This window comes from Perna viridis, chromosome 1 (genome assembly GCF_037379345.1).
Source record: "Perna viridis isolate PV_CMFRI_1.1 ecotype Kerala chromosome 1, ASM3737934v1, whole genome shotgun sequence".
In the NCBI taxonomy this organism is placed as follows: domain Eukaryota; kingdom Metazoa; phylum Mollusca; class Bivalvia; order Mytilida; family Mytilidae; genus Perna; species Perna viridis.
Window position 1 is genome coordinate 65225843 of NC_142445.1, and position 144179 is coordinate 65370021.

Genomic DNA, 144179 nt, shown 5'->3' on the forward strand with positions numbered 1-144179 from the left:
GCATGGGAAATCCCAGTGTTTTCACAAGATAGGGGTATATTTAAAAATCATTATGGAGATTAGGCTTCACATCACAAGAAGCAAAATGCACCTATAAAATGTACAGAAATGTTTTTCCTTTCAGAAACTGTTTAAATTTTTTAAATAAGATGAGAACTTTTTTCACAGCACTATGAGGAACAGGGGTAATTTCTGCGTAGGACTATTTTTGCCTACGTTCCGAATGCTCATTGGTTGAATTGGTGGTCTGTAACCTAAAGAATGTTGGCCGTCCATTCGTGCACTCGCCGTACAACAACTTACCAGAGTCTTTAAATACAATACACTATTATACTTTTAACTGAACGATTATATGGAGGCATTATGTTAAAGTAACAACATTCTTTTTTTTATAACACGATGTTAGGTTGAATAATGTCTCTTAAATATTTATTTCATTTGTCGAATGAATATAAATTGACAAGATCTGAGCACTTCAAGCAGGAATTGAACAAAGAGAGATCATCTAAACCAATATTTCAGAATATATGAACAAGCTTAATAATAAATACCGCTCTCCTTTTTATCATAGGATTAAGCAATGTTTTTTCCCGATTTTATCGATGTGTAAATCGGACCATTCACACACAAAACAAATAAGAAGTCCTACGAAGGACTTTTATGTCAGGTTTGTGAGTGAATGGTCCGATTTTACACATCGTTAAATTCTGGAAAAACTCTTGTTAATCCTTATCATTTCAATCCCTATCTGAAATACATGTATACTCATTTTTTTTTCTTGCAGGCTCTCATTTAGTGAAATTGACAAATGCAAGTTGTAGAAATGTTACTTAAAAATATTGTCTAAAATGTTTTTATGTGAATACGACCGCAGAGGTCGAACCCTGAACAGTTTGGGTAGGGACACACCATGATAATTAGACCAGAATAGTATTGGTCATTTCTGGTCCCTTAATTATGAAACGGTTCGAGTCGTAACATTTAAAATCAAGCGAAGCCTTTTTTGCGGGAATGGCAACTTGTGGTACTTTTTTTTAGAGATATGATTTTGCTTAAGTTGTCCAGACATCATGGAAATGCTTGTTTCTGACCCTTTTTAGCTCCTCATTCCTACAAGGTTCAAGTAAAACCACAAAATAAATCCTAGTTCTCTGGAATAGCACCCTACGGTACAATTTTAAAGAATCTCATTCACATTTGCAGAAAGTTATTGTTCAGACATCATGGGATTGTTTGTTTTATGTCCCCTTTCAGCTCTTCATTCTTAAACAATTCACGTAACAACCTCAAAAATCAACACCAGGCCACATTTCGTGGTATGAGATATTTTGGTGCAATTTCAAAGAAAGCTATTCCCTTATAAATAAGGTATTGTCCGGACATCATTGAAATTCTTATTTCTGGTAGGCCCCATTAAGCCCCTAATAAAAATCATTCACATTTACCAAGTAAAGAAGCAAGCAAACAAACAAACAAATTAAAAATTCAAAAAATATTTTCAATTAGTTATTTGGCATATTTGTGGATAATTTAAAAAAAGATCTTTTAGCTACATGTAATACTCAATTAATTATGTGGTTGCGAAATGTCTACGGATGACATGATATCACAGCATTGTCTTCGAGACCGATGACATAATTTCGTTAAAATCGAACTGTTCTACATTGGCAACACAGAGGGAAGCGCATACGGTTAATATGAATGAACTTTTATGAACTTAATGTATCATGGTCCAATACATCTTCAAAAACATTCTGAAATAACAGCTTTTAATATACATAGTCATTTAAAATGTATAAGCTCTGCATCTGATTTATAACAACCATGAATACAAGGTGTTTGTAAAGGAATCTAGGTGAGTAACACTTTGTAGTTGACCCGTGCCGGTCGGGGTGTCAAAATAATAGGCCTACAGCAGCGCTAAGCTTGTCGTAAAAGGCGACTAAATATTGCTCAGAACCCTAGCCGGGGGCTAGGGCGCTCTGCCCACAGAGCAACTGGGTAGTGTGCCCCAGGTGGTGGAATGGGGTACCCCTGGCGTGTTATATGCTGGGGTTGTCAGGCTATAATACGGAAAACCTTACCACAATCCATAGTGGTGCACCGTGTTGGGAAAGATGCCACGTTCCTCGCACGTTAAAGAACCCTACTGTGGTATTCTTCCGGAGTAGGAACCTTAGGGCTCTGCCACAGGAGGCTAAATTGTCCGACCCTACCCACCTCTCCCTATTTCAAGTGGCAATCAAAAATTTCTCGACCCCCATTATCCTTGTGTCCCATCCCTTTTTTTTTTCATTTCATCATCATTTCATGTTCCATTTTATCATCCACTTCATGTTCATCGCCTGAATATAGCTGAAATATTGCTGCTCGGGCGTTAAACCCCAACAAACAAACAAACTTTGTAGCTTTGAGAAGAAACAAATATCATTCAGTATATCATGCTAAAGCCAAATTCTTTATTTACATTTTTGTACTTACATTTTGATATTTACATCAGGGTAATTACAAAAAAGATTAAAAAAAATATTTGAAGATATGTTTCTTTTGAATTATAAAATATTAAATAATGACGACTTTCTATCATGTGGAGCAATATAATAGATATTCCTACGCAATATAATAGACATTCCTACGCTTTCACTTGAGTTAAACAGTTAAATTCTATGAAATGCTTGTTTTAGGGTCATGTTTTGCTCCTAATTCTAAAACAATTGGGGCCATAACCCCCAGAAGCAATACCAACCTTCCTTTTGTGGTTTGGAACCTTGTAATAAATATCCACCAACTAGTACGACGACACGGGCTACGACAGTGCCTTGCCAATATATTACCGCAGTCTGTTTGCAGTCGTATAAAAATTCGACAACAGAACGCCTTTGATGATGGAACCTAATCACATTCTACGCACATTTTAAGCATTTTAATGGTGTAAACTGAAGAAACAGCATGGTACATAGTGTGCATCAAATACAAACGGACGGAAAGAAAATCTAACTCGAAATTTAAAATCTGCAGAAATAGTCTGTACATATATAGAATCTGATAACAGTTGACATGCTGAAGTAATTTTACTGAGCTGTTAAGGTAAAAATTCAAGGATCAGAACATTCAAGTACATGTTTATGTAAGGATTGATAGGTGATGACCTAAATGTTATTGCTGGAATTCCTACAACATGCCTAGAAAACCCTTTTTGTACTCGGCACTGTTACTTTAGGACCTGCCTGAGTTTTACACAGATCTGTGCCTAAGTATAAAATGATAACACAACCATTATGGATTCGTAGATTTTTCCAAACTTTACTTCAAAGTTGTCAATTCTAACAAAAGGAAAAATAATTTAGATAGAAGTAATTCTTATCAGACTGAATTATTCATGCTATGTCCAGCATCTATATACAGCAATTGTATTGCTGTTTTCAAAGGTCACATACATTTTTGTACAGTCACGATTAAAGCAAATTGCCAGTGGTACGTACAAACTTTCACTGTCCAGAATAGTATCTAGTTTCTTTCCATCCTTCGATAATCGCTGGATGATGTTTGCTGCCTTCTCTACTATGTAAAGACACCCACATTTGTCTGAAGCAATACCTCGAGGCTCTGATGTTACAACAAGCGAAAATACACTTCGTCCATCAGTTAAACTGAAACAGCCGATTCCATCAGCACTTGAACAAAGTAGATGTCCATTCTGTTTTACGTGAACGTACCGAACACTTTTGGAAATTGCAGGCAAAGTTATTGTTCGGGTACATGCGCCAGTTTTTGTAAGAAAATCAACTTGACCCTGACCGCCAACAACAATGACGTCATTGACTATTTGAATGCCACGATACCTTGACGCTGTTTCGATGCGTCTTTTCTCATGTAAATCAGTTGTAGTTATGACAATGATAAAATTCTCGAATGGCAAAGTAATAAATGCTTCATCGGTGTCATGTTCGTCAAGTGCGATACCATAAGGTTGTGCAAAAAGTTTAACCTCTTTGCAGTCGGTTCCATTCTGTGCACATGCTATTATTTTGTAGGCGAAGTAACTACACATTAACAGTGTGTTGTCCTTCTTTATGCAGATTGATGATATAGCACATTTTTCTGGAAGCTGTACATCAGAAACTCTCTTGAATTTGGTCAATGAAGGAGCAACTTGTGATAAGGGTGATTTGTGAGGACTATAAAAAGACAAAGAGCATGGTTCTCTCTCGACTTTTATAGAAGCTAATGAATTAATCATCTCTGTGACCTTGTCGCATGTCTTTAGACTAAGACCAAAGTCTTTTGACCTTGATATAATGTTTTCTGTTGTACGTTCATATTCACATATGGCAGATTTTAAATTTGCTAGCAATAGAAGAATCTTTCTATTCGAGCTATATTCAATAGAAAATTCTAAGTTATCTTTACACAATGATATAGCACTTTTCATTTCTTCTACTTTGTCTTTTTCTGTTTCCAGTTCAGTGCAGATGGTTTCACCCAGGCTATCAAGTTCCTTGCATAGTGTCATTTCTAAAGTGTTAATAAGCACCACTGTGTTAGTCCTGAATTCACCAATAGCAGATTTTAGGTTCGGTATAATCTCCAGGATCACTTCTTTATTCTGCAGTCGATTTTCTTTAAAATCGCAGTAAGTTTTTAGTAGTGCTGAAATGGAACTCGATACCTCTTCAAACAGGACAGACGATTTTACTTTTTTCGAAACATCGTCTATCGAATCAATTCTTTCGCAAGTTTTGTGCTGATCTACCATGCAGGACCTACAACACATTGCATCATGAAAAGTACAATATCCCTCCAAATGTTTTCCTAAATGTACTGGACAAGTTTCAATATCCGGTAATATCTCTGGAATTTCTTTAGGTGTGGAAGCTTCTATGATCCGATGGCTTCGCGTTGTCTTACCGATCTTGTGAGCTCTATCGCAAAGTTCACAAAGAACTTCTTCACAGTCGGAGCACCAACTGAAACTCTCTGACTTGACATTTGCTCGCATACAAGGAGCGCAAGCATGTGAAACCTCTGTCGACATGGCTATTCTACTGTACACCTGAAGAAGAAATCAAAATGTTTTACCAGGCAGTTGATGCAGTTGTGAGGCGTTATTTTTGTGAAAACAATTAACGAATCAATCAATTGAAAAGCATTTGGTTGATTCAAAACTTACACAAAAACATATATATGCTTTGAGAATGAGTGGCATGATTCCGTTGTTTTATTTATTTGTAAACGAGGTTCGAATTTTGTTTTTTTCTGACTTGTATATGTTATTTCTTCTTTTAATTATACATGTACCGGAAGAGTAAGCGAACTATGACCAAATGTTTTACCAAGTTGTTTTGCATGTCGTATCTGGTGAGAAAGAAAACAAGCTAAAATGAAAGGGACAGATCTGTTCCCTTGTTAGATGCGAGGGATGCTGATGACCATCGTCACGGTTGGATGAAAATTCGGACAATATGTTTCTAACATAAAGTTGTTCATTCAAAATATTGAACAAAATCAATATGATAAACCGTTAGTAGTTGTTCCTAGTTAGAAATTTGAAGCGGGAAACATATGTGTAAAATGTATTGAGAAATATCAAATTTAGGTATCAGTCTTGTATTACATATCAAAACATGGAGGCTAAAAAATATAGTGCGCTTCCTTTTTGCCTTTTCCTGTTTTTGTTTCTTGGCAAATGGCTATCATTTTTCATTAAAAGTACAGTGTAAATATCAAGCTATGACACAATAAACTTGTTTTTGAGGAAAAACAGTATTTCACGAAAAATAATGCTTCAGAAAAGGGGTCTATTTTATGAACTCAAAATAAAAGAGTGAAAGTAGAAAAAGTCTATTGTTAGTTTGACTTGTCTTGGTGTACCAAAGTTCGTGCCTTTTTTTTTCTAAAATGGACCTAAAAATTATTTTTGACATTTCCTTAATTGAAAGAGTAATCAAGGGAACCAAGGTTATAGTGGTAATCAAAAGAATGTAATCCAGGGACAAAGACCAGACATGGAAAACAGACATACACAACAAAGAACATAAAGTAACTAATATCATACATACAAAGTAACAAAAGCAAATGAGCAACTCGGACTCCACTAAAACTGGGAGCATGGACCAGGTGCACCGGTAGGGTAAGCGTCCTCTGTTTTTCTAGAAACACCCGCCGAGTTGCTCATAAAAAGTCAAGTCCGGGTAGACAAACGAGGAAAGGAAAACTATGACCCGTTGAATAAATCAGTTTTCATTTTGCAGATGGATACACCATGACGATCTACGAGTTCATAATGACGACCATAAAACTTCTGTAGCAACATAACCCTGTTCCAGAAGCCTATTTGTTAGAGTTCTAGCGCGACACCAAAAGTCTGTGTAGTTTCGGCGAGCTCTGGCATAACGTATGAGTTGTGATATGAACACTCCATACGCAGGTGCCGAAGGGATGTTGCCACAGATGAAAGGAAAGTTGACAATTCTGAATGAGAAGTCATCACGTTTGTCGTAAAGTTTGGTCAATAGTTTTCCTTTACCATCGATTTCTAAGTGTAGGTCAAGATATGAGGCTGACTTCACAGTGTCTGTAGTATACTTTATCTCAAGTTTTTTTGAAAAACATTGTTAAAAGTTAGATTGAAACTCCTTGTGTATTTTTTTAAAAATTATGAAAATTTAAGGTATACTGTAGAAGCATATGGGGCAAAGAATACAAGACTGAGACCTCAAGTTACAATAATTATGTACAATTTTACCGGAGAAGCAACCTCAAAATGTATAACTCCGATAACAAACGGATATTATATATGTTGATGTAAAAATAGACCTACAACGCGAAAAAGGATTTGTCTCGATATCAGGAGGAACTATCCATTATTTCAGTTCTTTTTAACTATAATGACCTGTTGTGATGAGGCAGAGATTGAAATGCAAACACGGAGAAACATTAGATAAAATCAGAGTGGTCTTAAATGTAATTTCTATGCCAAGTTATAAATAGTAAAGCTACTGTCACGATGCGATGCGCATGCTTTATATATAATTATTTTGTTTTCGTCCAAGCAGTACCTAGCGGTAGCGTATGTCACGTATATTCATTGACTATCCTGCAGATAGCACGAAAGGGTCTATTATGATTTAAGCGACATCTTCTGTCTTAAAATCATGAATAAATATCCAACATTCCCGTGTCATCATGCATCGTGCTCTACAGTCATTCATCAGTATCCCGTCTGAATATTTTCGCTGGAAAATATTTAGTATCATATTGGATGCATCATACACAAATATAATCATAAAGATTATATTAAACTCCTTACTTTCTAGCTAAAGGCATGAAATACATCTGACTTCAACTGACTGTATGTCATAAGATAGTACTACAGTAAGCATTCTTAACGCCCTATGTCCACCAGTCTTATATTGTATAAGGATTATGATTATTATAGTGTATAATTGAAATTAAATAAAAGTAAATTTATAAATTATCGCGATTTTTAAGTCGCTAATATTGATAGATAAAAATGTACCTCTTAAGTATCATACACGTGTGATCTACGTGTGTTTCTTGCTTGTACAAGAACGGGAAGTTTACATGAAATGATCGGCTTTAGCTTTGAATATTACCCAATTTCCGATTCCGGCACAGGGGCTCGTTACAAAACTATATACGTCATATACATTTGCACGCACCGATATTCATGAATATTCATTGCCAGTTGCTTAATTTGTTACCTAAACTGGTTCCATAGTCAATATCATAAGCGACCCAAAGATCGCTATGTAACTTACCTCTTTTAAAACATATCATACATACATACACGTCTACGGGTTTTTTTTTTTTTCTTTTTTTCCTTTTTTTTTTTTTTTTTTTCGATAAACTGATCGGTTAGCATTGAATTTATATAATATTACACAGTTTCCGATTCAAACATAGTCGTTCGTTACGTTACATTTATATATTATCAGGACCTCGATATATTGCCAGTTGTTTAATTTTGTTCCGGATGATTGGAAACGTTCGGGTCATCACGGTGACGAAAGAGTACATAATCATATCAAGGATTTTAGCGGAACCCACCCGATTTTAGAGCATATCGCATTCGTACCATTTCGGACGTTGAAAGTAAGCCAATTAAAATCAGTGGGAGTGAATATTTGACGATTAGCGACTTTGAAGACTTCAGTCTTTGATTAACAATTGCTAACACAAATTCAAATTGACAGGTCTGGGAGAACCACAAATTCAATTCACATAAAATCCACCAATTGACATATAATTCATTATTTTCTCAAATAACATCTTTAATAAAAAAAAGACCATTCTTTTCGGGACTCCATTTGAGGTGTGACGACATTCTTGTCATTTCAGGTTCCAGATGTTACCACATCACGCTGCATAAAATGAAAATTACCTATTGTTATCCATTTACCTGTCAATGGAAATCAATAATATGTGCGGTCAAGTGAACATGAGTTTAACTCAACAAGTAAGAGTCAGGTGTTGTTCAATTGAATATACGGACTCTATCTAAGTACCATTCTGTCCAGGAATCAGGCAATGGGTGGCACATCATTACTATAAAATTGATCCTTTTTGCCTAAAATACATTCAATATATCTAGAAAACAACCGATAAGCTATTTAAATTTATCCTGAAAGATCAGTGATGTAGATATTTTTTACTGCTTGTATAGGGGAAAAGTACGGAACAATTTTCCCGCCATTTTTCCAAAGTGCATTTCAACTATATTTGACCTATCAATATTTTAAAGGCAAACGTTCGAAACACTTTGTGATTATTTCTGGAGGTTATGAGTTTATGAGGTATAAATACTTGGATAATGCAATCAAACATTTTTTTCCTCCACGTACTACACACAGTTTGCCTGATTCTTAGACAGAGAAATATTTAAATACTCGATCATCATTATTGCAGGTCAAAGGAAGAGTTAATACAACAAAAGAAATATTGTAAACAGGCATGCTTCAACTTAAAGAAAATGATTTTTGGGATCAGTAAGGATAATTTATTTGTTTTTGGTTTGAAAAGTGATGCATCGTTCTCGGATAAAAAAAATAAAAATGAAAACAGGGAATTCTACGTCATTGACATATATTTCCCAGTATGCCAATTGGTGGATCATATGTCAATTTTTGGTTCTTCTTGACGTAATTATTTCGCAATACTTTTCTCTGGCGGAAATTGCCTTTTCTAGTGTGCAATATTTCTCAACATCGATAAAATGACACAATTACGAGAACGAATGCAGTAGATTAGCGAATAAAGCAACTATCACTAAATTGAGTTATGTGTGTTCTCCGCTGTTGTATTTCCGAAATTCGGTGCATGATTTCTCAATCTTCGGGATTTTCGTGTCCAAACTATAATTTATAAACATCTTTCCCGACTTTTTATTGCAATTACAAAAAAATAGTTGCATTCCTAATACTCATTCATATATTTATTTCCACTTTTGCTGAAGACTTTCAAAAATCCATTTATATAAAAGTTCAATTCTTACCTTTTCATCTGGTACGTATAGCCTCTATTAGTTTCCCCTCGTCTGGTACTGATAGCCTCCATTAATTTTCCCGTCTGTTTTGAATGTTAGCTTACAGAAAACAACTCACAGGTCAAAGGTCAAGTGAAGGCCCGAGGGAAGGTAACTTGGTTTTGCCCATGTTACTGCACAGGTATTCCTGAAATGTTTGGGGTTTTTTTGTTTTTTGTTTGTTTGTTTGTTGTTTGTTTGTTTGTTTGTTTGTTTTTTTTTTTTTTGTAAAATGTTCGAAAATGTTTACGTCTCCGAGTTGGTGTTGATTAGAATACACGAATCGGTAGTAAGAGACCATGATTATCAGAAAACACATGCAAGTGCTTATAAAATGCGAAATGCTTATATCGTGTTGCCTTAGGAAATACTGTAAATGCTAAAGTAGTATTTCCCAAAGAAACCAGCATACACATTATTTCCTAAAACAGTATGCCAATACAGCATTTTCCCCAAAGAAATGTGGTTTACTGGGTTTTTAATTGGGAATGTGCTTATAAAATACTCACGTTGTGTTTTCTAAGAAACCTTGATTGTAAAACACTGAATAAGTGTTTTCGAGAGATGTATACTAAAATAGTGTTTCGAAAGGAAACATGCTTATTAGATAAGATAATGTTTTGTACGCATACGTTATCAAAAAAATCGTAAAGGACGTACAATGTGTTCCCCTAGAAAACATGTGTATATAGTGTTCCCTCAGAAAACATGCTCATTTTGTGTTTCCAAAAGGAAGCATGAATATTTAATGTTTCAAAAATAATCATGTTTATATTTGTCAACGTCGAAAACATACTTACATAATGCTGATTCAAGTAATACGCTTTTATATTTAATGATTTTGTAGTATGTCGGCTGAGGTTACAGCCTGGCCACAACTAGCCAGCACTCCACAGTATTGTAGAACTGCCTAATTTTGGTCTTGTAATCTGATGCTTTGTAACATTTATCACTTTAAAAAAATGTCAAGCATCTGTAAATCTATATATTTAGAAATAGCTCTAGCCAAGGCCTTCAGGATGCAGTAAAAATTTTCTGGAAAAAAATTACCCACAGCATATAGGGTTACCATAGAAACCATGCAAAAATATGCGAAAATTTGCAAAAAAGTTCATAAAATCAGGTTTAAAAATATCAAATTTCCCGCAAAATATCTGCAATTTTTATTTCATCCCCTGAAACTGTTCAAACTTTTTCCTTCGAAAACCCCTTCCTCATATGGGCATCGCCGGTTAGATTTTGAGCTATTTCACTTTGTAATCCACTTATTAAATTTAGCATGGTGAAAAATTGACTTACTTTCACTTTCACAATGAAGTCAAATTGTCATTGAAAAAAACCCTTCAACATTGAAAATATATAAAACATTGCAAAATACTTTTAAAAGTCCCCTTTTTCAGAAAATGTTTTATCAACAATAGATTCTTCATTTTTAATCACTATAGCAACCACCGGTTTCCATTTATGTCATTTTTCATCCCTAGCCAAAAGTGAGAAACTAAACTAAACTGTGGAGTGCTGGCTCTACTCATTAACTTTAATGCGACTATCCTTACACCTCCCAAACAATAAAATGAAGCATTCTTTTCATATTTGTGTCACTTATAATTAAAACCTTATTTAGGCATTTTAGCTCACCTGGCCATAGGTAATGTGAGTTGTTGCCATAAATTGGCATCCCTCGTCGTTGTCAACGTTAACATTTTCTGGAAAAATCTTCTCCTCAGAAACTACAAGATAGAATACAATGAAAGTTGATATGGTTGTTCCTTAGGGAATTCTGTACAAAATGGCCGTTTGATTTTTTGATACGTGAAAAAAGAACATGGCCGCCGTCACTAAAATAGAACATAGGATTCAGGCAGTATTTTTTTTAATATATCTCAACAATTGTAAGATTTAGTCAAATTCCGATGGGATAAAAGTGTTCAGAATGATGCAATTCTGATGATCGATGTTGGAGTTTCTTGAATTTTAGAACCGAGAGAAAACATGACCGCCATTGAAAAAAAAAAGAACAAAGGGGCCAGACAGCATTTTTTTGCATATATCCTCTAATCCGTCAAGTTAAGTTAGTTCTGACAGGGTAAAGGTGTTCAGCATGATGAGATTTAACATGGGTCAATTTGTCGTTAAAATTGGAATTATTGCACTTTGTGAACATTATTTTCTATTTTTTTTTTTTTATCTTACATTAAACCATCTTCTCGGAAATTGCTGGCTATCGACTTAAAATATGGTTGCTTTTATAGAATATAAAATGTTGCCTATTAAGCCTAATGTTTCCTTGTGTTTTCTTATTACTTTCGAACTTAAAAGTTTTAATTACTTTACTTGGCCCAAAGGGCCATGTGAGCTTAGCCATCACTTGGCGTCCATCATCGTCGTCGTTAACAATTTTTCAACACTCTTCTCCTCTGAAACTAGTGGATCAATCAAAACCAAACTGTTCATGATTGTTCCTTAAGGTATTCTGCACAAAATGGATATTTGAATTTTTGATCCGCAGAAAACATGTTCGCCGTTACTAAAATGTAACATAGACTTCAGACAGCCGTCTTTCGCGTGTATCTCCAAAACCGTTAGGTTTAGCAAAATTTTGACTCACTAAATGTGTTCAGCATGATGAGATCTAATTGAGCTCAAATTTTCGTGGAAATATGTTAAGCTATGTTGGAGTTAGTGACCCTTTTCAATGTTTTTTTCGCTATTTTTAATGTAATTACTTATGATGTACCCATCTGCACCATGAAAACTGATTTGTTCAACATATCTTAGTTTTCCTTTCCTCCTTCGTCTTACCCGAACTTGACTTTTTATGAGCAACTCGGTAGGTGTATCTAGAAACACAGATGACGCTTACCCTACCGGTGCACCTGGTCCATGCTCCCAGGAGTCCGAGTTGCTCATTTACTTTTGTTACTTTGTATGTATTATTTTAGTTACTTTACATTCTTGGTTGTATTAGTCTGTTTTCCATGTCTGGTCTTTGTTCCTGGATTACATTAATAATTGGTTTCCGCTAAAATCTTGTTTCCCTTGATTACTCTTTCAAAATGCTCACGTTCCCCAATTTTCGATAGCAAGAGAGATACTTTTTATTTCACACATTTCAAGGCAAGAATATTATATTTAAACAGAAAAGCTTGTGCAGACTGACAAATTGAGCTGAAATTTCAAAATGATTAAATGCCAATAAATCATGTCAAAAACCATAAGGTTGATACTGAATTTCCTGTTTTCCGCAATCCGAACTTAAGTCAGGATATGATACCACTAGATCTCCGAGGCAGTTTATATTTTGATGTCATGTTTTAATATTTGTTATCTACATCATTTTTCCTGTTTTATTTTTCATATAAATACATAAAACATATGTAGCTGAAATTTTAATTTGTATTAACCTACCCTAATATTTATGCAAAATAGGATATTTTCGCAACAAAAAAAACACCATGTTTTAATACATTTTCGGAAGTTTCAAAGAGCAGTTGTTCATGAATCAGTGTTGTTGTCTTCGAATGTAACATATCTAATTTAAACGGTCTCGATTGAACCGTAGTGCAAGAGGCGCATAATTTAGACATGCAGTCTCGCCAAACAAATGTTCAAGTTTCTGACCATCGGTGGGCAATTTATGAACAACGTTTTAGGCCTTATCAGCAATGTAAATTTAAGACATCCGTACTTATCAGAAGTAACACTCCGAGGTTTTTTTGCATTCTTGTTAGTAAACATTGTTCGTCCATCGATCATTTTGATGCAATAAACTCCTATCCTATTTGAACAAAATATCAATTCACCGTGCGAATGATGTAAGAAGCGGACGTCAAACTTATTCAATCTATCGGATATTTTTTATTATAAACCACCGGAAGTTTGATCGAACGATTGCAGTCTCCATTTATTGACAAAAGGTCTATTTGACCAGTGGCACCAACAGCAACAACATCTTTTACAAACGTAATACGATAATTCTTCTGTGTGGTATTTTAATCGCCTTTCTTCTTGTAACTTAACAACGTCGACTAGGACGATACTCATATCAAGGGGCAACGTAAAAACGTGAAGACATCATTTTTAATCTCCCGAACTGCAGTTCCAAATGGTTTTCCGTGGTTTAGATCTTTCTGATGGGTATTGTCCTTTGTGTAAGCAACTATTTTATGAGAATAGTAATCGCACATGCATATCTTATCATCATGTGTGGTGTCGATTGTTGATATTGTAAATCTTTCTTGAAGTTGTATATCGGATGTCTTTTCGAACATAATGAGTGGCGAGACACTTTGCGAAGATGATTTGACAGACCTAAATGGAAGGTTACGACACATTGTTTCTTATTAACTTTAATTGGTGCAGTAGATCCCATCAACTCTGTCAATTTGTCTGACGTTTGTAAGTTAATGCTGAAGTCGTGGCTTTTCGACATCATGTCTTCAGTCATACTCTCAGAATTATCCATCACCTCTTTAAGTTCGCTAGCAGAAGAAGAATTTTTCTATTGGAGACGTACTCAAGACCGAAATCTAAATTATCTTTGCATTTTGATTATGGCACTATTCAATTCTTCTACGTTGTCTAATTCTGATTCTTATTCAGTTGATATAGTTTCACCCTATCCAGTTCATTACATAGTGACATTTCTAACTTTTCGATTAGTTCCACTGTGTTTGCCTGAAATTCGCCAACAGCTAAGTTCATGCATGGTATGACTTTAAGGACCTCTGACTTATTTTTAGTCTATTTTCTTTAAAATTTCTGAACGTTTTTAATAGTGTGGACATCGACCTCGATACTTGCAGGACCTACAACACAATGTGTCGTGGAAAGAACGGTGTCCCTTAAGTTTCTTTTCTGGATAAACAGAGCATGTTTCGATGTCTGGTAGTCTTTTTTCTTCCAACCCCCATGAACTGTGTAATTCAAGATCATTGTCTATTGAATATTCTAAGGAAAACATCTGACATGCAAAGAATGGAAATAATGCATCGAGTCTGTCTAGTGATAGTGTCTAGTGAAAGTGGCCAGTTTAAGTCACGCGATCAACTAAATAAAAGTTGCCTTCGATGTCATAGCGAATCCGAGGGGGGGCAGGCGGCTGTGTCCCATTTGTCAATTTGCAAAAATGAAAATAGCGTATTTTTGTGTGTAACTGTGTGCATTAAAATGTATTTATCAAAGTTTCTATTTTTTCTATTTGCCCACATATTTAAAAATGTCAGCAAAAATGCGATTTTCACTCCACATTCATAACGCATGTAATTATTGACCATAATTTTATCTGTGTTCGAGTTAAACGACCTGAAATTCTTTGTATATGTACATTTTGAACATGTGACCCGCTATATATAAAATCAGTTGCTTCCATGCATGTACCCGAATTGAGTTTGTTAAAAAATCAGTAATGCCACCAAAAAGTGAGATGAAAAATTTCGTCTTCGCTTTGTTCGAAGAAAGGAATCGGGTACTGATAGGAGGTCAACAATTGACTTTTGGGGTTTCCTATACAAAACATGGACTTTGTCATTGGTCGACCAAAGTAAGAGGGCCAACTCCTCTAAAACCGCCAAATAGAATTTGTTGAAAATTTAACAATTGTGGACACAGGCTGGTATTGCCCGAAGAGCAAATTTGAACTTACATACGTTTTGTCTTGGACGTGTTTGCGTTGTCTAGAAAACTCCTCCATTTATTTATCAATAAATGGAGGAGTTTAGCCATAAGACAAGTCATTTGTATGTACATATTACAACGCTTCTTCCTTGAAGGAGTACTTGCATGAACTTGCTATGTCATGTTAATGATTGACCATTTCACTTTATGTAGGTTAGCTTGGTAAAATTCTGGAATCTCATTTTTTTTTTTAGATTAACAGAAACCAACAGTGGTATCTGTCAGTTACATGAATGGCCCTAATTTTAAAATGTTAGGGGCCATAAACTCAAAATTAAATATGAGCATTCCTATAGAAGTTAGTAAAATCCTTTCAAAATTTCATAACGATTGATCAACCATAAGTACGAAGTCATCGCACGAAAACCAAGTGAATATAGACGACATGGACGCCGCCGACGAAGATGACGGTGTCAATACCACACCAATATTTGACCGCAATTTTTTTAACGGTGACACTATTATATTAAATATTATATATATCGGCAGATTCGGGATTTGGAAATGCTCCATTTTCAATTCCCTAAAAGTCCTGTCAATTACTCTTCCCTAGGACTAAATTAGTAGTGTGTGATTTGCTAAGAATTTACATCTATAAGGTCTTTGTTTTTACATTAGTCATAATTAAACAGTTCTCAAACAAAAGAGAATAAAATTGCATGATGGAAAATTTTCTAACTTACAGTCATGTACTCAACATAAAACATTCGAAATACTTATGAAACAAAATTAAAATACCGGTATATGAAGGACTTTAGGCTAAATCCATCGATACTAGCTCACAGTTAACACTTCAAAATCAATATTTCAACTAAATCTTGTATCAAACAATTTTTCAACTTCTAAATAGTTATTTATACATTTGTAGTCTGAAAAATGTTTCCTTGGACAAAAACAGTATACTGTAGTACTTTTTTTGCAGCTGTATGAAATATATCCAGAGGCAGTGCCAGTATCATTTTGTTTCAGATCCAACATAACGTGTATGTCCATTCAGTACTTCACAACACAACTTTTCTTTATTTCTTTAAATCCTGTAAATCTTGCTCACCAGTTAACATAACTTATCTGTACCTGTGTAGTATCTATCTCTTGATACTTACTAAAACCACTCATTTTTTTAACAGAGAAGCGATTCATCCATATTTGTCTATCTACTTTACAAAAATTATCAAAAATGTGGTTTTTTCACATTGTTCTATATCAAGGCCTGTATTTGTTGTTTGAGTGTATGTTGTTATTTGTAAATCTGTAATCATACAGTAAATCTAACTGTTTAATTCAAGATCATTGTCTATTGAATATTCTAAGGAAAACATCTGACATCACTATGGCTATAAAACATTTCTTTAAAGAACATTGCATGTGAAATGTATTTTAATTTACATCCACATACGTAAACAATGTCATAATAAAATGAGCTCAGAAAAGGAGATTATTACAACCTCATTTCCATTCCATTAACTATTTCTCCACTTATTATGCTAAAGCTCAAATGTTGAAAATCAAATTTTACCATTTCCAATGGAGAAATAATACTGAGGAAGAATCTTGAGTTATACAAATGCATGCACTTATATACAGAAACATGAAAAATAATCAACATGTTTGTCAAGTTAAGATTTTGTTCGTGTTTATACATGTATTTAAGTGTTTTGATTTCAAAAGATAACCCTTTATGTACTTTTGTACATGTATGAAACATACTTGATTTAACAAATGTAGACTTGACCGACCCGTTGTATTTGTTCAGTTCATAAATTATTTACACACAATAACATGTACATAAAGTCATGATGTGATGGTTTTCTATAAATCGGAAATTAAACAAAAAATGGCAAATAAACTTTAAGAATCATATAAGATTTTATATGGAACTCCTCGGGAATGTTATTACATGTACACTGTACTTTTACGTGTACACAATCTCTATATGTATAATGAAGAGTCCCCGAAACTTCATGTTACAGTAATGGGCAGCTAATGGAACTACCCAATTTAACAGATTCGTTTTGCAACAAAACGTATAAAAGTTCATATACATGATATACGCGTACCTGTATGGAACATAAACTCCGAAAGATATGTAAAAGGAAGGCCCTATTTATCCTTGGACTCCAAGTTTTTCCCCAGCAAAATGTGAAGAATTATGGACCATATTCAACTTGTGTTCTTAGTAAAATGCAATTACCTCTTGGACTGCTTTGTGAGCATTTTTATGCTGTAGCAACATCGCCTGTCCAGCGCCCTAGACCACTTGGTCAGCTAGGGTATATATAAAATATATATGGCAAGCCAAAGTGGACAAAAAATGGGTGTTTCCAAATATTAAAAAAAAATTTTTTTAATATTACGAATTTATTTTTTGATATTACAAATTTGATTTCTAATATCACAAAACCCCTTCTTTAATATTAAAAATTCAGTTGAATTTATAATATCAAAAAACGATTTTTAATATTAGAAATTGTTTTTCTAATATTTTTTTTTCCTTTATATATTTTTTGGTAGTCAGGATTTTACAATCCACCCATATAATGATCCCATCCAATAATGATTGAAAAGAAAAAAAGAAGAAAATAACACACCTACTCCCCGCTTCCACACACGCACAAACACACTTTCATGCCCGTTTGATGCATATACATGTACTATCAAAAACCTGTACTTGACAGATATATATTGAATTTATGAATAAACAGAAATGAAAACAAATAGAATACAACAAAATTAATTCAGAAATATGTTTTGCAAAGGAGCCCAAAATTTATCATAAGTTCTGGTAGTATTCTGTTTATTTGCAATAAATAGTTCATGGGATTGGTACTGTTTAATCCTTGATTTCAATCCAATCAATGTTGGAATAGTGCCTTTCAATTTGCGTTTTTATAAAAAAAAAAAGTTTTGGCAATTATAAAAATGAGATTAGTAAACAATTTTTTCTCAGTAAATCCCAATAGAATCTTTTTTTTTGCTGAAGGTAAAATCAGCATCATAATGTCTTATATTTTGTAGAGAAGACAGCCAAATGTTATAAGTGATGTGGCAATCATAAAAAGGATGTTCTAAAGTTTCCTCTTCCATGCCACAAAAAGAACACAAATTTGTGGCTTTAAGTTTGATCTTGTATAGAAAAGAATTTGTTGGCAATATCCTAAGTAACAACTTCAGCTTCAAGAATATTTTCCCATTTCAGTAATTTTTCTTGAGGTTTGACAAATACCTGGTTCACAAGATCCTTATATATAAATTTCAGCTTTACATTTACTGAATTTTTTTTCAATGAGTGGATCAAATGGTACAAAAAACATTTAAATTTATCTCTTGACAATGTTCCTTAACATATATAGTCCTTGATAAATTCAGGAATATTTGACAAAAGTTTATAGCACAATAAAAGTTATTTATATTTGTCTTCCGTTTAATTTGCTGAAATGTGAGAGATGTCTTACTATAACAGTCTACAATATCTTTCAAAAACTGTAGGCCATTGTTTTTCCAATTAACATAATTTAAAAAAGTCATTCATTGATCCAAAGTTTAAGATGTCTAATGACATTATTTCTTTTATACTAGATTTAACTATAGGCTGTGCCAAAGACAAACTGTAGAGTATGTCTTTCCAAAAAGGATTTTTAACACAATTTGACACTCTAATCAGTTTATCTTTCTGAAAATTAAAGACTCTGTCATTACAAATTTTTTTCAGCTCTAATAGTGATAAGGATTGCAAATTTCCTTCAGGATTTGACAAATAACGCTTAACCCAAGATAACTTTAGATAATGATTAAAAGAAGGTAAACGAACCAAGTTTAGCCTCCCTGTGAAATATCTCCAATAAGGGTATTCCTTTTTATTTTCTTTGTCTTCCCATTCCATATAAAATTATGGAACAAGACATTTAGTTAATTTAACTGCGACAGAGCTAGGTTTGGTAGTGCAGTTAACAGATGAATTAGTTTTGGTAGTGCCTTTCTGTGTTGCCAACTTTTAAGTATTGCTGAGACTTCTTTTGTCTTTTTAGCAAAATAAATTTCAACTATACTACTCATGTCAAGGGAAAATCCATTCCAAGAAGTTTGAAATTTGCATGTGACCATAGAAGTTTAAAATCTGGACAAAAGACTTGATCAGAATACTTTTTCAGCCCAATCCATACTGCTCTAGTCTTAGAAGAGTTCATCTTTAAACCAAAACCAGATATTGGAGAAAACTTGTTAAAACATTTGAGAGTTTCATCTAAAGATTGTTCACTACCATCTAGTGTAAGAAAAATGTCATCAGCATACTGACTTAAAAGCATTATCATCTATAGGAGAGTTCTTCGTAATGTCATCACTTCCCTGTGATGTGGTTTTGGTTGGCAAAAAATCCATTGAGTGGTATGGGGCATCAACTTAAAATCATCATACTTTTTCATTTTTAAAGATAATTGAAAAATTCTTTCGGTTCCCAACATTGCAAATAAAATTCTTTTTATCCATGGAATTTTTAAATAAATATTCAGTAATTAGACTATATGTACATAAGATTTCAATTATTATTTTATACAAAAATAGAGGTCTACATATAAGTATCGCTTCAAATTTATTTTTGAAGTAAAAGAGTTATACATTCACATACATCATATGAATTATTTTATCTAAATGAAACATTTTACAGAACCAAAATTGGATATAGAATAAAAAAGTTATGAAGTTTTAAAAATTGGGATTCTAATCATGAAATTGTCAATTGTTTATTTAGTTGTTTATTTGCCAACCAATTTGACACTTAATGATATGCAAATTAGTGAATATGACATCACTAATGAGATTGGCGAACTCTCCTATAGAAATTCCATGGATGTTGTGATTAGATTTTAGTTTTAATGATAACAATTCAACTCCTATGATAAATAGGTGAGGAGAAAGTGGATCACCTTGTCTACAACCCCTATCAAGATTGAAGGAATTGGATATTGTTCCATTGTGTCCATTGTTGATAACACAGCTCTTAACCTCATTATATAGAATTTCGAACCATCTGCAGATCAACGGACCAAAATAAAAACATTTAAGAGATTTCTTCAAAAGTTCCAGTTCATGGAATCAAATGCTTTTTCAAAATCAACTAAAAGAAGCAATACTGACTTATTATTTTCAAGTTAGTGCATCAAGTCATATGACATCCTAGTATTCTCCTCTATAAATCGACCCTTCATAAAACATTTTTGAGTGTCACTGATAATTAGCTGCAACACAGTTTTCAGTCTATTTGCAATAGCAGTATTTAATAGGATAATTGGTCGCCAATTACCAATATATCTTCTGTCTGTACCCTCTGTTGGTATACAAGTTATGACACTTGACACTGAAAATCTTCCCACACTCATATCCAAAGGATAAAGAGCGATAAACAAATGATCCGAGATCCCTCCAGAAATATTTGTAAAAATCAACGGTAAATCCATCTGATCCAGGACTTTTACCATTTTCCATACCTTTTAGTGACATATAACATTCCTCATAGGTCAGATTACCTTCACACATTCAGTGCAAATGATTTTCTAATATAATATATTAGAAAATTAGTTTGTAATATTAAAAATGTGACTGATTTTTAAATATTGCAAAGTGATTTTTTAATATTACAAATTTATTTTCTAATACTACAAATCAATTTGTAATATATTAATTACTAAATGTGTGATATTTTGTAATATTACTAAATCAGGAATTTGTAATAATAGAAAATGAATTTTTGATATTACAAAATGAATTTGTAATATTAAAAAATATTTGCTTATATTAAATAAATGATTTTGTAATATTTAAAAAAAATATTTTATAATATTACAAAATATACCCGAATACACCATGACCCAAATTCACGGGTACGACTATGCCCGGGACTGTGTAAACGCTTCGACATGAGAGACCCAAAATGATAGCCAAGGGCGTTAAGAAACCCTTCAGTCCGTCATGTATTGCAAATATATACATATTCAAACGGGTGCAAAACGGGTCTAACAGTATTGAAAGTGTATATCAGCACGAAAACGACAATTCAACCAAGTATAGGAACAGACAGCTGATGGTTGGCCTCACTCATATCGTGTAAATGATTGGCTTACACTATGTTACGAAAGATTTTTTTTAGATTTTAGTGGTTTACATCTAAAAAGACAGTCGAATTATCTGCTAGAAGCAACAATGTCCTAGCTTTATAATGAAGGGTGTAACAGATATACGGAAAGTGCCATCTTTTTCAACTTTATTGTGATAGTGTTATTTAATAAATTCTTTACCCAATGATGCCATTGGACATCTCCTATCTTGTTTTTTAATCTAAATGACTTATGGGGTTTTCTATAATAGGGGAGCGGGTATTTCTCCATGTGATTTTTCTTGATAAACAATGTAGATTTTCGAAGAAAGTTTTTAACTTTGGCTGCTTGTTTGTGAAAGAGTAATCGAGGGAACCAAGATACTAGCGGAAATGAAAAACGCAGACCTGACACGGAAAACAGACACACATAACAAAGAACATAAAATTACCAAAATAATACGCCAAAAAAACAAAAAACAAAACAAAAGTAATTGATCATGAGCAACTTGGACTCCACTAAAAATGGGAGCATGGACCAGGTGCATCGGTAGGGTAGGCGTCTTATGTTTTTTTCTAGAAATATCTGCAGATTAGCTCATAAAAAGTTAACTCCGGGGTAAACGAAATAAATGTGATAAATTAACTTTTCTGCTTGCGGGAATAACCCCACCCCCCCCCCCCCCCTCGAGAAGAAAATAGCCAGTGCCGTAATGATAAGATACCATCTACATGTGTGTAGCGAAAGCTGGATTTAAAGGACTGTGTCATTTTGCGCTCCTTTTTGTTGGAGTCAGTTTTGCATGAAGTGTGCGTTTTAGTAGCGCAATAGTGAGAACAAGTGGGGTGCACAATTGGTGTCCATCGGAATTCCTTCTGTTGAAAGATCAATCCAACAAAATATATAAACTGTACAAATATTTTTATGTTAGCAATAAAAAGAAGTTTGCCCCCTGTGTGTTTGCTGATGATTATTTTTCACAAAGTAAGATTTCTCGTGGCCAGTGACGAAACTACATATACCTATTTTCCGTTTGAGTTTTTTTTGTAAAAAACAGCAGTTAAATGAAAAAAAATAGAGGTCTTTCTTTTAGTTTTGGATGAGACAGTGGCGTAAATAGTGGAAAATCTAACTTTTATGCTGTCACGATGAATATAATTAACTTTCATGCTGCTACGTGGAATATATTTTAGTCTAAGAGCTCTTCATATTTTTTTAATCCAAAATCCACATTTGATTAATGCCACCTCCTGTGTCGCGTTCATAATACACCAAGCGCCCTCACTTGCACTTTTTGGAAAAGTTGTAATCCCTATACCCCAAAAAGTGGTCCCCTTAACCGATTTCTTTGAAAATCAATCCAATCTAAGCTTTCATTGCTACTAACTATTCATCAGAGTTTGAAAGAAAAAATGAAGGCGCAATAAAATCAGACCATTAGTCATCGACTAAATCACAATCCCCAAAAATTGGTCCCCTTGGCCAATTTCTGTGAATATCAAGCCCATTCAAGCTTTCACCGCTAGTAACTATTCACTATGAAGTTTAAATTGAAAGAAATTCTTCATAAAATTGAGGTGCAATCCAGGCAACGACACGATTATAACACTTTGAAGGACACAGGGATGAGCCGACAGATAGATCTTACGTTTTAACTTGTTGCATGGGATATCATAAATGATAATTATTTTGAAGACCTTTTTTACAATTGTTAAGATGAAAGTAATCAGCTTAAATAGGGATTTGGTAGTGCACTTTGCAGACTGAGCAATTAATGAAACTCTCTTTTTAGTTGTTCTTGTGGCTTTTAGTATCCAGTAAAGGATTGGTTTCCCTTTAATGGAAACACCAAAGGAAGATATTGACGGGGAAAGACAATAAGAGACTCAAATTTATTTAAATAGCTCATTAGATTCCTTTAGAAAGGCATAATTTGACAAGGGGTGTATATGAACTGATTGAAATTTTAGTCTCCTGTAAGAAATTATTATTTTTGTGTGTGTATCCAGGTGAATAATTAAGGCTCCCTGTTGCTTCATTTCTTCTGTCAGAGAGATTTCAGTGTAACTACTTGTGGTTACATGTCTTTATACAGAACTATATAACATGCTATATGACAATGTATTTAATTAATTTCAATTAACAAAGTATAACAAAATAAGATAATAGCAACAACAAAGTGAGAAAGCCAAAAATAATGTGCAACAGCCTACCCTCTTGATTTCAAATAATAAATTCATATGCATAGAAACAAAAGCCATTACCATTTTCAACATGGAGTTGCACTGACCACATATATTCAAAAACATTTAAGATGTGATAAATCATAATTAAACCAAAGGATATTTAAAGTCAATACATTTGACTCTGGTTTGGCAAAAAGCATACACACTAGACTCTATGAAATTTAAAAGTATCTAAAAATGATTCAAGCCATTGTATTTAGAATGGGTAAGAACTGTGTGGCTGACAGTATAGCCCATATAATGAATTATCTAGCTCTTGCAAAAAAAGGTATACACATTTTACAATATCATGGCCAATCTGAAAGTGATGAATAAAAAAAACTTAAAAGATTTTACCTTTAACAACAAAATTAAGAGGGCACCAAGACTAAACAAACCACAGGACACAATGCAATATGCTGATGGAGGATATACCACACATGAACACTACCTTGTGACATACATGTATGCCCAAACTTAAATATTGACACTGAAAACTACATTACACGAAAAATGTTTATAAAAGCTGAAATACAATGCATCAAATGTACATGTACAAATGAACTGTATGATAGTTCAATAGTCATGATGAAGTCATTTACTAAATTTGGAAACTAAATAATAAAATAATTCTGAGACACTTAGCATTGACACTTTCTATAATTGAACCAAACCTTGTCAAATACTCCATGCACAAAGACATTATTCCATACAAAAACAAATATACCTGTAAACAACTCTATACATCTACAATGTTAATGTACCTACAAAAAAAGTACATAATTTGAAACCCAAAGCATAAAGTCAGTGGCATTTAAAAGGAAAGGTAAGTACAATGATAAAATTTAGTAAAATAAGATCAGAAAGTACACTTTTACCACATCAATGTATTAAAGCACATATTTATAATTTTTCATATAAATTTTATGATGTAAATTTGAACAACTTGTGTATAAGATCTGGTGGGCTGACCATTCCTATTGAAATCACAGAACCATGATGTAAAAGTCTTGTATCTTCATAATCATCATCTACTGACTTTAACTGAATGGTCTATGTACAAATAAATATTGGTCTATTTTTTGTGCACAGTTATGTTCCTTTGTTTACACATCTGGTATGCTATGGTCCATTAGTTTTTTCACAATGCTGTTACCCATACTGAAAGTAAAGACAAGAATATATCAACCATAAAATGTATCCACAGACAAATATGAATGCTTCATTAGAAACACTGAATTCCTGGAGCAAAAAAATATATCTATCATAAAAACAATTTAAAGATATCTTTTTGAAAGATAAATTAACAACATTATTTTTGTACATCTTTTAACTGATTGGTTGATTGTAATTTATGTCCTATGACAGATAATTCATGCCTTTCAGGATGAGAATGGTTGATGATCAATCAAACAGACCCTGCTTCAAATTGGTGGATCCAGGGGTGGTCCCATGGAGCATAGGACCACCCACTTGTCGAACCTCATGTTTTTTCAAGGTGTAATTTTCTCAAAGTACAGTTGCTGTTATTAAATAATTTTCATAGTAATACTTGATAGGATTGCAATATTCCAAGGTTACGAAATGGCAGTATAGTGATCAGTATAGTTTACATGGTATTAAACTGTCAAAACAACTTCTTGACTACTACCTTTAGGTCATCAAGGTTCCAAAAGCAAATTAAAGGAGGATGTCATTTTAGTATTTGAGCCAAAAAAGTCACAATTTTTGAATTTAGCAGAAGTCAAAGACGCTCATCTATTCAAAGCGTCACTTTAAAAAAAAATATTAATCCATCTTAACAACCACTACTGATTAGCTTGCAAACAACAACTCAGCAATGAACAGAAAAAAATAACTTTTACCAGGAATTATTATAGTAGACTTTAAAAATCCTTGTTTCTAAAGAACTTTTTAATTCTGAACCATAAATATTTTTTTTAGTTTCTTGTTCCTAAAGATGGGTCCCCAAGAGAACATCTCAGTGTTTTTGGTCAGGTCAGATGGATATGTTGGCCTCATATGTCTACCTTTTTAAAATTACAGCTCTTACAGTTACAATTATTTATTTTAATCAGATGATCGATTACAGGTGTTTTCTCATCAAACCACTAATTATTGCAAATGGTCCGTGCATAGCTTACATAGAATAACAAGAAAAAAAACACGAAAAATGAAAATATTTTTCAGAAAAGTAGTTATACCCTGCCGTTAGTTGTTAAATGTGTAGTTTTATACTGAAATGAAAACTTGCTTTAACAAGGTTATATTATAGATGAGTCATTATTACAACTATGGTGGGAACTCAACTTTTGCAATGAGTCAGGGATGAGAAAAAAATCAAGCCAATTGACGTTCATTTGGGACCACTCCCAATTTTTTGTCTGGCTCCGCCACTGTGCTTTGTACTCGTCCAACAACCCCAGCCAGATATTTGAATATGTATGTTCATACAAAGAACAGCTTGCAGGTAAATATCATATGCCTACCCACTCAGATATACCATATAAATGGCTCTGAGCCAACCAGTGATCACTATCTTGGGGATTGGCAGAGCAGCAACAACTACCATTTTTTTTGTCAAGTATTTACTGGTAGTATGACAACCACTCTATACAATGTTTTCTTGCCTGCAAAGTTGGCAAAAATAAATTAAGCTTGAAAATAAGTTGGTTTACAGTAATAGCCCATGAAGCATGTCACCATCTTGGACATGTCATTCTGAGTTGTCGCTCTATCTCTAATGCTGCATGCTTGGTGCAGAAATGTGACTATGGTACCAATCTTCAAATTATTTGAGTTATTTTATGTTCTTTGTTGTGAGTGTCTGTTTTCTGTTTTCCATGTCTGGTCTTTGTCTCTGGATAACATTCTTTCGATTTCTGCTAGAATCTTGGTTCCCTTGATTACTTTCAAGTTTTTGGTATGACTTAGCTGGGGATCAAATGCAATATCTTCCACACTCTGGACAAACACACTGCCACTAAACCACTGAGGTGGTTATAAAATGATGTAAGAGGCTATTTATAATCGTGTTTTAATTGAGTATGAAGTATTTCATATGTAAATCCATAGTTTTTAAATTATTCCTCCATTCAAACCATACAAAATCCAACCACTTACCATTTGACAATATGTTCATACAAGAAAGAAGGCATGAGTGTGACAGTAATGGTTCTCCCACCAGCATCAATGATTTCTGAGATCTTATCATCCTGAAATTGAATACAACATCAATGTGAGACAAATGTAAAAATTAAAAGCTTCCCCCAGTGCAGCATGAGCTGCAGCCACTTGAACTTTGGGCAAGTGTGGACACAATATTAGTTTTTGACACACTTAAACAAAGGGACTTACCAATAAAGTTCATCATTTGCCTAACAACTCATTTGGAAACAATATTGTACAATAATTCTAATCATGAGATTCTTCATGCATAGAGTCATTTTTGATTGGTCGAGAACGTCTTTGCCAGAAAGTTCATACTTGCATGAACTTTGCCAGATCATTCATACATGCATGAACGCCAGTCAACTTGAAACCAATATGGCGGCCGTGTAGTTCGAAAGAGTGTGGCAATGAACTAAACAGCATAATAAAGCCATTACTTAAAGAATAGTTTATTGATTTTACTGGTGAAGTTTGTTTACAGAGAGTAATTTTCAGCTCCGGGAAAGAAATGCTTAAAATCTAACTACCAGTAAATTCGCCCCAAATTAAATTGTCCCAGAATAGATTTTATTAATACATTTACTGATTCAACACATATAAAACAAAATAATTCCCAAATGTTGGGATAGAATTATAAGGATTAAACAGCTGTTTTCGGTCATTCATGCATTTATGAACGGATCTCTCCACTCCCAAACATTTCAGGAATGGCCTTAAGCTGTTCATTGAGTTTGGGAGCTCTGAGATCCATTCATACATGCATGAACGACCGAAAATAGCTGTTTAATCCTATAATATTTTGAAATTTAATTTAAGAACAAAGTTGTGCTTTTGCCTGCTTTCGTGATTCACTTTGTACCTCATTACCTCAAAACACAGTAAATGATAGAGTGAATATGCTAAGCATACTTCTTAGCACTCATGTTTCATTAGGAATCCAATAAAAAAAAAAAATTAAAAAATTCCCCAAAAATAAAAAGTGTGGATTTTTTTGGGTGGTGGCCTCCTTTGGACCTTTATAACTTGAAAACCGTAAGTGACATCTGAAACCTGATTGTAAAATGCAGAAATTATGAGGAATCTAATATAGAAAAATTCAAAATCAGACCAGAAATAAAAAAAAATTCTTTAGGGAGTGGCCATACCCCCCCCCCCCCCAGACTGACAATGCTAACTGCTATCTTAACTCAGTTAAATATAAGAAAGAAAGTTTTATAAGAAACAAACTGTCAAAATCATTCTACATCAATATAAAATAAAAACCTCCTTTATCTCTATTGGCCCTTTTTTTTGCAGAAAGGTAGGGGCCAGTGACCCCATTTTAAATAGCAAGCTTCCTCAAGTAGCAAGTAACAATACTGTGTATAAAAAATGTTGACATTTGATCTACTACAACTAAAGGTTATCGCACAGAAATGAAAAAAAAATTAAGAATGCTGACTACAACAATGAAGACAACCTCATTCCATAATACCTCAATATTCGTTCGAATAATAAGTTGGAGTTTTAATTTCTACAATATTTTTGAAGTTCCAGTTTAAGGGCCAGTTATAGCTTGTCACCAATATAACACCTAATTGACAATATGTTTAGCCATACATAGATCTATGCATAAAACAACTTGATATGACCAGAGAGGTAAAACCGAGATACAGTTGAGGCAAGTGTGCATACACCATTTCAGCTTGTTACAGATTTAAATTTTTATTGCAATTAGACATTTGACACAAAATAGGAATTTGAACAGAACAGAAGAAGTGGTCCCTTTTTTACCTCTAATTTCTAAATCGTTTCAGTCAAAATCTCCAAAATCAATCCCAACCTTTCTTCGGAGGTATGACACCACTTACTTATAGCCAAGTTATAGTTCTGACATCAGAAAAATGTTAATGGCCCTGTCTTGGTCCCTCATACCTAAACAGTTCGTCTTAAACCCAAATCTTAAAATAATCACAGTCTGACTTTGGTATAGAAAACTGTGGAACAATATCATAGACATCCACTTTCTTTTACAGAACTCATGTAGTACCTGAATCTTCCTTCCTTGATTAGGAACCTTGTTGTAAAATTTCATTCAGATAAACCAAGTAATGTTCAAGTTTACAAAGAAAACCAAGTGTATATGGAATATAACTACACAGAAAAAGCTGACATGGATGATTACAGCTCCACTTGAACATAAAATCAAGGACTGAAGTTGCAAATCATCACTTATTCTATGCCATTTATTTTGGCTTGTTTTCAACATCTGAAATCAGATGAATGCAATATGCTATAAAATCAGGTGACTTCTGCTAGAATCTTGTTTTCCTTGATTTGATTACTCTTTTGTAACCATGATGATCTGAATGTTTCTCAATCAAAAACAACTGGTTATCAGGAAATGTGGGAAATGTTTTCATTCCACAAGTTTCTCTTAAACCTTTAGCGATCTTTTGGTCGCTTATGATACTGACCAGGAAACCAGATTAGGGACTAGATTAAACAACTGGCAATGACTATATAGGTCATAAACATTATCAGGGACCCGATATATATAAAGCCTCTACGTCTGAATTGGGGACTGAGTAATATTACATTAAGTTCAATGATAACCGATCATTTAATCTTTTAATGTAAACTTCCTGTTATATTCATACAAGCACAAAACACACATAGAACATGTGTATGATATTTAATTTGATTTCGTATGAAGCTAGATTTGACGGAAAACACAGCACCAATCAGCAGCAAAATGTGGTGTAAAAATATATGATTATGCTAATCAATGATATAAGCAATGATCAATTCATATGTAAATGTAAAGTATTGAAATTAGAAGTTGCTAACAATATCTGTGTGACTTAAAAATAAACATGAACACGATTTCTGTCATACCTTCAATCCAACGACATTCTGACCATTGACTTCAATCAAATGGTGATCAGTTAATACTCCATTTCTAGCCGCTGAAGATTCTTTGACAATGGATTTGACTTTCCCATCTTTAAACACAAATCCAATGTAACCAGCACTATCCTTCTGCATTGTTATTGTTCTTTCAAATGGTCTAGTAAAAAAAGATCAAATATTAAAACAGAATACCATTTCATGTGCATTTATCTTTTAAAAAATATAGTGTCAGAATGTCAATTGGATTTGTTTTACCAAAAAAATATTTTTGTTCTATTGGAAAAATTACTAATTCTCCATGTTTGCCATTGCATAGACAGTGACTTCCTTTTTGAGTAAAGCAAGAGATGCAGTAAACATAAATACATGTTCATAAATGTACTTTTAACAATATATTTCAAAATAAAAAAGAATTTGTTCTCTTAACTGTCCAGAATAATTTGCTTTAAACACTTATCCCATCATGCAGCAAGCAGCATTTATCAAAGAAGAGATGCCTATGATTAAAAACAGCATTTTAAAAGTGAAGAAATTTGACAAACCTGTCTCTGACAGCGAACACAATTCTCTCTGGATTTGCCTTCTTCAAAACCTCATGGGCTTTATCTGTGTTCCATCCAGCTACATTCTGTCCATTTATCTGTAAAATCTGGTCACCAAATCTTAAACCAGCTAATGCTGCTGGTAAATTGTTCTGTACTAGTGCCACAAACAATCCCTAGGAAAAAATTTATCTAATTATTATAATTTCCTTGATAAGGAAGAAAATATTTCAAACCAATACTCCACAAAATGTGTATTTAATCAAATATGATCACTTCAAAACATGTATATGTGAAGTACATGTATTTATATACAATTTAACTTATATACATGTACATGTGCATTCTAATAATCTAGTGAGAAAAAACTTCAGTGACACAATAATTATTCATCATATTTGAGGAAATGACACACAATTTGTCTAATTCAAGTAATGAAAGTATTTTTACAAATAATATATGGTTGACAAAGTATTCTTGTAAAGTCCAATAGATTTGCTAAAGTTTTCAATTTCAGTTACCTGAATGGTAGATTATGTCTTGATGGCAGTTCTGACGTAAATATGCAAGGCTTACAGGCCATATTCATGGACTTACATTATTAACATGTCTCAACCTAAGACCAATCTTCCCTTCTCCATCTTTACAGGCAACAACTTCCCTTACACCACCTTTGATTTCAGCTCTCATTAGTCCCTTGTTTGATTGTCCTGTAACTGGGGCAACCATAGTCTGACTTGGGGTGGGAACATTGGCAATCTGCATTCCTTGCTAAATAAAAATGGAAGTCAATGAAAAACAAACAGTAGCTTCCTCCCATGATGAAAATATTGCAAAAAATGTAACAAAAAAAATCCACTAAGGCAATGTTACGGTACTGTCCTAAAACAAGAAACTGTCACCCCTCCTTTTTCCATAAATTGTCAATTAATCAGAACAGTATTAACTGATAATCAAAACAATCTAAAATGAAACTTAAATCAATTCAATCTTGTTGCATGAAAAATATTGAAATAAATTTTGAGTTCTAGTCCTAAGTGTGAACAACAGACAGAGATTGGTATACCAAAATACGTCCCATATATAAAGATAAAATGTGTAAAAACTATGGTTATAATGAGAGATCTTGAAACAGGTCATTCTTTAAAACCTTGGTAAAAATAAAACAATGTATTCCCACATTACTCACATGAGCCACAACTGGCATATTCTGTTCAACAAACTCTGGTGTTAGATTTAAACCCATGTATTCCCCTAGTGATGGATACAAAGATGGTCCACCCTGCTGTGGGTAGGAGGCTGGAGTAGGAGCAGGTGCCCCCTGTCCTGGGTAGGTTATTGGTTGTTGACTTGCAGCAGTCTCATACTGATGTTGAGCCTAAAAAGTTAAAAAAAAAGAGACATTTTCCAATTTTGAACAAGATAGGATTTACAATTGATGTATGTTCTATATAAACTTAATTATATCATAATTAATATTATATTTTTTTTTTACATTTTTCTTTTGTTGTATTTAAATTTAATTATTATTAAACAATGATTTTCATCTTACATTACAATAGAATAAGAAAATACATGACAGCAGGAGGTTGTCCATGAGGGAAACCAATTAATGTATTTTTTTCTTATCATATGAGCATTATTCACATCCTATTTAATCATTTTGTTCTTTCATTACCTTTTTTAAAATGTCCCCTATTAACAAGATTGCTAGCTGTAGCTATTAATGTGTTTCCTTCTGCCAAACATACATGTATGTTGAAGCGCAAAGATCAAAATTTGTCAAATCAAAATTGCAGCCCAATATTATCAACCCACCAATTTTAGTTAAATAAAAAAGAATGAACATTTTATAAAATACCTGCTGCATTTGGTCAACTTTCATGTCTTCAAGGGTTGGATATAAACGAGACATATTTAAATGTTTATATTACCTGAAAAAAGAAACAGAAATGTGTAATGTTATTTTAGTGGTCTGTTGAATGTAAACATTCTTTAATTTACCTAGCCTTGCTGTGGCAGATCGAGAAATTCTGAAAAGGGGGTCTAGTAACAGAAATGCAACAAAGCATTTTTGTTCCATGTTTTAAATACATTTTACATTTTTAAGCAGGATATTCTAAAGTTTTCATTGCTTTTGAAGAAGACCCCCCTCCCTAATGTGGGAGGGTTAACAGGTATGTGTATAATATACTTATATAAATATCCTTGTCAGTGATAAAAGCCTGTACAGTTTGGTAAATACTTCAGGAAGTAAATTTTGAAAAAAAAGGAAATCCTGGAAGCTTACACAACCTATCTGTATATTTTGTCTGCTTACATGTACAATAAATATAGGTAAAATTTCGAACTCAATTCAAATGACAGACATTAAAACCAGTTTTAACGTCATTAGAGCTTGCAATACACAAATTTGACAAATTGATTTCTTTTAAATTATATCAGGAAATTAGCCACTGATTTTTAAGGTTACAATAGAGCATTTAGGTATTAACTAGACATACATACTTCGGCTTCAAATATCAACTAGGTTCGCGAGCAAAAACAATCACAACGTTATACTGTAGCTGTGTATTCCTTGTTTTTGTGTATTGCTGATGACAAAATTTCACAATGTCTCCTGAATGAATGACGTCAGTTGTCATGTGCCTTTGATTCGGCTAGTTTTTCTATTTTTAGTAACAGTAAACATCACGATGTTTCCGGTGATAATTTCTCATTATTGTGATAAAATGATTTATTAGAAAATAAATCTACAAAAAGTGAAGCATTTTGTTAAGTTATGTACTTAATTAGCTTCAATTTGCACCCTGAAATTCAAAAATACAAAAAGAACCGGAAGTAAACCCTAAAATGGCCATTTATCATGGCCACCAAAACAGATGAAAGCTTGACAGAGCAAAAATACACAAGACAGCGTAGCAATAGTGACCCACAACCAAACCTGGAGGCTTTAAATAACACAATTTCCGACAAGGGTAAATTTTCATGATTTTTTGTACAATGTTAAGCGTATTATTGAATGAAAAGTGTCCCCACCCGCGGTCGATATCCGCTCTTTTCAAAAATATTTTCACAGTTTGAGTCATTCTTTCTTCCATTTTTGAATGTCAAAGGTTTTTATTTATAATTGTATCAAATAAGTATACAATTCAAGAAAAACAAACAGATTTTATTTCTGACCGACCTCACAAATCATGAAATAAATTTTATGGAGTATTCTGTTAATTCTTTAGTACAGCTCACTACAAGTACAAGACTACTGAATACTGTATATTCTAATCTCATTCTAATGTAAGACACTTATGAAGAAAACTTGTTTATACCCCCAATTACATTGGTTTCTCAGAGCTGCTTTCTGCAAGGACCAATCAAATTTTATTTTGACATGAACCCTTTGAGTGGCAAGGCTTTTCCTTTACACATGTTTTGGTGTGACATGATACATTGGAGCTTGAGAGTAAGAATAAATTAATGTGCCAGTTATTCCTTTTTAACCATCTTGTAGACATTTTTACCCATAGTATAACAGATATCTAATTTTAATTTTTCAATTTTTGGACTTCTTTTCCATTTTGTTCAACTGTTTGCTGCAAATGTACAAGTACAAAAATGTATCTCATTGTCCAATTCTCTTAATGACACACTTTCTTGTTGATGTTTTTGAAAGCATTTCGTTCTCGTTTATGTGTTCATCTATATATATTTTCTATATTCAGTGTGTAATGGTGTTAATATTGCATAATAAAATCCCATATTGTCCTTATATAAGGGTGATCATCTAATGTTACAGGTAAATGTAGCATATTTGAATAGTTGATTCTTGGATCAATACATGCATCTTTACTTGCGATTCTCGCACAAGGGCAGAGCGTAGCTTACTTGCGATTCTGGCATAAGGGCAGAAGCGTAGCTAGAGTTAATTGAGAGCTCATGCCAATGGGAGATTCGGGGGATATAGTCGCCCTGGAGTCGCTCACTTCACCCTCAGATGACACCAAAAGCAAAGTGAAGTCGCCATCTCATTTTCAGACATCGCCCATAATCGGGACTATACTCCGTCTTTTAGCGGTATTTCACCAGAGTTATCTCTTTCCCGATAACAATTCAAACAAAAATGGCGCCTGTTCGAGAAAGTAAATAGTAAAAATTTTAAAATCTATTGAATTATCGGTTACAAGCTAGTATTTTCATGAGCTTTTTGTTTTAAACGTTTAAGACAGGATACGGAATGAACATTCTTCACTTTAGCTTACAATAATTCATGTTTTACCATTCACATTTCATTACAAAATGTGCAAATTTGTCGTGCGGTATATTTGGACTTATCTCAATTGATAATTCAGCAGAAAACCCGTAGCGTTTCTTTTGATCTTCATATTTCATATCAGAACAGTGAAATCTCCATTTCGATGGAACATTTCTTTAGCTTGAGGCGAATTCGTACCGACTGCTGTAGCCTACAATATGTGTCGATAAAGTTTCAGTCTTGATTTGTCAGTAATATTAATAATTTTTTTACGTGATTATTGATACTCTTGATCAACTTATATCAAGAGACTGGATATTTTGAACAAAAATCATTATGGATTAAGTGGGATCAGGAAAAAAAAGCAGAACAAAATGAAAATTCCAACAGAATGTCACTGCCTGAAATTTTCTATTCCAGTGCTGCTAAAAAAACAAAATCAGTAGGACAATGCATTGCAAGAAGCTTTGCTTTGCTCAATCATATATTAATTTTTCTGTAATAAATTTGGTAAGGGGTAGAGGTATAGATTAGAAATTCAATTTCATAAATATATGATACAGTCGATCATTCAGTCAGCAGGCTGATTTCATTTTGTCTAAAATATTTAGTTACATATGCAGCTTAAAGAAAAAGTAACATTTATCTCAATAAAAGAGAATGAATATATGGAAATGCTTACTTATATTGTGTGCATGTAAGTAACATGTAACACATGTAATTTAAAAGCATTAGTAAATGATGCGTTCACTTCTCCCTGTTCATCCCCACTTCTCCCTAGTGTCTCTCTGAAAGAGAATTCACTTCTCCATGCTTTTCTCAGGTAGCTTGAGCCCTGGTTAATTACTGTGTTGCCTACAGTATTTTTACGGTGAGGGGTCTAGGGGACGCTGAAGGCCCCCAGTGGGTTTCAGGGGGCAAAGCCCCCCTGAAGCTCTTGGGATTAAGGAAACACAGACAATGTTTGTAATTGAAAAAAATACCCCAAAAAGCAAGGACTCATAGCAGTTAAGATCTTTAAAAATAATCACAGGAAGTTCAAATTTTACAATTTTGATAATTCTTGTATGTTTGCCTGAGGGATTATTCTTATTGTTTCTATGTTGTATTGTGTCATTTTCTGGTATCTTTTCATTATCAGTGATTTGCTTATATTAGGAAATTAAGTTGAAATTCATTAAATAGTGAAATGTTTAAATTTGTGTATTTTATAGATCAACTACAAGTATCAACATGCAAATGAAGAAAAAAAAACACATATGCAGATATCAGTCAACCTCTTTACTGGTTTCTGAGGAGTTTACAGTTCTAGTCAGTCTAATAAATAAGGACCATTTTCCTGTTTTTGCGTGATGCAAAACTGTCAATTACTTTTTCTACATTTACAGGAACTTCCTGGTGAATGTGCAACAACCTTAATAATTTTTTTTGTTGATGTGTACGCCCGGGTGTTTTGACGTAAACGTAGCTATGTGCATGAAGGGCTCCATGCTTCACTATATAGGTCATGTATCGGGGGTTTCATATTTTTTTTGGAATGCAGGTACTATTGGTTTTGTAGGAGGTACTTTTTATCATTTTCTTTTCTTAGCATATATGAAATTTAAAAATTCTGGAGGTACCTTTCAGTAGCTTAGAAGGGTAAAAGTACCTGGTATCGCCTCTTAATGAAATGCCTGTACATTAGCATGGCTCCCATATCTATGAATATTCATTGCCAGTTGTTTAATCTGGTTCCCTGGTCTATATCATGGGCGACCAAAAGATCATTACAACGTCCCTCTTTTAAAAAAAATATAATATGCATGTCTTTGTGTGGTTTTTTTTTGCTTGTATGAGAACTGGAAGTTTACATTAAAAGATTAAATGATCAGTTAGCATCAAATTTTAATGTAATATTATCCAGTTTTCGATGCAAACACAGCAGCTTGTTACAGTTGACTATTTATAGGTCAAATATATTATCAGAACCCCGATATCTATAAATAGCCATTGCCAGTTGTTTTATCTAGTTCCAGGTAGTTGAAAACATTCAGGTCATTACATTTACGAAAGAGTACACTATCATATAAAGAGAACCAAGATTTTAGCGGAAGTCACCCGATTTTAGAGCATATCGCATTTTTGCCATTTCAGATGGTGAAAGTAAGCCAAAATCAGTGACAGAGAATATTGATGATAAGCGACTTCGAAGACTTCAGTCTTTGATTTTTTTAAATATTAAGTGAGGACAGTATCTGGCATAAATATATCTATAGTTTTGTACATAAGCATATAATAATTTTCTCACTAAAGAGACAAGGTTATTCCTATTTTTAGCCATCTGAGAGTTCCTTATCTCAACCCACAGATGAAAAACTGACATTTGTGACATCACAATTAACTGTTTTATGTACACAAGCTCCAAACAGTGTCTGATGTTTGAAATTTACTCTAGATGCTGCAGCCAACCCTCTAAAAAAATGCAAGAATCTTGCAAAGTTAGAAAAAAGTGAATGATTTTACGTGACGTTGTCAAATCACTTAGGATTTGAATTATGCCCTAGAATTTCAATAGGCCTGTCTGCAGTGGTTAATATTGAGGAAACAAACGACTGCATGAAGCTTGGTAAATTCAAAGAAATTTCAGCCGGTGTTTTGAGTAGATTACTTTCACCTACACTTCTGTTCAGGTTTATTATACTGGGTTGTCCTAAAGTTCATATGCAGGTTTATTATACTGGGTTGTCTTAAAGTTCATATGCAGGTTTATTATACTGGGTTGTCCTAAAGTTCATATGCAGGTTTATTATACTGGGTTGTCCTTAAGTTCGTATGCAGGTGTATTATACTGGGTTGTCCTAAAGTTCATATGCACATTTTGATTTTCATATATCATCAAATTTTTCAATTGTGAACCTGTAACTGTTTTCAGCTTTGTACAACCTCACAATTAATATATAAATTGCTGACCCTGTGTAAAAGATGACTACATGGGTAGACTTATCAAAGTAGTAATAATACAAAACATTTGCAGTATATGTCTAGAATGTTTTAAGTTGGAGGAAGTGAAAAAAAACAAACCTACCTACCTATTCACTTCGGTGACTTACATATGAAATGTTCATTTCACAAAATAAAATTACTATGACCGTCCTTTCCCAATATGATGTATAAAACTGGTTGAACAGTTCTACCATAAGACGAGACGATTCTTTAGATGATTTAGGAGAGGGATTTTGTCATAGTTTGTGAAATGAATCAAAACTTCATCAGATAGGAGACCTACTGTTTAATTACTGATAACTGTTTCTTTTGGCTTAACACTGCCTTAATTTTCTTCATTCTCATCAGAAAATATACTGTTTACAGTGTACAATGCATTAATACATGTATGTACAGCTTTCATTTACTAGTTCTTAAAGTAAAGGTATCATGTATTTGCATATAAATTTTCTGTGTACATCATAGTTTGGTGATAAAGATTTAGGAATGTGCAACAAGTGCACAGTTTGTTTTCCTACCTATGGAAATATATCTTGTATTTTAGTTTTATCACTAGTTAAAAACAAATATATTTATCAGTCTATTGGTAGTGAAATACGTTGGTTTCTATATGCATTACATATAGCCTTAGCTGTGTTGTGGTCTTTTAGAATATTTGTATTATGCATAAAGTAGTAGTTACGACTCATATTTTTCAAAGTGATTGTAACTCTTTATGATTAAGACTATCATATACCATTTTAGTTCTGCATACATTACATTCAAATATGATACCTACATATAATAATATCATTACTAGGATTATATAATTAAAGGGATGTAACTCTGTTAGTCTTGTTTGAATTAACATTGAGGGAGAGGTAAATCTAGTGTTCAAAAGTAGACCTCATGAGTGATAATTATCCAATCAATTTATTAAAAAATGAAGAGAAGGAATGAGTCATTGTCACTTGTGACAAATTTAATGGAATTCTGGTACACATTTTGAAATTATATGGTTTGCTTAGGTAGTGCACATACTTTTTTTTAATAACAATAAGTATGAGAAGCCACCAATGTTTTGTTAATTAATTATCAGAAAGTAGAAATTAAGAATGGAAAAAGGGGTTTGGGGGAGGTCAATAAGATCTAGTCCTTAAATGTTGAAATGATGATTCAGATTTTATCTGTTTGGTACAGCTAATTGTTCTTATTCTACAAAATGTTGCTCTTCTAAATACATGTAATAAAATCAGTCATGATTATTATTCTGACATCTATACCGTCTTGTCATTTTTTTTAATATATTTTGTACATTTTGTATGGCTTTGGTTTCTCTCTGTAAAATTGTTACAACTTACTTGAAATAAACTGGTTTCCAAGGTTTTGATTTTTTATCATTCCTCTATTGTTTAGAATTTTTTTACCATTTATCTTATCTGTTGAATATAATTTTCCATATTTGACTTTTTATCAACACCCATTACCAATTTTATCTAATATAACAATGTAACTTTGAATGCCTACTCTCGCAGATCTTAGTTCATGATTTATAAAGCTTTTTATCTTACTCTCACCGATAGGTAAATATATTTTATTTTATGGACCTGTTTTTGTCTTTCAAGTATTCAACACTTTAAAAACTCATGATTGATACATGCATAAGTTCATGTATATATACATATATGTGTATAGATATGTACAGAGTACTTATATTTGAGCAGCAGTATTTCAGACCATAAAGTACCTGTACACATGTGCGTAGCTACGTTTACGTCAAAATGCCCGGGCGTACACATTAACAAAAAAAATCATTAGGGTTGTTGCACATTCCCCGGGAAGTTCCTATAAATGTAGAAAATGTAATTGACAGTTTTGCATCACGAAAAAATAGGAAGATGGGCCTCATTTATTAGACTGACTAGAACTGTAACTCCTCTGAAACCAGTAAATAGGTTGATTGATATCTGCATGATGTGTTTTTTTTTCATTTGCATGTTTTGATACCAATAGTCGATACTTGTAGTTGATCTACATCTATATCAGTGTTCTAGGATTCCTATTTCCCGTTACCCGGGGCAAGTGAAATTTGGGTCTGGGAAAGTTAGGTACTTAGTTACACTTTCCCGTGGCAAGTTGAAAACTTCATATGCTGTAAGGATTTGTTCTGTTAGGAAAGCAGTCATTGACTGAAGTTGATTTTATATGGATTTTTCCTGAGGAAACCTCAATTTCTGAAAAATCCAGGAACACTGTATAAAATACACAAATTAAAACATTTCACTATTTAATGAATTTCAACTTATCTTGCTAATATATGCAAATCACTGATAATGAAAGGATACCAGAAAATAACACAATACAACATAAAAACAGTAAGACAATAATCCCTCAGGCAAACATACAAGAATCATAAAAATTGTAAGATTTCAAGTTCCTGTGATTACTTTTAAAGAACTTAACTGCTATGAGTCCTTGCTTTTTGAGGTATTTTTTCAATTACAAACATCATCTGCGTTTCCTTAATCCCAGGAGCTTCAGGGGAGCTGGTCCCCCTGGACCCACTGGAGGCCTTAAGCGGCCCCAGACCCTCACTGTAAAATAGGCGTACACATTAATTAACTCTAGCTACACCACTGCATGTCGTACAATTTTAAATGAAGAAGTATTTTGCACATTTTAACAACAAATGTATTGCTAAAATTCCTATTGAGATGTAATTGTAAAATTTTTTTTAAGTACAGAGACTTTACTTAATTTTTCCTTGAGAACTGTTACATTTTATGGCCTCTGTGGTAAAAATGGTACATTCTTTGTAACTTATTATTATTATTAGGGTTCATTTTGTATACATTCCTGGATTACTCTCAGTTTTTTCCTCTTCACAGACCTGATTATATTTTTGACATCCTAATGAAGATAAGGGCATTGTATGACATCAGTGGTAACTGGCCCTGCTGATACCTCAGCACTAAATTTGATTTGCAACCATCAAACTCACAATACCTCCAAGTATTCAAATATAATTAATATAACCATTTTTAATTACGTTTTATAGAGCTATGAAACAGCCAAATCAATGTGATACATATTACAGCATGTAGAAGTTTCTGACTTCTTTAACAATTGTAGCCAATTAGTTAAAATAAAACTATTGCATGTCTCAATATCTCAGAAAAGAAAAGTTTTAGTGTCCAGGGTTATCATATGATATAAATCTTTTAATATTACTTTAATGATATTCACAAAGGAGATGAAATGAGCTGACTTCTATTTTGGTTTCAGCCAGTAGTATATATTTATGAATATTATATAGTGCCATAATGTAACAATTAATAAAAAGGAAATCTGTCTTAACAATGATATACCAGAATTGTAATAAGAAATGAAGGTGAAATTATTTTTCTGAATAATAAAACTGCTGAACACATCTCTACTTTTAGCTTTAAACTTAAGGAAATATTTGAATTTTGAACATACATGTATGAAAGCATTGTAAAAAGCCACATACTGGTACATGTAATCCATGTTACATGTATTTGATAATTGAAAAAAAAATATTGAAGGAACATGCCCAATCATGAGTTATTGCCCTTGGTTAATCTTCTGTTTGCTAGTGGTTGACTCTATTCCACATAAAATTGCTATCAATCACAAAAGCCACAATTCTGTTTACAAATCTATTATTGATCTATCCTTACCTTTATAAGTTCCTTTGTTGTTTGTAAAATCAATTCATCGTCCTGCTCTGGTTCCCTGCCATATAAATATTGGTATCAGCATCCTTAGAAAAAAAAACCATTCTGTTAAGTATCTTGGAGTTCAGTGAGTTATCAGTGCAAAATCTATTCCAAATCTGAAGAATTTTTGTGGGATGTAATTTAAATTTTTGATTTGAAACAAGTGATTCTAAAGTAAACAGCTCCAGTGTATATTTAAATTAACCATAAAATGGATGGTAATAAGAAGATGTTGTTTTAATGGTATACACTTACATTCCTGGGGATGGCTGACCTAGATATTCACAGGTGTATTAATGATATTCATATCTGTGATGGTATAGAAGGTGTGTTCTCCTGACTGGCATACACAAGTTGTACATTACATTGGCCCTAGGGGTGTCGGTTTCATTGGTTCTGACAGTAAATACCTGTCATTTTGAAGATCACAAGTCGGTGGAGTGTAAAATTTCTACTAAGATAGTCCATTATCAGTGGGTTTAATGTACTGTGGTGTTTAAACTGTTCAAGAGAAGGAATTTGGACTTAATTCATTCATAAAAGGATACAGGGAAACAGCTGAGATTTATTTGTATATTATTTTAAAAATATGGATTAATTTTGTAACAGAAATATGAGGTTTAGAAGGAAAAAGAAATCAAAATCTAAAGAAAAGGAAACTGAGAAAGGTATATATGTTTTTCTCATTGATATTGTAATGTGTTAATCAGGGTACTATTGTTGGAAAGTTTCCATGAATAAGGTCTGTAAGTAAACATCAACGCTCTAAGTATTTTAATGCTCTAAGGGTTCTTGTGTTAAAAGCAGCATGCTGAATTTAAATGGTCAGCAGCTTTAAAATAGTTTTGTAAACATCAGTACAAGTTATAATTGTTCTTTGGTTCTTGTACCTATTCATGTTCTGGTACATTTTGACGTGAAGTGACAATTCCCTAGAGAAAAATATTGTTACATGTACATATATATAATTTGTCAAGATTTGCTGATAATGCATTTCTGTCTGCTTATGTTAAGAATGGAGGTTCTTACATTGTCTGAATAGGTACACCAATCTAGCCTCAAGTGTTCAAATTTATTTTCATTTATTCAAGAGTGAAAGGTCCTAAACTTCCCAAATCCTATGGCCCTTTGTAAATGAAATTTCAAAGATATTTATTCAGAAATTGAGGCCCCAGATTGTTAATAAGTTTCTTCCTATTTTGTCACATCTTAGATCTGTAACAATTATAAGACAAAGGGTAGGACTTTCAAAGATCAAATTTGAAGAACCCTGGTAGAATCATTTTTCTCAGCATTAATATCCTAGTTTTTATTTCATATAAAATTTTACACAGCATAAAATCTGATTATGAATGAATGGGTAAGTGTAAGAAATAATTTTGTTTTGATGATGATGTATGTCATAACACATACATTGTATCTAATCCTTGGGATCTCTACAGATTTATAGCTTCTTAAACGTGAAGAAAGCTTTGAATCCTGCTTTGGTGATATAATAGATGGTCGGTTATGGTAACATGTTGTTTTAATGTTTTTATGGACAAACTAGGTGAGGGCCAACATGAAGTATGTAAACGGAGCGTAATTGTGTGTGTTAGGAGGGTCATATTTAAGATTTGCTGTCCTACAGAAAGTCTTTAATGCATGCTTTTGTTTAGTTTCTTGGAAAATATGTCATTGGATGAAGTTATTCATGTCAGACCAGCCATTGGATGAAGCTAGTTTTTTGGGTTATAACTCATTCAAAATTCAATTTAAGAAAATAAAATCACAAAATCATGAAAATGGCATAAGTGTTACATGTACATCAACAGTGACTTTGTTACATTTTTTTCAACTGCCAAATTTGCAGTTTACTTCTGTTTGAAAATTGGCATAAGATTGTGCATTTTCAGAAAACAGTGTATGCACCTTACGAAATTTGGTTCCTGATAGCAATTCCTTCCCTAAAACATAGGTAGGGACACTTTTTTTTAAGTGGTAGCATATAACCATGTACCGGTATATACTTATAAATTGTAGTTAAGCCGTTTAGTAAATTCCAGTATATTAATTACTTAAGCAATATGATAGGTTGGCTGGTCTCACTATGCCATCCTAACATTGGAGTATGGCACATAATAGGAGTATATTCTTCTATGAAATAATAAGTTTAAGACTGTAGAAAATTCTTATAAGTTGACAGGACCATTAAAATACCAAATTAAAAGGGAAGTTCTAAGTATCTCTTCCTCAAACCACTTAACAGACAAAATAATGTAATACTATACTATACTTTTACCATGAGGAAAGACTGGCCACAAGAAAATTTCTTCAAACCTTTCTCTTTTCAGAAAAGGAAAGAAAGTGTATTGTTACCTAAAATCAACCTCTTTAGATAACTTTGATAATGATGTTAATGAAACACAAAACTTTAGTTAAGGTTTGTTGAAAGTTTTTTTCCCATATCAGCACAAGAAGTTTCATTCTGGAAGATATCCAGAACTAAGTACTCTTCCCATTGTATTATTCTATGCATCATTTACATGAAATATGACATTATATAGCTGATATTAAGTAAGATCCAATATGGATGAGTTACTACAGTGTTAGGAGGAAGGGTAGGTCTAATCAACAGACCCCTTTCTTAGACTTATCAGGGATTTGGCTAGGAAATGCTTGTATGTAATAGAATTGCCTTAGTATAGTAGAATTGTCAGAGTTCAGACATGTTACCTTGGGAATAAACATGTATATTTTTGAGTTAACTGTGGTCTTTACACACTTGACCAGTAGAAATTCTTATTCAGATTTAGGTTTCCCCAAAAAAGAAAATTGAATACTTTAGTATGTTGAGCATAACTAACAAATGGAAGTTTTCAGATTTTCTACAATCATCCAACAGTGGGATTTTTAAAAGCATTAGTTTTATGATAGTCTCAAATAATTAAATGTTCTGTTGTTTAACTATCACAATAAAAATGATGTGATATTTCAATTTCTTATACAGCCTTAAAACATTATTTTGGCAAAACTCTACTGGTGCGGTTACAATGTAAATTTTCTGTCAAGGCCTGACTCTTATTTCAACAACCCATATTAACTAGCCTAGATTTGAACAAGTCTAAATTAGATATTGAAATTATACGTATCAAATATCATTCCATCACCATTTTGGCATTTCCTGTAAGTTTTGGATTTCTCAATTTCTTTTGTCACAGAAAACCTCTTATTATTTTCCTTCCTAACTTGATAGTTATTGTTAATTAACATGCTCATCACTCTGTGATGAATTCAAGGGTTTTAATTTTTTTAGTGTTAATATTTGTGGTTTTTAAATATCACTGTTGTGGGCTTATATCGTTAATAAATACTTTTAACTGTGTAGAGATTGGTGATGGACCTTGTCATAATTTAGGTCTCAGGGTGGACCAATACCTTCTAAGTAAGGTTAATTCCTAGACAGACAGAGAAGTAGACTGAAACTAGGGTCAAATTGACAGAGGGAAAACAGATGATTACGAAAAGGCAACTGTAAAACATCTATAGCAGTCCCCTGTCCAATATCTCCCTAGCAATAGGTAAACATCCATGGATGCCCTTTTACAATACAAATTTGGATGATGGTCAAGGATAACATAGTATCCTTGATTGTAACATTGAAACTAACCAGACTGTATCTTTACTGATCCTTGTGGTTGGTAGTGGACAAATATTACCTGTTTACCAGACTGATTAAGTTTTAGTTCTTCATGAGGTTCATCTACGTGATAGTTTTAATTTTTAATTTACATGTTCTTGTAGATAAACTCTTGATTTTTTTGGCTTGATCAGTAATGACATGTACTTTTATCTGCCTGAGGTTACTGGCCACCATATCTTGTCTGGTCTTTCCAAATTTTATTTTGTTAAAATGTTCAATGAAGTATTAAAAGATTTTTGAACACTTCTTTTGCCTGAAGATTGGGTAGAATTGGTCTTACAATGTGTGTATTGATTAAGTTAGAATCAATATGAGCTTTTTGGTGGTCTGGTCAGGTCTCTAAGTTTGATACAAATGCAGAACATGAGGTCACTTATGTTGACCATGAAAAACTTGATCAGTTTGTATTAATGTGGTAAAGATACTTTTTGTCAATTGTTGATTTTAGATATTTTTTGTTGGCCCACAACTGTGGATTGATTCAGAATTTGAATTGATTACCTATATATCTTTATCTATACCAGAATTCAGACAGTGTGCTAAAATCTTGAAGGTGTGCTTTATTTACACTGAGTTGCATGTTTCATTTGAACAATGAAACTTGTGTTTGAAACCAGGAAAATTAATGGAGATACAGGCAACAGTTGGCACTTGTTGCAGAAGATGTTTACAAATTTACATTTTCTCTGCCTGTTTACATATTCTATGTACTTAAGGAATAATTTGGCCATCCTGTTGTTGACCTCACTTATCTCATCCTGTTATATCTGTCAGATGTAGTTTGTGTTTCTAAGATTCTGACATAAAATACAGTGAGAATGTCTGACCATAACATTATTAACTTATTGGTTCATTTAATGTTGTTGATTGTTCTGGCCAACTTCTATCTAAGCTTGTTCTACAATGTCTGTTGGTTTTCTCAACACTATACAATATTATTGCACAGGTTTGTTGTTGATGTATTCTCAATGTAATTACCTATTTTTGCTTAGGTTTGTTGTTGATGTACTCTCAACATAATTACCTATTATTGCCCAGGTCCCAGCAACACGAAAGTTTTTAAAATACCTAAGTCTGAGAGTATTATTAAGATCGGAACTTAAATCAAATTCTTTGAACTTTATGACATCCTGAACAGGTAAGAATTTTCTTTGGCTTAAGTAATTTTTGTAAAGTTTTGTGGTGCTCCGGCCAGGTTCTTTGTAGATGTATCCTCAACTTAATGACATATTATTGCCCAGGTCTGTTGTGGATGTAATCTCAGTGTATTGACCTACTATTGTCCTGGTCTACTGTACATGTAATCTCAGTGTATTGACCTACTATTGTCCTGGTCTACTGTACATGTAATCTCAGTGTATTGACCTACTATTGTCCTGGTCTAGTGTACATGTAATCTCAATATAATAACCTATTATTGACCTGTTGTTTTAACATAATTAACTGTTGATAACAACTAGTGACAAGGGATACTTTTAGTGTGTAAAAAACTTTTATTGTACATGTAATATAGGTTTACATTTTGTTGATACATACTAACACACATTAGTTAATTTTAACTTGAATCAATCTGCTTTGTTTTGTAGGAATAAGATCTCAGTATGGGGTGCCATGAAATATATGTCTCATGATAATCTTCCTGTTAATCTCATACTCTATTTTCTTACTGTAAGGAAATATCTCTCAGAAATTTAGTGATTTCTGGAATAATTTGGAATAATTAACACTGGTTTGAATTGCTTAGAAATAATCGTTAATTATGATTGGTTTTATTTTTTATTTAGTGTCTATGTATTTTCAAATTGCACATTCAGTTTGGTAGAAGGAAGGCATTATTTCCCCAGTTTTAACCTCCTTCATCAAAGGAAATGAAATGATGGCCAAAAGAGTGGCAGAATTGTTCCTTTCTTTTTTAACCAATAAGGCATTTGGTTCTTTCTGATTCCTAGTTGGGTGACAATGGCCTAATAGTGACTTTAGTGTTATGATAGTTGTACATCCTATTGTATGAAACAATAAAACAAAGTACAGTAGACACTGATAACATTGTATACATGGTCTGTAGCATGGACAGGTATAACCCATGTTTGATGTCACAAAACCTGTCATCAAACAGTCAAGGTAACCTTAAAATAATCTTCTGAACATCAGTATGCACTTAGAGAGGTCCTTACCATTATCTTTTAGGGGTCTGGGAATAAGTCTTCCATGATGAAATTCCTAATTAGGCATTTGAAAATTTTATTGCAAGCAATTGCTCATAACAATTGAAAGTTTTAACCTTGAATATTTTTGTCCTACCTTTTTGTTTCAGATTTTATTCTTGCACTCCCATGAACTTTGAACTGTTTAACCTAAATGCTATGGTAATTCTGGTCTTTTTTTTAAAACCTGGTATAAATTTCTTGGGTCCCAATTGCACTGTGTCACCTGAGGCATCTAGCCAGAAATACAAAGCCTTGCTGAATTCATTACAATAGATGTCCATTTAAGTGTAAGCTGATGTTTTATATCTTCACATTGTTATGACATGGTAATAAAGAAGTTGGAAGTCAAATAAGCAAACAAGGCTCCATACACTCGGAAGGGACAGAAGTATTTTTAACACTTAGAAGGGACTGAAGTATTTTTAACACTCAGAAGGGACAGATGTATTTTTAATAGCACTTTTTATTCTTTCCAGCCCCAATATATGAAGATTGTAGTAGTACAAATGTATTTTCAAAATTGCATATATTAAGGTCAATGTGCACTACAAAACCAAAAAACATATGACAAAGTTTAATGACAACAAAGATTTATTGTATCTGTTTGGATATTCAAGTTAGGAATGTAGTTATTTCTTGGGCGTGCTCCTATTTTTCTTAAATAGTGAAAGTAAGTTGTTAAAAAAAGGGTTTGGGAATGACTGTTCTAGTATGCAAATTTGTGCAGTTAAATTAAAACTTGAAAATTTTACTAAATCTTTAGGGCAGATAATGGCTTTATAGCCCCTACCACTTACACCATCCTGAGTAAGAGTATTAAGTGGTATTTTTTAGCTAAGCACATTGTTTTTTCTTTGTAAAACCCTTCTATTGTTATCCTTTGTACTATCATAACTTAGTTTCATAATGCCTTGATAAAAGTCTGAAATTATCAACAGCTAACCAATCTATCACCAGACCTGTATTCCCTAGTAAAGAAAATAAAGCAAGATAACTGTACACCTTAATAACACAGCAAGACCATGACTGTTATATAGCCCTGATCGACTTAATCAATTCATTTTACTAAATTTGATTGAACTGGTGTTGGATTTTGGCCTTTGATTATATGCTGAACTTTTCTCAGCCAATTGAGGTTTCATCGCCTGTTAATGAATTAACAGTTAACATTTGAGCTACCTTTATAGGTGTTGGATGTCCATAGTGTGTTATCAGTCTGTCATTAATTGGAGAAATGTCACAAAACTGTATGTTATATTATCAATCATTATGCTGTAAATTGTCTTTACTATTAATTTATGTCAGGTAGAGTTCTAAAAGTATTCATTATATATATTTGTATCATCTGTTCTACTACTTGTTTCTGTAAGAATCCAACAGAGTTTAGAGTGAATGTGTAAAACATTTCCCCCCCATGTCTGTACGTCTGTCCGTCTGAACTATTTTTGTTATTTATCAGCAGATTACAGCAATGTTATGAAACTTTGTGGGATGTAATATAACCACATGGAGATGTGCATTATGTCAAAAATTGTAGAAATTATGGCTGTTGAACTTTTTCAGTAAAACTTGGTCTCATGCCTTGTCCACAATTCCTCATCAATGACTTGAGCAATTGTAATGAGACTCAGTGAAGTGTTAGAGTACCATGAAACGTTAGGGTCAATGTCAATGTTTTGCTCAGATTTTTAAGTGTTAAAAATTTCTTGGTCTGTTATCTCTTTTTCAATGGGATCAGTTTCATAGATTTTGGAGGTAGTCATCGCTAGTTACAGCTGAAGTATTGCTGCTCGGACGTTAAACCCCAACAAACAAACAAGCAAACAAAACACGAGTTAGAAATACTGTCTAATATAATAAATTTCAGCAATATACTTAACAAGACTAGTACTTGAGTGATATTGATATACCGTGCTTGGGAACTCTAGAAGTAGATTGATATTTAATTATATCACTGAGTATCATTTGGTAGAAAATCAATGGATGCCATAGGGATCTATCAAATTCTGATTGAAGACTATAATCATTATAATATCATTAATTTAGTATGTAGGCCATTGTGTTTTCTTATGGTCTCTGTGGAGATGATTTATCTAAGACATTGTAGAATAATGCTTGAAATTCATATTGGAAATATAATTTTACTTTTTTCATGGCAGGTAATACATTTGTACCTTAAATTGTGCAAAAAAGTTTAGATTGGTTTGTATTTTCTTTTCTTTAATATATTTTCCTTTTTATCGGGTTCTTGTTCCTGTTCATTAATTTGTCAGTAGATATGTTTGGAAATTGTGAAGAATGAGACCCGCTCTTTGCTATGATGTTCCAACTTTTTGGCGCAATTTTATTTTTGTTTTTTTGTGAGGTTCAATGTCAATTTTGTAAGTGAAACAATGTTGTTTTTTTTTTATTTAGTATTTGATTTTTTTCTTTGATTGAATTGTGGTTTCCTGTGATGCATTTAAACATCTATAAATCAGAGGCCTGCTGTAATGGATATACAAATGTCCAATAAAATATGTGATAAAGAAATTAAAATTTGACAAATTGTGACAGGTCATGTTGATCACACATTCTTCTCATTCATAATGTTCTTAAAAGGTATTTAATCTGGTGTATATTTGTACACATGTAAATGATTTGATATGTAAATGATGTCTTTCTGTCTAATGATAATATATTGGAATCATCAGAGCTGTGATCAACCAAGTGATTAAATTGATGATAAATAAATTGTGGGAAGACCAATTTAATGTCACATTAGTTGTTATTAAATGATTAAGATAAAATTGCTGACAATGTTTGGTAGATGGTATCTGAGGGTCAATTTAGGAATCTGAGGGGTGATATCTCACCATTATGCATGGTCACAATGATGTGGTATCCAACTGTGATCAAGAATGGTTGCAGTATTATAAGATCATGACATTTCATATCAATGTTCTATTTACATGATTTAGAGTAATAGTGATGTTCAATCTGTTGAAGTCAATGTCTAACATGGTTTATATGTCATATTTGAATTTACATTAATATTAAATTATACATTAAATAATGATCAGAAACAGATGAGATTTTCTCTTAAACTTCCATGCCGTCTCTAAACAAAATGTTACTTAAAAAAGCATCATTTAACAAAAAAAACCTTGTAGTAGTAGAATTTTCACCCCATTAAAACTCCTGTAAAATTATTTTTGTTAAAATTGAGGTACGCTGTTGTTTTTTATTATGCATAAGAAGATGTTAATTGAGGTCACTCAAAAAAGTTGCCAAAGTTACATGTTCCTGTCTGGTTTATATGTTTGTAAATGTATGTGCTTCTCTTCATGATCTTCTCATAGTTAATGAAATATGGATCTTTCCCCATTTTTTATACTAATTTTAAAATTTGAGATTGTATAATTCTGCCATTTTAATATAGTTTCTGTTTCTGTACAATTAAATATATACTTTATGAAATTATACCACATGGTGCCATGCCAATAACAGAAGGTCTAGATTGATTTGTCACTCAAACTGTTAAGGACTTAGGGACCAGAAATGATCCAGAAACAAGCACATTTATGATGTCTGGACAATAACTTGACTATCAGTTAATGGTGATATACATCAATAGGAAGGCTGGGATTGATTGAACCATTTAGGTAGCAGGGGTCGAAAAGTGGCCAGAAATAAACATTATGTTTGGATAATGATTTGACTATAATTGTGATATCTGAAACTGTACCACAAAGGGACTTGGATTAATTATTGGGGTTGTGATTTGAAACATTTATGAATATAGGGACTAAAAATGGTCACATTGAATCTAGTCAAATTCTTATCTAGTTACAATTAAATTGCACAGCTGTATCAAGCTTGAATTCAATGATCTTCCTCAACTGCCTCTGCAATCATATCAAGCTTTGAAGCATTTTAATTTTGGTTTTATTAATCTTTGAAAACTTTTTGTCTTGCATTGAGTATATTTGTACAAATACTTTAACCTGGTGTTGTTAAACTCTTGTTGACCTGGTCAATTGTCATCTTATGAACTTGTATGCTTCTGTAAATAGATCAGAACTTGTCTAAGAGGTAATGTGTGACAGTCTTATTGGACATACATTCTTGATGATCTTCATTTTGTGCATGTTTTAAAAATATGTTTACATAATTCCATCACTATATTCTCTAGACTAGCATACATTATGAAGGTATTTGATAGGTAGATATCTCATTCCCCTGTCACAAAGCGGCAAGGCAGATAGGTTTCCCAATGTCCATCATTCCTGCAGTCATTCAACAACAGAACGTTTTCAAGGTTATATTCTATTTTTTCCTTTTAATTAATTAATTCAAGATGTAGATCTTTGTCTTTGTGGAATGGTAGCATATGAACCTCATACAAAGGGCTTTAGTGGTCAAGTTGAATGCCTTGATACCGCACATGTCTTGGTACAGAAGATAGTTAGCTAATCTCAAGGAAAAATAAAAGTAGCCCAGTGAACAAGTTCAGATTTTATTTTTTTCCCCTGATTTTGATAATGAAAACTGTCTCCATGTGTTGACTTGTTAAAAGAGCAAGTTACTCTTCAAAGATTTAGTTTGCTCCCTTCATTTTCTACCTTTGATAGGCTGTTAAGCAAGCAGTATTGCTATAGCTGGTTTTATTTCTTATGCTGCATCTTCCCAGACACACATGTATACACTGATTGGTTCACTGCCAGTCTAAGCACACTGTTGCTCACATTGACTAACAGGAGTATCATGCAAGTGGAAAGCAGAGACTAATTACTCTGAAGTATCTTATGCTAATAGATATAAAACTTCTATCAATCAATCAATTAATTAAGCAGGTTTTCACTGTATCTGAGTCAGTTTTGTAGTGGTATGTTTGTAAGTATTTTGTGGTTTTGGTAAAATTAGTAAGACACATATGTTACAATTTAATCCTTGCTAAGTACTCAGTACATATAAATCACTGATCTTTTTATATAATTTGTTGATATTTAGTCACACACTTTACTTGTGACCACAAAATCAAGTTTCAGATTAAAACAATGTGTAAATTCATGATTTGTCAATTTTAAGTGATGGAAAGTGTTTGTATAGAACCCAACTGATTTTTCATTCATATGATTTCTAATTTGACATTCACCAATGAGGATTCAGTAAACAGTATAGCATGCATGGTAAGACTTATGTTTACACTGGTAATACTGAAGAATTTAGGTCTGTTTGACTTCAAATAATTATATTTGATAAATTTCTCAAAAATTCTTAAGATTATTTCAATTGAAACAAACTTTGTACTGTATGAAAGCTTATTTTGTCTTGGTTATTTACGTATAATTTCTTTTTTACATCCTGCTAATGTAGTAACTGTATCCTGACAAGCAAATTTGGGTGGCCTTGGGCTGACATTTTCATCCCAGTGGGGTTGTTGTCCCTTTGACACTTACACCATACCTATTCTCTTTATAAGTTTTGAAGTTTCCAAATTCTTAACTTTTTTTAGTGCAAGAAATAAATAATATTTTATTCTTTAACTCTCAATCAGACTTACATGACAAGCTGTAACTGGTCCATATTGAAATGACTGATTCCTTTGTCTGTTCTCTTTGGATCAGTATTAATACCTCCTCACAAATAGTAGATGGTGTTTTGGATCAGAATTAATACCTCCTCACAAATAGTAGGTGGTGTTTTGGATCAGAATTAGTACCTCCTCACAAATAGTAGGTGGTGTTTTGGATCAGAATTAGTACCTCCTCACAAATATTAGGTGGTGTCTTGGATCAGAATTAGTACCTCCTCACAAATAGTAGGTGGTGTTTTGGGATCAGAATTAGTACCTCCTCATAAATAGTAGGTGGTGTTTTGGAATCACCTTGTCCATCTGTCTGTTATTTCTCGTCTCAGCTTTCGATAGATTTATCTCAAATTTGGTGTGTGGCTTTATAAAGATGGGGATTTTGGGTGCTGTCCAATATCAACTCCTATATGAGTGAGGGTATATATATTGCACCTAACACAGCAACGCATGCATGAATATTTTGCTGTTTCTGTGTCTACTTTCAATCTTAGCCTTCGTTATTGTATACTTGCCTCCTTGTTTGTTTCTATTTGTTTCCATTTGTATTCTTTATAATTTATGATGAATTTCTGTGATGCCATACATGTATGTTTTATGATGTTCCTATATTTTGTGTATTGTATTTCTGTACCTCTTCATTTTAACAAAAAAACTTACCCGAAACCATAGACATTGATATGCCACAAACACACTTTGGAAACGTGTGCTGTCATTGTAAATGAAAGAGTAATTTTTTTTTACATTTTGAAAGAAAAAAAAACTAAATATATAATTCTCACTTTTTGTAGAGCTTTTTGGCAGCATTTGGTTCTGTCCCATGACTTTTGTATGCATTAAACAGATTTTAAATAACATGAAACAGATAGTATTTCAACCTTTGACAATTGTGACTAGCTGTTGCTGATAATTAGACTTCATTACATCTCTACAGATTTTAACAAAACTTGTAAAGGTCAGAGGTTAAGGTCATGTCACTAACAAATGACTTGCAGGGTGGGGGGCCTTGAACACTACTTGCTCTTGTTAAATTTCTAATTTTAATAAGTCTGAAATGCAAACTGCATAAACCAAAGTATAATTAAAAAAAATAGAATTAACATTTTCCTGTGAAAACTTCCTCAAAATGGTGTATATGTTTAGTTCTACAGATTTTATTTCCTGTGTGTAGATGTTATCTGTGGCAGTTTGTATCATGTAGACATTTTTTCATGGATACCAGTTGTTCTGGTATGTTATTACAGTGTTTTACTAACAATTGATAAAATATATTTCTTTTGTATAAGAGTTCAAATAATGAGGTAACTTTGTCATCTATAAAATTGAGACTAACTTAGTTATACTTTCACTTTACCTATACTGTATTACTCACAGTGCAAGCTTGAGGTCATGTTTCAATAGTTGCAGAAATGTAGCTGGTAGTATACAGGTTTTACCTAAAATCTTCACTGAATTTTATGTGAGGAACTGATATATGGTGGGATGAAACCATACAGAGAGGATTAAATTGACCTTTGTACTTACCACAGAATGACAACAATCTGTAAACCTCCCCTCAATATCTATCTGCAACTTTGTCAAATCTAAAACTTTTCAACTTGCAATTGGTGAATGTGTCATGTCCTCACAGCTGATGAACACTTCTGTGATCAGGCACTAACAAACATTGGGTCAGCATGTCAGAACAAAAATGAATTAATTAAATAATATAGCAGTCTGTATTCTTAAGTTACAGACCACATAATTAGTCTAGTTGTCACATGGTTGTTGAGACAAACATTTTATAGATTGTGTATATAATTGTTACATTGTAAGGGATTGTTCTTGTTGATTGTAGATTTCTCCAAAATACAGTTCTGTATCCAAAAGGGACCATAGTTTAATAATAATATGGTGTTTGTTGCCCAGTCATACCTAATGTTACCTGTACCATTGGCAGTATTTTATATGGATTTTATTTATTAATCAGTCCAACTGTCTTCTAATGAACAAACTGAAGAAACACTAACTGACAAAGATGTAGAAAATGGTCTGAAAAAGGAAACTGTAGAAGGCCTGTGACCCAAACACTAACTGACAAGATGTAGAAAATGGTCTGAAAAAGGAAACTGTAGAAGGCCTGTGACCCAAACACTAACTGACAAGATGTAGAAAATGGTCTGAAAAAGGAAACTGTAGAAGGCCTGTGACCCAAACACTGACAAGATGTAGAAAATGGTCTGAAAAAGGAAACTGTAGAAGGCCTGTGATCCAAACATTTTTTCAAAAGGTTGAAAAAGACCATTATAGTCATTTCAGGAGGCTTTACTATTTGTGTCCAATTGCAGTTATTGTTCATAGTTAGATGAATTAAAAGGACCATTACTCATTTGACCATTAATCTCCTGAACAATTGTTATTCTATCCATGTCAAACATGAGTGACCAGTATATGAGATATATCCCTGTAAGACAGACATGCTATCACCATTTACTGTTTACTTATCCAATGTTTATTCTGTGTCCTAACTTTGTACATAATATTGACATAGGTGATCAGGTTTATTTTTCCCTATGATAAAACCTCAATGGCCTAGAGTAGATCTTTGTAAATGTTTGTATTTGTAACTGTTAAGTTGACATTTGAAGCATTACAAAAAAATAAAAAGATAAACTGCAAATTTTAGTGTATTGAGGAGTCTTTGTTGATGATTTGAATTCCTATCATACATGTAGCTTGAAGATTAATTTGTAAAGTACTTTTAAAAAACAATATTAAGTGGTTTTAAACTTGAATAATTTGTTATGATGTCACTATTGATATTGACTAATGTAAAATCAGATCCTTTTTGTTGCTCTTAAAGGAAATGCAAAATGTCAACACAAAGACTGATCTGTCTATGAAAATAATGTTTTGACTATAAAGTCAAACCTCGATGTGTCGAACTCGGATTACTCAAAATCTTGGATAACTTGAACTAATTACAAAGTCCTAACAAAACTCCCTTTACTCCAATACAATTTTACCTCAGATGACTCGAATTCGGATGAATCGAAACATCGGATAACTTGAGGTAATCAATCAGTCTCCTCGATAGGACTTTGAGGTTAATTAACCCTGATGTCTCGAAGTCATCTTATTAGTCGGAAAACTGATTGTTTTATTATAAACCATGATCGAAGTGTGTTTTAACAACAATTAGCGTGGCTTTTAAAATTTATTTGTTGACACTCTTTATGGCTTGTTTATTTAATTAATTTAAAATTGCGTGTGTTGTTAAAAGAAACAAATTTTGTTAATAATACATCAGAATTTACACTAGCAGTGATATCAGATATTTTGATATTTGAATTTTTTTAAAAATACAGATTAATTGTAATGGTATCTGACTATTTCATGAAACATCAAACAGACGATAGTAAGGGTATTTCGACGACTATATTCGTTTTGTTAGTGAAATTGAAATATTATCGTAATACTGTAGAGCACATGGTTTGACGATACTACTGATTGTGAATCAAACAAAGCAGCATATTATGAACTGTGACATTTTTAATATAGAAAAAATAAAAAAGAAAAATTCACTAAAACACTCGTTGCCGTTCAGTTTATCAAACAGGATATACAACATACAAAAAAAATATCTTCTGATATGAAACACATGACATTACGAAGTACAGTGCAAAGTGAAGTACATGTACATGTACAAGCACAACAAATGATGTAAATACAGAATCATGGACCAAACTACTAGTATTTACAAATAAATATTTACAAATTTAAACTACAGTTAACTGCAAAAATTTTAGGTTTAATTCTAGGCAAAATTCTGCAAATTTTTTTATTTTCTATATTTTTTTAACAGAAAAACAGAAAAATGGAGATGTTAAAACCTCCTCCCTTGGACCAAACACCCCACAACCAGAGAAAAGAAGTAAATTCTCTACATTTGGTAAAATATTCAAACCATGGAAATGGAAGCGGAAAAAGAAGAGCGAGAAAATAGAAAAGACTGCTGTGGGTAAGTCAATATGAATTTGAAGTAGAAAAAAAAGATAATTGTTAAATCAATAGGAACTGCAAGATAAGAAGTTAAAAAAAATATAGAAAAAAATGCTGTGGGTAGGTCATGAGGAACTGGATGATAGAAAATGCTGTGGGTAGGTCATGAGGTACTGGATGATAGAAAATGCTGTGGGTAGGTCATGAGGTACTGGATGATAGAAAATGCTGTGGGTAGGTCATGAGGAATTGGGTGATAGAAAATGCTGTGGGTAGGTCATGAGGTACTGGGTGATGGAAAATGCTGTGGGTAGGTCATGTGGTACTGGATGATAGAAAATGCTGTGGGTAGGTCATGAGGTACTGGATGATAGAAAATGCTGTGGGTAGGTCATGAGGAACTGGATGATAGAAAATGAGATACACCTACAATGCTTATCATCTGCAGTGTCTCCTTAGATTGTTCTGAATTTGATTCATAAGAATTCTAGATTAAAGCCTGGTGCAGTTTTGTTTTTATAGACATTAAAAACATGGTAAAATCACTGTGTTTATAAAGCATATCTCATAAATATTACTCTCCTTTCAATATACTGTAGAAATTCTTGATGAAATTTTTGCTCTAGAATTTTTTTACAGGAGTATTGGACATACTTTCAGCACAGGTCAATTTGTAAATCTCGTGTCAGTTTGCACTGGACAACTAGCCTCTTGTCTAGAATTGTTACTTCAGTGGATATACCAGTAGGATGTAGCCATAGTGTAACCATTGAAGTTGTCATTTAATCACATAACACTAGGTCAAGTTACTGCAAAAAGTGAAAGACCATAGGTCTCTTCATATTTATGTTATCAGCTATTCTAGCAAATTAGGAAGAAAAAAATGGGGAAAGAATATATAACTTGTATGACTGATGACTTCCCTGATAGGATGTATTACTTTGTTATACAACATACAATTATCTGAAATTTGAAACAAAAAACGATCACAGCTACAACTCATTTGTCAATATTAGAACAAAAATACAATATTTTTTACTGTGGCATTGTCAATATGAGCTGACTGGGAATTGATTTTGTCTGTAATTCATATATTGTTTCATTCTCGGTGATTCAGCAGTCTTTTAACCTGCAAGTATTAGTCATATGGAATCATCAATATCACGGAAGCTGTGTGTCCTAGGCTGATTTATGTAGACACTGTCTGATGATATATTAATGTGTCCTAAATACACATACACTATTTGGTCTGTTTCTCTGAATTGTTTTGATTTATGTCATCTTGTTTGGTAAGTTGATCTGCACTACAGTTTTCAGTTGCTATGTTTGTTGTAATTTCATTTATGTGTCAATGGTCATCCCACTTCTTGTTTTAGCCTACAATTTATGTTTTGCATTTTTATCACTAGGAGAAGCTTGTGTTCTTTATTGTTTCTGCTGTTCAACATTTGTATTGGTTAAGCTGACTGACAAAAAGCCCTGCTCTTTTTCTTAGGGTTTCAGTTTCTATGAAATACCACTGTCAGGGAGGAATTGGGACCAGGCTTCCTTTGACACTGAACCAATGGTCTTGGGTGGAAATCTTTGGCTAGATCACTTTTCAAACCCTTACAAGATAATGTCTTACACAAATATAATGTCTTGAAACTAGAGACTTAGTTGGCAAGATTATTCTTAATGATTTTTAAATAACATTGTCATGCTAGTTGTAGTATGATTACAAAGTATCAGGTTCATCACTTTCAAAATAAAAAAAATACTGTGGAACAGTATAAGGATAAAAAAACAGTAAATATACATGTTTATGCATCTAAATGTATGGCTACCTTTAAATAAACATACCATATGTCTTGTTTTATTATACCCCCCACTTGCAAAGTTGGGAGTGTATATTGAAAGGGTGTCTGAATGTCCATCCCTCCTTCCTCCATTTCTTATGTTACACAGGGGGACCTGTCTCATATCTGTTACTCCTCCAACACCACTGAATGAAATTGAATGAAACTTTCACAGATTCTTATTTAGAATTTCATCCAAATCAGTTTGGGGGTTTCAAATAGCAAAACATGGACTTTGTCATAAATTGTTTAAATTGGGACAAAGGGGACTCCTCTAATACTACTGCATGGAATTAAATAAAAAATTCACAGAATTGTTATTACATATTCCCATTGTGCACCTCCTAATTTAGATTTTGATCTGAATCAGTTAGGGGGTTTCACATAGCAAATATGGACTTTGTCATTTGTTAACATGGGGGAACCCATCTCTTTTTGGTTACTTCTACTATGGAGGTTAAAATGTGCTAATTATCAAATGGGGGAGTGGGGGTATCAAGTTAGCGGTCATTGCTCAGTATTTCTACATTTGAATTATGTAACTGATCTCAGAAATAGCCTCAACTGAACACTTCTTTGGTTTTTCATCTAAAACTTTTTAGCATCTTTTTTTAGTGGTTTGACAAGTAGTTGTTATAGTGAGGAGAATTGGAACACAGGGTTATCATGTCAGAATTATCTCTTGGAATATTAAACTGCTACTAGAACATTATAACATGGAGGATTATGATGCATTATAGTTCTAGTAGAACTTAGCTACTTTGTATAATGTTGCTGCAGTATAGTTCTTGTAGAACATTGTAATAAAGTGGAATGTCACTGCTGTGTAGTTGTAGTAGAACATTGTGATAAAGTGGAATGTGACTGCTGTGTAGTTCTAGCAGAACATTGTAATAAAGTGGAATGTCACTGCTGTGTAGTTCTAGCAGAACATTGTAAAATGGTGGAATGTCACTGCTGTGTAGTTCTAGTAGAACATTGTAATAAAGTGGAATGTCACTGCTGTGTCATTCTATTAGAACGCTGTAACATGGTGGAGTGGTGATGCCATGTTGGTTAAGTAGATCATTGTAACATTGTGTTGCATTGCTGCAGTATAGTTCTTGTATAACATTGTAACATGGTGAGATGTGGTGCCATGTAATTCTAGTAGAATATTGTAACATTATGGAAGTCACTGCTGTGTAGTTCTAGTAGAACATTGTAACTTCGGAATGTAGTTGTAATAGTACATTGTAACCTGCTTGGATATTTGCATTGCTTCATATGTTTAAGACAGGATACACATTATATTTAGCACCTATAATTACATTACCATCTTTCCTTCATACCAACAGTAGTGATATGTTTGAACTTGGTTGATGAGGTGTGATGAGAAAGAAAATGGGATAAAAGATTTTAATACCATATTAATTGGTGCATTTACATTCTAATGTATCATTTAAGTTCAGATTTATATAATCTTACTTTGGGTACATGTAATATTCTTATATTTCAATGTGATTTAAAAATAGAACTAACTTGTAATGGCATGATAGAATACTAGTACCGGTAAATTGGCTGTGATATGTATTGCTATAATAAATGTGACATAAATAATGCAAGTTACTAAATAAGGTAGTCCTTTACATGATAAAGATGTCAATGTCCTTGGGTAGCTAGGAGTATGCTTGAAATACAAATCTTGTGACATTTAAGAAGTACAGGGTTTCAATAGTCATAAACGTAAGACACTCCTTGTCAGTTGCAGACTTTCATGAATTAATAATGGTGTTATATTTTAATATATGACTTATGATTACATGATTACATGCATCTCATTATGAGGTAGAAGATTTGGTTGTTTGGTAGTTTCTCATGAAGTTTTATTCTTTTAAAACTCTTTATTTTTACACCTCAGAGCCTTGGAGATTTCAGCCACTTGACATGTCTGGCACTGATTTTAAATAATTTTCAACCCCTGTGCAGAGATGTAGATATACAGAAGAAATTACAGTATTGTGTTTGTTATTTCCTTATTATTTTGTTTTTTTCTTTTAGAGCTAGAAAGAAAGATCTCAGTTCGTTCAACTAGGGAAGAGCTAATAAAGAAGGGAGTTCTCAAAGAGCCTCTAGATCCAAAGCCCTCTTCACAGGATGGTCTACCATCCATTGAGCAATCACCTGCTGAAAACAACAAAGACCAAGAAACCACTTCAACTGTCATTGTAGAACAAAACCATGTGGACCAATCTAGTAAGTTCTAATCACTGCTGTGTTATTGTTACTGGAAAATCATTCTGTAAATGTGACTGATGGTAAAGTTAATTAAAACTCACATTACAGAATTTCTGTAGAAATTGTCTTCCTTTTATCACAAGAACACAATAATCATTATCAAATGAAGGTTCAAAATCCCAGTAACAAAACACATAAATTAATACATGCAATAACTTCTGACTACCAAATGTAATATACATGTATATATTAAAATTTATGGTTCCACATTTTATTGTAAGGTTTCAATATTTGGGATTTTTGTGTTATACCACAAACCTTTTTAACTGTAATTACATTTTTTTACAGTAGAAATAAGCTTAATGGTTTTTTGGACCACTATTTTCCTCTCTGCTCTTGATATATGTTATATGCATTAGTTACATGACACTAGAAGCAACAACGAAACCCCTACTGCTACTTTGGATATCATAGAACTTCTGCTTGGCAGTCGATGAACCAATAAATTAAATTAAAGCAACCTTGTTGTGAACTAGAATGTACTTAGCAGTTTATTGTATTAAAACCAGTGGATGAAGAAATGAAATTTGTCAGTTATCTTGGGTAGGGCTGGAATCCTTAATCAATATAGTGTTATGTTGCCAAATGTTGGCTACATTTTGGAAGATCAACATTTTTATTTTAAAATGAAATAAGATTAGATCGAGCAGAAAAATGTACTGAATATCTTTCATTTGCTGTACGTGCAGAAACCTGCAGATATATACATTCATTAGTTGGTATATGTAGGTATCTTTCATCAATTGTCTGGAATTCCAAGGTTATTTCAAGCAATTGCATGAATGGGAAAGTGTTTCAGTGTCCAGTATTTAGTTCATCCAAATAGAAGAGGGATTTTTACTTGCTTAGTACCCTAGGCTTAGAACTGTCACATTTGATTACCTGTTATTATGGTCTAGACAAACAAAAAGTCCCAAGAGGTGACAGATACATCTAAAACCTGGAACTTATTTTATAAATTGAAGAAAAACATGTCCCAATAATGTGCTTGTATACCTGACTAACTTTCTCTACCAGTATCTTCTGAACCATGAGATGTCATTTTAAAATTTCTACATGATTACTGTGTATTCAAATATGACCACAATATCTTACAATTCATACATATGTAATCTTTTATTTGATTGTTGATTTTATTTCCTTGTTTTGAACTGCACCAGGTAGAATCTGTAAGGTGACAAATCTGTTGTATACCTGGTAATAAAAACACAGCCAAGGAACATATTAAACTGTGATTAATTGAAGTTTTCAGATAACAAACTTACCCATCCATGTGATTTCTGGATTGAACATGAGTTTAGTGAAATGGACAAAGATGCATATTACTTACTCTACATGTAAATTTCCCTCTGTTCTGGCCATGTGTTGTGATTTCTGGATATTTTTTAGATAACAACTATGTAAAATTGTAATTTTTCGAGGTTTAGGTGTAAATCATACAATGGGTTCAGGCTGTTTCTTATGTTGTCTATGTTGTAAAGGTAAGGAAATTATCTAATTACATTCAGGGGGTGTATGTATGTATGTTTCCTGAATGCCTGCAAGGTGGTTTAGTTAACAAGATTTTTCGCTTCATTAACATGGAAATGACTCATTTTACATTGGAAATTAACTTGATTAAATTGAATTACTAGATAGTTATGTTGTTAAGTATTAAATAAGGTAATGATGGCTTCAAAGAAAGTTATATTTATATCTAAGTAATTATGTATAGTTGGTTATGTTGACATTCTGTCTAGGGAATACTAAGTATTTAATTGAGGAAACCTAAATGATTTTTAGGAAATAGTTTCTTGATGCACATACTAGATCATTCAAATGATTGTGAAACCATCCTTATATGGATGAGCTTGAATTTATCATGAGTATTGAACTAATTTAAGTCAATATGTTCAATTAGACTGTCCTTATCTTTTATAAGTCCTTCTACTTTATTTTCATAGAAATAATTGAACTACAGATTCCATATTAACAAGTACATATACAGATAGGATTATATAGGGACCTTCACAATGAAAGCTATTTATAAAATACATATGATTTTGTACACACACTTATTTATTTCACAGTTTTAGCTTAAGTCCAAACTTTACTATAAATATATCTGGTCACAATGTTCCTAAAAGTAAAATGTTCAATGCATCCATCAAGTAAAGGGTACTTGCTGATAGTATCAGTGGTGTTTATTTGAATGCCTGGCCTTAGTTAGATAGTTCAAACAAAATCCATGACAGAAGTATTCTTTAATTAACTTCAAAGAGACTGAATACACAAGACTTCTGTTTATTCAGGGATAGTTGCCACAGTACTGAAGTCATCCTATAGATTTATGGCTACCCCTGTGTGATTGATGGTCATTATCTAGTCTATTGGTTTTCTAAGTGCTTATTTTCATGGAATGAGACTCCTGAATTAGAAAATAAAAATACTTCAACAATAGTCATAAATTGTAGATGAAGTGTCATTGTATTGTTAGAATTATTGCTGTTGTTATGGTTTCCAATGTTATTCTTCTGTGTGAAGGTTGAAATGGTCAAGTTTTATTACTTTTGTATTTACAATGTGTGTTTAAATTTTCTTCTTTTTCTTCATGTAGCCTAGTTGCTTGTAAACCTTTTATTTAAAATCATTGGAAGATTTTTTTATAAACCAATATTGGAGACATAAATGTAGCATGTCAACAAGTTGGCAAGTGTTTTGTGCTAGAGTACAAACAATTAAGCCACTACAAGGATGAAGATTTATTTGTATTTTAATGTACCCCATGATTCAAGGTTATGCTTACTTGAAATATGTATTTTTTTTATGGTGCACTAACTTTTGCTGTCTTTAGATGAAGAAGCAGAGAATACACTTCATCTCTTCAATCCTGAACTAGTAGTTATTGTGATATATAATTTTATCCACCAGTAGCATGTGATTTCAAGCTAGTCCACATTTAAACCTTTTTTTTAGGGAGAGAAACAGATTTTATATCCCTTTAGCCTTGATTAATCAGCACAATAGTCAAATGTTTATTTTATGTTCACATGTGGTTTTCAAAAATAGAAATTATTTATGATCAATACTGTTATTGTTGTGTTATATGTATGATGTATGGGAAGATAAGCTCCTTTGCTGTCTAATTTCTCCTATTACACTGGTAATTGTTTCTGTATTCTGTATGAAGGATGCACATAAACCTCTAGACTTCAGGCTCCTGTCTTGTCAACAAGAAAGATGTTTTAGGTCTCAGCATTGCATTAATATCCCATATACTTCTATAGTGAAGTGCATATTTTTAGGATTTTAAAAAAATTATGTAAATTGATTCAACAAAACTTTCACTAATGTAGCATTTCTAAGAACATGTGAAAAATTAATTTCCCACAAAAAAGTAGAGTGAGTCTATGAAGTTGAACAGAAAAATAGTCTTGGATTATATATAGCCATTTTCTCTACTTTTACTTTCGTTTTGCACTCATCATACCAACCTTTTTAGTGGAACATTTTTATGTTGTTATGTTAAATTTTATTTACAAAAAGTCTGTCATCTTGTTTTGCTGTATTTTATAAGTCATTGTTCATATCTTTTGAAAAAACATAAGTTTGTAGAAAGGCAAAAAGAAAACACACTATATTTTTATACCCTCCATGTTTTGATGTACACCTGTTCGTGGATATGCAATGAAATACTGGTATCATTATTTGGGTATATGCATGAACTTCTATTGGAAGGGAAGTAACTCTAATTTTTTCTTCATTTTATTACAGTATATCTTGACTTGCTACAATTCTCTCTCTAGGAAGTTTGAAGTAGTATAAAAAAGAATTAAATGCTGAGCAAAGCAAAAACAAATTATATCTTATCCACAAAATTTAGGTGAGATTATAATATTTAATATTATTTTAGGCAATGCCTATTATGGACAGAGCTTGTTCTTTGATTACAATGCAGTGCCATGTTGCTATGGGCAAAGTTTCATTTGGTTAGGAGAATGTGTGAGACTTTCTTCTGGGAAAGCTTTATCTATTTCTGCACAGTCAATAATTTCCAAATTATTATTAAACAAATGAATAAATATAAAATCATTTCCATAAATGTATTAAGTAGCATGTCTGTATAAAAATCACACAGGAGGTGATTCATGCTTGTCAAAAATCCACGGAATTCAGTTTTATTTCTTGTTCAGAAATCGGTTTAGATCACATAACCAGTCTTAGTTTTTCATCTGGGGTTTGCACTTTTGACATAAAAGTTACATAGATTGTACATGGAATTAGCACTTTGCAAGAATTATAGACGAATATAGTTCTTGATTTTGGTTTAATTTGGTTGATTTTAGTGTATTTTTCATAAAAATACAGATTGAAATACCTAAAGGACTATTGTCGCTTAAAAATATAGCATATCTAGACCAAAAAAGCATCGTCTGATCCATAGGTTTCTCTACACCATGAATCACCTTACCAAAGGCAGCATCTGAATTTTATATGGACAGGTACTTAAAAGACAAAACAGTGCCTCAATCCATGGGTATCGTCTACTTCTTAGTGGACAAGTTGTATCACTTTTGTCAGAATATATTTTAGCCATTCATAGTTCTGGTCTTACATTCTACATATACAGGACGTCCCTGACCCTCCATTCATATAAAAATCCAGATTTCAGACTAAAAAATGTTTTTTCAAGTTGAGGGGGGTATTCCTTGAATTAACTGATAACCATTCGATGATTGAACTTCTCAATGGTAGCTGTGATCATACTGTAAGTATTACATGTACTAAGCAGAAAGAACATGTCTGTGCTCATGACCTTATAGATAATAACAATCGTAGAAACTTGCATATTTATAGTTTGTTAGCTCAAAGAAAAAGAATTGAATCTTTCTGAAGGCTACACCAGTTTTGTATTTATTTTACTAACTGATTATTCTTCATTCACTTTATTGTCCTGTACATCCATTTGTTTTATGTAAGTAATTTTTGCTGCCTTTTTCACATATCCTACAAAGAGCAGTTGTTTATATTTAGTGCATTGAGCTACTGGCTGTTAGTTGTTATACCCCACGTAATGTTATGTTTTTTACGTCATTTTCCTATGTCCCTCATAGCATGTCGCTTCCTTTTTTTCACTGTTTAAAGTGTCAATGTGTTCTCTAAAATTTAATATGCCGATTTGGTAGTTTGCACACCATATTGTCATAAGTAATGTCTTGCATGATTTAGGTCTTATCAAAGCTGTCTGATTATAGTATTGATCAAAACTGTTCTATCAAGATTACACCATGATCATTATTATTGAATTTACCAAGTCTACAAGTTGTTTATTGGTACTTAATTACCCTTCATATAAGTCAAGGGCTTCAGCTGCATATTTGTGGTTAAAAATAACTTCAGTCTTCTCTTTGTATTAAATTAACCAATATCTTCATGTAATACATCCCAATTACAATATTTCATCAAATGCAATATTTTTCCTACCTTCCTCACTTGTTTACATGATAAGTCTGTTGGAGTGATGCTGGCTGTATACTTCCTCACCAAAACTTGGCAAAATCTTGGCATTCTGAAGTTGAAGCACAATCTCACTCCTAAAACTACAGGCCGTGATGTAAGTTCTGTACCTGTTGACGAAGATGAGGATTGTCAATTCTGGTTATGTAACTCATTTTTCTTTCTCATGGCCATGGAAACTTATCTTACAATGTCTTGTAAGTTGTTATGTTTTTCTTTCTCCTTTCTTTGTTTTAATGGTTGATATTTTTGTTGTTAATTAATTTTGATTTTGTAAAAACAGTTAACACATTATGGAATTTTTATTAGAGTTATGAGGTAATTACATTCTTCGTGTGAGAAGGGCAAATGTCTGAAGGATGTAAACAAAATATTTGTCTATATTGAGATACAAGGAGAACTGTTCAATGACAGTATAAAACATAAGTCTTGTTCTTTGTATTTTTTTTTTGTCTGACTTTGTCACTAATCGTACAGTGATTAGTTTTAACTTCAGTCCCATCCTTAGATATTCTTGTCTGACTTTGTCACTAATCGTAAAGTGATTAGTTTTAACTTCAATCCCATCCTTAGATATTCTTGTCTGACTGTCACTAATCATACAGTGACTAGTTTTAACTTCAGTCCCATCCTTAGATATTCTTGTCTGACTTCGTCACTTATTGTACACTGATTAGTTTTAACTTCAGTCCCATCCTTAGGTATTATTGTCTGACTTTGTCACTATCGTACAGTGATTTGTGTTCCCATCTCAGATATTCTTGTCTGATCGTCACTAATCGTACAGTGATTAGTTTTAACTTCAGTCCCATCCTTAGATATTCTTGTCTGACTTTGTCACTAATTGTACAGTGATTAGTTTTAACTTCAGTCCCATCCTTAGATATTCTTGTCTGACTGTCACTAATCATACAGTGATTAGTTTTAACTTCAGTCCCATCCTTAGATATTCTTGTCTGACTTTGTCACTAATCGTACAGTGATTAGTTTTCCCATCCTCAGATATTCTTGTCTGACCGTCACTAATCGTACAGTGATTAGTTTTAACTTCAGTCCTATCCTTAGATATTCTTGTCTGACTTTGTCACTAATCGTACAGTGATTAGTTTTCCCATCCTCAGATATTCTTGTCTGACCATCACTAATCGTACAGTGATTAGTTTTAACTTCTAGTCCCATCCTCAGATATATTTGTCTGATCGTCACTAATCGTACAGTGATTAGTTTTAAATTCAGTCCCATCCTTAGATATTCTTGTCTGACTTTGTCACTAATCGTACAGTGATTAGTTTTCCCATCCTCAGATATTCTTGTCTGACCGTCACTAATCATACAGTGATTAGATTTAACTTCAAGTCCCATCCTTAGATATTCTTGTCTGACTGTCACTAATCATACAGTGATTAGTTTTAACTTCAGTCCCATCCTCAGATATTCTTGTCTGACTGTCACTAATCATACAGTGATTAGTTTTAACTTCAGTCCCATCCTCAGATATTCTTGAATAATTATACAGTAAAACCTGTTGAAAGGAAACAGTAACTAAACTTGTAACCATCCATAGTCATATATCATCTGAATATAGCTGAAATATTGCTGCTCGGACGTTAAACCCCAACAAACAAACAAACAAACATAGTCATATAAATTAATTTGAGATAAATACTGTAATTTGTGAAAATAATTTTGTTATATCTTAATGAATAAAAAAAAATATTGACACATCCTTTTTCAGTTAAATTCAGAGCTACTTTTTTCATGTTTAAAGATAAAAATATGTTTTAAAATTAATTTTTAAGAATTGGCAATGATAAAAATTTTGTCTATTGAAAAATAACATAAATTTTCCATGTACATATTGTTTATTGCGTGAAGTGCAAAATTTTTATCATAGCCAATTCTTAAATAAATCTATTTCTTTTGTCTATCAAATGTATGGTTAATATAACCATGTACCCACCACATTAGTAAAATATCTACCTTTCCTTAAATATTTTGGTTCAGATAGGTTCTACTGTATTACTACATGTGTTTAGATATGATTTGTTTAGTAATTCAGTATGAAACCAGTGTGCTGCTGCTGACATATTATTGATATTAAATATATCACATTAACAACCACCATATACCATTGGGGATTTATAATGTGTCAGTGTTAATAAACTTCTCACTAATTGAAAAGTGAAGGACAGTTTACTAACCTTTAACCTTTAAGGAGTGGAATATTTTAGAATGACCTTGTTTGTTTTGTCATCTGTCTACATATCTTGCCAGGATAACTCCTCCAAAACCACTATAAGGACTTAATAAAATTTATAAGAATGTAAGCATCTAGTAATGATATATATGAAGAAAATATTTTTTCATCTAATGCCTCCAAAGGGAAATAATCTAATTTTAAGGTTTTACATTTCAAAGCCCACCAGCACAACTCAATGGACTCCTCATAAATTTCTCATGTAATTTTGCATATTATGGAAATGTACATGAAAGTAATTTATTATTGATCAATGCCTGCAAATTAAGGGTGATATCCAAATTATAGATTTTACATATCCTCCTAAACCACTCAATCTAATAGGAAGATAAGGAATCATAGGTAGATGTGAATGAAAGTCACTGTCTTCCCTCAAATGCAGGACTTTTCCATATTAAAACCTTGAAAGTGCAACTCCATTTGTACCGCTCAATGAATTCAATTAATTTATAAGAAAGTTAGGCATTATACATTGCCATGCATGAAAGAAGATAGTTATTGTCATGTGACTGCAATGGGAGTTTATCCAACATGAAGTTTTAACATGATAAAGGATTACTTGAAATGGGATATTCTCATATTCAGAGTTTTTCTAGTCTGTTTTGATCTTAAATTGCATAACCTAATATCAACTTGAAACAAACATTTTATGGAGCAGTCTCAAATTTAAGTATCATTTCAATGCTATGCTAGAACCTTTTCCCATAAACTTTTGCTTGGATTAGCTTGATTAATTTTTATCGTTAGGTTGCACTATACAAATGCGATTGAAGAACACTGTACACAAAATTGACCCTGTCTAATTTTGTAAAAGTAAAAAATAAAAATGTGAAACTTGGTTGAAATATTGATTGTGGGTAGTAGAGCATTGCCAATACTTGTGAAGGCAAGTAAAATATGCTTTAAGTCGGAAAGATTTAGATCCTCGCCAGATTGGGTTCTCTCCTCTGCTCCAACTGACTGTTTTTCAAAAGTGCAAAATTTCACACAAACTTTAAGAATTAAAAGCTTGAACAAGTGAGCAGAAATAGGTATACTTATATTTTGATGTTTTTTTTTCTTTCAATAATACCATGCCCACTTACTTTTTCCAACAGTTTTAATGTGCCTGATAGTTTAGAAAACCAGTTTTTGACAGTTATTTTTGGAGGCACTCAAAGTTTATGATGAAAACTGACAATTTTTTTCAAAATAATACCATGGCTTCAGATTTTCATGACAAAATGTAATCTGTCTTTTTTCATAGATCTCCATAATGTAAGGTTTGGAAAAATATATACTTTTTACAGGAAAAAACGTTAGATTTACTTGTTTTGAGTCTAAATATAGCTTTATTTCCGCAATTTGTCTTAAAGTTATCTCTAGTGACCTTTCTATAGAGTGGAACCTTAATTGTATAATGTACCAGTGTTTGAGGCACTCATTTTGGTCAAAGCTTTGTAATTTGACAACTACAATATAAAAGTACATATTTGTCACTTCCTCGACAAGTTATAAAGTTGGGGAAATAAAGAGAAACAATGTTGATACTGTCTTTCAGTTCCTTTTGTTGGAAACCCTCCTTTATTGTCAAGTTTAAAAAGAATTGTATTGCAACTGTTCTGTCACATGCACAAGTATACCCTGATATGTTACTATTTTCAGTGAATATAAGCTTGAAACGTTACAGATGTTTGTTTTAGAAACCTTATAAGGAAATATGCTAAGGGGATGATTTGACATTTAGATGAGTCTGTAACTGATGCAAAGCTGTTAACAAGTAGATTATTTTTTTTAGATGAAAGATAAAAATGTATGGTATTGTTAACTTTTAAAAATGTTTACCATGCAGTCAGGTTATTAAGCATGTCGTACACATGAACATCCTGAAAGTCATAATTTTACATCCCTTTCTTTGACTTTTGTATTAGCAAGCAAGTGGTCACTGCTGCAAAGGGCTTGTGTGTGTATAAATCACATGTTTGAGTTGTCCCCCCCACCTCTTTGTTAGTTGTCAAGATACAGGCCAGTAATGTCAATAGAAGCCTTCAACCAGCAAAAGTGGGTGGTTACTTGCTTATCTTTTGACAGCTATCTTCAAAAATAGGTGAACTCTTGCAAAATTTTCAGCAGTTTACCTGCTACTTTTTTCTTTTTTTCCTGCTACTTTAAATACTACTGACATATCTGCAAGCAGAACAGTTCTACAGAAATAATAAAATATTGACAAATTGGCAGAAATAAAAAATGGTTTTTATTTTCAAGTTCTCTGGTTCTTACACAAAGGAGAAAACAAAACCATAAAGAAAGGCCAATAGAAAGAGTAATGGGTCAGTGACCCAAAGGTATCTTTTGAAATAAAAGTTTAGGACAAAAACCTTGTTTACTCAGTATATATTTTGAGAATAATTAGTGGCTAAATAATGAGATTTGTGTCTATCAGATCAAATCAGATATTCAGTCATGATTTTGGGGATGGATAGGGTATTGCAGTATTGGCTGTATAGTATAATCAGTAGCCATAAATGTATTTAAACTCATTAGAACAAGTAATGACCTACCAGTACCTTGCCAGACTTTTCTTTATCATAAGGCCTCCATACAGATGTACAGGTGGAATAGGATGTAAAAAACTGCAAGAGGAAGACTAATATGAACTGCCGTAATGGCTGCCTGTTTAGTCATCATACTTTAACATTGGTGGCAATGTTTGGCAAAAATATAGGATATAGTTGTAGTGAAGAGTGGACATACTTATAGTACCTGTATTTACTAATTATTATACCTTCCATGATTTGTAGGATGAATAAAAAAACTTTTGAAAACTGTAAATATAGTAATTTTGCATGGGGGGATTTTCGCAACATTTATGGTTAAAAATATTCACCATTATCCATGCTTCAGTAATTTTCATAATTTTTTTTAAGATGTCATAAAAAAAATTGGTAATATTTAATGGCATGATACTGTTTTGGTCATTCCTGGTAGTGTTATTGTCTCCATCTGTAGACATTTTATGTCAGAACAATAAATCAAGATATTCATTGATCACCTCAAGATGCCATACCACATAAAGCTGGTTCAGATTAATATTCAGTCTTTGAAATTAAGGTCAGCCCGCCAGCCAATGCTGGTAAAAATAAAGGTGGGCTGGCAGAAATTTTGCTTCCAAGCTGATGTATCCTATATAAAATTATTTTCAGAATAAGAGTAGGGGCTTGTTGTCTGAAGTACTGCTGTTAATTATTCAGCCACTCTGTCAATTTTATTGATATTTGATATTGTTTTCATCAAATTCTTGATCCCAAATTTCTTTTTTAAGTTATGGTCATCCTTTTGCCATTCAGTAATAAAATCAGTTGTTTATTTTTTGTGATCAATTAGCAAATTAAAACATTATCAGGTTACCATGTATCATTTCCTAGTATCAGAATTCAGTGATTAAATTGGCATGGCTTAGGGAAGATTTTGAATGAAATCTTTGACTTATTGTTGACAGTTTCCATGGAAATGGCAGTTTTATGGCACAAGTGTTAATTGTAAGGCATGTGTTCTTCAGATTTGTGGGACATTTATAAATAAGAAAGCATTCTCTATGTTTGGTCAATTGTCTATGGATGTTATCCTGTGATTGGTTCAGTAAGTACATCTCCCGTTTAATTTGTATTTTAATGTTTTGGTCTAGTACTGATTAGTCAGAAATGTCAAAGCATTCTGATTCAGGATTTTGATAAATGAAAAATTTTATGTCGGTTTCATTTACCACTAAAAGTTAATGGATAATCAATGGTAGACTGGATTACTTGTGGAAATATTGAATTGTTTTTATTAAATAATTATTGATAGACTGATTTTTGTATAGTACAGAGTTTATAAGCTAACAAGGTAATTGTCCAAACCTTTGGCAAGAATGATCATTATTTACACCTGTTTTTCATTTTTTTAAACAGTTTTTAAGGCGTCAAGTTATACAAATAATATTTTTGCAGAATGATGGCATTTATTTGTATTTTTTGACTAAATATGTATAACATTTTTTTTCTTCTTAGTATTCATGATTTGATAGCTCTTAGCAGAATAATTGATAGGTAGAATTCTGTTCAGATTCTTAAATTAAAAATATATGTTAACTATAGAATATTTCATGAATCTGAGGGCTGGCATACAAGGTTTGTATATAGTACAAGCATGTATTTGATGGCTGGCATACAGTAAGAGCATCATCTGAAGGCTGGCATACAAGGTTGGCGTACAGTACAAGCAAGTTTCTGAAGGCTGGCATATAAGGTTGGCGTACAGTATAAGCACGTTGGACTATTTGTTGTCATTTTGTTATGTCCTTAATTGAATTTGTCTTTATTGATATGTTAAAGTTCATGTCATCTCTGCTTTCAGACACAGACACAGACAAGTCTGGGGTGGCTGACCAAAACTCTCAGGTTCCAACAAAATCATCTACACCAGTAACAAGTGAGACTGAAGTTTCACAGTGTACTACCATTACTACACAGGCAGACATAACACCCATCAGTAGTAGTGCTGATACACCAGGTAAATATTCTGATTCATTTTGTTCCTTATTTGTAAATTTCTGGTTTTTTTTTTCTATTTTCTTAGGAAAAGCTGGTTGAAACTTGCCATTTTTTTGGCTCTGCAAATTGCTTAGTTTTTTTAAAACAAAACTTGAAATATAATTCTCATACAGTTATATGTACTGCATGAACTACAAGACCTTACTTAATGGTAGCACCTACCCTGAATGTATATTTTCTAGGGGAACTTTTATTAATCAATTTATTATTACATACATATAATGATAATAATGCTAATGGAAATGATTATAGTTGATGTCATTTAAGGCAGCATAATTTTATTTTTCTAGATAGTGCATGCTTAAAATTATCTTTACCTGAAAAACTTTTATACAGTGGCAATTATTTTTTTCTTTATGGACATATAATGGTATCACCCTGCCTGTCGTTGTCTCTGTTGTTGGCATTCCTGAACTTCCATTTTTTTTACAATGACTTTAAGTAAAACTTATCCGATATTTTTCTTAACTCTCCTAGGGACATAGCAGAGAGCCCTTTAGTTTTTGGAGGTTTTGTCCTACTTGGGCTGAAAAGGAGGATATATGTTATAATTTGAAGTGATAGAAAATTTTACTGTTAATTTAATTTCTGATGATTTAGATGTCAGTATGTTCTATTTGAAACTGTTTAAAGGCTTTTACAGGATAGACTTATCTTTAACTGTTTTCGTGTTAAAAGATTACAAAATCAGGCATCACCCCAAAAAATCAGCTATTTTTAAGTTTTAGCCCAATTTTGGGGTAAAAAAATCATTGAATTTCTTCTGAAATTTTTCAATCAGATTTCAGATATTTCTTACTGTTTCCAGTTATAAGGGGCCAAATAAGGTCACATCCAAAAAAATAACGTTTTAGCTCACCTGGCCTAAAAGGCCATGTGAGCTTTTCTCATCACTTGGCATCATCGTCGTTGTTGTCCGTCCTTAACTTTTCTTTATAAAACTTCTCCTCTGAAACCACTGGACAGAATTTGATAACATTTGATGACAATCATCCTTGGCATGTTTACTTTCGAATTGTATCCATTATGGTCCCTTGCCAAAAGACATGGCTGTTTTTACTTAAAATAGAATAGGTTTTTGCCTATTATTTAGAAAACGAAAGCATATTGATGATTAATGTAAATTGATAAAATGTTCAGTATTTCAACATCTATTTTTGGTGCAAATTTAAGGAAAATTTGTTGACCCTTCTCGTAGATATGGTCCTTCAAAGTGTCATTTTTGACATTTTTATCAGTTTTTGCCTATTATTTAGAAAACAAAAGTAGATGGATGATTAAATTAAGAAAATGTTCAGTATTTCAACATCTAATATTTGTTGAAATTTCAGAAAAGTCTGTTGACCCTTCTTGGAGTTATGGCCCTTGAAAGTGTCAATTTGATGTTTTTATCAATTTTAGCCTATTATTTAGAAAATGAAAGCAGATTGATGATTAATAAAAATTGATAAAATGTTCAGTATTTCAGTATCTAATATTTGTGCATTATGATTGCTGGTAGTCTGTTCACCATTCTTGGAGTTATGGCCCAAGAAAGTGTCACATTTGATGATTTTAAAAAGTTTTTTCCTATTATATAGAAAACAAAAGCAGATTGATGATTAAAGTAAATTTGTAAAATGTTCAATATTTCAATATCTATTTTTGGTGCAAATTTCAGAAGAATCTGTGAATCCCTCTTGGAGTTATGGCCCTTGAAAATGTCTCATTTGACGTTTGTATCAGTTTTTGCTTACGAAAGCAGATTGATGATTACAGTAAATTGATAAAATGTTCAGTATTTCATTATCTTTTTTGAATTATGACCCCAGAAAGTGTTGTTTGACCATTTCCTCTGTTTTGCCTGTTGTTAACAAAGCATTTGACATGGTCATTTTTACTTGGAAGTCCTGTGACTTCTGAGTCTTAAAACCATCTGATGTCAGTCTAAAGGACTTCCGGTTGATAACCGCCTTAAAAGTACTTCCACAGCAAAATATATCTGGCAGATGAATATTTAAATGTATCAAATTGATTATTTCATATATTTGCGTTACCGTTTCTACAGTATACAGTTGAAATTATATTTTACATGGTTGATTGTCAAAGAAAAATTCAAATTCATGTATAGAAGTGTGAACTATATTTTGTTAATGCCTTTGATATCCATATGTGGATTCCACATGATTGGCCATGTTTAAAACTTAAAATAGGTTGGCAAGATTATACATTGAGATACAAAATAAAAACAAAATGAAAGGAAACAAAAAAACAAAAAAAAAACAAACTTTAAATTGAAATTTTGAATCATCAGTGTTGTGTGGATGTATAGTTCTAGTAAAAGTGAAAGTGCTGATCCCGTTGTAAAAAATAATCTTTTTGGAAATACTGACAGAACAAATTACCATCAGTAGATTATAAAGTTTTTAAATTACTTATAGATATCTCATGACTTATGAGGTTCAACGACATTGGTGCTTTGATTCACTAAATGGACTGATAGAGAAAAATTTTTGTCACAAATACCTTGACTCCCAATGAAAGGATTGATTTCAAATTTGGTGTCTGGCTTCATATAGATGGGGCATATGTTGTAAGTGAGTTTGGTTGCTCTCCTAAATAAGCTTTCTGTACTAGTGGGGTTGAATCCCTTCTGAAAATTCCTGCCTGTGTGTGTTTATTTCTTTTTTTGTTTTTTATAAAGTTACAAGGATCAAAGGCATAGATCTTTGATTAGCATTCTTAAAGTAGAACATTTTTATTTTATTAATTGAATTTCAAATTTTGTGCTTTATTTTGTCCATAATGAACTGTAAGTCCCTATGCTCAAGTGTGTAAATAACTGATTTTTTTTCCGCATTCAACATTCTATGGTCATATCATGCTGTGCAGTGTGACTTCATTTTCATTTCTTTACTAATATTGTTTTTAATTTCAGTATTGACCACTGCACAGGCAAGGCCTATGGTATTTCCTACAACTGCTCCTGAAACAGGACAGACAGCTTCCTCAGAGGTTACTATGGATACAGTTGTTCCACCACCAGAGGGCATAACTAAAACAGATAACAGTTCAGTTCCTGACAAACCTGCTGTGATTGAAACTTCAATAAGTATGGACCTTATATTGATTAGATCAACATGTCCCATAGTTAGAACCAACTATAGCATGATAAAAATCAAAGACTGAAGTCTTCAAAGTCCCTTATCATCAAATATTCTTTGCCACTGATTTTTTGTTACTTTCATCATCCTAAATGGCAAGAAGGCGATATGCTCTAAAATGGGGTGACCTCCGTTAAAATCTTGATTCCCTTGATATGATTACTCTTTCATAACCATGATGACTGGAATGTTTTTAATCAATACAATTAGTTACCAGCAACCAGATTAAACAACTGGAAATGGGTATATATAGATATCGGGACCCTGATAATGTATATGACCTACATAGTCAATTGTAACAAGCCCCTTGGCTTGAATTTGAAACTGGGTAATATTGCATAAATTCAATGCTTACCGATCATTTCATCTTTTAATATAATCTTCTTGTTCTAAAACAAGCTAAAAACACACATAGACATGTGTATGATATTTTTTAAAAGAGGTACATTTTAGTCATCTTTGGGTCACTTATTGACCAAGGAACCAGATTAAATAACTGGCAATGAATATTTATAGATATTGGGCCCTGCTACTGTATATGACCTATACAGTCTTGTAACAAGCCCCTGTACCTGAATCAGAAACTGGGTAATGTTTAATGCTAACCAATCATTTCATGTAAACTTTCCGTTCTCATACAAGCAAGAAACACACTTAGAACACACGTGAATGATATTTAAGAGGTACATTTTTATCTCATATGAAGCTAGAACTATGACGCTATGGTGGTAAACAAGGCACAGATCTGCAGCTTAGCGTGGAGTAGTAATATATAATTATGCAAATCCTATGCAAATATAAAGTAACTGAAATTATGACTGCAAGAAGTCACTAACAATGTTAGTGACTTAAAAAAGGTTGATACAGAAAAGATGTTCTAGAAATGGCCATTTGCAATTGAGAAAATTTGAAGTTGCTATATACCATGATTTAAGAAATAGTGGCGCTCTCTAGGAGAAGTGAACAAAACATGTATGTTTTCACAGAAGAAACAGATACTTATACTCGTTGATGATCAAAGATTGGGTTATCTTTCACTCGCTAAGAGACATTCTTGGTCTTTGCACTCATTTTGTTACGCTTCATTTCGTGAAAAAGACTTTTGAATTTCTCAAACTCATGAAAGATAACTGGATCTTTAATCTTCACTCATATAAGAACCAATTATTCTTCTAAAGTCTGAAGATTGGCACAAATATGTACATGTCACAGTAGCAATAATGTCTTACTATTAGGTACTTATGACAAAAAAATACATTGTGACCTTTAGAGGCATTTGTTACTTAGATTGGCAGTTGGAATTTTTTCCTCACTGTAAGTGTTTCATAGACAAAGGTTATAAGACTGGAAATTTTGGCCTCCCTTTCTTTGTTTTTTCATGTCTTATTTGTACTTTTTGTTCCTATTCAGTTCTTTTATCTTTTAAATGTGGCCACTTATCACTTATTTATTATTCATCCCTGTTTCCTATTTTCCTGTTTTGGCTATGTACTGGGACTTTGAAGGGTCTGATTAGTCGTATTTTCCTGTTTAGGCTATGTACTGGGACTTTGAAGGGTCTGATTAGTCCTGTTTTGATGCTTTGGCTATGTACTAGGACTTTGAAGGGTCTGATTAGTCCTATTTTCCTGTTCAGGCTATGTACTGGAACTTTGATGGGTCTGATTTGTCCTATTTTGATCTTTTTGGCTATGCACTGGGATTTTGAAGTGTCTTGATTTCTCCTATTTTGATGCTTTGGCTATGCACTGGGATTTTTTAGGGTCTGATTTGTCCTATTTTGATGCTTTGGCTATGCACTGGGATTTTGAAGTGTCTTGATTTGTCCTATTTTGATGCTTTGGCTATGCACTGGGATTTTGAAGTGTCTTGATTTGTCCTATTTTGATGCTTTGGCTATGCACTGGGATTTTTTAGGGTCTGATTTGTCCTATTTTGATGCTTTGGCTATGCACTGGGATTTTGAAGTGTCTTGAGTTGTCTTATTTCGATGCTTTGGCTATGCACTGTGATTTTGAAGGGTCTGACTTGTCCTATTTTGATGCTTTGGTTTACTTTGCTGATATTTTGTTTTAGTAAAAAAAGCTCTGAATTATATGTTATACTCAGTACTTATTCCCATTACATAGAAAAAAAAAATCAAATGTTAAAAAGTGGTAAACCAAACCACAAACTGTAGATGTCACAGGAATTCTATTATGTGAGTTACAGTTTTGCAGTAGTATAGTGAATTATCTTACGGTCAGTCTGTGGATACATATTACCTTCTTATATGCATTATATAGTGATTAGTTCATCTTTTTGTTGGTCTGCCAATGTTTGTTATGATTAAATTGACATCTGTTTTAACACATTATATCTCTTATGGAAGTAATTGTTAATTTTGTTGTCACTTAAGGGTCAATATTCTCATGACACATTTTAACACGGTGTATCTACTGTGGAGTTTTATTGTTAAGGGAGAAAAAAAACTATATATGAGTAAATTTATGATGTATAATTAAATAGATAGCAAGTTGAATCATTTTGAAAATCATAATAATTTTAAATGAAATGTATGCAACAGTTGTGAGAGATATAACAAGTATAGTTCTTACAGACCTACTACTGTTACGTTTGTGTTTACTGTAACATCTTAAAAATCTGAAAAGTTAATTCTTATTGTGTTGCACCCTGATTTATCCAGGATTGGCTCTGTTTCTGCTTTATTTGTTCTAGCAATGTTAATCTTAGTTTAGGAAAGCTCAATTTGTTCCCATCTGCAAGCAGTGTGACTGTGCTTTAAAATGAGGCAATGTGATAAAGTTTGTTAAATAAATAATGACTGGAGAGCTGAAAAAAGAGGTCATGTGCTTTAGTTCCTATTTTGCTCCTGTTGAACCCCACATCTAGTAAAAAAATGGCCAGAAATGGACAAAAATTACCATCTTTGAGTAACAGACCCATTTTACCACGTTGGACCACACACCCAGTGATCACCCATCTTTAACTTATATATAACAGTCAGCATCAGTATCATTGTGCAACTAATTTGTATATAATTTGTATAAATTTGCAGAAATTCAAATTCTAGACATTTTTTTTTCAGAATGATTCAACACGACAAGGGTTAGTGGTATATAAGAATTTTTTTTCGATGCTCTTTTCAGAAATTGAAGAACAGGCTAAAATAGTGCTAACAGAACAAAGTGTCAAGAAAGAAAAGAAGGAACCAGAAGAAGTTTACCCAGAGGGTTTTGAACCAATTCCTATGAATGAACCTGACTTGTCATTACTACCTAAAAAAAGTGCTTTGAAGGGAATGGGAGGTGGGGATGGTAAACATGGAACTCCTGTGTCCCGAGATAAAAACGATAATCATTCACATGTGAACTTTTCTCACATTGATGAGATAACAACTCCTCAAATTTCTAATGTGATAAGACATCCTTCACCAAAGCCTTCACCCAAATCTACACCATTATCTAGTGCCAGGCCAAAACTTAGAGGAGGGTTACCGTAAGTAGATTTATTTTTAGAAAATTTTATCTCGTATTTATGAAATAAGGAAAATCTTACATTTTGTGGTATATTTTGTATAGTATTTCTTCATCTTGCTTTCATGCAAAGTAAAAGTATGATTTATCTTACACAAATGAGGTTATCCAGACTCTGGTATCATTGAGACATCACAACATGGAAGTTTTGGAAGAGGAGTGTCATGCTCTTAGATTAACAGTAAAGTCTTGATGTCTTAGATGTAAATGACCTAAGAATTGTAACATTGTACCTAGTTATGATGTTAGTTTTAAATTTTAAAAACTTAAATATCTGGAAAAAAAACACTATTATGGTTTTATAGAGACTGTCCTTGTACCTTTTATAGAACATAAAGGGCATACCAGTACATGTACTTGAAAAAAGGGAGTGTTCTGTTTCTGTTATAAATAAGAAATATGTGAAATGTTATTTATCAGAAAAAAAAAACCTACTAGATAACTAACTTTGAAGTTACTAGGTTGAAACCTTATCACACTGATAATTATCTTATTTAGAAGTTGCTATGAAAAAGCAGTAACAAGAAAGCAAAATTTATTTTCACTTTTGAGGTCTTTTAAAGCTTACAATTAAAAACAAAATATTAAATGGTTGTAAGGATTAAGAAAAAAAATCAACATGAGCAATTAGTGGAAAAAATTTTTATACATGTATTCATAATCTTTTTTTCAATTTCAATCCAGAGGCTTAATTTTGTTATAAGCTTTTTTTTTTTTAAAATGAAACCTGAATCATTTGAAGACCTGTCTAAATCAGGCACTGTGTAAAGTCCCTTTATATCAAATTTAATGTAGTTTGAACTTTAGAATACCAAACACATGGCCAACTGATAAGAATACTGAACATGTGGCCAACTGATTATAATACAGAACACACAGCCAACTGATTATAATACAGAACACACGGCCATTTGATAAGAATACCGAACACACGGCCAACTGATAAGAATATTGAACACAAGTCAATTTGATAAGAATACCGTACACATGACCAACTGATTAGAATACCGCATGCACAGCCAACTGTTAAGAATACTGAACACACGGCCAACTGATAAGAATACCGAACACAAGGCAATTTGAAAAGAATACCGAACACATGGCCAACTGATAAGAATACAGAACACACGGCCAACCGATTAGAATACTGCACACACAGCCAACTGATAAGAATACAGAACACATGGCCAACTGATTAGAACACCAAAACCAGGGCCAACTGATTAGAATACCGAACACCTGGCCAACTGATAAGAATACCGAACACACGGCCAACTGATTCGAATACTGCACACAAAGCTAACTGATAAGAATACCAAACACATGGCCAACTGATAAGAAAACCAAACAGAGGGCCAACTGATAAAAATACCAAACACACGGCCAACGGTTTAGAATACCGAGCACACAGGCAACTGATCTTAATGGGGCTTTGTATTAGAGTCTTCACTGTATTATCAATCATGTCACCGTGTTTTAAACTGTTGACAAAGTAGATCTTTTCTGTAGATTTTATGATACCAAAGGTTTAATGTGATAAGTTTGACTCTATGATACTCTAATAATTCCATGTTTTTAACTAATTCTATGTTTTAACTCTATTAACAGACATTTCACAACTGAAAGCAATAAAGAAAATGTACCTATTCCTGTTGCCATGCCAACAGTTCCTCAATCTACTACCCCTACTACCACGTCTTTCCAGAGTGATGATTCATCGTCAGATGACGAAGAAATTCGGTATCGTGATGATGAAGAAAATGAAGAGGATGAAGAAGAATATAGTAGTATGTGCTGTTATTTGAAATTATTTTTTATTTCAAGAATATTAGATTCTTACAAGTGTCCCACTTAATCAAAGATCCAGAATTTCTTACATGAGCATCTATTTCTTCCCAAATATGCTGCATTTTCTGGGCAGTTTACCTAAAGTCAGGGAGAAAACTGTCATTATCTCTACAAATGTCTTAGTTATGTTACTTTGCAAAATCACAAATACCCTCAGCATTGCTATTGCCTTTGTAAACATGGTATTTTATGAACCATTTGGCAATATTTGATTGGCTGACTATGCCATATAAGACATATATTATTCTGCCTGGAATACTGTATAATATTGGAAGGTCCAGGACCAGATTATCCTGCCTGGCATATTGTATAAAATTGGAAGGTCTAGGACCAGATAAGCTTAATGTTTCATAAAGTCAATATTACATGCTTTCTTACATCTGTTTTAATGAGATGTCTGATATTTTTTGTTACTGCCATTTCATAAGTCCTCAACATGATAATGTTGGTTGAGGACCCTAGCTAGTTTGAAATCTCTACTGGTATGCAACACAAAAAATATTAATCCTGTGATAAATGTTGAAATATTTTATGCCCTGTAGCCCTGAAGGGACATACAGTGTTTGGCCTGTGTATGAATAATAGGATAATTAATTGGAAAGAGTGGATAACCAAAATATGATCACGAGTGCCGAAGAACCCCTAGATTTAACGAGTGTGTGGAACTTCTTCTGCGCATGAATTAAATCTTAATGCATTCTTGGCACGAGTGATCATATTTTAGTTACTCACGATAACCAATTGATTATCCTATTTATTATATAGATTTCCTCCATTATTCATTGTTATTATCAACACAAATTAAAATTTTGTGAACGGCAGATTGATATTTGTGGTGTGACGTTTTGGTGGGAGAAAGCGCGAGAGTGAAATTATTAAATTTATTTCACAGTGTGAATTATCGAAGAAAATTGCACTGGGAAAAATTGGTAAATCATTTCTATCTATATAATAAGTGTATATATCTTTCTTTTCAGGTTTACAAATGAAGGGCTTTAAGAATTATTTAGCCTGTATATGAAATGTGTATGTCTCTTTCACTTCAGGTGTACTTTTGCATCAAGCTTGTTTTACTTCAATTATAAATTTACTTCATCATGAAACTGTACACACATGTGTCTCATATATATGTTCATAGAATAAGCCCTTTTTTAAATTTAATTGAATAGCCACAATCACAACTTGAACATTGATCCTGCTTTTTTTGGATGTTTTCAATTCAATATCTTACCTGATGCACCAGTTTTTCATTGTTATATCCCAACATATAATTTAGTATAGAAATTCTGGCAATAATTGGTATTGAATTTCAGGTTCATTAGCAGCAAAAGTAGCTCGCCAAGATAGTTTAGCAAAGTTCTTAAGTACTCGCCCATCGCGGCGAGAACTTGTTGAGAAAAACATCATTCATACTGGAACTGATGAACAAGATCGAGAGAGACGCAATGCTATAGGCACAGCTTTAACTAGGTATTGCTTAATGGGTTGTGTATGACCAATATCAGTGTAGATATTTAGGATTCAGAGTTAATTTACTTTTTAAAAAAATATGGTTAAGATGGTCACCATGTTGAAATTTTGTCTTGAAAGAAGTAGGCATTTTTTATTAATCATTGCTTGAATTTCTTTTAAAGTGATATTAGTTTTTAGTCAAATTACATGAATAAAATTCTAGATCACATACTTTTTCCTTATTTTGAATAAAAAAATCTTAATGTTAGGGGAGTTATTACAGTAAGTGATTAATAAGGCAAAAAATTCATTGCATTTTTGTGAATCTGAATCTGCTAGAAAAATTTATTATGTAAATAAGCATGTATAGTTGAATTTGAAAAATCATCCAAATATTCTTTGTATATGACTTTTAAGTTATTATTATTATTGTTTAAAACTAGTTGATTTAAAATAAGTATTTATGAAAATATATATAATTAACTACATGTATTAGCTCATTTAGAAAAAATGTCAATTTGGTGTGCGACCTTAATTATCATGTTATATTCTGACATTGGTATAATCCTCTCTATTGTGTATTGTTTCATCACTTACTGCTCTTCATTGTAATAGACCATATAAATGCAATAACCACACAGTATACATGGTCATTCATGTACATTCATATCCATTACATAATATTACAGAAATGATCAGATTTAATGATTAACTATCAGTATATAATTCTAAAAAAAAAAAAAAAAACATAACGTGTCATTTGCCCCAAGACCTTACTTTATTGTTAACAATTATGTTATTTTTTGTGCATTTTAAAGAACATTATTACTGAAATTTATTTATAAGATACTGAGGAAGTAGAATTCACTCATGGAAGTTATGTATATTTCTTGCAGGCGTTTGAGTTTGCGACCTTCACAGGAAGAGTTAGAACAAAGGAACATTTTGCATAGTGAGTTAATTTGCTTTTTAAGAAATAGTTTAAGCAAATTGCTGTGTTAATTGTTAATAATTTACTTGTTTTTTATGTTTTGATATTGAAATATTCAAAGAACATAATTTATTTTTGTCACAAATATTATTTTCTGTACACTAATTAAATTGAACTTAAAACATCTATTGTCCTTACTTTGGTGTTTTTAATTTAACACATATGTTTTGATAATTTATCCATTTAATTGATCAGAAGGCTCCATGTAATCTAATTAAGCTGTGAAAGACCTGATGAAATTTACATGGCAGTGATCTGTCTGAACATGCCCATTGATTGGTCACTATAAATAACCTGACACATGACAAGACATCAGTTCACTTGTCAATTTCACAACAAATAGTTGTTACGTACTTGATGTTTCAAATATTTTTAATATTTGCCATGCAGATTTATGAAAAAATGAGTGGTGGTCAAAGAAAACAAATCAAAAATTTAATTAATATTTTGGCAGCTGGAAATCCTTTTTTATTTGAAGATTGTTTAAATGTTTTAAAAGAAAATATGAGACATTATTATCGTTATATGTTATCAGTGCAAAGTAGTGAAGAAGCAAAGAAAGAGAAGGAAGAAAAGAAAAAATTCCTTATCAGAAAAGTAAGTATAATTCCTTCACAGTAATATTTGTACATGCATCAAGTTCATTTGATATGTTTATTTAGAAAAAATCACCCTGTATTTTGACAAAAATTTGTTGAAAACTAACCTAACTGCAATTCACGAATAGGATTAAATTAGTAAACCTTTCTATAAAAACATTCTGTTCAAGCTAAATATTTATTTATCTTACAGTTTTTATTTTACATATGATTAACTTGGAAGTATACATTCATTCTAAATGTGACACTACTTTTCCAGTTGAGTTTTAGACCAAGTATTGAAGAATTAAAGGAAAGAAAAATTATCCAGTTTAATGATTATGTAGAGTGGACTGAGGCTCATGAGTATGACAGGAGAGCAGACAAACCATGGACAAGATTGACTCCTAAGGATAAGGTATGGACTGTCAATGTGGAAATTTTCATTGGGTCAAATATTGTGTCTGGGTGTAAAATAAGTGGTTAAACATCTTAATGTCTTTAAGAACAATCAAGGAAACCAAGATTCTAGCAGAAATCAAATAATGTAATCCGGGAACAAAGACCTGACATGGAAAACAGACACACACAAAAAAGGACATAAAATAAACAAAATAATACATACAAAGTGATGAAAGTAAATAACTTGGACTTCACTAAAAACTGGGAACATGGACCAGGTGCACCAGTAGGGTAAGCACCCTCTGAGTTGCTCATAAAAAGTTAAGTCCATGGTAGACGAAAGAGGAAAGGAAAACTATGACACATTGAACAGATCAGTTTTCTTGGTACAGATGGATACACCATAACAATTCTTGAGTTCATGATGATGACCTTAAACCTATTGACTTCAATCTTGCAGCAACATAACCCTGTTCCATAAGTCTAATTATAAGAATTCTAGTATGATACAAAAGTCTGTGTAGTTACGGCAAAGTCGCATTATGAATGAGTTGTGATATGAAAACTCCATACGCAGATGCTGAAGGGATGTTGCCACAGATGAATTAAAGTTGACAATATGGAATGAAAAGTCATCACGTTTGTCGTATAGTTTGGTCTGTAGTTTTCCTCTACCATCAATCTCTAAGTGTTGGTCAAGATACAAATCTGACTTCACAGTGTCTTTATCTCAAGTTCTTTGGGGTAGATGTTGTGTACAAAAATGTGAAATAAAGAATTGTTCACTTGGGTTATTTTTTAGAGATGTTTCATGACCATGACTGTAGTAAAAATTTCAATTTTCACAGAATTATGAGCAGCAGTCTTGCCTTTTCAAAATTTGTTATGTTGACAACTGTAGATTTAGAACCTTTTAAGAGTTCATGACATTTAGGTCTACATGGTATGGCATGTGCTATAATATCAAAATTCCATTTAGGTTGTTAAAAATTGTGTGGTAGCATTTTCTTTTTGGAAAAGATATTCTGTTATTATTGAAGCAAACTCTATAGGATTGTTTTTTTTATATATGTTTTGACACCCCTGTTGAAAGTTTTATACTAGTTAAACAGTGATTGTATTGTTAGCAATAAGAGTTTTATTTGTTAATTGCAGGCTGCCATCAGGAAAGAGTTAAATGAATTTAAAAGTAAAGAAATGGATGTTCATGAAGAAAGCAAACATTTAACAAGGTTTGTATCTGTGACAATTTTCCCTTGTTAAGATAAGGTTACTCTGAGACACATGGGAATATAGATAAAACTGGCCAAACTTAGACTTTCTTGAGAATACTCTGTTTGAACACATAAAAGTATCAATTGGAAGACTGTATATTGATAGATTATACTATATATAGTAACTTGTCTAGTGTTATGAATAAGGAACTTAATACTTGAGTACATTTTATCATTTTTCTGGTGATGTGAATAAGAAACTTTATACTTGGGTACATTTTATCATTTTTCTGGTGATGTGAATAAGAAGCTTTATACTTGGGTACATTTTATCATTTTTCTGGTGATGTGAATAAGGAACTTTATACTTGGGTACATTTTATCATATTTCTGGTGATGTGAATAAGGAACTTTATACTTGTGTACATTTGATCATTTTTCTGGTGATGTGAATAAGGAACTTTTTATTAGATTATTTAACACCAATTGACAGCGAGGTGTTTAATGAGAATATAAATGCCGTAACCATGTTAAAGTGAGTACAAATCTACCCCTCCATGAATTATTTCTTAATTTTAGGCATTTTGTCAATTTGAATGAAATTTCTAATTTTTTTAAGTAAATTAACATATTATTCATTATCTTTATAGATTTCATAGACCTTGACACAGATAGACATTTTAGTGATAACCAAATCATATAGCAAAAAGTGCTGGAGCTGGCCATAGTGAACTGGTTATCCCCCTTTGTCAGTCAGGGATCAAAGTCATTTGTGCCAGAGTTCGTTTTTTGTTCAGGGAGAAACAGACAACAATGCTACAAACAAACAGTTGGAATATGAATGTTAACTTCTCTGAAATATAATTTTGTTGCTGATGTAGAAATATATTATTTTTTTTTGCATTTTTTAAAATTCTATTAAATGGATTATTTGATGTTTCTCATAAGTATTTTTTTTCTTGTTTGTCTTCTACTACTGAATGTGGATTTAATTCACATAGGAGTAAAATGAGTGGAACTCATTTTTGGCACTTAGGTATGAGTTATTTCACATTTATTTAAGTTATTTATACACAGTGGTATTGCTAATTGGTAGCATAACAATTTTACACCTAAAAACTTTAAAGTGTGTGTTATTTGAGGATTCCAAGGTTTTAGACTTATATGATTTAATTTTACCAATAACTGTTAGAAATCAATAAAACTGTAATTGGAATTTCCGGGAACAAGAGCTTAGTTTAATTGCTTCTTATGTTGTTTGAAAGTATTTTATATTTTAATTATATCAACTTGAGAGGTAGAATAGTACTGATAAAAGGGTTGAAGTGTGCTGGAGTTGACGACATTGAAAGCAGAATTACATCTGATGCTTTTCTTTTATGATCATAGTTAGGCCATGTCATGGTAATTATTACATTCTCATTCACAACAAGAACAATACAAGGTTGGGAGGAGGGATTTTACTTTTTCAGGCAATACAACTAAAGAAAGTGTCTTTTAATTCTTAACTGCAAATAGAATTAATTGAATATTTGGTCCAGCATAGTTGGGAGAGGTGTGGAAAACTTCTCTAGATCTCATAATTTCAAAATTAAGAATTTTTTTTTTTTAAATCCGGCATTATTTTTCCTATGAACTTTTTTGCAATGAGGTTTTAAGGATAAAATTGATGTGGCCTAAGCAAAGTAATGAGAGTGCAGTTTTATTTTTTCATTGAATATGAACTAATTGTTCAATATGATTACTAGACCATTCAAAGTATTTGCATTTTCAGGAGAAAGCTGTAAATCCCATTTTGATTTTTTTCAAATGGTGACCAGATATTTCAGGAATTGGGTATTTATGTATGAGTTGTTGAGTTGAATTGAGTTTATATGATAAATGAATAAAAAAAAACTGATTAAATTCAGATTACTAAAATTAATAAAAAAAAAACTTTAGTAACCAGAAATAATTACAGAACAATTGAAACAAATCACTCAATGATGCTGTTGTGATTACAAATTTAGTTCCTTTATCTTTGATAGTAATGTCATAACAACTATATTTATACATCGCATCTACCCCAAAGAACTTAAGATAAAGAATACTACAGACACTGTGAAGTCAGCCTCATATCTTGACCTTCACTTAGAAATCTAATGTAAAGGAAAACTATTGACAATCTTTACAACAATCATGATGACTTTTCATTCAAAATTGTCAACTTTCCTTTCATCTGTGGCAACTTCCCTTCAGCACCTGCATATGGAGTGTTCATATCACAACTCATACGTTATGCCAGAGCTTGCCGAAACTACACAGACTTTTTGTATCGCACAAGAACTCTTAACAAATAGGCTTCTGGAACAGGGTTATGTTGATAAAAATGTTGGAAGTCATCACTACAGAAGTTTTATGGTTGTCATCATGAACTCGTGGATCGTTATGGTGTATCCATCTGCACCATGAAAACTGATTTATTCTATGAGTCATAGTTTTCTTTTCCTCGTTTGTCTATCCCGGACTTGACTTTTTATGAGTAACTCGGTGGGTGTTTCTAAAAAAACAGAGGATACTTACCCTACCAGTGCACCTGGTCCATGCTGCCAGTTTTTAGTGGAGTCCGAGTTGCTCATTTGCTTTTGTTACTTTGTATGTATGATTTTAGTTACTTTATGTTCTTTGTTGTGTATGTCTGTTTTCCATGTTTGGTCTTTGTCCCTGGATTACATTCTTTTGATTACCGCTATAACCTTTGTTCCCTTGATTACTCTTTCACTAGAACTGAAGGAACAAATACTGATAATAATAAGAATGTCTTTCATTGACATTATTTGTGTATCAAAAATAGAAGTTACTACTTTCTTGAAAATGTACAATACTTTGAGGGGTTCAGTATTTTTTATTATATACAATATAATTGTAACCCATTTGAATTGCTAAGGTGTATTTAATTATATATTTTACAAGATGTAAAATTATTGTTGCATTTTTTGATACATGATATAGTTATATCTCATTGGATGATCAGCATACATTGTAAATATTTATCTTATATCATCCTTAAATAAATTAATTTATCAATTTTTACTTGATATGTCCAGTATAATTACTTAATTTTTATGTTATTAAGCTGCATTAAAGCCATCATTTATAGTCATACTGAAGGAATTAGCTTGTACAACATGTCATTATTCAAAAGTCTTCATTTGTGAAAACAAATTCAAAATTATTCTGACAGTACAAGCACTTGTTGATTTCAATTTTATGGTCAGTTGATATTTCATAAGTTCATCAGCTTTTGAATTTTTCATTTTTATTTTACAGCTCTGTTATGAACAATAATTCAACATCTCTATTGAAATAAAAATTATGGTCTGGCCAATGCACAAAAAAAAACCATGAAAATTAACACCCAAGGAACAATGGTTCTTTCACAGTACAGCTGAGGAAAATTCTTATGTTTTACACTAATTTTGATTCAGCATTTATAAATTAGACTGATTATCTTATTAGTACATGTAGTAGATGTAATATATCAATAATTCACTACATGAGTTGAAAAATAATTTCAGACAAAATAATGGTCAGTGTAATGGATAACCTATCTGCTGTCATTTCCATATTTTTTGTTAAGTTCCTGAACTTGATGCCAATATTTTTTTTATTTAATTGCAATTAATGATAGAACCTTGTGATATGAGTATCTAGCAGTATCTTCATATCTACATGGACTGTAACTATCTCGAACTACACCATATTTTTCAAATTTACATTTTAGTATTGGAAGATGTGTTTTCATAGAAAACATTACATTATACAGTATGTTAAATCTTTTGATCTCAATGAATTGCTGGAACTATTAAATAGGAGTGACCTAATTGCAAGAAATTTCCTACTTTCGAGATTTTTTATGAAATTTCTTCCAGTTAGTCTATATGGTATCTCTAGTGCTTATTTTGTACTTATAACTGACTGCTTCAGTCTCAGTTTTATTGTTGTGTTAGATTCTGTAGTTTCTAAGCATTCTGGGGAGCACTTTACATTTTCACTTTTGTCCTAGATGAATTTTGTTTTGTTTTTTTTTTATTTTAAAACAATTCTTTACTCAAAAACAACATAAATCCTAATGAATTATATGCAAATTACTTGTTCTATTTTAAGAATACAGAGTTGTGTTCTGCTTCATAATTGCTGCAATTGATAATGCATCTTGCCTGTAAATCAAATTTTAGTTTTGTAAAATAATTTTTATCATTTTACTCTGACAATTCATAAAGATTGTGTTTTCGTTTAAGGAAGCCAAATTATCAATTGAAACCATTAATGGATGGATGTCTTAAGATAACTGTCTGTTTTGATTTTATTTGACTTAACAGGAAAGTGTAATTGAATTTTCTACACAGCATTTGATTGTATTTTGTGCTGCTTTAAATTGTTTTGTAATTAGTCTATTTGATTATGAGTATAGTTTACTGAATTTCAATTAAACAGCTGATTTTTTTTCATGTGGTATTCTACTGAGCATTTTCTGATTTTATTTGATAGGTATTTTCTAGTGCCAAATGATACATTCATTCCTAGCTTAAAACATTAAATTACAGCAAGCTTCAAATTTACATTGAGTTGCTTGTACTAACTGTAGTTGTTTCTGAGCTGTTGAAATCCCGTTTGGTTCTCATTGTGCATTTTAAGCATCTCATAATGGAATATATATTGTAAAAAACTGATAGGGATGTCAATCCATGCGATATTAACCACTTAAATTTATTTTGTTTAACTTAATTTCAACAGCATGTAGTCTGTTAAATGTGTGTTAGCTATGATATTTTACAGCATGACATTCAGATTTGTCTACGGGTCATGATACGAAGCCTAAATAACTGTGGGTTTTTAACATTGTCTATTGGTAGGTTCAGTAAAGTGTAAGTGCTGTATGTTTTGTAACAGTTAATGTTTTCACACCACTGTGGCAGACATTTTTTAATGATTTCCCATCTGTTCATTGTAAAGTCCTATCATTTCTACCATTTCAACAGATCTTGTTGAAATAAATAATCATATAACAATATCTTCACTTGTACTTTATTCAAAAACAAAGGATTATGAAACCTTTATTAGTTCCAAGCATCACTTCCAAGGTCACAATGATGTTCCCTTGTGCTATTTAACAAAACAAACATGAAGAACAACTATAAAATGATTCTTGTGAAGACTAGTGCATTTATAACAAATAATACTGGAAATGAAATGAAAACCCTACCAGAAAGGTGTTTGATACAACAGTGTCTGCTCAGCTGTTATTTGTTGGAATCATAAAATAAACAATTACAATATGATAAATTAAAATTCTTAAATCGCAGACTGGGCACCAACAGACGTTAACGACATACAGTTTATATGAAATAACCAATGTTGCCCATAGAGACCCAACCAATCAGATGTCTTTCTACTTTAACAAATAGAATTACAAAAAAAAAAGAACTTCTTTTCAAATGGGCACTATCCCTAAGATTCTCCAAGTCAAAATCTAGGACATTCATGCTTAAAATTGTCAATATTTCCATTATTTTAATGAATTATGGATGCAAACCTTAAAAAACACTTAAATACAATACATACTTCCCAATATGAATCTTCTTTTCACACAAAATATATGAAATGGTTTTATGGTTTTTAGGGTACATTCTTATATGTAATTTAGTTTTTTTCCCCAAAAATACACAGCCAAGGCAAATGGCCAAATACTTCTCCCCGTTGACTTTGTGTTGAGGTACTGCAAATGTTGCATTGGTATAAATAGAAAAAATTTTGAATTTTCTATGTATTTCTGGATCAAGGATATGCACTTCTAAGACAAAAATCACTTATTTCACATTAAATGCATTTTCCATAAAACCCCTTTTGGAAATGAGGGACTAAAAGTGGCAGAATGGGTGTTATCATTAGAATTGAAAGGAAAAGCTTATTGTTGATCTGATTTCGATGATACTGATGTCAATCTGCTCCTTAAATTCTGTTCTAAAATATTTTTACAGAGTAGGATATGGAATTAAAAGGGTACAAAATTCAATTTTTTTAGTGTTGTTCCAATTTTGATTTTTTTTATTTATTTATTTATTCCTTATGAAAATCCCTGTCTGCCTTTTTTAAACAGATATCTAATATATCTTAAGGTTTTCGAGTTATAAGGGGTCAAAGGAACTACATCCCAATATATCAACCTTTTTAGCTCACCTGCAGGCCTGATGGGCCATGTGAGCTGTTACCGTCACTATATGTCTTTGTCATCATACATAAACTTCAAACATCTCTGAATCTACTGAATAGATTGTAACCAAACTTTGCTTGAATAGCCTCATGGTACTTTTAACAATCTATGTGTGGGGATTTTTGATCTTGCGAAAAAACATGGCCCTGTTAGTAAAAATAGACGGTAGTGGTCAAATTGAAAAATTATTCAGATAACTTAAAAAAGCAGCTAGGTTTAACCAAACACTGTCCATTATGATGACTTGGACAAAATGCCAACATTTTCAGACAGAGTTGTTGACAGTTGAATGAGTTGTGGGTCCTGAAATGGATTTTTTTCCCAAATTTTACATTTCCAACTTTGAAAATCTTCTGAGACTAGACTCGCCTGACCTTTGCTCGATAATTTTCATTATGTTTTTGCAAAATTATAATGAGGATTTTAATTTCAACATTAACACTTGGCTAAATTAAAGTAGACAATATTTCCATCAATCATAATTAAAAAAAAGTTTCTGTTAAGATGTTATGTCATCAATGGGCAAACTTGATTAGAACCACTGAAAATTCCAAAATCGCAGCTTCATCTAACCATTGCTTGATGATAAAAATAAACCTTTTAAGACAGTAACCTTAGAAAATTTTACATAGCTTGTCATTTTCTATATTCATTTTGCTGATAAATAAGTAGTTTGTTAAAACAATGGATAACTCTCATTTGAAATAATTGAAATCTTCAGACAACTGAACCAAAACAATTTTTTTTTTGTGAACAAAACAATGGCATATATGAACATTTGACTGGTTTTACTGTCTAAAATGGAGTTATGACTTGCATGTGTGGAAAAGGGAAGAAAGGATGGCTATGTATATGTGGTTGGGCACTTTCTCTATCAAAAGAACTACTCTTGTCAGTTGCTATAATTTTCCTATTGTTCAAGGAGTAACCTTTTCCCAAACCTATGTGAAAAGATCAATATCTATTGATGAAATTACAGTCTGCCACAGACCCCCCCCCCAATGCACACTCTCCATTATTTTCCTTACTAGTTTTTACATGGGAACATTTCAGGAAAGAAAAACTAACATACCAATTTATTTAGGAACAATATAAAATAGAGTATATATTATTGAGCACTGGTCAGAGCTTTTTCAATGACATTTCAAATACCTCTTTAAGTTTTTGAGTAATAAAGGGTCAAAGGGACTACACTCCAAAAACTACTTCTTTATTATTAGTTGGATTTCGAAAATTTTTAATGGAAATTCAAATTTTGTGCTATATTGTTTCCAAACCAGTTGTTGTGTCTTTTAATAAATTGTAACTCCCTTTACTTAAGTGCATCAAACACTAAATATTGTGTCCACATTTGCCCCAAGTGATCAGTGTTAGACAAGTGGCAATCGTATCATGCTGCACTTTGCAGAGCTCTTTATTATTTTTTTTCACATTTTTTGTATTTTAAAACTTATGGTACTTTTATCATTGAAAGTGGGCAACCATATCATGGGTACTTCAAGACATACTTGGTATATTAATCATATAAGGGAACGACAAGTTGGTACGAGAGCCTGAACAATATCGCCCTGTTACAGCAGATGATTAAGACCAACCCTAATGCGAATGATAATAAAATAATTGAATTAAACCAGGCTAGTTTTTCTTGTGGTTATATACACCAAAGAATAACCATACTCTCCAATGAAAACATATATTTCCAAAATGTATTCAAATAACTTATGCGAGTCCATGTCATGCTAATGGAAATCCCTAATAATTTTCTAATTAGAGGAAGTGTGATGGACATCCTATAAGTATCCTGCTTTTAAGATTGACAGGCAGGTATTTTGTGCAGTTCTGGAGATTTGGTGAAACAGAATCTGCTTTGTTTAATAACTGGCACACTAATCAGACACATAATTATAACTTTCTCACTGTACCTCTGAAAATGCTACATGCTTTGGAATGAAGCAGTGAATACCAATTTTATTTTTATTTCTAAGTTCTAATATGACTTGGCCATACATCAAACCTATGAATGCCTGCACTGAAAGTAAGCATACTACTATGAGACCACCTTTACTTTCAAGATTGTGGTATAATAAATAGTTACCAGGGGTAAAAACTATATAACTGTGGCTATGGTCAAAGTTTGGCTCATATTACCAGTAAGTGTCAAAGATAGCATTATTGTGATTGAGATCAATATCTAAGTACTGAAAATTTGTTTTAATGTCCATTAGCAGATAGAACATGCAATCCAGGGCAGGAGCACTGGATCCATTAAACAAAACCAACTATACACTAGATTAAGAGAGAAAAATTGTTAGTATATTGGCTGAAAGAAGCAAACATTTAAGATGTATTGATATGTACACTTGGACATCAACCAAAGGAGACAATACACCATAGTTTCACAAAATTGGCGGCAGCATTTTTGAGTTACTGTGTGAAGTGTGACTGATGAACGGATGGACATTGGTATACCATAATATGTTCTGTCATAAAACATTAGTGTATAAAAATTAAAGATACATGAATTTCACAGGTTTATTGAGTTTAATGCATGATGGATGCACACAACACAATGTCATTAATATTTACACATGTATTCAAACAAAACCAGAACCTTCCTATTGAATAAATATTGATATCCTACAATTTACATCTTGACAGTTCTCTGCCTGATATTCTACAATTGATTTTCTACCTAGAAATCGAAATATATATACTTGAAGTAACTTTTCCACAATAGAAGATAACCATTCTTTTCAAGTCTAACACAAATTGTGATGAAATACTATATGATTTCCTTTTTTTTCATAACACATCATAAAATGTATTATCTTTAATATTCTTAAAGACATTAACAAATGCAATTCTCTAGTTAATTTATTAATTATTATTTTTCTGCTTTAGATGTAAACACAGAAAATCCTTAAAAGATATACAAATGCTTAGTTTACTATACTTTAAGACAGCACAGGGTTTGTTTGGTGGTCAACATGACTACTTCAGAGGTAAAACGGATAGTCCGCAGATGGTAGTGATGGTCCTGTTCTTAGACATTATAAAAAATAAGGCAAAATTTAAAAAGTCCATAGGACTACCATGAAAAATTTTCAAGTAGTCCTCTTCAAAATTAGGGTGGCACAGGACCACTGTTAGTGTCGATCCCTGCAGCAGAGTTTAGCAAGTTATGAATCAAATTGTATCTATCAGATTCAAATATTTTCAAGAATCAAGTTTTTTTTTTCCTTCAACAAAGTAGAAGCACTGTAAATTAACTTTAGTAATAGCAACCTAAACATGGAAAAAGTCCAAAACAAGCAAACAATATTCTACAGATGAAGCCCTATACTTAATCTTCATATAAAACTGGTGAATATCACAAAACAAAATTTCAGAGAGTTCTGGTGTTATAATGAGAATATGAAGTAAAGATTTTCCAGTGAAAATATGAATTTAATGGGTTAATAATAAATACCTGATCTGGTCATTCATTAAACTTATAAAGTACATGTAATACAGAAAAAATCCTAATTCTGTTGCTTTCAAATGGGACCTGAAGGTCTAAGAAGAAATCTATGCATTTGAGAATTAATGTCTGGCATAAATATAATTAAGAATTAATTATTTACTTTTAGAAAATCTGAAGGGTATTCCTCTGGTGGGAACAGCCTGTATTTAGAAGTAAATTTTGGTAGGAAATTTGAACTTTTAATGCCTACGATGACATGCCTTTTACACATTTACTACTGAATCATTTTGTACTTAATTTACTTGTATACTGGAACTCTGAGTCTTTTCCTCTACTATCTTGTTAAACGTAATAATAATACACACACAAAAAATAAGTGAAAATGACAGAAAAAGATCAAACATAAAAGAAACAAATGTGTCAAATAAAATAGAAATAAAAAAATACTGAAGAATTTATATATATGATGATCTCAAAAGTGTTATAGAAATATAAAATGTACAAAATATACACATGTACAACTGATATTTACAGAGGTTAATGGTCACAGTACAATTCTTTGTACAAAACTAGATACACAAGGTTAACTTTTTTTCTTGGGTTCCTTGAATAGTTTGCAATATATAAATATACATTAGTTAATAAGCTATGGAAATAAAACACTATGATGTAACCCATTAAAATCTGTTCAATTAAAATCTAAATGAAACTAATCTAAAAACTAATTCATAATTAAAAAAAAAATCTGTGATGCATGATTTAGTTCCAAACACTACTAATGCTGTGATTTCATAATATTATATTTTCAATATTCAGTAATCTGTTTCCATTTTGAGTGAGTAAAAAAGTTAAACCAGTCATAATAAGAATAAAATGAATGCTGCCTTTTTAATAAATACACTCTTGTTCTATGTGTATATATAGTGATCCTGAGGGTTGTATGTACAATGAAACTAGTATAGGGGAAGACATGTCTAAAAATGACGCTTTATCATACTTCAGTTGTGAATAGTGATTTGTCCAGACTGCTTTACAAAGATCAGGGAACCTGAACAAGAAGTAAATATACAGTAAATTGAAAAAAAATGTATCAAGATATCAAGTTAAAAAAAAAAATACAGAAATCCACTTAAAAGAAAATCAAGCCTCTTTATCAAAGTATTTAGTCACTTGCTCTTTGAGCAGTGTTGCTACACAACTTCAATGAGTTTAAATTTTGAAGGTAAAAAAAACTTGAAAAGGGTCATATCCCCTAGTGTGTTTATTGCAGGTTATTTTTGTCTACTGCCGTAAAAGAATAATTTATCAGTTATTCAGCCAGCTATTTCTTGCATTTCTTCAACTTTTAAGAAATGTCAGTCATGCTCCATCATTAGTTCTTTTAATTTGCAGAAATGTCAATAATCCACCATCAACCTGAAGTTTGGTAAACTTATCAAGATGAATTTCTTAATATAAGCGATAAAATTACAAAATTATCAATTGTTAAAATAATTATCCAATTATCTTGTAAATGTTCTTCCCTGAAAGCTCTGAATATCAAAATACCTCAAAGGTAACCTGCCAATATGTTTCAGTACACACAAAAAGGAAGATAAGTTAATACAAAAGAAGCCTTGACAAAAATAGATCATCCCAAGTTACAATGACAAACATGAATCAATCTATATATCGAAAAAAAAATGAAATTGAATGACAAAGTGTTGTGTTGAGATCAAAAAAATAAACTCTAACTAACAATCAAGATACATCAAACTTCTGATGAAATTCAACAAATGGAAATTAAACTAACACAATCAGGTCATAAACAGTAATAAATAATCACTAATTGAAATGATTCTGTCATCATTTTTCCACTATGGAGGGAAGAATGCATCCTTCTCACCACAATGGAAAAGAAACTTCACAAAATAAGTTTATATCACCAATAAATATCAGGTTAAGAGTTATTTATAAATAAAGCTGCCAGAGAATTGCACTATCAACTATTATAATTTATCTCCTAACAGTTTAGAGTATGAGATCTTTGGCTTGACTCTCTTCCCATGCTCAGCCACTTCATGTTGTATTTCATCCTCATAAAACAAACTGTATTTTCTCTCTGTTGCGGTAGACTGAAAATATTAAAGACTTTTATCAACAACTATTCAGATTAACACAGCTTCATTTTTAGAGACCAACAGAAATACATATTACAAATCTGTGTTTTGTTTTTTTTTCTATTGGCTGTCTATTTTCATATTTAAAGCAATTTTACCCAAAATTTCGTTAAAAAAATTAAAAGTGACACATTAAAAAGAAATTCATTCCTCTGTTAACGGACTGTAAAAGAAAAGCACATAACTTGCATCTGGGAAATTTACATACAGTCTTTTGCATAATATCTTATCAGAAAAACTTCTTTTTTTCAATCATCACAAATCTAGTCATTGGTGCCCTTTAATAGTTTAAGAGAAGCAAAGCCCACTAATTTTCTCATGAATGACAAATTTACTGAGAAACAAGACAATTGATTTGCTTAAAGTGTTGCCTAATAGAACAATAAATCCTTGACAATTTGTGTATCTTAAAATCAAGTGAGATGAAACTAAAATACCAAAAGCTGGCTTACAAAGAAATACCTCAAGCTTTAATTCAACTTAAATCATGTTAAACCCTCAAGTTAGATTATCTCTCCATCAGAAATAATTACATTTCTCAATGCACATCTGCTTATGATGCATACCCTCATTACAAAAAATTCATCACATTTCCTTGAGTAGTTCAGGTGGTTAAGCTTACAAGGATTTCATATGTACACAGGGGTTGCCCAGGCTTCCCAAACTCTGTCGCCAGAAAAATTGCCAGCTGCCAATTTTCAAAAATTAGAGCCAAAATGGGTGCCCAAAAAAATTATTCTAATTTTTAAAATATGACAGTATTAAGTCCACTGATGAGTTATCTTTGTCAATTCATCAAAATAACCCCTTCATTCATGACATACATGTTTCCAAGATTCAATCTTGATGCATGTATAAAGCAGGTTTTTAGCTCTAGTCAGGATCTAAAACCATTAGCCACTTTTCATGTGCAAAATAATTAAGTACTACTCCAGAAACAGGTGTTTTATTTCTGTCAAAGACTTTATATTTCTACGCTCATATAATCCCTGATTTTAAAACATATTGACCTTTGTCATTTGTGGTCTAATTAAATTTATCTTAAATATATTTTTTTTTATTAAATTTTAACAAATTTAGTTATTTTTTCAAGTGATAAAATTCTAGCAAACTACCATAAACCATTAATTGTGTCCCTTTTTAATTATCTCTTGTTCTCTTATACTCCTGTTTAATATCTGAATATCACGGACTTAATGCCTTCAGATTGTTTGATTGATTGTTGGCATTTAATGCCCAAAGCTGCCATACTTCAGCTTTATCCAGGCAATGAGCATAAAATGGATGATAAAATAAACATGAAATGATGATGAAATGAAAAATGATTGATTGATTGTTGGGGTTTAAAGTCCGAGCAGCAATATTTCAGCTATATTCAGACGAAAATGAAAAATGGGATGGGACACAAGGATTACAGGGTAAACCAATTTTGATTATCACAGGGAGAGGTGGGTAGGGTTAGGCAATTAAGCCTCCTATGGCACAGCCCTAAGGTTCATACTCCTAATGAATACAACAGCAGGGATCTTTAACATGCCAGTAACATGGCATCTTTCCAAAACATGTTGCACCACTATGGTTCGCGGTCAGGTTTGCTGTATCATGGCCTGATGACCCCAGCATGTTGCATGCCAGGGTTACCCCATTCAACCACCTGAAGCACACAACCCAGTTGCTCTGTGGGTAGAGCGCCCTAGCCCCCCTGCCATGGTTCTGAGCACTATTAATTCGCCTTCTACAACAAGCTCAGTGCTGTTGTGGGCCTATTCTTTTGAAACCCAGACCCACACTGGGCTAATGCTTTCAGTATTTCCTTAATTAGATTTTGTGAATTCCCATTCTATTAGTTTACTGAATTTCTTGCCAAAAAAGCCACATGGCAAAAATGTAACCAAATATCATCCATTTTCTTTTATCAATTCTTGCATTTCAAAGTGTTTTAGACACTTCCTAATAATTGTTTAATGGATTTATATTATTCTGTTATAAGCTAAATCTGTTTCTGAATGTATCATATAGTTTAAAAGGGCTGTGAGGCTGTATGTAGCCACATGCACATGCACATTGCACATGACCATGATTGTGTTTACCTTTGGGCAGATAATGAGAGTTTTGATTGGCTCAATAATATATTTACACCTGATTGCCATCTCCCATGACGATATTGTGAGTCATGGTCACCTGGTATAATTACCTTTGATTTGCTTCAGTCGTAAATTGGTTATGGTCAATTAACAATGACTTAGTGTCAACACAATTATTTCTTTGGAGAGAATATCAGTTGCCGTCAAACTTCCTGTCAATTTTATTGTATAAAACCTAAGCTCCAAGAAAATTGCCAACTCATTATTTTTGTCATCAGATCAAATAAAAAATCACAAATTGCCGCATTGGCAAAGCCCAGCACAATCCCTGTGTACAAGTTTCAGGGCATTCAAACTCCTATTTCTCATACCCTAAGAAAGTCATGTTATAATCAGTACTCATCTGGAATTTATGCCCTGTTATAACCCTTTCCTGGCACTGAACAATATTTCTTAATGCATATCTACATATAACGCATAACTTCCCAATAAAATTTTGTCAAAATCTAATGAGTAGTCTAGATGGAGTTGTGATTACAGTGTTAACAAGTTATGTAGGCAGTCAGACAGACAGACAGGGTGATTTCTATGTACTCCAAAACTTTGTTTGCCAGAAGAAATGATTAGCTGATATTTACCAATCTTGATTTGACTTGTTTTGGTAATTCTTCAGTGGGTAACCAAAGTTCATCCCTATTGTGTGGCTTTTCCGAACCATCTGCCATTTCAACCTGGAAAAAATATGCATGATATTACTACGGTGTTATAAAAATTTAATCTTTTGTTTAGTACAAGAAACCACTAACTGACAACATTAAAATAACAATTAAAGTGTTTTTGTCTGCAAAAACATGTTTCCCCGAACCCACTTGCAGTATCCACCATGTCCACAGAACAGCTTAAAAAAATTCTGTTAAAGAGGCTGCAGAGAAGTTGCACTGACCGGTTCAGTAGTTTCAGAGAATTTGAACTGACTGATAAATAATCAGGTTTTTTGACAAATTTCTCAGTTCAAAGGGCAAGCAAATTTCTCAGTTCAAGGGGCAAACTCTCACAAAAATTAGGGGATAAAAATTTCTTGGTAATATGCACAATTACATATGATGTTCTTGCTACATGTATATACCATGTTTTGTAAAATTTGATTCTATAGTTTCAGAGGAGTTGCACTGACAAGGTAATTTATCAGAATTTTGGGCAAATTTCTAGGTGCAAAGGGGCATAACTCCTTCAAGAATTGGGGGATCAAAATTTCCCGGTAATATGCACAATTACATATGATGTTCTTGCTACATACCACGTTTCGTAAAATTTGGTCCAATAGTTTCAAAGGAGTTGTGTTGACAAGGTAATTTTTAAGGATTTTTGGCAAATTTCTAAGTTCAAATAGGTGTAACTCCTACAAAAATTAGTGGACCAAATTTCCTGGTAATATGCACAAATACATATGATGATCTTGCTACATAACAAGTTTCGTAAAATTCGGTTTAGTAGTTTCAGAGGAGTTGTGCTGATACACATGTGACGGACACACAGACAGACGTACAAGCCAAAAAAATGTCTCCCCACCAAAGTGGGTAGACATAAAAAACCAACATTGCTAAAAACAAATTTTAACTCTACCTTCACAGATTTAGTATATTTACAATATTTGTAGACAACTATACTTTATCTTATTTCTTTGAAATTTATAAATAATCAATAATTCACTTTACAACATTAGTAGCATATTCACTGAGGTTTAAGCTTGAGCTACAAATACATGTATGTGCTACAAATTACTCACAACTTCACTGAATCGGAATAAATATACATGGAGACAAAACCTGAAACCATCTACTTAAAAATATCTGACAAAACCATTTTTTAAATCAACAAAACTAAATTATCACAAACTTACTGTGTACTGGGTATGATTTCTTGTTCCCCTGAAGGTAGCTCCGTACAAATCTCCATCTGTCCACTTCACCCATACTTTGGCACCAATTGGAGGAGGTCCATTTGACACATCAAAATTCTTCAGGATAGAAAGATTAACAAAATATGAAACCCAAGTCAATACACACACAGAGTATTATGCATAAAATACCATTAACAGTACTACAAAAATTGTTTTACTTGATAACTGTGAGGAAATTGTACCATTTTATTTAAAACAAAAAAAAACCAGGCCACAGCTCAACAAACAAGAAGTCTGTGAGCGAGGGCTTACTGGTGACATTCCCTTTTTTTGGCAAACTGGAAGTAGAAGTTATAGAAGTAAGAAACCATATTCCAGGATTTAGTATACCCGTATGATTTGAATAAAATATCAACAGCTTGTGATTAACAGAAGCTGAGAAATAGGATGCAAAAATTTGTATTTTGCACCACAAAAAAATTTTAAAATTATGAAGTCAATCCGTACTTAAGAAGTAGATGAGCCAGAAGCAGAAAGGAAGAAACACAGTACAAATCATCATGCAAAAGCAAGATACCAAATATCTAAGCATTCCCTCCAATAGAAACTGAAAATCTGTTATGAATGATTGAATGAAGGACACAAGTAAAGCAGTTTACCCCTCTTCTATGGAGTATGGGTTTAACTATTCATATTGAGTATAGTTGACCTATAAACTGTCAGTACTTACATCTATATCTTCTGGGAAGGTATCATCACTAAATGACCCGTCTTCAAAATCTACACTATAGTAGATTTGATTATCTACTTTGACAATGTTACAGAGATAGTATCTGGTATTCTTGTGCTTGACATAAGCTTTGTCTCCAACCTTAAGCTCTGATAAATCTCTGTCTCTAGCAACCTATAACAATCAACAACTTCCAAAGATACCATATTGTAAAAAGTCTGTATATTATGGCATACCAAAAGCTTTATTGTCTTTTAGCACAATCCTTTAATTGTGTCACCAAATCTTACGGTTAACACATCAAACTTGTCAGTTCTAAACCAATTCCAACCATAAAGCCAATACACATTCAGGCAAGTTTAGATCAGTTCATTAGAAACTCAGTAAAGTTTTAATCAGCAAATGACAATTAAGTTTTACTTCTAAAATAATATAGCTGTCAGAATCAGCAAGCCAAAAATTTGATAACACCAAATAAAACAGCTTTTTAAATTTTATAGAATTTCTTAAATTCTCAGGTTAATACTACAAAGTTTATGAGAATGTGTGAACAACTTTTCATGTTGTAATGCAAGAAATGAATTGAGTATGTCAGACCCCTAAAAAAATTCAGGTGTTGAAGATGAAGCATCTACTATTTGCAGATTATGTTTCTTCACGACAAAAAGATTTCTCTCCCTAAAATTTGACCAAACCTAATACAAACTAAAAAAAACCCACCTTTTCTTTGGTATTATGTTTATTACATGTGATGTAGACAGGATAAGGCCAATCACTTGTCTCAAACATCACTCCTGCAGCATATGCACATGTCACATGAAAACTAGAGGTACATCTACCATTAGAGCACTGAATACAAGCTCCAAAAGACTTGTCACTGTTCTGTAGGGGTGAGCAAAACATACACCTCTGGAAAATTAACAATCTTATCATTTGAAGGGGTATGCTAGTTTCATTTCATATCAATGAAATATCATACAAGATGTTTAATTATCTCCCCTTACAAACATCGTAGAAGTATTCAACTATTTTTTTGTTTGATACTAAGATAGGTGTCAAAACCATCAAACATGTTTTAAGATGTAACGATTGAATGTCATATGTTAGCAACTCAATACTTAGCAAAACTGAGCCATATGTGTTGTTTCCATGGACAAAAATTTGGAGACGAGTCCTATAAAAACAATTTTTTGTTCAGTTTCCATGAAGGCAAATTCTAAGTTATATGTGTAACTATGTTAGGGAACTTACAATTCAGATTTAATGTGAGTAATATTCACTTGGGGTCTGAAAAGTTAGTAAAGATAAATGTTTATAAAACATACCAATTTTGCCCGGTCTGTAGTTATGGCATCAACATTAACAGGTTCTCTTTTAACTACATTTACAAATTTGACATCAGGCAAGGCTAATGCACATATCACATGACACCATTTCCCATTAGTTGTGGGTTTCAAAGCACCCCCTCTCATGCAACACAGGCAACATTCCTACAAAATACCAACAAAAACTAATTTCTATAATATACACACACAAAAAGACTAATTCCTTAGCAATACAGTATATGCATATCACATATTTCTAATAAAAATCAGACCAAAAATCTATAGATCTCATACTGCCAATATATTCAGTTGACCTTCAATCAAGATGTATTAGGAAACATTGGCAATTTTGAGAATAAAATCTTTGCAATACAAGTTCTTTTTTAGTTAAAATGAAATTGTTAGATAAATCTTCCATACTTACAGCAGAAATCATGTTCCTGGTACATCTTGTACACGTCCAGTTTTTCTTCACTCTTGGAATATCTGTTGCACCATAGCAACCTGCATGATACAAGACAAAGAACTAAATCAGTTTACACGGGGACTCAATTTTTTTCTTCTATTCTAGTGAGCTTTATTGTTTATATATTTAAAAGGTAGACAGTTACGTGTTTTTATTTCCTAATTCTCTTTCTTCAACAACAGAGTTCCTTAATAAGTTCTGACAATTATACTTATGTGTTACTTACTGGCATGGACAGTAACTTTACACTCAGCACAGGTCAGAAGCTGACTTAAACCATCTTTATCTAGAGGGGGATTTGATACAAATGGCTGTTTGTTGTCATTACTGCAGGCAAAACACATCTCTGGAATCATGGGTAATGTTCGTGAATCTTTAGATGGAGCTTTGCCATCTTTGTTGGTGAAGAACCTCTGCAACATAAAATGGGAAAATATTACTTTTTTGTAAATATCTTCCAACATTACAGGTATTCCAAACTTGTTATCTACAAGAACATATCTAGTAAAACTAGTATTATTTCCAACAATAAAATAAAAAAAGGAAATGTTTCTATATAAGAAGATTGTGGATGAGCTGGGAATGAAATCTGAATTTTTCAAATTAAAAATTTCATCGCAGTAATTAAAAAACACAGAGATTCCCCAAACATTTATTATTATGGTACAAAAAAATAAACAAAATTCTCTACTTACAGAAAGAGGTTTAAACAGAGCACAAATACTACAATGTGGTTCTGTTCGACCAATTGTTTGATTGAAGGACTGTTCTGCAGAAAAGTTAAGAAGTAAATGCTGCCATAATTCCTTGATAGGTTTTGTCCAGGGATCTTTTGTGATATTAGAAGGGATGATTACATTATCTAAACCAACATCTGAAGAATAAAAACATTATTTGCTTAGTTATGTAATGTAGAATACATTTTAAGTTCCTAAATTTTGACATAATCTAGAATCAAGCAGTTTTTCCCCTACAAATTCCATAACTTTTTCATCTAATAAATTAATATTGAATACAAAAGTTAACAACAGAAACTAATATAATGGTTCTTGAATAAAAAATAATGAGATCAATAAAAACACACAGAAAGCTTGTATTAAATTTGAAAAATGTTTGGCTTATGTAGTAAATGACAAAGGGAGATTGAACCTCACTTGCCATAGAATACATACAGAAACTGGCAGATATACTATTCTCAAAACACCCATTTAGGAAAGAGCTAGTAACAATTGCACTTTTAATGCATTAAAGGATGAAAATCGTGCTATTATTTTGTTCAAAATACAACACAGATCGAGTTGAACTTACACACAAATTTAATAATAAGAACATTATCTCTACCACTAATTATAGCTCTAATTTCACTTGGCTATTAAGCAATGATGGTCATTTTATTTGCAGAAATATTGCAAAATTTATTAGTTAATGTTTACAGCTAATGTTTAATTAATACTTGCCAAGACAACAGTAAGAAATTTACTATTGACATCCATTAGTGTGTACTAGGTTATATATATGGTCACTAATTAGTCATTTTGTTATAATATGTATTTGATTATTAAACCCTCATACAGATGTCTTCCTTGGACAGTTTAATCTGCCATCTTTTATGTACTCCTGTAATTTCATTTAACTTTATCTAGTCATGTTCATTATTACCTTATAAAATAATTTGATTTTGTATTCCTTTTTCTAACCCCAAAACACTAAAACATAATATTTGAAAATAATAATAAACAAAAGATGTCTTCTTTCAACACAATGAAAAATATAGAAAGAAAAAATGTCAAAATATCTAAGAGTTTATGCAAGTTTTCGTATATCATGTTGACCAAAGGTGAGATAGACCAAATTTCGAATACACAATCAGGGGTTTCATTAATTTTTCAGGCAGGAGGTACTTTACAGAAAGTAGAAGGTACCAAATAAATTCGGCAAGGGGTCTGGGGACTGTCCCCAGTGGGTCCATGCCCTGGTGGAGGGTCTGAGAAGCGAAGCCCCCTTGGAAGCTCCTGGATGTTAGCATTTTTGAGATTTAAATTTTGACCTGAAAATATGGGATTAAGTCTGCAATATTTGCTTTAATTTTGTTTAAAATATATAAATTTGAAATCAAGATATATGATGAATCATAACTGATTTAGTCTCAAAACTCTGATATCCAGGAGCTACCCCATGATTCCCACCAGATCCATTTCTAGACTAATGCTGATATACTTTGTTAACTGTTGAATACTATACCATTTTATATGAAATTTTGATAAATATCATATTTTGTTCTTAGGCTTTTATTTACTTGTTACAAAATTTGAACACTAACACATACAAATAAAATCATAGGAACAAAACTAAACATTTATAAAATGAAATTCCATAATATGTGGTGGTTCCCAGTGCTGATTAAATAATTTTCATAATAAAACTTTGTTGTTTATTGCCTAAATATTACTGTGACATGTTAGTGCAATTGCAAATGTCTTATTTTTAAAATGTTGGTCTAAAAATCATAGTCTGATAAGAAAAAGAACAAGGCTGGCAGTTTTAGTCTGGTTGACTTTTAGACAGACAGAATTTTTTAAACATTACAATGTATTTATTTTCTATTATTATCTATAGCAGTGTTGAATCTCGGATCCAATATTTTTTATATTCTTTTGAGCAAAGGCCAGACATGTTCTTTTCAAACTTAGGGTTGCCAGAATATTTTTACCAAAACTACCCCTCCCCACCGAATCGAATGGCCGTCCCTTAAATTATATTCTGTAAGTTTGTTTCACTTGTTGACAAAATTCCTGCACTGTCTACACAAATCAAATTTGTGAAAAATGATGGGTATGGGGCATTCCCAATACGAACAGCATTTTTTGACACGTTTTCATAGAATCTTCACCTGTGTTTAGCTTTTTGTTCAGTACATAATAAATGGTGATTGCTTTGAATTTGAAGTAACTACATGTTTTCTATTAATGGGCACTGTAGGTTAAATCGTCGTAGATTAAGCGCTTTACTGATTAATAAACACTAGAGATTGCGACCCATCCATGCAAGACCCCACAGGGTAGTCAAGGACGCTAAAAACCCCCTTAGTAGTAGTGATCACGATTTTGGAGACATATCCGACAGACGTAACAATCTTAGATATCTATTTACTAGATTTTTCCTCATGATTTGTTTTGCTTTTATTTAATTCTGCCGGTACCAGACGCTACCGTAGCTGGGTAAAAGTACCGGATACCAGCTCTTAACGAAAGCAATGCACAATACATGATAATACAAAGTATTGAGTAAATGAATGCCTGAGTTAAAGACAAGAGAATGAAAATACCTTTTTCAGATTCTCTTCTCTTCCTTTTTTCACTTTTGGCTAGCTTGTGATCACCACTTTTTCTCTTCTTTCTTTTAGGTACTTCATCAGAAGAAGACGAGGATTCAGAATGACTAGCATTGTTCGTAGGATTCTGATTTTCATCAAGCCTACTCTTCAATGTCTCTGTCAACATTCTGAGGGATTTCTTCTGTTCATCTGTCTGCTTAGACTGGCTTTTCTTCATTACCTATGGGATAATACAGGATAGAAAATTCCATGCAAAAATATGGGCTTATTCAGAAGATTTTTAAAATTTGTTAGTACTACCCATAAATGCCAAGGTTTCAATATGTATTAACCTTTTACTAAAGGACAAAATAATGCATGCCAACAGTTTTGAAATGTTCGTGATAAATACCTGTACACAATGTAGAATGTTAGTATATATCCAGCTCTTGTTTGTGTCTTTCATAAACATGTACCAAATGTAGAGTACATTAAAATAAGATGCCTTGAATATACCTTGTAAAGGTAGTACTACAATCAATCATGTATTGAAATAAAAATAAAGTAAGGAAAATATATAACAACCAAGAACAAAACACCTACCTTTTTAGGTGACTCCTCTGAACCCTCTGTTGATTCTGATCTTTTCACTTTAGGTTTTGTCCCAGAAAACGAACTGTAACTTGATGTAGCCACTAATGTCTGAAGTAATTCACCATTAGCTCCACTTTTATATAAGGATTTCTTTGGTGAAGATTTCTCTTTTTTATCCTTACTACAACTCTCAACTTCTTTGGCTGCTATGGAAACATTTGAAGCTACAGCCAGTTTTTCTTTTACTGAATCAGGATTTGTTTTGCTAACTTTAGATGGTTGTGATATAGGAACTATAGGTTGAGGAACAAGTTGTAGAACTTTGTTTGGACTAACAATTGCACCATAAGCTTGATCATTGTCAGTATCAATACTTTTACTAGATGTCACAGAACCCTGTGCATTGTGTGATGTTGAAACAGATATTGGTGGTTTATTCGCACTATTAGGATGAGAAGCACTATTTACAGACTTGGCTAAACTAATGGCTTGTGAAGGCGTTTTTGAAACTATTGATTGGAACAGTGGTGTCTTCGAATCAACCTGAAAATGTTTACTTGGTGTAGGATGAATTTGTGTAACTCCCTGTAGAAGAAATTGTGTTGTTCCAAACTGAGGACTGCCACCGAACTGTGGAGCCTGTTTGTTTAGAAGTGACCCAGATTTTATCACAGATGGACTTATGGCACTACCAACATTGACAACAGTTGTAGCAGATTTTGATGTTACTGTTGAAGGACTAGACTGTACTACAGATGTCTGAAGTGCAGAAGCACTTACATTTGATTTAGCCACTGTAATGTTAGCCCCTCCTACATTAATCACTTGGTTTCCTTGGACTGCTGAGGTCGATGGAGTTAAAATATATGACACATTCTTCTGTGAGGGAGTAGGAATAACATTAACTACATTAACAGTCTTTGTCTGTGATGAGGTTGGTAACTGAGAATTGAGACAGAGAGCTGGCTGAACTTGCACAACTTTTGATCCAATCACAATGGGACTACCAGCTGAAACTATGATGGTGTTTGAGTTGCCAGATTGACCATTTGCACTATTTTTGGCTGCTGCCTTTTCTCTGGATGCCTTAAGCAACTGATTAACAGTCATTGAATTAGTAGTTTTATTTACTTGTCCTCCTTGATGAATGATGACGGTCTTCCCATCATTTGCGCCCTTGTTAACAGTGCCTACTATACTGCTAACCTGTGATGCTCTAGTACTGGAAATAGTTGTAGTAGGCGTAGAGGGAGCTCCAGTACCGGAGGTAGTCATCACAGGTATACTCACTAAAAAAGTCTGCTGTTGAGAGGTATTCTGTTGTAACATTATATTCTGACCAGGTATAACAGTTGTCCCGAGCTGGACAGGATTTTGAACAACTTGGCCAAGATTGGAGAATGCTGATCTTTGGCCTTGGACAACGGTTTGAGATCTAGGTGAAAGAATTGTTGCTGACCTTGCTGCTGTTTGTTGTGGTAGAGTTGTTTGTTGTACTAATCTTGGAGGACTGGTCAAAGAAATTGAATTGGATCCAGGAGAAAGCAAAGAATGTCCTCCTACTTTAGGTTGTTGGTGAATTATCTTAATTTGAGCAGGTTTCTTGTGATCTATAGAGGCTTGCGACGAACCTGCTATGGGGGTAGCCACAACTCCACTACTTTGGGCTACATTAGTACTTTTAACATTTGATTCTATTTCTTCAGTTTTCTTATTCAAGATATTTGTAGCCAGCTCAAACGCCTGATTCATGCTAGAAAATAAATCTTGCTGACTACCAGTCAATTTCATTGGTGGATTGGATACTGTAGTTTTAGGGACTGTAGTAACTATTTCAGCTGATGATGAATTTAATGATGGAGTAACTGTTGGCCTAATTTGTACAGATGCATTATCTACATTATTATAAGAATTTTCAGCAAATTCACATGATGACTGCTCTAACTGAATACAACTATTAGAGGACCCCTCAGGAACTGAAACTGTTGTGTTTGATATCAGACTGCATGGTGGATTAGAAGTTGATGTTTGATTTTCCTGCTTCATTGTAGCTGTGGCAACAGTTATATCAGTAGACACATCTGGCATGTCACCTGTAATTAGAGACCTAAACAATGGTGACGACTTTTCAAGATTGTCAGTTGGTGAAATGTCAGTGTTTATAGAGAGATCTAACACTTGTTGCTTTGTACCTTGATTTCTGTTGCAATACTGATGTTCATTTGATATAGAAACTCCTTGTGGAAGTAATCCCAATTTTGAATGAGTTTCTTTCCCCTTAGTAGCTACACTAGCTCTCGACTTGGGTGATACAAGTAATTGTGACCCTTGCATGAGTGTATGCTGTGATCTTGGAGACAGTGGTGATGAATGGGCCTGCTTAGGTACCATGACTCCTTGTGGATAGACAATAATTTCATTTTCCTTTTTAGCACTGCCTTTTGATAATTCACTAAAAGATAAATGCTCCATTGATGGGTGACTAAATGGAGAAGGCATTTGGACTTGTGGTGTTCCTGGCTTTGTAGTTGTACAATTCTGCAGCATTTGCTGTTGTTTTATCCACCTTATTGTTGGCATTAGGAAATTAAGCCGATTAAAATCGCTTTCTTTATCACTGATGCTACCAGAACTTTGCTGCGTCAATGGCATGAATGAGTAACCAAGTGTTGGTGACATTTGCTTTTGTTTTTTCTTGTCTCCTGAAAGTTCTCTACTCCTTTTTGGTGGTGACACAACAGATGTTGTCTGTATTTTTGAAGTATCATCTACTTCTTCTTTAATTTCATCTGTTCCTCCTTCTTCAGATTTTCTTTTTTTAGGAGTTTTTGTTTCTTTTTTCTGTGAAGCCAAGTAGAAACTTTGACCCTTAGCTGCCACTAAAGATTCAAATGCTGCTTGAAATGATTTAGGACTTGTTTTCTCCTTTTTAATAGGTTTCTTGATATCTTCTAAGTACTTGTCAATTTTACATTTGGACGGTACATTTTCTTGCTTATCAACAACATCAATTTCTTCTTCTGTGTCAGAGGAGCTGTCTTCTACACTACCATCTACTGTATCCTTCTTGTCTTCATCTGTAAATACAAAATATAATTATAAGTTAAATTCAACCTGAACTTTTTTCAAGAAATTAATCAATTTTACCAAGGCCATCAATCAATGAATGTGTATGATATTTTTTCTAGTTTCAGTTTGACATTTTACAATTCTCACCTGGTCCAGAGAAATAATAGGGTTTGTAAGTTTCATCACTTTGACTAGAGGTACCTCCTGACCTCCTTCTCACAATGAATTCTAGAATAGCCCTAATGCATAACTATCATGAAAACAATAAGATAATAAACCACTTCAAAACTACAAAAAAAAGTTGGGTAATAATACATAATGAAGTTTCTGACAACTATGCATTATACTGCTGCACCAGAAAATTGAAAACTCAAAACAAATCAGTCTTCATTTTTGACTGCATTCAACAACAGAAATTATGGACCGAAACAAGACTTACACCCCAAGGGTCCGGAAATTTTGACAGCCCATACCGGACATTTTATTAAATTTAAGCAGACGTTTGTGTCAGTCTTTTACATGCTCAGATCGAAAATAAACTTTCAAAAAACGTTTTTTTATGTAGTTATATTTTAAGATAAATATTGGAAATTATCCTATTTCATCACACTCTGTCTTTCACATAATATCAGAGCAAGTGAACGTGTTCGGTTTTGACCACATGTGGACGTTCCAACATGTAAACAAAACATCGTATCTCTCGGACTTTTTCATCACATAGGCAAACAGCCGAAAACTCTGAGTGATGAAAAAAATGTTGATTATTCTTGTATTCATTAATTATTTTAATTAGGCAAAGTTTTGTTTGTTGGTAGAATGTGAAGTTGGTGATAGTTTCTGGAAACTTGTACTTCAGTTAAGTGAATGTGTTGTCATATTATTTTTGAATTTGATTTTGAAGAATTGCCATCATTCTATTATGATGGATATTATCACTTTTGTTGCCAGGACCTTATTGAGATTACATAAAGATCTGTTTACACTTGATGAATACCTGTTGGTGATTTCAGAAAGTATTTACTATTTTGGATTAAGCTAGTGCAATTTTTGTTTTTCCCCATATCCATTCTTTTTTCTAATGAGACTGTTCTATTTGTTACTGACTAAATTTACTTTCACAGTTTAAATGAAAATAGTGATGTCATAAACAAATATCCCAGAGTAGCAGACTTTGAAACTCTGCCAATACAAAACAAATTATCCACGACAGTTTACCATCATTTTTCTTCTCTAAATCTTCTTTGATTTTCTTGATTATGTTCTGTACTTTCTGTTCTGTTACATCTGTTTTAGTTGGAGACGTTTCTGCCACTTTAGGTCTACCTCTCTTCTTTGGTGATTCTCCAGCAGTTTTTGATATCGGATGTCTCTTTGATACAGTCCCTGAACTATTTGCCCCTAGCATTTCTCTGAAATATAAAAATTGAAAATGATATTATCACCCACTTTTTCAACACTGAATATTTTTAAGGTTTGCTTGTTTTTAAATTGGAATCCTTAAGATAAATAGTACCTCTAACAAAAGTCATGTTACAATTCATCTGAAATTTTCATGCAAGATTAATTCTTTGTGAAAATTATCTATAAGATTTCTCAAATGAATTTAGAAATAATTTCAAAACATAAAACAAAGTTCGCATAAATTTATCAATCAGACCTGATAGAAAGCTCAGGTGAGAAACCCTAAACAGGTATAAACAACATAATCATGTTGTGGTACATGTATTATTTTCTTATTGTTTAAAAATTGTTAAAAAAAAAAGCATTTACCTGTTTTTATGATAAAATTTGCTATGGTCATCTTCTGGATGTGGTCCAATGTCTTTCCCATCCTTCCACAATTGGTATCGATCAGGTTGGAACCGCTTTACAAAAGTATCCATACTTATCTTTACACCATCTTTTCTACACTTACACTACAACAAACAAAAGCCTTCACTAAGTCTTCCAAACTAAATTAATATAACTCACTGTACAATCATGAAAAAACAAAATTACGTATTCAGCTAAAATTCCAATGTTGTAAGAAACATAATATAATGCATACTTGTCTCTGATGTATAAATGGAATTTTCTGGTGTTCGTAATATCAAAAAAAATTTTCTGATGTAAATGTTTGTGTTAAGCAAAATGCAAAATCTTTCAGAATTTTTTTTTCTAGCAGAATATACCTTTCTTAATGGAATCTTTCAATGATGTACTCACCTTTTACAAGTTATTGAAAATTTCTCCAATCAACTAATTTGATCAAAATTCTGTGTGAGAAAGTATACATCCTGTTTTTAACATGGGAAACGAAAAATTGTGTTGCTTTTTTTCAAATCAGAGAAACAAAACAGTTCACTATAACACTTAATCATCTCACTATTAAAAGTTTCATATTTACTGCCTTAGCATTGGCTTGACTACAGTATATAGGATAACCAACTAATACTTGAAAAGAAAGATTCTATATATAAGTGATATTTATCAATCATGCATGAAATAAAAATATGTACAGAATCAACAATGAACTACCTGCAAGCATCTTTTCCCATATTCAATCCATCTTTCAGTTGCAAAGTTGGTAGATTCAGCACAATTAAACCCATGATTATAACCTGCATGGTAGCCATATGGAAATGTGATCATGAATTCTCCTGCTTCTTGTGTGATCTACACAAAATAAAAATATAATATGGGGTAGGCATTGCCTAAATCAGCATGCACCTGAGCTTTACCATACATGTACCGTCAGGACATTACAAAGAGGGGGAGGGTCGACCCGGATGAAAATTTATGTTTCACAAGTGCAATATTTTTATTCATATTTAAGCAACAGGCAAAATCAATATTTCTATTTGAAAATCTGTCTTGTTAATTGATGGGGGATTTTTTTTTAAATAAATGAATAACTTTAACATTCCCCCCCCCCCCCCGCAAAATAATTCCAACCCAATGCCTCCCTTTCCCCTTGCTCTCGAAATGGTCAACGACTTTGCAGCACTTTGCAATACTTGACATTTGACATTAGCAACATCCATTTCAGTTTTGGCCTGTCAGATCAATCTGTACAGATACCGGAAATATTAGTTCTCCATGAATGTTGGGAATATTTTACACCTATCATGTGACGTAAACAAAATTCAGATGACAGCTGCAAATTCTAAACAAGACAATGATTGCCTTTCATATCTTAGAAAAGCTATTCTTCAATTTTGATAATATAATCGGAGTTATATTTTTTCTGAGGCGGATCAGGTTCTTGACAAAAGCAACAGCGGAGATACAGGTATGTACATCCACATGTTTCCTGAAGTTTTTATAAACATAACATTCACTTCTTTAAATAAGTAAAACAAATTAGAAAAAGACTTGAAAACTATCAGAAAAGATGAATTTATTTTTACTGAAACATAATCTTAACCTGTAATTTTTTATTTGTTTGATTGAAGGAAACGATGAATTTTCTCTGTAAGGACAGTCACTTTTTGTTACTTCCGGGACATGACTTTTTTTCCGTTAGTATATTGGGGAACCTTAAGGGAAATTTAGAAAGTACACCTAATAACAGTACAGCTCACACCGCTTCGCGGCGGCTCGCTATTAACATTATAACAATCGACAACAAAAAAAGTCATAATGGATTCATTCAGTCAACCTTTGAAATACAATTGTAAAAATGTTTGAATGAGTGTGGGTCATATAGGCCAATTATTGACAACTTTTGACATTTTCCTTTTATGTTAACAGATCAATAATGATCCTCATAGGGTACTGGTCATGATACAAAAAATATCAGGTCAGTTTTTAACAAAGCATACATGAAAAATCATAACTTCAGTGGAGTTGAATGACACTGGCTCATCCTGAAAAAATAGGTTATTTGAAGATTTTCTTTTTCAAGGTCAAAATTTTGATTTTTGTATTTTTAAACAAACAAAATATCAACCTAAGATACCCATGATAAAGCCAGTATCAAAAACCAATTGCCTAATATTCTGTATTTAATAGTGGGTTCTACCTTACATCACAGCAATATCACTGAAATATGGTGGATAAACTGTTTTTGCGTATATTCAAGTTTTAGTGTTTGTAAAGATAATTAGGAAATTAAATGCTTAATGGAGGTGAACTCACTTAAGCCTCCACACTTTGATTGTTTACATCATTTATCAATATATTTCCTACCTTATTAAAAGGAATAGAGTATTGCTTCAGAACAGCTGGTGATATTAAAGTCATTTTGTGTCTCAAGAAAGCTGGACAGGACTGGGAACTGCTTGGAAAAAATCCTGCAAAAAAATAATGGTTGTGGCATTAACATATTTAAGTATAAGTAATTATCCTTGAAAGCAATATTTCAGTGTTCAAACATTTTTGCATAATTATTTTTTCAGGAAGTAAACAATGAAATAATACAACAGTAAACATATGAGAATTGCATAAAAACATCTGGATTTAATGAAAAACAGTGAATACCTGCTGCTAATCTTTCCAGTCTTCTTCCATGTTCAGGTGGAATTGCATACCAACTTTTGGGAGCACCAAAATGTACGTAATTAATGCTGTATAAATCCATATCTTCAGTGTGCCATGGAAAGGTGGTTTTCCACATCCCAAAATACAAGTAGGCTGTATTGACACCTTCTATTTTAATGCCATAGTCTCCATTGACATAATCTAAGATAGTGCCTAGACGATTGATATTCCAAATATCTTGATCACCATCGTATAAAGTACCAGAGATATCCGCTCCGTATATTGGGTTCACGAAGGCAATATTTTTCCAATACTTTCTTTCTAGCTCCTCATAGTCAAAGTGTCTAGGAGTTCTGTATCTAAATTTAGAACAAATTATATGCTAACTCCACAAATACACATATAATATGAATAGTCAACTGCATGCAGTGTGTGAAAGGATATCATTGTTTTTTCCAAAGTCTGTCAAATGTGTTAGTAATGACTTAAGTACCCTATTGTTTTATATATTTCATCATTATAATGTAATTTTTTCAAAAAGACAAAAAAATTGATGTACTAACATAATAATTATGACATTTACAATTACTTTCTCACATCTGCATTTTACAAAAGGTATCTAGAAATTCAAATATACACACTTAATATGCCTCCTGAGAAGTAAATGTATTCAGAGTAATACCTATCACTATTTGCTAATTTCTCAAATTCCTTCACAGTCAATGGTTTTTTCTGTATATTATACTGCTGATAAAGTCCCTGACAGCCAGTGACAACTTGTGTGATTGGTGCTGGTATTTGGAAATCTTCTATATCATCATATCCCGCTCTTCTTGGTTTCCATTCTGGTGGTGGGATAATCTGTTAAAAGAAAAAGATATTCAAATTTAAGTCGATTAACTTATTTCATATATCTTTTAAGAGATTGTGGACTTCCTTCATTCATTTTGTTATAAAAATTACTAATTACTTAAGTACAAAGATGTTCAAATTTTAACCATCCTGAACCATTGTATTCCACTTACATGTACATGTAATTACATAGATTTTTGAAAGAAAAGTAGTAATCAAAAACACATATAGTGGTATGTTTCTAACTAGTATTTAGTTTCTGATACAAATACATCTAAAATCCATGTAGGCCATAAAGAATATTTTCTAAAATACCTTTGCCAAACCAGCCTTATGTGCGCCTTTGGACTCAATGTATTCAATATATTTAGCAAAATCTTTGAACTCCTCCATAGTAGGTCTAAAGACCATAATTTTTGGGATATTATTACCCCCACTGGATGACTCCATGATTTCCTACAAAGAGATTAATAGTACAATAAATTCTTTGTTATGCTACTAGTCTAAAACATAAATATATTTGTAGGTGATAGATGAAAGCCAGAAATTATTGGCAAGGAAAGCAGCAACTGGAGCAGAGTGGAGTTGAAATGAAATAAAATTATATCAAAATGGTTCAATCTCCATAATAAAAACCTTTGTATGCTCCTTTTAACTTTAAATTACTGTTTTCTATAAAAAGTATCTGGCAAATCTTTTGTAAAATTAGTTAATACTCAAGAGTCTTAAAGAATACTGTGGCTTGTTTTTGATCACCAGATACTTTCTATTACAAGATCTGTCTGAAACATCATCTTAAATGAACAACATGCAGTGATCTAGGATTCCATTTTCCCACCACCTGGGGCAAATGCAAGTTTGGTGTGGGAAAGTTGAGTATTATGCACCACTTTCCCTTCAATGGGGGAAAGTTTGGAAAGCAAACTTCAAGTAAGGGAAAGTTGATCTTCATTTCGAGTTTTCCGGCACAGTGTGGGAAACCACCGCTTGCTAGCTTGCCAAACACGAGTACATGTGTAATATGACAAGTTCTAATTAGCTTACACTCGTCAATTTGGTGACAGTCATTTGATTGGCAAGTTCCAAGGAAAGTTAACCAGCCAACAGATTATTTAGTTAAATATCCCTTAACATCATACATTAAAAATATGTTCCCTACAATTTAAGAAGTTAAGCTTGAATATGTCAAGTGAATTTTGGCATGATATGCACAATTTTATTGACTTGTAAAGCACTGTTTACAATCTGTCATTTTAATTTCTGGTAAACAGGATGTGCCAAAACCTACGCGACGGTCTTGATCTAATATTAATATTCAAACAAAATTATCTTGGTAATTTATGATATGTTACATGGCAAATTAGTTGTTTTAAAATATAAGTTCAGAAATGAGTACTTATTTTATTACTGTAAAGTACATGAAAAACTTCAATGGGAGGGAATATTTGAAAATGGAAGTTTTTGATATATTTAAAAACAAATGAAAAGATAGTTGAAGAAAGAAAAAAAAGGTAGAAGATAATCAAATCCAAGAGAAATCAGATGATAGTACAGACAAAAAAAAACCCCAAAAATTTGGCTAGTTGAATTTCTATTTGGCTAGCAAGATCAATATTCCACTAGCCAGAATGGCAATTTGGGGAAAAAATGGTTTACCACACTGCTGCGGGAACCTTAAAATTTGAAAAATCCTAGAACACTGCGGACTTGGCAACAATCAATAACCAATGGAACACAAATGTGTGGTTCTACTGGAATAAACATCATAATAGAAAACCACCATACTTTCCTCTATATTTTGAAGTAATGTGCAATTTAAGACATTTTTTAACATGAATTATGAATTTGCAAAGATGCCGAAAATCTTATTAATAAAAAGCAGGAATGGTACATGTCAGATTATGCAATATACATGTAAATAGTTGGCAAGGATTTGGAGAAAAACATAGTTGTAATTTGTAAGTTAATTATTCTTTGAGTAGTAAATACTTATTCAACACCACAAAAAAAGCACTACAGGTTTAATCTATGAAAATCTATTGAATGTGAATGCCACATAATTGTTAACCACATTTGTTTACAGTTGCATGCTCACAGTCAGGTAGACAGAACAGAAAAGTAGTGCCGGTATTGCTCCATATCAGAAAGTTTTTAAAGCATGACAGTCACGGGGAAGATCTGACATAACAATGCATTTAACCAAAGGTATCTTGCAAGTTGTAACACTTCTTTCACATAAACAAATACCAGGAACCTATAACAGTGCTGTAGTTGGCAACAGGAAATGCAATTTAGAAACAAACATGGCGGACGTTTAGACGTCTGTGAAATTTCAATCATGCATTATCAGTAAAATACAAAACAATGCACAGCCAATCATCACGAACAAAGAAAAGTTAGCGAATGCATATAAATTACAACAGTGATAAGCACTCAAAATAGTAAAAACATATAACGTAACAGGAAAATATTGACATGAAGTGGTGCTAAGCCGATTGAGATATGCTACTGTTAAACGAATCAGAGATCAACAGCATACTATTCAAAGAAAGAACGAGAGATAGTGTCATGTAACACATTGCCATGTTTCCAGTTCCGTATAGCTAACTATATACTTGCCTAAATTTGTTCAGCAAACATACATAAGTAAGAAATTATCGTAACAAATCGGATAAACAAAGTTGCGTTCAGATCCCATTTTATGACCGAACAACACATACCTAAATTTAAATTTGCGCAAAAATATAATCATTCGGTAAGCCCTAGTCGGTCGAATAAATTAACTCTCTTATTTGTGAATTCAGCCAATTCAAATATTTTTTGTTCACATTAATATACATTAATTTAGAAAAATGCGCACCGCAACAGTCGTTTCGCCGAAATGCGGATAAATACACAATCTTTGCATATCATTAAACAAGGAATTCTATAGTCATTTTCTTATAAGATTGCCACCTATGGTCTGTTTCGGTTAAGGATATGTTACTTTTTTGTTTTTTATCATAAGTACTTAAATAAAGATGAGAGTGTTAGAAGGAGAATCTTCAATGAACTTATCCGCTGCTTTTTTGGCTGTTTATTAGACAATTCTCTCAAATGTCTCTTGAAAATCGTTTAAGGCACAGATCATTATTCTTTTCGGGAAGGGGACTTTTTATGTCTTCTTTACTTACTTACTTAATCCTCTTTAACTCCGGTGAGACATAAGGCTGCAATTGTTTCCCACCACCTGGATCCGTCTTTGGCTATCTTCTGGGCTTCTCACCACGTATATCCACCCTGCTTCAGCTCAGCCTCAACTGTTCTTCGCCAAGTTGTTTTTGGTCTACCAGGCTTCCGTCTTCCAGGTCGGGTCCTTCTGAGGGCAACTTTAGGTAACCGTTGCTGGTCATACGAAAAACATGCCCTAGTCATCTCAACCTCCTTTCTTTGATCTCAAGGTTGATGTTCTTGCAATTTGTTTTTTGGAGCAGTTTGAGGTTTGATATTTTGTTCGGCCAAAGGATTTTGCATATCTTCCGTAGGCATCCATAGTAAAAACTCTTAATTTTCTTTAGGTCGCTTTGGATGATTCTCCAGCACTCAGATCCTTATAGTAAAACTGATTTCACGTTACTGTTGAAGAGTTTGATCTTAGTTTTCAACGAGTATAAGTTGGATCTCCAGATAGGACGCAGGATGGAAAATGTCTGTTCTGTAGTAGAACATAATACAAAATCTAAGTGTTCTAATATCTCTAGTGGACAACTTTCATTTGCTGTTTTCTTTTTTAATACAGTTTTAATTAGGCCTACTGAATGATTTCCAATTAAAAATATCTTGAAATATTTTTTTGACTGGATGTAGTGTAAAAATTCTTGGGGAAAACATTCCTATAACTTTCTTGTAGTAGAACATAACCAAATTTCAAGTTTTAACATCTGCAAATGACTACTTTTATTTCCTTTTATATTATGTTTCACATTCCGAGATCTGTTTTAGCGATTCGTTCATCTGGCCCCTAGCGTTCCGACTCTTCCTTATACGCTTAACAAACCATGTTGCAATTCCTTTAAGCGCTTACCCATAATGTCTTCTATATTCTTAACTCTTTCATCAATATTAGTTACAATTTCGAGTATCATCTTCAAGAGTAATCAAGCGAACCAAGATCCTATCGGAAATCAAACTAATATACTCCATGGACAAGAACCATGTAAAACAAATACACACAAAAAAGAACATAAACTAACCAAAATAATACATGCAAAGTAACAAAAGTAAATGAGCAACTCGGATTCCACTAAAAACTGGTGCACCGCTTATGACAAATGTCCTCTACTTTTCTAGAAACACCCGCCATGTTGCTCATGAAAAGTCAAGTAGTCGAAAGAGGAAAGGGAAACTATGATACGTTGAATAAATCAGTTTTTATGGTGCAGATGGACCAGTTTATGATGACGACTATACAATGATAAAACTTCTGTAGTGATGACTTCTATCTTGCAGCAACATAACCCTGTTCCCGAAGCCTTTAATTGTAAGAAGTCTAGCGCGACACAAAAAGTCTGCGTAGATACGACAAGCTCCGACATAAAGTTTGAGTTGTGATATGAAAACTCCATTGGCAGGTGCTGAAGGGATGTTGCCACATGTACAGGTGAAAGGAAAGCTGGAAATACGGAATGAAAATTCATCGCGTTTGTCATATAGTTTGGTCAATAGTTTTCATTTGCCATCGATCTCTCAGTGTAGGTCAAGATATGAGGTTGGCTTCACATGCAGTGTCTGTAGTATCCTTTATCTCAAGTCCTTTGAGGTAGATGCAATATATAAAATCCCCGAAACTAGAATTGTTAAAATATAATACATCTTCTACATAGCGTGAACTAAGATCTAGCTAAACGATGTTCCTTCTTTTCGATCACATCAGCTATAAAGTCAGTCTCATAAGAGTGAAGGAATAGGGCAGCAAGTAGGGGAACACAATTTATTCCCATTGGAATGCCGATCGTTTAAAAAAAAACGCGATTTATGGTTTTTCACCATCTCTTCTTTGGAGAGTGTGTCAGATATATATATTTTGTTAATGCTATTATTTTCTACGTCTACCTCTGATAATAAACACTGAATGTAATACTTTAATTGTAGACAACAATGTTGTTTTGTTTATTTTATCTGCTGGTCCGACAACATATTTGTCATGTAGTAGACAATGTTTTATTCATTTTCTTGCGCAGTCCTCCACGGCGTCCTGAAGAACTTTAAAATTATAATTCTAATTTTTAGAGCGTGGTTCACGGTACTTGGGACCTTTAGAAAGGACCTTACGCCGCGGTGAGATTCAATACAGTCACCGAAAAATCTGGATCGTTACTCGATACATCAATGATCCTCTAGTAAATTTGCTGTATAAGTTAAAGACATTTTAGCAATTTGATTGGTTCTTTTAATATTTAAAGATAAATTAATTCTATATTGCAGAAGTATTCATTATTCTTTGACAAACAAAACATATTTACACAATGTGACAATAATAAAGTATCAAAAAAATAATAATGATGTGAAAAATGACAAATAACAAAAAAAAAAAAAACAAGTTAAGCAACACTATGTGATCTGTTCGATCAACCATGACGACTTAATAAAATTACATATAATTTCTGTGAATGTGATACCGACGAAGATTTAAGTATATAATTCAGCTTGGTTATATTTGGCCAGGAACTGTTATATTTTGGTAAAACATGTAATCTAACTGATCTATATGCAGGGCACACTAATAAAAAAAGGTATAATTATCAACACAATTCATAAGTACGACATTTACTTAGATGTAGTTCTCTATCCAAATTAATATACCTTCCAGTCTCAATATTAAGTTTAAGTGTACCTCTTCGTAATTTTGTCCAAAAATGAGAATTAAATCTATAATCTATATAATAATCCTGAAAACAAAAATCTGACGACAAAAATAACAAGTTTTTTTTACATATTTCTACAGAAGACAACCAGTTTTGTATAAATTGATCCTTAATTCTATTCTTAATAATGTCAATCGTTATAACAAAATTTATATAAAACTGTTGATACTATATCTAGTTAAAACCAGTATTAAACAATAAATCACGTACTTTAGACACCCAGTTAACTTTACCATTTTTGGCATGTTTTAATAACATTATATAAATATCAAGTACAATCATGGGAGATTTATTACACAAAATATTTGGCCAGTGTTTACATAGGATGGTGACCTAATTCACCAAAAAGAAAACAATTTGGCGTAGATGTACCTACTTTTAAAACATAACGACAAAATATATTACGTATAACTTCAACATTATGACCACGATGGGAACCCCATATCTCCGACGCATAGCCAAGTACAGATGCCACCATACTGTCGAAAATTTCTACTTGCTTTCTGTTCGTCAGACGCGAATCTTTAATTGAATTCAACAATGCTGGCAGTGCTCGTAATCCTTGTTGAGACAACCGCTTTTGAGAATGTAAGAATTTACCATTTGAATATAATAACATTTCCAAGTATACATACGAGTTCTTTATTGTCACAATGAAAACGGACGTTTACCGGCCGCGGATGCCAACCATTTCTAAATCCAACGATCTTTTTTTATCGATGTTGACTTAATGCTCTATATATTGCAGTAATTCAACAAATTCTGTAATATTTCTGGCAACTTCCCGAACAAAACTGTACCGTCCGCAAAAAGAATAAAATATATCAAAATATTGTTCACTGTAACTACGTCACTATGTTCATTCAAGTCTCTTATGTCTTGAATCAAGTCATTTATGAAGAATAAAAATAGTAGAGGGGATTACGGTTCTCCTTGCTTAACTCGATCGGATCATATTATCAAATGAGTCGGATAACGTATCACCAGATCTAACTCGCATTCTTATCAAAGAGTAATCAAGGGAACCAAGGTTATAGCGGTAATTAAAAGAATGTAATCCAGACCAAACATGGAAAACAGACATACACAACAAAGAACATAAAGTAACTAAAATCATACATACAAAGTAACAAAAGCAAATGAGCAACTCGGACTCCACTAAAAACTGGGAGCATGGACCAGGTGCACCGGTAGGGTAAGCGTCATCTGCGTTTCTATATACACCCACCGAGTTGCTCATAAAAAAGTCAAGTCCAGGGTAGACAAACGAAGAAAGGAAAACTATGACTAGTTGAATAAATCAGTTTTCATGGTGCAGATGGATACACCATAACGATCCAAGAGTTCATGATGACGACCACAAAACTTCTGTAGCGATGACTTCAATCTTGTAGCAACATAACCCTGTTCCAGAAGCCTATTTGTTAGAGTTCTAGCGCGGTACAAAAAGTCTGCGTAGTTTCGGCAAGCTCTGGCATGACGTATGAGTTGTGATATGAACACTCCATACGCAGGTCTGAAGGCATGTTGCCACAGATGAAAGAAAAGTTGACAATCTGAATGAAAAGTCATCACGTTTGTCGTAAAGTTTGGTAAATAGTTTTCCTTTACCATCGACTTCTAAGTGCAGGTCAAGATGAAATGTCTGTAGTATCCTTCATCTCAAGTTCTTTGGGGTAGAAGCGATGTATCAAATCCTCCAAATTAGGATTGTTTAAAGATAATACGTCATCTATATAGCGGAAACTGATATTAAAGGATCTAGCCAAACGATATTTTTTTTCTGATCAGATCAGCTATAAAGTCAGCCTCATAAGAGTGAAGGAATAGGTCAGCAAGTAAAGGAGCACAATTTGTTCCCATTGGAATGCCGACCGTTTGTTGAAAAACACGTCCACAACACTGGACAAATATGTTGTCGATTAAAAATTCCAGCATTTTGTAAACATCTTCCTCTGTATATTTGGAAGATGATTTGGAATTATTTCTTACAAAGTATGAGGAATCTCTACCAAGAACTATGTATTTGTATCTAGGTGTACCATCTTTTTTGGAAAAATAACGATGTATAATGTTTTTAAGTCGGGATTTTAAGTGAGTATGGGTAATAGAAGTATACAGTGTTGAAAAAGCATAGGTTTTAATGCTATTTGAACTGATTGTCTCCAAAAGATATATCGAATTTATCAGGATCCACATTGAATTAATACCACTACGGGAGTAACAAGACCCTCTTTGACAGTTGTGAGTATAGAAGTTAGAAGTTTTGAAAGAGGTTTGGTGATACATTTTTCAGATCCAGCTATGAAACGTTGTTTGTATGGATTCTTGTGGAGTTTAAGAATCCAGTACATAGACGGTAAATCACAATCATCGTCCTTGGTAGAGAGACCAAAAGAGATCGATAGCACAGATTTATGGTTTTCCACAATCTCTTCTTTGGAGAGTGTGGTGGCAGTATAGGTCTTATCACTGCCATTATTTTCCACGTCTACCTCTGATAATAACCATTGGATGTAAAACGTTTTGCAGACAAAAACAATGTTGTTTTGGGCTTTGTCTGCTGGTACAACATATTTTTCATGTAGAGTAGACAATGTTTTTGCTACATCGGGGTCTTTGAAAACTGTTGTAGCCTTGGCACTCATTGACCTACTTAAAACTTTCATTCTTTTCAAAATTAAAGACCTCACAGCCTTTAACCACTCTGACAGAGAATCAATGTCTTCTTGTTCTCTTTTTATCCATTTTCTTGCATAGTCCTTGACGGCATCCATAAGAACTTTAAAGTTATACTTCCAATTTATGGAGCGTGGTTCACGGTACTTGGGACCTTTAGAAAGGATATTACGCAGAGATTCGTTTTCGATTATGGTTAAATCTCCCGTAAAGACGTGACCAGAAGGACCATATTTGAATGGACAGTTTTTGCAAGAACAGTCAGGTGGTGTAGCCTTGAAGTCCTCAATCTCGAGGTTCTGCAATAGCCTTTTATAATTGAAAATTTTGGACACAATGGGTGAAGTACTGGAATATGAAATAATTGGTATGGATTTGTCTTTGAAATATGGGGGAATTTTGTTGGTAACATTTTTGTGATAGAGGATGTTAGCCAAATTAATTGCATCTATACCTTTGTTGACAAAAGAATAGACTGAATTCACAATAAATACAAATTAAGAAATTACTCCGCTTTTTAATAGTTCATAAATTAATATTCGTCTATCGACCCTATCGAAAGATTTTCGAAAGTCTACGAACAAAGTATACAATTTCTGTTTATATTGGAAAATATAAAGTTAAATAAAGTTTTTACAATAGGAACTTATTAAGTGACATGAAGTTAGCATTTCACATATAATACAGTCACTACCCGCTCTTTTTATTGATTTTAGTTTCTTCATTGATTTCCTCCTCAATCAGAAATTTCAGTCTAAATCATTTATGGGTATATCTCCGGATTCCGTGTTGTTCATAAGGTTCAGCACTTCGTCATTTAAATCAGGCGGATTATCACCAAGAATCGAATCAAAATGTCAGAACAGTTGTCAATCGCATCATTAGTTTTTTTCTCATAATTACGTACGGCAGACCAAAACTTTTAGAGGCAGTGTTTGCTGTAAGTTTTCGACCCTCCCCGACGTTTATAGTCTAATTCAGCTTTGCGCTTCACTCCGTGGAAATACATATATACTTGAATCGTCTATTCGCATCGTAAGGTGGGCGAAAGAATCGATTAAGACCAACTTGCGTTCATTTCCACAATTAGCATCGAACCAAGCAATATGTGGTCTGTCTGTTTTGAAGATGTCTCTTAAAGGAACAGAACGTCCAAAGACTCCAAAAGCATTGTCGTATAGAACTCATACAACAGTAATCATATCGCTTACGTTATCAATATTGCGCAATAGCATGCACAAAGTGTTCCTGTTTCTCTGTATATTTAAAAAAAATGTTCGATTTCGCATTGTCCCATTTTAAATACTTTCGAAATTTCATGGGTTGAATATTTCGATGCACACTGTAGAAATTGAAAAAAAATAACGGTGCATGATCAGAGAATTACGAAAAGTTCAATAGACCGAAGTTCGAAATGAGTTTATAATTGTTGGATGATACGAGCAAATAATCGTTTACACTTCTTCCTCTAGCAAAAAATATCACGTAGTGCATACTAAATAACCTGCGTAGCAAGTTATTTTCAAGTGTGCCCCACGGGCATTGCTACCTACCTATCCTCTTTGTGCCCAATGGCACATGCAGCTAATACCAGATCCCTCCATTTGTGTCTGTCCATAGTTATCTTTTCCACTTCTTTCCAGGTCTTTCCCATCTTCTTTATGTCTCCCTCCATAGTCATCTTCCAAGTCTCTCTTGGTCGTCCCCTGCTTCTTGTTCCTTGTTCCAATTGATTTTACATATTTTTCCGAGACATTTTGTATGCCTTTAGTTATCTTTTGTGCTATTCTCCAACATTCTGCACCATATAGCAAGAATGACAGGACACTACTTTGGTACAGTTTAATTTCGTTATTTCACTGATTTTAATATAGATACGGCCATTGAGGTTATTTCAAATGTACCGAAAAAACGCAACAGTCATTCCTTATAATTTAAATAAAGTGTCAATATTCAACGAGTAAATCATTTTAAAAAGTTTAGTCTATGAGATGATGGACGAAGATTTTTATCTAAAACATCTGAAATTGAATTATTTACAATTAGACTACAGAATAAAGGTGAATTGTTGATTTTTTATAACATCAAATGAGATTTATAGCAAATGAAAGAAAAAAAAATTCTAAATGGTAGTGAATGCTTTTTCTAAATGTTCTATGAAAAACGATCAAAATTGAACCAGGTTTGAGAAAGAAACATTAAAACCATTTGATTTTGAGTAAGTTGTTATTTGATATCGTATTTGGACAATACATTCTGCAAATCTGTTTGAGACAGCTGAGGTTGAAACTGGATAGCGACCCCACGTCTGCTTATCAAAATCCATCGGTGGTTTTGAAAGGTTTTAACGTGTAAAACCATGGAGACGAATTATTTCCCAAGACTAGTATCATATTTCATCATTCACATTTACATTACAGCCCAACTTCCAACAAAATTACTTGAGTAATTTAAGAGGAGGTTTGGGATCTGTTCCATTGAACAATAAATATATTCCTTCACGATTCCTAGCAATTTACTTTTGTTACTTTGTATGTATTATTTTAGTTACTTTATCTTTGTCGTGGTCTGTTTTCCATGTCGGGTCTTTGTCCCTGGATTACATTCTTTTGATTTCCGCTAGAATCTTGGTTCCCTTGATTACTCATTCATACCACAAATTTCCATCAGAAGTTATATTCGATGCTCAGTCTACTACGGAAGCCCTGACGTACCTTTTAATGAATAAAAAAATAATTTGCATCTTGTGCGCACGATTTACTACCTTGCGCGCTCGAGTCACTAACTTGTGCGCACGAGTTTCGAATCTTGCGCGCACCAGTTTCAAATCTTGTACGCACGAGTCTTAACTTGCGCTCATAAGTTTCTAACTAGTGTGCACGAATTACTTACTAGCGTGCAAGAGTTACAAATGAGCACGTGGTTACTTGTTGACATTGTTGATTAAAACAGAGAGAAAATACTGTTGCAATCTGTCTGAAAAAGATCGATTTGGGATAGTAAAATCTATGTATAGTACTGTCTGTGAGTTGAATATGATGGAGTTATTGTAGCTAATCATAGACTGATCCCGGGAGCAGGGGATATTTTACTTCTTCAAAGTAAGAGGTTGGAATTCGGTTCCTCCATACCCCAACTTCTCACTTCCGAGCGCCATATTGCATAACGCTTGTTCCGACGTTCTTTGAAATCGGCAGAATTATAGTAAACTATTTACCATTTAAAACGTTTTATACAGTTTCTTTTCCATAATACGAGAGAAGGGGACTAAACTGAAGAAAAACAAATGACCTACCTGATGAGAAAATCCAGCAATCGTGGAAATTCTTAGTAAATGCAGTTAAAATGAACTTCATATTTGGTTTTTAGCTTTTTGATTGTGTACTTCCGGCTGATAAAATTACTGATTTTAAAATTTGCGAAACGAACATATCAGATTAACCAACAAATTGCCTTTACCAACTTTAAGTTTGTTTTGTCAAAAGCATATTGTATTCCGTAAAATTAATGACATAATATATTTTTTAAAATATTTTAAAACACATGTTTATCTAATTCACATTTGCGATGGCTTTCTACATGTCAGATGCTAGAGGTTAGGATGGCACCAAGTCAGAAAATAGCTTGCCGGCCAACCTCTAGCATTGCTGGAGTAGGGAGATTTATAATAGGGAATTCTGGATCAGCAGCAATGAAACATGAAGGCTGATTCCCAATTCTTTTTGGTACGAGCGTGTGTCTGGAATTTTCAGCATCCTACCAATTCATATACTTTGTACCTGGGATTCTGTAAATTATAGCCAAATACATATACTAAATACATGTACTTATTTATATACCCTGACTATATCTAATATATTTGTAGATCAGAAGGTGTAGAAGTTTGTTGGACATCTTTTGACCAGTTAAATTATAAAATCAAGAACTATGTACTCTCTAACACACATTGATATACTCGTTTCTGTGTATATATGTAGAGGTTTAATGAAATTCCTACCCTTTCATACAAATAACGATATTAGGTATGGTGTGTATATGTCAAAGAGACAACAACCCCACCGGAATGAAAATGTCAGCCCAAGTTTAGTTTAAACATATTTTATTGCTAAAATTTACAGGCAATTGGATTGGACATACGTTATACCAACTTACATAGGTCCTTTCCACATAATTAATTACAAATATTTTGTGAACATACGTCAGCAACAAAACATACTATACAATGTAAACAACTTGTTGTGACAAAACTGAATCAAGAACAGTATATATATTATCATATGTGATGAACTTGTCATTTCAATATAGTTATCTGAACTAAAAAAGAGTATAAAAGAGAGGAAATGTGGGAAATATTAACAGGATGAAGTTAAAATTGCTTGCTATGATCATCCTATGTCAAAACGCTTTGATTGTTTGATGATTTATTGAACTGATTTAAAAATATCTTTGTTTAAATCATCAGATAAGGTTTCATTTCCAAAAAGCAAAGTTTCGATTGTTAATTCTGGTAAAAAGGCAGTATTATTTTTCAAATGTTCTCGTGTCTCAAAATATAATGGGCATTCCAAAAGGTAATGTATGGCATCTTCAACCACCCAGCCGCAGGCACAACCCGGATCATTCACAATATAGATCTGCATTCAGGGCACTACACCTACGTCTAAGTTTCGTGTGTAGAATATTACATAATCTACAACCTGTGAAATAATAAGAAGGATGTTTATTATATATTTCAAATCGGTTTGCTTTTTTGAATCTAGAAATGGTTGGAAGATTACGTATATTTGATTCCCAATTGTTCCAAAGTCTAATCGCGGACGGGAAAAAGAGTTGGAAAATAACTGTAATCTTGTAAATGGTTGCCGATAGTCAGAATCAGTTCGCAAGTTTCTTTTCCTTACATCTCGTTGATACGGTGATAAACAGTCATTAAGATAAGATGGACAATCTTGATGGTGAATTTTATAAAACAAACTAAGTTTCCTTCTTTTCCTTCTAGATTGAAGGGTTTCCCAACCAGTTTCAAAATATAAGGAGTCTATATTTGCATATCTTGGAAGACCAGTGACAATTCTTGCAGCCTCATGTTGCACTCGTTCAATTTTGTTCATATCATCTTGTGTACATCCATCCCAAAGTTCACATGCATATTCCAACATGGGTACAATATAGGCAAAGTAATTTTTTTCCAGGTTCTGTCTACTAAGAATAATTTTAAATTTACGCAGCATGGAAAGTTGATTGGAAGCGCTTTTTACTATATTTTGAATATGACAAGTCCATTTACAATTTGAATGATTTTTAACACAATCAATCAACTGATCATTGAATCTAATACTTGGTCTATCCGGTTGCCGATTTGTAGAAAATAACAAATATTCTGTTTTTTGAGGATTAAAATTTACTAGACAGTTTTTTGACCAGTTATTTATCTTTTCTAAATCCGAGTTAATGTTTTCTTCAATTTGATTTATATTTCCGGAGGCATATGACAGTGATGTATCGTCAGCAAATAACCAGGATAGACTTGTGGTATTGTCAGCAATGTCATTTATATACAATAAGAAAAAAAGCGGCCCTAGCACTGACCCTTGAGGAACACCTATATCTGATAGACAATTTCCTATTCATACCTTTTGGTTTCTGTTTGTCATATAATTTTCAATCCATTTTAATAAATTTTCAGATATACCATATGCCTTTATCTTTTGAATTAAGCCTTTGTGCCAAACGCGGTCAAACGCTTTCGATATATCACAAAAACAGTGCACATAATTTGTTTCTTTTCAAGAGCTAGACTAATGTTATGATAAATTTCAATCAATTGATGAACTGTAGAGTGTCCATACATAAATCCAGATTGGAACCGGTAAATTAAGGAATTATCTAACAGAAAGTTATACATATATTTGTAAATAACACGTTCGAAGACTTTACCAACGCAACTTAATAATGAAATTGGTCTATAATTAGTTGGACCTTATTTTGAACCTGAAAAGAGCTAGTACATTAGCAGCTTTCCAGGTAGACAGATATTTACCATCCCTTAGTGATTTGTTGAATATAATACACAGGGGGTAACATACAGTTGAAGCAGTATATTTTAACATATGATGGCTAATATAATCATTGCCAGTAGCTTTGCCTAATTGTAACGTCTCAAGAACATCTTGAACTTCATTGGGGTTAATTTGATCAATATCTAGATTATTTACACATCGAGTTCCAAAATGTGGTGGATCATGGTATGAATTGTCTATGTTAGATATCGAACAGAAGAATTCGTTTAGCAGATTTGCCTTTTCTTTTTCATTTACTATGAATTCATCTGTATTGTTTAATAGGGAAGGAATGTTTTGGACTTTGTATTCACCTTTGAGTTTTTTAACTGAACTCCGGTAGGATTTTGAATTTATTGATTTTTCTTTGTCGAGGAGTTGATTTGCATTTATCAGGTATTGTTCCCTATCATATGACATCATGTTATTGACTTTGTTTCTTTGGCGCTTGTGTTTTTCTTTTAATTGTGGAGTTTTCTTGATTTTTAATTGCTAGTGAAATCGATCACGAATTCTCATTTCTTTACGGATTGAAGAATTAAACCACGGTTTGTCGTTAGGTCTAATTGTTACCTTTTTGCAGGGAATGAACTCCTTAGCAATTTCTAAATATTTAGCGGTAAATTTAGAAGTCATATCATCAACATCTTGGGATATCATAAAAAATCATTGTTGCATTCAGATGGAAAATGCTTATTTCATGTACATTTTCTGTTGGACCAGGATTCTCTTCCACATCATTACTTAACAAAATTAATTGCATGAGAAACAGGGGAAAATGTTCTGATAAAATGATCCAAAAATGTTTTTATATAAAAATAAATACAGTTCTTGCATATTTTCCAGCTGACAACAGGAAGAATAAGACACCATATACTAAGTAAAGAAAACAATTCGGCATGTGAAAAAAGACTTTTCTAGAAACTGGCCTTAATCTGAGATTAAAAAAAAATACCCATCGCCATCCTGTAGGACACTAAATCACTACCCATTATAATAATATTTTAAGTTCAAAATGTCCTGAAGGCTAAAAACCACTAATTCCACTTTCCATAGGCTTCTATGCTAATTTCACAATATTCAATGGCTTCTCTGGACTTTACCTTAACTTTAACCTGCAGAGGACTATATATCAGCATGATTCTACATATGTCAGCTCACAATCCTCAGAATGGCATGTGGGGTTAGCAGACTTGCAGTGCAGTACTGGTCACCGGAAGTGAAGGGTCTATAAATAGCATGGGAAATCCCAGTGTTTTCACAAGACAGGGGTATATTTAAAAATCATTATGGAGATTAGGCTTCACATCACAAGAAGCAAAATGCACATATAATATGTACAGAAATGTTTTTCCTTTCAGAAACTGTTTAAATTTTTAAATAAGATGAGAACTTTTTTCACAGCACTATGAGGAACAGGGGTAATTTCTGCGTAGGACTATTTTTGCCTACGTTCCAAATGCTCATTGGTTGAATTGGTGGTCTGTAACCTGAACAGGATGGCGGTACAATTCAAAATACCAATAACAAAATATCCAGAGAACATATGAAATGACAAGCAAGCACAAAAAGATACGTGAATATACAATACAATACACAAAACTAGGGTGAACAACAACAAAAAAGTTTGTATGATTATCATGTTAAAAAAAAAGAAGAAATGTAGATCAGCGGAACTGGAATTTACGAATACATGTATCTGATCAATTAAAACTATTCTTCATAGATAGATCAGCCTTTATTACTCAATATAAATTTATTTCAAAGTATAATTAGGATCATTCACGTCTTTTCTCGGGTGTTCAATAAGGCGGGTAATTGACCTCAATTAATACTTATAAACCGGTAGGTTGTTTCCAGTAAGACACCTTAAAAATAAGTGTATTCAAGTATAGCCGCAATAGGAATTATATCATAAAAAGTGTTTCCGAAATTGAGCAATTGGATTAAGGAAGATTTTAGCAATCAAATTGTAAGGTAAATACTATTCACATTTTACAATTTTTAGATTGTTATTGGTCAGAGTTCAATAATAAGAACAACAATATAAACAAGGCTACCACGTGTTTTTATGTCAGTTCAGGTAACAATATTAGTCATTTTTTAGGACTTTTGGATCTATATCTGTTAAGTTGCTTTCTGTGTTATTGCCTGATGGAAATAGCTGAAGCAAATGTGAAATGTCATAATCAGATGTTATCATTCTGTGTTTTTTGCTGTTGATACCGAGAGCCTCAATTAGGTTTTGAAAACGAAGCTTGTTTAATTCATCCATGAGTCGTTGTTGTCTAGTCGTCAGGGTTTCAGTTATGAATAACTTATTTGGGTCGTCTTTTAGTTTCTTTTTAACACTGAAGACGGCATTTCTTTGACGGTAAGAGATAAATCGTGCTACCACACTATCTTTGTGCGAGGCCCAAGGCCATGTATATACTTTCCACCCTCAAAAACTATACCCCTTTTACAAGGCAAACGGAAACTTCAAATTCAAATTCATTTTTTATTAATCCAATCCATCAGGGGATCATTCAACATAAATATGCATCAGGTAATATAAGATATTACACAATAATGCAAGAAATACGAGCCACGAGTTGCCCCAAGCAGTACCCAGTAAAATATGTTAGCAACAGGTAACATTTATTCATACCATTTACATTTTAATCATATATTTTTGATATATAACAAGAATGGATTTTGCGAATATGTCCCAACCGGGATAAAAAAAAAATATCTGTTCAAGGCTATGGTCTAAATACTCATGTGGTCGAACTCGTTATTAGTCATATGAGTACATACTCATAATGTCCGCGCGGTCATATGGATACGGTCCAGATACTAATATGGTCCAGGAGTGGACAATATAGGCCACGCTAATATCATGTATCAATTTTGAATAATTAAAAGTAACCAATTGTCGATCTGGTATGTCTGTCGAGGAGTATCCGAATGAAAGTGAATCTTGAATTTATTTTTATCTAATGTTTGCGGAATTTTACTTTAATTTCAGGAAAAAAATAACCTATTCACTATGACTATGATTTGGCAACAATCGTCTCAACTTACTTTGAATTTGGAGTGCAATATGAGGATAATCAGAGTTGTAATTTTTTTGAGAACCCTGAGCCTCGCTTAATATGGGTTATAAAGAAGCTTCAATCATCCGGTTGTTTGCAAGTATATACATATGGATGCATACGCGATGTTTTGAGAATGGTCTTGTTGTTCAAAGAGATGTAGTTAGAAAACTAATGAAGACCCTAGATCCTGTTGGTGTCTTTGCAAGAGTTAAACGCACCTTAAGAAGAAGATGCTATTCAACAAAAGGTCCGAACTGGCATATAAAGTCGTATAACAAACGGAATCCATACGGAATATGCGTCATTGGATGTATTGACATGTATAGTGGGTATATCATTTTTTTAACAGTTGGCAGCATTGACAATAATCCAACAATTATTGCAAGATATTACGTAGAAATATTAACTTCTTTAAAGAGGATCACATGTTCTATTAGGTCTGATATGAGAACCGAAAACATGATTATTGCTGCAATGCGATCACTTTTGAGGAGGAATGCATGGTCCTGAAAGCCAAAAGTCATTTATGTACGGAATAAGCCAACACAATCAACTCATAGAGAGTTGGTGGGGTATTAAGAAAGGAATGTGTTCAATTTTGGATGACTTCTTCGAGCAGATGAAACATGACGGTCGTTATACAGGTGTACTTCTTCATCGGTACAGTTAGGGTAGGCTTTTGTTATAGTCTGAAGCACATGGGCTTGCTTTCACTATCAAATATGCAGCCCGACTATTATGCAAACACAAAGCAAGCCCCTGTGAGTAAACAAACAAGTTCCTCAAAATATTTTCCCTAAAACACGGCTTAGCTGCTACGAGACGATAAGTGCAATAAGCTTTTTAGAAAGGCTAATGTATTCTAGGTTGCTAGGTTCTTTTATTTATACATTGAACTAAGATTTGTTATAACTGATTTTTATACACCTTCCCCGCAAACTTTGCCCAATTGAATCACCCTGCCTGTCCACTTTATTCATATACGCAACTCCTCCTAAAACACTTGATTGATTTTAACGAACCTTTAATTGGCGGTTGATGTGAAAGTTGGACCCTTGTAAGGGAAGATAATTCAACATTACCATTTCACACCATGGGGCGCGTGGTTTCGTTCAGTGGGTATTTTTTGTTTTATTAGTACATCTATGTATTATATTTTTCACATTAGCCAGATTTGAAAAGGGGTAGGGTTGTCGATGTCAAAGCACTTAAACTTGAATTATCAAGCCTCTGCGTGGTTACATTTTCAATTTCAGTTTACTTTCATGTTGCTGGAGTCTATTAAGGCAACTTTTTTTTTACACCGGTTGGTAGTTGGATCTTTGACATATATACCAAATTCACTCTCCTTGTATTGTAGTTGTATGTTTTCGATGTTATCTAGTTCAATTTAATAAAAAGCTTTCAATTTTGTTTTACCTATTTAGATAGCTTAATGTGCAAGTACTGCACAGCGGCATGTACATATGTACATCAGTCAACGATTTCTTTTGAATTTCAATTTAATTCCTTGAATTGCTTTTTTTATTTCAGACAGAGCTCATGATGTCGTTATAATTTGGAATGCCCGTAGAATAGAAAGTCCGAATATATTGATGTAAATGGGCGTCCAGTGATGTTACATCAATCTCCATTTTTGAAGGATTTAGAGGATTGTTCATTCCCTTTAGACAACGGTGAACTTCAGGTCTGTATCCAAGAATGTGATTTTGGGGATACTGATTGCCATCAAGACAAAATGGATCCAGTGGATATTATTATGGAAGAAAACAATCGGAAAAAGACAAACGATCCATATAAAAGAGCATCTTTTTACTTTGCAATGAAAGACGCTGTCAAACAAAAATTATAATGTTGTATTTAGCCATTTGGATATATATGGTCAAAGTAGATTAATATATACCAGCCGCTGTACTGACTTGGATTATCCAGTTCAAAGTTTGCTTCTTTTACCAAATTATCAGAAATAAGTTATTAAATTCAGAATACAATGACAATAAATCCAAACAAGAGACCAAAGCCATACATCCAGCTTGGGAAAGTATAACGCACGTGACAAACAACAAGTTGTACCTTATAGTGCGAGGAATGAACAGATCGAAAATATTGACCTAAACATAATAAATCTTAATGTAAATCATTATACCCTTCTGTTTCATGGTTGGGGCATAACATTCATTGACAATATTGGCAAAAAAACACTTAAATGGAAATTTTGGCTAATCATATTGCACAGACAGTCGCCATTTCTTTTCCATTTTTGGACTAGGTGATATATTAAATAAATTTCATTATATATATTAACTTCATATCATTTATGTATGCAACTTGCATCTATATTCAAACTAACAAGTTTAAAATTACACCAAAAAGTCAAAATTTGTTTATTATAAATCAAGTTCCTATGAATTGTGTGAACACGTTTTATTTACATAAAATTTCTGCTTCAGTGTTTTAAACTAAGGTAAAACTCTTCACTGAGCTTTGTTCAACTCTTATACACTGTCATACTACACATACATGTAATTGGTCATGCTATAAACTTTACGCTATGTCCATTAGCTAAATTATCACTTGAAGGTATCGTACGATATATGAAGATTTTAACAATTTTTCCATATGTGTATGCAATCGGTCTTCCTCGAAAGCCCATTCACTCAAAGAACTCAACTATTATTTGTATATGAGCAATGCATATGCACCAGTACAATACCATCCTAAAAAACAAAACAAAAAAAAACCTCGAGAGTCGATTCCATGTCCATTGGATGAAAATAGGTATATATTTACATTATGGAATAGTCATTCAATTTTCCCCTCAATTCGTTCTTTCATTCAGGGAAGAATCAATCCTTTGCCAAATGTAAAATTCCTGTCATCTTGTTAGACGTTTCCATTTCAAATTATGGTCTACCACCTTAATTCTCCACAACCTTTCTTCAAGATGAATGCAACTGAACTCAATTTTGCGTTTTATTTTCTTTTCAGCATTTTTGTTTCCTTTTAATATCTTCAACAATCTAGACCTTAATCCATTTGTGTCGTCATGCTCATCATACCCACTGCTTGATCTGCCCAGCTGATGCCCTTAACGTTTTTCCTTTCTTTGGTGACGATTTCTTGTCTTCCCTGCCTATAATAAATGACAAACTGCTATTTTGACTCCATACAGTGGTATATATTTCGAAAGCATTTCTTCTAGTATGTTCAGGATAATATCAGAATCAATATACAAAAAATAATCAACATTAACAATATGTCATGAAATTTATGTCTTTTTTTGGGACCCTTACTTGGGAATGCAAAATAAATATGGCTGAGCAATCTTATATTCAGTGTTAAGTCAAAAGTATTTCTTAAATACTTCACATGTGGACTGGTCTGGGGTACTACAACAGAATTTTCTAGTAATGAGTTCACGAAGACCGTAACTCGAAATAAAAATGATTAAGGCATCTCGTGGCTAAAGACACAATATCTAGTTTCCGTTCACCTTGTACAAGGGATTATGTAGGCCCGGGTGTTAGATCATATACAATGGATTTATACGGAATTTTCATTAAACCTCTGTATCAGTACATAGGAACGAATATATCAATGTGTACTCTTTGTGGTAAGAAATTGATCCTTTCTTATATTAAATAGTTCTTGAATTTATAGCGAGCACCGCAAAGCGGTGTGAGCTCTACGGTTATTACATGTATTATCTAAATTCCCCTTCAGGTTTCCCAATATACTAACGAAAAAAAAGTCATGTCCCGAAAGTAACAAAAAGCGACTTTCCTTACAGAGAAAAATCATCGCTTCCTTAAACCAAACAAATAAAAATACAGAGGTTAAGATTACGTTTCAGTAAAAATAAATTCATCCTTTCTGATAGTTTTCGAGTCTATCTCTATTTTTTTACTTATTAAAATAAGTGAATATGATGTTTTTAAAAAGTTCGGAAAACACGTGGATGTACGTATGTGTATGGCAAGCCAAATTGGACAAAAATCAATATTTTGTAATATTAGAAAATAATTTTTTAATATTACAAAATCATTTTTTTTAATATTAGAAAATATTTTTTAATATTAGAAATTCATTTTGTACTATAAAAACTTCATTTTGTATTATAAAAAAATCATTTTCTAATATTACAAATTCCTGATTTAGTAAAATTACAAAATATCACACATTTAGTAATATTACAAATTATTCAATTTGTAATATTTGAAAATCACTTTGCAATATTGCAAATCAGTCACATTTTTTATATTACAAAATGATTTTCTAATATTAAAAAAATCGTAACTGAATATAACAAATCCATTTTGTAACATTAGAAAATCAATTTCTAATATTAAAAAATCATATTTAATAATAGAAATTCAATTGAATATTTAATATTAAAAATGGGTTTTAGAAATCCAATTTGTAATATTAGAAAACATACTTTTTTTGATATTAGAAATTCATTTAGTAATATTAAAAATTCATTTTCTTACATTACAAATTCCTGATTTAGTAACATTACAAAATATCACACATTTAGTAATATTACGAATTGAATTTGTAATATTAGAAAATTGAATTTTTAATATAAAAAAAATGACTTTTTAATTGTAATATTAAAAAGTCTTTTTTTTTTAATATTAGAAAACACTTATTTTTGTTCACTTTGTCTTACCATATACGTGTATCTCCGCTGTTCCACTGTCGCTGTTGTCAAGATCCTAACCCTCTTTGGAAAAGTATAACTCCGATCATACTATCAAAATCGAAGCATAGCTTTTCTAAGATAGGATAGGCAATCATTTTCTGGTTTGGAATGTGCAACTGTCGTCTTAATCTGGTTCTATGGTCAATATTATAAGCGACCATAGGATCGCCAACAATATAGACTCAGGTCACCACCGATGGATATGCACAATATATGAGTAACCTGGAAGCCCGGGTAATATTTTCGTTCCACAAGTATTTTAGCGATCCTAGGACCGCTTATGATATTGACCAGGGAACCATATAACAATATCCGAAATAGAGGTTGGTAGCTCCTTCGTCCCTGTAGGCTATACTTAGACTGGTTCCCGATCGCAATATTCAGTATGTTACACATACAAATATAGGTACGAGAACACAATTAATTCGAATATAGTTCGAACTTTGGTAGTAGGTACCTTCCACATTTTTTCATATTTTTACTGGAAACTTATTTGCTGAAGTTTTGCCTCTAATTGGTAGAAAATAGGTTAAAATTACATGGGATTTTTTTTTCATTAATTAATTCTGACTAAAAGTTGTGATTTGGTTCAGTGGAAGAAGGTTAAAATTTAGGACTTTTAACTCAGTTCATTTGTCATGTTAATCCCATCTCCGAATTATATGTATTAATTTCAGAAAATGATAGTAAAATTTTCTACAATTTATGTATAAAATCCTGTTTGTACATATCTTTAGGCCAGAGAAGTTTTATTCAGTTTGCGCCGGTGGAATTTTTTTAATCTGCTCAAATGTGTATATTGAAATGCACTTGAAAATTAATTGCGGTCTCGTGCTTATATGAGAGCGAGAGTGTATTGGTAGTAGCTAATACCTGGAACGTAGTCCCGGGAACCAGGATATGCTGTACTAACGTAGGATATACAAGGATCTCTGTTTCGGAGATTGACCAGGTAAAATATATAATTAAATTGACGCTTATGAAATAAAATGAAAACAAAGAAGAAATTACCTAAATTAACTTAATTATCGCGCATTTGTATCGAAAGATGATATATGTAATTTGAAAGAAATATTTAAATGTTTCTTTTTTAAATTTGAATATTAGAACGTATAAAAATAAAATAAAACAACGTCATATCCACTCAGCCAATCAAAAGACAAAGAACATCACTGGTGACCCAGGGTTATATTTGACAGAAACTTGTGGAACGAAAATATTACTCGGGCTGCCAGGTTACTGTCATCTGAATTTTGTTTACGTCACACGATATTTGGAAAATATCTCCACCATCCGTGGAGAACTGTAATATTTCCGGTATCTGTACAGAATGATCTGACCGGCCAAAACTGACATGGATGTTGCTAACTTAGAGATAAGGGATAACAATGTAAAGTATTGCGAAGTGTATAAAGTTATCGACCATTTTGAGAGCGAGGTGAAAGAGGGGTAAGGGGTTCGAATTTTGGGGAAAAAGTTATTCATTTATTAAAAAAAAACTCTCCCATTAATTTACAAGACAGATTTTCAAATAGAGATATTGATTTCGCTTGCTGCTTAAATATTAATAAATATACTGCACTTGCGAAGCAAAATTTTCATCCGGGTCGACCACTCCTCTTTGTAATGTCCATCATTATTTTTACGACTCTCGTACAGACGGTACATGTATGGTTAAGCTCACGGTGCTCGCTGATTCAGGCAATGCCTAACCCATATTAATATAAGTGGTGAAAAGATGCCAAATAAACTTCTGCTCCTTGTGAACTACAAAGATCATGATCATGTCACACAAGCAGGATATATAAATAAGTATATCCCAGATACAATGTTTATGAATGGGTAGGTTGCTGAAAATTGCAGCCGCACGCCCGTATCAAAAAGATGGACAATTGACCACCAGGGGTCAGGCCTTCATGCTTCAATGCTACTGATCCGGAATTCCCAGCTCCCGGATGAGTGTATGATTAGCTATAATAAACTCCATCATATTTCGGCTCATAAACAGTACAAAGATATAAATTTCACTTACCTTAACCAATCTTAACTTTCTCAGACAGACTGCTACGGTATTTCCTCTCTGTTTTAATCTGCAATGCACATGTCAATAAGTAGCCAAGTGCATATGGTAGCTGGTGCGCACAAGTTAGTAACTCGTGCACACTGGATGCAAATTATTTTTTATTCATTCAATGACACGCCAGGGCTTCCATAGTCGACACTCATATCCAAGACTAAAAAAATGTATTAGCAGACCAACAAGACGCAGAGTTAGTGCCTGCGGACAGGAAATAGAGACCGGATAACTATTTTAAAAAATATATTGATTGGTATTTTACAAGAGTGAATCCAGAAAGTCGCTAATAGATCAATACTATATGTTAAATATTGCAACTTGATCGTGAACAATTATTTATCGAATGGTCATACAGAGGTTCAGTAACATTTTACTTAGATTGGCGTATACTTTATTTAAATGTGGAAAAAACCCAAACAAACTAAGAATGTCTGTGTACACTATATTTTTCACCAATAACCAAATTGTGAAACTGCACCCTTTCTACAAATTCGCTAAAGACTATCCCCGTATGTTCAGACACCAAAACCATGTAAAAAAGTCACATCATTTTTAACATGCAAACGAAATAATTTCTTGTCATTTCTTGACGCTTCTTGGCGCTTCTTGTCGCTAATTAATGAGAATTGCATAGTTAAAGTCAGAAAGGCCTACTCTTTTGGAATGCCGGAAACGAAAAAAAGTAAATATTTATCGAAGAGCATATGATAAACGCTCTTAGATGAAGATTATAAGAAAATATCTTTGAATGGGAAGCTCCGAAAGACTCCACTTTCTGTCAGACTGAAATCAGGGTTTCAGTGCTGCCAGGTTATGACTTTATTTCGCATATCAAATACTGTTATGAGACAGTCTTAACATATTAGAGGATGAAGTTGATATGTAGATGTACAAAAAAATCTTCAAGTCGCTATTTTCTGGCTAAAACAAGAAAAACTTACTCTTATGGCATGTCGGAAACGGAAAAAAAGTATCTGAATTTAAATGATTATTGAAGACCATATAATACATGCTTTTTAGTGAAGAAGATACGAAAATACTGAACTTTGTGTCGGAAACTCCGAAAGATGTGACATCCTGTCAGACTGAAATAAGGCATTCGGTGCTTCCAAGCTACGACTTTATTTCGCATAAAATACTTCGTATTAAGAAGCCATCCCACAACTTTGACCAATGGAGACTTTTGTAGGCCATGTTATGAGGGTATTTTTTATCAATTGAAAGTTTCTGTATATCTATTATGATTTTCCAGGAACTGTAAAAAAGTTCTTTTTTTCGGCTTAAAGGACAACAACTCTATTATCTAAATTCCCCTTCAGGTTTCCCAATATACTAACGAAAAAAAAGTCATGTCCCGAAAGTAACAAAAAGCGACTTTCCTTACAGAGAAAAATCATCGCTTCCTTAAACCAAACAAATAAAAATACAGAGGTTAAGATTACGTTTCAGTAAAAATAAATTCATCCTTTCTGATAGTTTTCGAGTCTATCTCTATTTTTTTACTTATTAAAATAAGTGAATATGATGTTTTTAAAAAGTTCGGAAAACACGTGGATGTACGTATGTGTATGGCAAGCCAAATTGGACAAAAATCAATATTTTGTAATATTAGAAAATAATTTTTTAATATTACAAAATCATTTTTTTTAATATTAGAAAATATTTTTTAATATTAGAAATTCATTTTGTACTATAAAAACTTCATTTTGTATTATAAAAAAATCATTTTCTAATATTACAAATTCCTGATTTAGTAAAATTACAAAATATCACACATTTAGTAATATTACAAATTATTCAATTTGTAATATTTGAAAATCACTTTGCAATATTGCAAATCAGTCACATTTTTTATATTACAAAATGATTTTCTAATATTAAAAAAATCGTAACTGAATATAACAAATCCATTTTGTAACATTAGAAAATCAATTTCTAATATTAAAAAATCATATTTAATAATAGAAATTCAATTGAATATTTAATATTAAAAATGGGTTTTAGAAATCCAATTTGTAATATTAGAAAACATACTTTTTTTGATATTAGAAATTCATTTAGTAATATTAAAAATTCATTTTCTTACATTACAAATTCCTGATTTAGTAACATTACAAAATATCACACATTTAGTAATATTACGAATTGAATTTGTAATATTAGAAAATTGAATTTTTAATATAAAAAAAATGACTTTTTAATTGTAATATTAAAAAGTCTTTTTTTTTATATTAGAAAACACTTATTTTTGTTCACTTTGTCTTACCATATACGTGTATCTCCGCTGTTCCACTGTCGCTGTTGTCAAGATCCTAACCCTCTTTGGAAAAGTATAACTCCGATCATACTATCAAAATCGAAGCATAGCTTTTCTAAGATAGGATAGGCAATCATTTTCTGGTTTGGAATGTGCAACTGTCGTCTTAATCTGGTTCTATGGTCAATATTATAAGCGACCATAGGATCGCCAACAATATAGACTCAGGTCACCACCGATGGATATGCACAATATATGAGTAACCTGGAAGCCCGGGTAATATTTTCGTTCCACAAGTATTTTAGCGATCCTAGGACCGCTTATGATATTGACCAGGGAACCATATAACAATATCCGAAATAGAGGTTGGTAGCTCCTTCGTCCCTGTAGGCTATACTTAGACTGGTTCCCGATCGCAATATTCAGTATGTTACACATACAAATATAGGTACGAGAACACAATTAATTCGAATATAGTTCGAACTTTGGTAGTAGGTACCTTCCACATTTTTTCATATTTTTACTGGAAACTTATTTGCTGAAGTTTTGCCTCTAATTGGTAGAAAATAGGTTAAAATTACATGGGATTTTTTTTTCATTAATTAATTCTGAC

At 32.7% G+C, this 144179-nt stretch overlaps 4 protein-coding genes and 1 long non-coding RNA gene across 11 annotated transcripts; 1 reads left to right on the forward strand and 4 right to left on the reverse strand.

Annotated features, from left to right (window-relative positions):
* Positions 1-2908: 2908 nt before the first annotated feature.
* LOC148629879 (uncharacterized) lies at positions 2909-9720 on the reverse strand. The gene is made up of 2 exons (XM_088558935.1): positions 9515-9720; positions 2909-5053 (listed from the first exon to the last, which is right to left on the reverse strand). Exon 2 carries the CDS (start codon positions 5033-5035, stop codon positions 3383-3385), a length of 1653 nt encoding a protein of 550 aa, XP_088415061.1. The 5' UTR covers positions 5036-5053; positions 9515-9720; the 3' UTR covers positions 2909-3382.
* A 13696-nt stretch (positions 9721-23416) lies between these two features.
* Positions 23417-41132, reverse strand: LOC148629880 (syntenin-1-like). Of its 2 annotated transcripts, none has more exons than XM_088558994.1 (8): positions 41054-41132; positions 32001-32073; positions 31329-31517; positions 30737-30910; positions 30140-30315; positions 29583-29754; positions 26658-26749; positions 23417-24695 (listed from the first exon to the last, which is right to left on the reverse strand). In XM_088558994.1, the coding sequence occupies exons 2-8, from the start codon at positions 32052-32054 to the stop codon at positions 24641-24643; spliced, it is 912 nt and encodes a 303-aa protein (XP_088415120.1). In that variant the 5' UTR covers positions 32055-32073; positions 41054-41132; the 3' UTR covers positions 23417-24640. The 2 variants fall into 2 exon arrangements, with proteins under 2 accessions (XP_088415120.1, XP_088415110.1); XM_088558984.1 differs by lacking the exon at positions 41054-41132 and adding an exon at positions 32648-32786.
* On the forward strand, positions 32969-91190 carry LOC148629881 (phosphatase and actin regulator 1-like). 6 transcript variants are annotated; one of them, XM_088558947.1, is made up of 13 exons: positions 32969-33117; positions 56398-56553; positions 60413-60607; positions 72777-72932; positions 75891-76064; positions 79266-79614; positions 81261-81439; positions 82814-82970; positions 83849-83904; positions 84479-84540; positions 84802-84939; positions 86079-86155; positions 86788-91190. In XM_088558947.1, exons 1-13 carry the CDS (start codon positions 33006-33008, stop codon positions 86801-86803), a joined length of 1827 nt encoding a protein of 608 aa, XP_088415073.1. In that variant the 5' UTR covers positions 32969-33005; the 3' UTR covers positions 86804-91190. The 6 variants fall into 6 exon arrangements, with proteins under 6 accessions (XP_088415073.1, XP_088415080.1, XP_088415092.1 ...); XM_088558954.1 differs by lacking the exon at positions 32969-33117 and adding an exon at positions 41273-41760; XM_088558966.1 differs by lacking the exon at positions 32969-33117 and adding an exon at positions 52006-52152.
* LOC148629882 (uncharacterized) lies at positions 62878-66247 on the reverse strand. The gene is made up of 2 exons (XR_015918098.1): positions 66113-66247; positions 62878-63056 (listed from the first exon to the last, which is right to left on the reverse strand). It is a non-coding gene; the product is annotated as an uncharacterized LOC148629882 (long non-coding RNA).
* Positions 91191-94908: 3718 nt separating the features above from the next.
* Positions 94909-119560, reverse strand: LOC148629883 (lysine-specific demethylase 4C-like). Its single transcript, XM_088559015.1, has 19 exons — positions 119426-119560; positions 117122-117262; positions 116637-116815; positions 115955-116313; positions 115664-115767; positions 114011-114148; positions 113264-113409; positions 112709-112902; positions 108434-111501; positions 107843-108071; positions 105213-105391; positions 104744-104930; positions 104476-104555; positions 104052-104216; positions 103447-103635; positions 102727-102900; positions 101997-102113; positions 100735-100827; positions 94909-97967 (listed from the first exon to the last, which is right to left on the reverse strand). Exons 2-19 carry the CDS (start codon positions 117254-117256, stop codon positions 97842-97844), a joined length of 5862 nt encoding a protein of 1953 aa, XP_088415141.1. The 5' UTR covers positions 117257-117262; positions 119426-119560; the 3' UTR covers positions 94909-97841.
* Positions 119561-144179: the final 24619 nt, after the last annotated feature.

Bases quoted from the DNA above. Each gene is read 5' to 3' on its own strand.
- LOC148629883 (XM_088559015.1), bottom strand. From the start codon at position 117,256: ATGGAGTCATCCAGTGGGGGTAATAATATCCCAAAAATTATGGTCTTT. The intron at 100,828-101,996 runs GTAAGTTTGTGA...TATTTTTTCCAG, and splicing joins GAAATCATACCCAGTACACA to GTTGAAATGGCAGATGGTTC. The intron at 97,968-100,734 runs GTAAATATCAGC...TAATATTTTCAG, and splicing joins AACAAGTCAAATCAAGATTG to TCTACCGCAACAGAGAGAAA.
- LOC148629879 (XM_088558935.1), bottom strand. From the start codon at position 5,035: ATGTCGACAGAGGTTTCACATGCTTGCGCTCCTTGTATGCGAGCAAAT.
- LOC148629880 (XM_088558994.1), bottom strand. From the start codon at position 32,054: ATGTCTCGTTTATATCCAACCCTTGAAGACATGAAAGTTGACCAAATG. The intron at 31,518-32,000 runs GTATTTTATAAA...TTAACTTTTTAG, and splicing joins AAGTTGACCAAATGCAGCAG to GCTCAACATCAGTATGAGAC. The intron at 24,696-26,657 runs GTAAGTGGTTGG...CTTTACTTTCAG, and splicing joins TATGAACATATTGTCAAATG to TATGGGTAACAGCATTGTGA.
- LOC148629881 (XM_088558947.1), top strand. From the start codon at position 33,006: ATGGCCACCAAAACAGATGAAAGCTTGACAGAGCAAAAATACACAAGA. The intron at 79,615-81,260 runs GTAAGTAGATTT...CTCTATTAACAG, and splicing joins AAACTTAGAGGAGGGTTACC to ACATTTCACAACTGAAAGCA. The intron at 82,971-83,848 runs GTATTGCTTAAT...TATTTCTTGCAG, and splicing joins ATAGGCACAGCTTTAACTAG to GCGTTTGAGTTTGCGACCTT.